General features: G+C 44.4%; 2 protein-coding genes, 1 long non-coding RNA gene and 1 pseudogene across 7 annotated transcripts in view; all 4 read right to left on the bottom strand.

Annotated features, from left to right (window-relative positions):
• Positions 1–12878: 12878 nt before the first annotated feature.
• Positions 12879–13713, bottom strand: LOC311604506 (large ribosomal subunit protein eL27-like; annotated as a pseudogene). The gene has a single exon. The product of its transcript is annotated as a large ribosomal subunit protein eL27-like (transcript).
• Positions 13714–29532: 15819 nt separating this feature from the next.
• POC1B (POC1 centriolar protein B) lies at positions 29533–131212 on the bottom strand. Of its 4 annotated transcripts, none has more exons than XM_084796162.1 (12): positions 127297–131206; positions 126409–126493; positions 107738–107909; positions 103542–103721; positions 83967–84074; positions 83699–83814; positions 76565–76698; positions 74137–74205; positions 72708–72860; positions 62945–63025; positions 34806–35021; positions 29533–29884 (listed from the first exon to the last, which is right to left on the bottom strand). In XM_084796162.1, exons 1-12 carry the CDS (start codon positions 127486–127488, stop codon positions 29780–29782), a joined length of 1611 nt encoding a protein of 536 aa, XP_084652288.1. In that variant the 5' UTR covers positions 127489–131206; the 3' UTR covers positions 29533–29779. The 4 variants fall into 4 exon arrangements, with proteins under 4 accessions (XP_084652288.1, XP_084652291.1, XP_084652290.1 ...); XM_084796165.1 differs by having other exon boundaries at positions 127380–131206; XM_084796164.1 differs by having other exon boundaries at positions 127474–131206.
• GALNT4 (polypeptide N-acetylgalactosaminyltransferase 4) lies at positions 121072–126171 on the bottom strand. The gene has a single exon (XM_084796161.1). The coding sequence runs from the start codon at positions 125860–125862 to the stop codon at positions 124126–124128; it is 1737 nt and encodes a 578-aa protein (XP_084652287.1). The 5' UTR covers positions 125863–126171; the 3' UTR covers positions 121072–124125.
• Positions 131213–142252: 11040 nt separating the features above from the next.
• Positions 142253–144179, bottom strand: part of LOC311604745 — a 2962-nt gene continuing 1035 nt past the window's right edge. Inside the window, exons 2-3 of the long non-coding RNA XR_014781646.1 lie at positions 143515–143656; positions 142253–143053 (exon numbers count right to left, since the gene is read on the bottom strand). This is a non-coding gene — a long non-coding RNA (uncharacterized lncRNA). The remainder of the gene's footprint in view (positions 143054–143514; positions 143657–144179) is intronic.

Raw genomic sequence — 144179 nt, 5'->3', positions numbered from 1 at the left:
CATTTTCATTTTCTTTTTTCTTTTTCTTTCCTTTTCTTTCTTTTTGTTGTTGCTATTTTGTTTTGTTTTTCAGACAAGGTCTCTCTGTGTAGCCTTGGCTGTCTTGGACTTGCTTTGTAGACCAGGTTGGCCTCGAACTCACAGAGATCCACCTGCCTCTGCCTCCACAAGTGCTGGGATTACAGGCCTGCGCCACCATGCCCAGTTACATTTTTATTTTCAACACACAATTATATAGAGCTCATAGTAGTGCCTTACATCTTTAATTCTAGCACTTGGGAGCTAAAGCCAGGAGGACTAAGAGTTCAAGGCCAGCTTTAGCTACATAGCAAGTTCAAAGCCAGCCTTAGCTGCATGAGACTCTACCTCCAGAAATTAAGGGGGACTGATGGCCTGGGAATATGACTCATTGGCAGAGCACTTGCCTTGCCTGTGCAAGGTTCATGTTCAAACCCCAGAACTGAAAAGAAGCATAATAGAAAATGTGAAAAATAGGAAATAGTATTTAGAATTATTCTCTCTTCATTACTATCAGAATTTTGGTATATTTCCCCTTGGTTTATTTCTCTGTCTCTATAAATAATATCCTTTCCATGGCACGGTTATAAACACTGTTTATGCAATTTAATATTAGATCACCACCTGACATTGTCATTAAATATTTCAAGGCTACAAGTTTTCTCTTTAGCCAGGCGTGGTGGCACAGGCCTGTAATCCCTGCACTCAGGGAGGCAGAGGCAGGAAGATCTCTGTGAGTTCAAGGCCAGCCTGGTCTTACAAATCAAGTCTTTAAAAATTGTTCATTTTGTGTCTGAAGCTGATATCACAAAGCACAGTTACAGCATTCCAGTATTCCTCTGAGACTGAGGTTTAGTTTATTTTCAGACTTTGTTATTTGAAATAACAATGTGTCCATAGTGCTACTGCAAAAATTATTTTGAGGCAGTGTGGGAAAACGTTTAGCAACCTGGAACTCCACTTGGTTTGGGCTATGCACACAGCCCTCTTCTAATGCTGCACATGGCAACCTGGGATCTTTATCCTGATAACTCTCTATGAACAGTGCACTTCTTTGCAGCCCCGGGCCACTATCTTCAGTGAGGTTCATCCACACCCTCCTCTGAACAGTAGAATGCGGTTCTCTTCCTTTTAGTGACTACCAAACTTAGATTCTATTCATTTATATCCTGGGTGGGTAAAGGCCTGAGAATAGGAGGCCAACCCAGGATATACTGGTTTTCAGTGCATGCACAACAAGACAAAATGGTGTCCCTGAGTGAACTTTCAGGCAGAATCTCCTATTTGCTGTCTTACCTCCCTATGCATAATCAGGTGTATAACATGATGGGAGTCAGATGCATCATGGGAAAGGATATGTGTACTGGAGGAAATGGTTATATAATAATCTGTCAATCAAAATAGAGAACCAAGAAAAATTTAAAACAACAACAACAACAACAAAAACAACACAAAATAGAGACCCATCTGAACTAAGCCCCTAGTAATCAAACTTGTTTCTGTTGTCGAACACCACAAAAGGAAGACCCAAACAATAATTGGGCCCCTTGAATATTCTTACTTCCGTGATGTGGGAGGCTACCTCTCTTGATAGTGGGTCTGACTTGCCTTGTTGTTTAATGAATGAAGTTTTCCTGCTACTCTTACAAATCTATATAAACCTTTCCTTCAATTTTTTGAGTAAAAGGCCAAGCAACTGGAAGCACCAAGCTCAGGCCCCAGCCATTAATAACAGTCCTGGAAACAGCATGATTTTGTTTATGTTAAATTGTTTCTATGTACACAATATTAAATTGTTTCTATGTACATAATAGACATTCATTGAGTGTTTCATACACGTAGGGTACAGAGATACCCAATGAATTATACACAGGCCCTGAACCTATGAGAACATGGCAATGCAGTAAGACTGGTGCACATATAGGTCAGTTGGATTGACCTTCTAGAAGGAAGTTCCAGGCCCTGTGAGCTAATTTATGAAATTATTTTCCCTGTGCTTGGTACCCCATAAATGCCCAATAACAAAATGATGAAGATTGCAGCCAGCTAATTTCTGGTAGGATCATCTGAATGTGTTTTTTCGATGATTCACATTCACAGGAAAATAAAATCAAGAGAGCAACATAAATTAAATTTAAAAAGTCATAAACTGAAAATTAATTAAAGTTGCTATGCCAACATTTAGCAAAGACTGTCATATTCCTCCTAGTCCATACGAACAGATCAGTTCTAATGACACAGGGCCATCCCATCTAAAACACTGTCAGTCAGGATGACTTTGCTCTTCTGTATGGCTTGAGTCAGACAGAACCATTTTGAGGTTAAGAGGTAGTCAAGCTTGCTGTATGTCTACTTCTAAAACAACCCTAACAGCTGTATATACATCTTGATCTGATTTGATATAACTCTAGGAGCCACAACAGAACAGGGAACTCTAAAATTTTCCCTAGGTAAGAGTTCTGGTGTAGAATTTTTGACTTCCCTCACTGCCTTCAGCAGCCAGGACCTCAGATCTGAAAAATGGTTAATGTTTAAAAAGGTACAGTGTGTTCTGCTTAATGACCTGTGCATTTCCCTTTCCTGCCGGTGCAGGCTTCAAGGAAGAGCTCTTCATATGACATCAAAATACACAAGAAGTGATGTTCAGGTCACGGGGAATTTGCTTGAAGATAAGGGGGCTGTATCTTTAAGGAAACGCTTGAACTGAGTTGGTGTGGGACCTCTGTGGGTGTAGGTTTACTGTAGTTAGTGGAAATAACCCACGGCCACCACTGAGCTGTTTGTATGGGTTGCAGACAGGAAATGAAGGAAATACTGCATCAAGCGGAAACAGTGGGATTTGTAAAAAGAGAGCTGTGGAAGGATTGTAGACATTATCCCAGGTGAAGGCAGTTTGGGCGGGTCTTGTCTTTAGTTACGTTGTTTGGAAACACCACCGATACCCCAATGAGACTGACAGTTATTTTCTTGTTTCCCTTTAACCTTTTTTCCCTCTTGTATGAGACAGTTGGGTTGTATAATAAAGTTTAATTGTTAATAAACAGAGCCAACAGAGAGACTCTGGGTAAAATCTGGTCTGCGTACTGCTGGCCACCAGCTTTCCCTTTCGTCTTCAGTTGTGAAAAGAATTACATGGGCTGGATGTCCAATCTAGAATTCACTGTGTTCAGTCCTTCAGTTGTCTACTTTTCTGCTATTAAGGCCATTTCTCACCAATCCCCCCAGACCACGTTCTGTGAGGGCCAGCCACTGCAGACCCTAACATTTCCTACAAACGCATACTTGGTCATTTTCCCACCAATTCTATTTGTTCTGCTTCCTGTCTTTATAACTCCAAGCTCATCCTTTCCTGTGACCTCAGCAGCCATCCCCTGTCACCGCAGACCTTCAGCAGTGATCTGTCAATTAATTGCTCATGATGACTGTGTGTTTACTTGTGCTTGGCATTGGGTTTGGTTCTGAGGCTACACAGGTAAATCCCAGTCATTGCCCTCACGGAGGAGGTCATAGTTCACATGGAAAAAGATCCCAACAAACTGTGGCAAGGGCATAGGTCAAGGCAGGCATGTGGGAAGACAGTCATCCACTGGGGTGTCATGGGGTGTCAGAAGGCTTCCTGACTGATGCCAGAGCTGAGCTTTCTGGGAAGAGGAAACACTGAGCAGATGAGGGAAGGTGGGACATATCTAGATGGCATGTGTCCCCAGCAACGTTGGCTAGCGACAGGCGGGATGAGCTGGAGTGCCGTGTCCTGCTGGAGTATGGAACTTTCACGTTATGAGAATGGCTCTGAATGTGGCTGTCTTTCCCTACAGTTGAATTAAATGAGCTCTCCCAGGGCCTTTGTTTTCCATTTACTTTTTTTTTTTTCCTGTCTTTTTCCTCTGTGGACCTGTTCTAGTCCCCAGCGAGTTTTCAAGGAGTATGTCCTACCCTTATGAGAGTGCTTTTGCCAGCTCACTGACCACCTCTTGCCACATTGCCTTCCATCGCCCTCAGGATCCTACATGGCCAGAGACAAATGTATTGTGCTCTCAGCTGCAAGCCTTCCATCACTGTCAGATGGACCTGAGACCTCGTTCTGACTAAGCCCAGGCTTGTGTGGCCGAGTGGGAAAAATCATCCAAACCTCACATAGACTCCACAAGTCCCCACAGCCCTCCTACTACTCTTGACTTTAGCCTTTGTTATGATGCGTTACATTTTGAGTTTTAAAACCCCACTTAACCGATATGATATTCCTATTAATATTTCCTTGGGCAATAATATACCAAGCAAGTGTAGGGTAGGAGTTCTAAGTCATTCTGTAGACAGGAAACAATCACTTTTTTTTTTTTTTACTAAGATTTAAAAATTGGTGTGGTGGATACATTTTATTGATATTTTTTTCTTCTTCTTCTTCTTCAAGACAGGGTTTCTCTGTGTAGCCCTGGTTGACCAGGCTGGCCTTGAACTCACAGAAATTCATTTTCCTCTGCCTCTCGACTGCTGGAATTAAAGGCATGTGCCACCACCGCTTAGCTTGATATGGTCTGATGTTGTTGTTTTTTTTTTTTCCCCTTGATATGGTTCTTAACTCCAACATTGCTAACCAACACTGGGTGAGTCACTGTCTTGTTGGCTTTAAAGATGGAGACCTTGTGGGCAACAGGTACTGTGTTCTGATCCTTTGAGAGCCTGCTGATTCCCTCTGCTTCACAAAGAGAAGGCTGGGCTCCTGAAATGAAGGTTTAGACATGTGTGCACCTTCCCTGACCTCATATTTCCTGCCACCTAAGTAAACAGACTCCATATATCCCAGTGCTGCCGAATTGCCCTTATTCATGCTCAGTTAAGTCCCAAATGCCTGCGCTCAGAAATGGAGTGAGGGAGGAGAGGTAGAAAAACAGGATAGATTCAGAAAAAACAGAAGACGGAGGCTAGCACCGGGCAAATGCCGTGGGCTCAGCTGTTGCAAGGTGCTGGCTTTAAAATCACACACACACACACTGGAGAGATGGCTCAGAGGTTAAGAGCATTGTCTGCTCTTCTAAAGGGCCTGAGTTTAATTCCCAGCACCCACATGGTGGCTCACAACTGTCTGTAACTCCAGTTCCAGGATCCGACATCCTCACCCAGATACACATACAGGTGAAACACTAATACACATTTTAAAAGTTAAAAAAAAAAAAAAAGGCACACAGACTGCTCTTCCAGAGGTCCTGAGTTCAATTACCAGAAACCACATGGTGGCTCACAACCATCTATGTGATCTAATGCCCTCTTCTGGTGTGCAGGTGTACATGCAGGCAGAGCACTGTATACATAATAAATAAATCTTTAAAAACACACATACACACACACACACACACACACACACACACACACACACACACGGAAGGGAGAGAGAGAGAGAGGATGGGAGGGAGAGAGGGAAGGAGGGAGGGAGAAATAAAAGAGTCACTTTCTGCCTCATCTGTCTGTGGAGACTGGAGTTGAGGGGGGAATTGGTCGTGGGGGGAAGGGTAGTGGGGAAAGGGGGTTAGAACCTGTCTTTGGAAAGAAGACAGGAAAATCCTGGAGCTGAGAGACAAGTAGAGAATTTTGGTCACTGAGACCAGTGCTTTTAGAACTCTCAAAACAGCAAACGTGGGAACTTCATTTCTTATAAGTCAAGGAAAGACCTAAGTAATACTGTACTATAAGGCAAAACAAACAAACAAACAATTGACCTGCTTTAAATGCCCCAAACCCAAATCTGTTCCAAACATTGATGGTATCTTAATGAGCAAACACTCCACCAAGGCAGCATCACTGAAGATTGAGAGGACAGTGATTTCTTATCCTTAGTAACCAGGATTCTTAGTAACCAATCAATCAATTTCAAGCATTTTAGAAGATGTATGTGAGGCAGGGATATGTCTGTAATCCCTGCACTCAGGGAGGCAGAGACAGGCAGATCTCTGTGAGTTCGAGGCCAGCCTGATCTACAAGGTGAGTCCAGGGCAGCCAAGGCTACACAAAGAACTTCTGTCTCAAAAAAATAAAAAATAAACAAATAAGCATGTGAATACTTTGAGAAAGTAATCTGTCATTACTGTCTTGACAGTTAATACACAACTCACATGAGGCATTTCCTTGTTCATGTTTTCCTTTCTAGAAGGTTCTGGAGAACTCAAAGACAGACACCTTGGCAGCCATGACTTTTTTTCCACCAAGGACTGCTTCAGGGAAGTGCTCAAATCGTGCTTGTTTCTGTACCCTAGGTGAGCTGCTTCATTCGTTCCCAGCCTCGCCTCCCTCTCAGTCACACGCCCGGGATGTCGGGAGCACCTGAAATGCTTTTGCAGACTTCAGTGGCCTTTCCCACCTTTGAAGACAACAGGGATGGAACCGGAAGCAGGAGCGTTATTTCTTAACACACCTTGAGATAATTAGAGGACAATGCCTGCATTTCTCAACCAGATGAACATCACTGGGGAGAGTACCTTCTAAATGCCCTTTGGAACACAGCTGTGGCTAAATCCAAGTCCAAAGCAATTATCCAGCCAAGGCTGTGTTTTACAGATAACTTTAAAGTGTTGTTGAAATACTTCCTTAATCTGTTACAAAAATACTAATACTCTTGCATGGGGCTTTATTGATATCACCAAACACCAAACAGAGAAAGTTTGGGAACTCCTGACATTCTTTGGGTAGATGAATCTTGCAGACAGATACAGGGTATTTAAAATTACCCACTCTTTCATTTCACAAGTAAACACACTAAAAGCTGTGCAACTGTGATGGCCCAAGGTCACAACGACAGTTAGAAGTTAAGTAGCTCTAGTGAACCTGCATCTACTGGCCTACGGTATAATGAATGTAGGTTTTTTTGGTTTGGTTTTTCTGTTTAGCTTTGGCTATCCTGGACTCACTGTATAGACCAGGCTGGCCTCGAACTCACAGCAAACCGACTGCCTCTGCCTCCTGAGTGCTGGGATTAAAGGCTTGGGCCACCATGCCCAGCTGAATCTGATTTTTAAAAGAGTATAATTAAATGCCTGCTACACCCTTAGTGTGTGGGGGACACAAAGACAAGCATTGTGAGATCCCTCGCCTAGGAGCAGAGTCATTCAAAGAAGCAATAGGAAACAGGAATTAGTCTATGTGTGTAACAGTGTAGACTGGTAGACCCAGCACTAGGACCCTGGTAGAGAGTGAGATGTCCCCTTTGAGTCCAAAATTTGAACATTGATAACTCAAGAACCAAATAATATTTCCCCAATAGAAATAGTATCAGTCTTTCTGAATTGTTTTCTTTTGACTCAGTTTCCCCAATGGCTTTGTTCATCATTGATTCTTCCCATTGATTTTGTTGCCTAGAATATCCTTTATCTACTAGACGTTCCTCAAAATCTAAATGGTATGTATAGCAAAATAATTAGCTATACGACTTCAGCTATAGCTATGCGGACAGTTGTGGCAAATAAATAAATAAAAAAAAAATCAAAGTAAATTTTAAAACTGTATAAATGAAGTCCATCAAAACTAACCTTTGGATCCCTTTCCACTAGCTGGACTGCCTTGCCTGGCCTCCATGGGAGGGGATGTGCTTAGTACTGCTGTGACTTGAGGTGCCAGGGTGGCTTGGTACCCGTGTGTGTGTGTGTGTGTGTGTGTGTGTGTGTGTGTGTGTGTGTGTGTGTGTCTCCCTTTCTCAGAGAAGGGAAGGGGAGGGGGGAGGAGGAGAGGAGGAGGAAAGGGGTGGGGGAAGGGGAGTCACTCATGGTTGCCCAGCAAGGCCTTCATGCTTTGCTTGCAAAAGGCCTACAGGGCAGCACGGCCTTGATCTTTGATTCTATGAGAGTAGGGTCTTTGTGGTCAGTTTAAGAACTGTTTAAAATATTACAATCAAGAAGAAATATGAAATTAGACTACATAAAGCCCGTGTCAAACAAACACCACTGGATGGAACAGCTCAGGCCCGTCCTGGAAGAGCTGTGACACTGTGACAGATGCTTTAGTTTCACAAGTGATCTAATCGCTACAGAGGGTAGCTAATTCGCTTCCCAAAGATCCGCTCCAGAGCTGTTGGCAAACTCGTTTGACATGTTGGGTCGTTTCACTTGACAAATGGTTTGTGTCACACTCCCCCTCCCTAACACCCCCCCACTCTCCCCATGCCCTCTATATATCTCACCCCCTTCAGTGCCCGCCCCTTTTGTCCGTCAGAGAAAGATACACACATTCTAAAATCTGATTACCATGAATTTGTTGTCTTTGGACAAATGCCTAGCTCTAGGGAAGAAGCATAGAGGCAGAGGAAGAGAATATTTTACGAAGGATTGCTAAAATTCATTTCATCCAGCTGGTGAGTGGTGCACTGCAGAGCCAATCGATGAAATATCTATGGCCCAGCAAATGGTAGGCTGTGTCCACAGTTGGCTAATTCACAAATCCAAATTCAAAGCACTAAGGCTTGCTTGTTTTAGCCACCTGCCTTTTCCCGTTCAGGAAGTTTGATCTAGTATGGGTGTCCAGTTATCTACTGGCCAGGAGAGTTTTGTGTTGTTTTGTTTTTCGAGACTTGGTCTCTCTGTGTAGCCTGGGCTATCCTGTACTTGCTTTGTAGACCAGGCTGGCTTCAAACTCACATGGATCTACGCCTCTGCCTCAGAGTGCTGGGATTAAAGGCGTGCTGCGCCACCACACCCGGCTGAATTCCTACCATTGTCAAAGAAGAAGATGTGTGTATATGAAACTGGGACATTCAGGAGAGGAATGGAAGTCAAGACTGCTATCGAAAGGGGCAAAGTATCAGCGAGAAGTGACACGGTAATGTGTGTGTGCAGACAAGTGTGCAAAGTCTAAAAGATAACACATGAAATCGGCTTATAAAAATTATATATAGAAGGTCACATGTAAATAGAGGGAAAAGAATAGCAGCAGATGAGCTTTGGGCTGTGGAGTTCAGAAACGTAAGTATGATGCTAAAGCCAAGGTCCTGGGCTGGGGATCTATGGTAATTGGCAAAGGCCATTCCTTGTGTGTTCAAGACCGCTGGATTCGATTTAACAATACATGGAAGATACAGCAGACAATGAACGAGACAACTTGCTCGCAGAGCTATGCTAGAGGGGGAAAAAAATGAATCCATGTTCTGAAACGAAAATGGGACCAACAGAAGGAAACTGTCTACCTCATTTTTTAAAATATTAATTTAATTTAATTTTTTTAGGTTTTGCTTTTGTTTGTTTGTTTGGTTGGTTTTGTTTTGGTTTGGTTTTAAGACAGGGTTTCTCTGTATGGCCCTAGCTGTGATTTGTAGACCAGGCTAGCCTCAAACTCACAGTGATCTACCTGCCTCTGCCTCCCTGAGTGCTGGGATCACAGGCCTGTGCCACCTGACCCAGCGAGTATCTGGCCATATTTTTTTTTTTAAGGAAGGGAAAAATAAGAGTTGTTGGAAGGCTAATGAAAATGACCCACTGGGCTGGAGAGATGGCTCAGTAGTTAAGAGCACTGACTGCTCTTCCAGAGGTCTTGAGTTCAATTCCCAGCAACCACATGGTGGCTTACAACCATCTATAATGTGATTTAATGCACACTGTATACATAACAAATAAATCTTTAAAAAAAGAAAGAAAGAAAGAAAGAAAGAAAGAAAGAAAGAAAAGAAAATGATCCACAGCAAAGACAGGAGAAAACTGATAACGAAGGAGACATAAGCGATTTCACACGCAAAGCAGTGTGATTGGACAGGCCAGGGCAATGGCCATAGAGAAGCCAGCTTTCCTGAAGCCTCCAGAAAGACTGAGTTAGGGACCTGGCCACACAGAGTGGAAAGTGGGTTATGGAAACTTCCAGTAACATCTATTTTCTCACAGAAATAGGAAGCACTGCTATCAGTTGAGAGTGGGGAAACTGGAAAAGCTGCAGGAGGAGTTGCCCAAGGAAATGCGATATGATTCCTGGGAAGTGTGAAAGGGGGGGAACAGACGTTATTCAAGACAAGGGGGTGGGGCGGGGAAAAAGAAAAACAGTGTGAACGTTCACTTGGCATTGCTGCGCCTGGGAATTTTCCTTAAGGAAATAATCAAGAATCTTTGCCAAACTGCTCACCAGCAGGATTTTCCAGAGGAGAATAGGTTTTGACTAATTGGCTCTGGCAATTGATTGATTAATCAGCACAGGCTCTCTGCGTAGGCGGTGCACATATTAATGTAAAAGGTGGGCCTATAATCCCAGCCACTCAGGAGGCTGAGGTAGGAGGATGGTACAGTCAAGGCTTATCTGAGCTGCAGAGTGAGTTTAAGGGCAGCCAGGACACCTTAGTAAGAGACTGTCTCAAAAATTAAAAAGGAGATGAGGGGTGAAGCTCACTGGTCGCACAGGCCTGGCACACAGGGCCCTGGGCTCAAGCTTCAGTGTAAAAGAAAAAAGATGGAAAATTGACCCTGTATTTAGAAAAAAAGAAAGAAAGAAAGAAAGAAAGAAAGAAAGAAAGAAACCTTCACATCTATCTGTTAAGTGTCTCCATGTTTAAATTTGTTCATCTTTCTTAGCGTGGATGATAGTATGCTCTTTTCTCCCTTTTTTTTTTTTGTGACTATATTTTTCTTTGATAAACAGAATGAAAATGTGTAAAGAGACAATATTAAAAAATATTTTGTTTCAGCTCGGCATGGTGGTGCATGTCTTTAATCCTAGCACTTGGGAGGCAGAGGTAGGCAGATCGCTGTGAGTTCGAGGCCAGCCTGGTCTACAAAGCGAGTCCAGGGCAGCTAAGGCTACACAAAGAGACCCCGTTTCAAAACAAAACAAAACAAAACAAAAAAACAAACAAAAAACCCAACCAAACAACCAAACAACCAAACAAACAAAAAACAAAAAAAACAGATTGTCAGATTGTCCGATTGTCCACACTAACAAATGAATAATAGATAAATGAAGTAGATATAAAAATCACAAAGAATTTTGCTTTTATGGATCAGTTGTTTCATAATCTAAATTTATATGGTGTGTCATCTCTGACATGGCTTTACACAGCCCTTGGCCATATCTCTTTTATTTATTTATTAGATATTTTTATTAATTTCTTAACTTATGTGCATTGGTCTGAGGGTGTCAGATCTCGGAGTTACAGACAGTTGTGAGCTGCCATGTGGGTGCTGGGAATTGAACCCGGGTACTTTGGAAAATCAGGCAGTGCTCTTAACCACTGAGCCATCTCTTCAGCCCAGCTATATCTCTTTTAAATGAATTGGTTCCTGAAGTTCGAATCCATGTCTTTTGGTGCAGCCTCTTCCACTGGGGTCTCAGGGGTCTGCCGAAGACCATGAGCATGTTTCTAGTGAGCCACTTGCCCTGGAAACAGCTCCCCCAGAATTCACAGTTACTGCACCACACTTGTATCTCTCTGATCCCCTCCCAACTGCTGTTAAAGAGTGGATTACACTGGGCACATCTGAAGTTTAAACTCCTCTAGGGTTAGGGTTGGCTGCAAGAAGCAGTGTGGATCAACAGATACATGAATAGGCCATAGACACACGGCCCAGGGTAAACTCAGGGTTGGATATCATGCAATCACACTGTGTAATTTGTTTAACAGCAAACTAGGAACTTCCTGAATGTGTCAGCCGCAACACACCCTTTTCTAATAGGAGAGGGGAAAAAAAAATCCTATTTTTCTTCCTACTCCTAATCAAGGAAATTATTAAGCTGAGGAAATCTGGTCACTTCAGTACTGTACTTTCTCGGAGGTATTATTTTTTTCTTGTTTCTGTTCAGGGCTGGAGCAAGGACAATTATTATACTGAAGTGGTGACATTTAACCTCGACTTTATTGGGTTAGACATAATTGCTTGGTTTTGATGAGACAGCAAAGTGAATACCACCAATACGGGCACAGATTGACCTTGCATGTTCCATGAGATGACATTCTGAAGAGACATATGACTTTTGCCACGTACCTGGCCAAATACATACGTCAATCAAAGGGCCGTATCGCTGAAACCCAAATTCTACAAAATAATGGGTCGAACCTTCAGAGGTCGTGAAAGAAAAACTTGACTGTAGAATTACTGCAGATGGAAGAGACACCACAAGCAAGTGTAACACATAGTCTCAGATTGCATTCTAGAAACAGAAGGAAAAAATATGTATATATATGTATATATGTATATATATATATATATATATTTTTTTCCCCCCCCCTGGGTATATCAGGCCAGTAGGTGAATGTGAATGAAATGGTTGGGTTAAACGGTGAGATTAGGTGACTCTACCACAGGAGTTTCAACTTCCTGCTTTCATTGACTTCCTTTTGGCCTCTATCCAATCTAGCTCCTGCCTCTGCCTCCCAATTGCTGGGATTATAGGTGTGTGTCACCACACCTGGTTATGTGCTGCTGGCTTTCTGCCAACTGAGGCCCATCCAGGCCTAACTTCTTGCTTTCATAACTGAGCTGTGGTTATGTAGAGTGCCTTCGTCTAAGAGAAAAGCACATCGACAGCTCCAGTGGCCAGAAGCACCATGTCTCAATTTTTTAATTTTCTCACAAAGATAATGATTCTTCCATACTGGTCAACCAAAGCTGACAAAACCTTAGCGTCAGGAAGTTTGGGTAAAAGGTATATAGCAATTCTTTTTATTATTTTCTATCTTTTCTTTTAAGTTTGGAGTTTTAAAAAAGAAAGTGAAGCACTAAGTGTTTTTGTTTTGTTTTGTTTTGTTTTTCAAGAGAGGGTTTCTCTGTAGACCAGGCTGGCCTTGAACTCAGAGATCCACCTGCCTCAGCCTCCTGAGCACTGAGATTAAAGGCATGTGCCACCATGGCACCATGGCCAGCTAGTAAATATTGCTGCTTTTTTTTTTTTTTTAATTTTCAGTGATTGAAACAAAAATATACCTAAAAACGAAGCTTCTAGAAAAACCATTTGTTCTTTTTCCCTGTCTTGTATCATTCCTCATACTTGACCCTAGCCTCCTGCCTGGCCTTGCATTTCAGGGCTGGGTCTCTAAAGACATCCTTGTTAGCAAGTCTTCTCCAAGGGGCTAGCCACACAGCACCTGGTGGGCGCGAGGTGACTGTAGTTATAACTTTTCACAAAGGACTTGATCTTTGACCTCTTGGCGTTTTTCTTCTCGCCCATAGCAGCTGCCACTTTTTGGGGATAGAGGTCAATTCCAGCCACCAGAGCATGGCTGTAAGATCGGTCTGAGGTGCCATCATCAATATTCTTCACGATGACGGCTTTGCCTCCGGAGTAGCATCCAATCAGGACCAGCACTACTTTCCCAGGTTTCCACAGCAAGCAGCCGACACCCAGCCGAAAGGAAAGGCAGACACATCCCACTTCCGCTAACCGTTCACTCTGCGGAGCAACCATTGCTGCTGAGAAGGTGCTCACTGGGTTGGGTTCATAAAACCCGCGGCAAATATTTGTCTCCACGGAGACAGACACGCCCAGAAGTGTAGCCGAGTAGACTTTAGGGTAGCACTTCCGTCTCAGACGCGTGTACGTATCATACCCAGCTGCAGATCGTGCTGAGCTGGACTGTGGCTCCGGAGGCATGGTGTCATGTGTGCCAGGATGGTAAGCCACCCTCCAAGCCAGCCTTCCATGTTCCAGAGCCCAGGAGTGGATCTGGGAGAAAGGAAATTCGAATTCCTGTTCTTGTTTTCTTCTCAAATTCTAATCCCAGGATCTCTTGCTGCTTTTCTTTCTTTCTTTCTTTTTTTTTTAAAGATTTATTTATTTATTATTTTGTATACAGTGCTCTGCCTGCACATACAGCTACAGACCAGAAGAGGGCATCAGATCACATTACAGATGGTCATGAGCCACCACGTGGTTGCTGGGAATTGAACTCAGGACCTTTGGAAAAGTAGCCAGTGCTCTTAACCTCTGAGCCATCTCTCTAGCCCTCTTGCTGCTTTTTACACACACACACACACACACACACACACACACACACACACACACACACACACACGTACAATAATTCTTAGTATGGCATTCCAAACTCTGGTCCTCATGGGTCCTGGGTTTAATAAGTCTGTATAAGGCTTTGATTCACAATGGAGCTTCTGGTGTGGGAACTTATAAATGTTTCTTATGTTTATAAATGGCTTTAAAATAGCCAATTTGGGGGACTCAGAGGGTAATGCTTGCTTGCCACCAGGCTCAATGACCTGATTTTGCTCCCCGGAACGCACATGGTGTGAGAAGGCACTGACTCTTGCAAGTTGCCCTCGGGACCTGCACGTGTGTGCTGAGGCCCACGCATACTTTATCTGCAGAGGGTAACTTTTTCTCCCGAGACTGTAGGCACCAACAGACTATCCTAGAACGCATTTATGTGTGTTACACTCGGAGTAGCTCGGATGTAATCACCTGATACAAGGTAGGACTATCCCGTTTGCTGCGCTCACCTGGGCTGACTCCAGTGGCCTGCTGGGTCTCATTCCTATACTTTGCAATGGGCAAATGGGCGGAGTGGTCTTTGGAAGACCCTCAGTATCTGTATGTGGAGCCAGGGAGCTCTGCACTGTTTTCTAGCTCTGGCAACTTGGTCCAGGCCATGGAGGGGTTCCTTGACGTAATCCTTATGTGGGATGGAGAATAAAGAGCTGGGTGGCCTGCTAGGGCCGGACAATGAGCAGATGTCAAGAAGACAAACACTTAGTGATAAAACAGTTGTGCAGCACATGGGGGCCCCCACATTCCCCTCCAACACCACCCACAAAGGGGGAAAAGAAAAAAGAGCCGAAAACCCAAGAAGAAGTACTGAACAGGCTTTCCCAAGCCTTTCTTTCCCTCCCTTCTCTTACTCAATGCTTTCACACACTTGAATTTTTTTTTTTTTTGTCTAGCCCCACCCAGGTTTCCTGTAAATCCTGGCTTTGGTGTTCACTACTTAATGCTGACCTACATTCAGGATGCTTCTGAAAGGAACAAAGTTTCCTCACAGCTCCCTCCCTGGAGCTTGAATTCCAAAGGTTATTTTCTTTAAGCCGTAAATCTTAACCTTTTGCCTCATAATTCTGAAGTAAAATCCTTTTCAAGACAGGTCCCCACAAAGGGCTAAGAACTGAACAATGCATCATTATGACATGATATCTGAGTGCCACTGGCCAATTTAAACATTTGCAACTTTGCATGGGTCACCCAGACTGCAATCACATTAAAGAGTTGGGGTTGATTCTAACAGTAGGCAGAAATTAAATCAAGTCATATATTCCCTCTTCCCCTGCGAAACAACTACTATTAGAGCCGAGCGTGGTGGTGCACACCTTTAATCCCTGCACTCAGGAGGCAGAGGCAGGCGGGTTGCCGTGAGTTCGAGGCCAGCCTGTCCAAGACACAGAAAAATCCTGTCTCAAAAAACAAAAACCAAACCAAACCAAACAAACAAAAGAAACAACCACTATTACCATCACGAGTACAGTGCCTTTTATAGGATTAGATGACTAAACATGGCCCATTCATGGTTGTAGATGTGAAATTTACAGCTCAGTCAGTATTTCAGGAAGTTCCCAGCTTGGGACGCAGGTGTCTGTTATTTCCTTCCTCTTTTCTCTCTTCTCTGTCTGTCTGTCTCTGATTCTGCCTCTGTGTCTATCTGTCATGTCAGCCCCCTCCCTCCCCCTCTCCCCCGCCCCCCCATGTGTTTGTGTGTGTGTGCATGTGTGTGTGTGTCCATGTGTGCAGAAGCGTGTGGACACCAAATGTTAACTCATCTCAGGCATCACTGCTAAGGTGCTATCTAACCATCTTCCTTGTTTGTTGAGATAGGGTCAACCGAGGGCCGGCAGCTTATCCATTAGACCAGCCTCGCTGGCCAGCCAGCTCCAGAGACCTCCCTCCTCAGTGCTGGCATTTAAGAGCTTGCCACCATGCCCAGTTGGTTTTCTTTGTTTTGTTTTTTTAATGTGGATTCTTGAGGTTGAGCTCAGGCCCGCAGGCTTACACAGCAAACACTTCACAGGGAGAACCGTCACCTATCTCCCCTAGGCGCATCTTTTTAATGTGAGCTTTTCTTTCTTTCTTTCTTTCTTTTTTTTCTGTTTTTAAAGATTCATTTATTTATTATGTATACAGTGTTCTGCCTGCATATATGCCTGAACACCAGAAGAGGGCACCAGTTTCCATTATAGATGGTTGTGAACCACTATGTGGTTGCTGGGAATTGAACTCAGGACTTTTGGAAGAACAAACAGACAGTGCTCTTAACCTCTGAGCCAGCTCTCTAGTCCCTAATGTGACATTTTCAACTCCCAACTTTATAACATTATTGAAAACTGGTACTCATATTAACTTAGAGCCAAATTATATTAGCAACTCTTGAGGTCACCTGTGAGGTCACTAGTGACCTCTTAAAGCTTGTCTTTGGCCAAAGCTTGTCAAAAGTTGTCAGACTCAGCTGCCTGCAACTTGATGAGTGCAATAATTGATTTTAGGTTCATCAGGTAGCTCAGCCTAGACTGTGACTCCTTAGTTTTCTAACCAGCTTCCACTCTGGTTGGTCCTAATTTCCTGGGTTGACATAACTGAGCTCTTGCCTTCCATAGTTTTATGTATGTCCCTTAAAATGACCTGCTGCCACTGAAATAAGCCAAATGCATCCTCAGTCACCAGAGTTTAACTGTTGTCAGAGCTGCCTTGTCTCCTGTTCTTCTGAGAGCTGCATGGCATAGCCCAGCTTCATGAGGTGACATCCTGTGTCTTCATCCCTTCCACAAGCGCATCATCCCAGTCACATTTCTAAGTTCCTGTCTCAGCTCTGCAGCGTCACCAATAAAGGTCAAAGGACAATTTGATTCTTTTTTCTTTTTTTTGTTTTTCAAGACAGGGTTTCTCTGTGTAGTCTTGGCTGTCCTGGACTCGCTTTGTAGACCAGGCTGGCCTCGAACTCACAGCGATCCACCTGCCTCTGCCTCCTGAGTGCTGGGATTAAAGGCATGCAATTTGAATGGGGCGCCGTGCTCTCCAGCAGAGCGCTTGAAAAGCTGAACACATCCCTTTCCATTTTGAAGACGATCAGACTTCTCTACCTGATCAGCCACATGGAAACCCGGTACTACCCAAACATACGAAAATGGACGATTATCAGAATGACTATAGAGGGAATGTAGTGTGATTTCCAATAGATTTTTCTCTCTAGTCTTTTCCATTGGAGCAGATAGTCAAAAATCTAGCTTTCATTTCAAGTTATTGAGGGAGTGCGGGCAGAACTAAAACCTAATATGTTTGAATTTACTTCCATGTATGTATGTATGTATGTATGTATGTATGTATGTATGTATACACACACACACACACACACACACACACACACACACACACACACACACACTCTCTCTCACACACTCACGTTATTTCTAACCCAGGACAAATGGCTGAGTTGCCTATTTCGCATATCAAATCAGACCTGGCTGGCAGGTTCTCCCAGCATCCCTCAGTCCCTACCTGTTCCTGGGTCTGGCTGGCGTACCCCACCCTCTCCAGCCCAGGGGCTGGGCTGCTCTTCCCCCAGAGGCTCTTCCCTATGTAAACCAGATGTTTTGGTTACCCACACTTTTTTTTTTACACCTTTGGTCTCCTGACTGCTGCACCTGGCTCCCCCTTTTTTCTTCTCTCTTCCTGTCCCTCTCCCTCTCTCCACATGGCCCAGCTCAGTCTGGTTATGTCCGCTTTGGACTCCTTCAGATGTCTCGGTCCTAAACTCTCCCTTTTATCTTCTAATAAACTCTCTCCTCCACCATACCTAGGAGCAGTCATGTCCTTTCCTTTCCTTTATTTCTTTCATTCAATGTTCAACAGACACACACACTCGGCTGCAAGTAATTGAAAACCTCACAGGGCTTAATCCATGGGGACAATGTTTAAATTAATTAAAGGCAGGGTTTTGTTTTTGGTTTTCTACCACAGTCCAAAAAATCTGTAATTCTCCTCTAGGAGTCTGCTTAGCATTTTATACAACTCTGCTTAAGACCGAGGGTCCTGAAAATCTTGACCGACTAGAAGACTTCCCCTCACGCTTCATTAGTAAGCACAAGAGCACAGGGCCAGTCTGAGCCTCGGGGGAGGCTGGGAAATGAGCATCTGGCAGGTGGAAGTGGGTGGTCACAACTGGGCCATGTGTCAGTTTCACTGGTTCAGAATTTTTTTTTTTTTAACCTCATAAAGTTTTATTATTACAATGAATGGAGTTTCTTTTTGGAGAGAGGGGACAGGATCTGGCCAGCCTTCTGCCTCAGCCCCCTAAATTCTGATATTATAAGGGTGGACCACCTTGTCAGCTTAATATGAAGTTATTACAGTTTGGGAAAATACGAGGAAAATTCCCCACATATTGCTATCCAAAGTCATTTCTTTTCTTTCTTTTCTTTTCTTCTCTTCTCTTTTTTTTTCTTTTTTTTCTTTTCTTTTTCTTTTCTTTTCTTTTTTTTTTTTTTTGGTTATTCAAGACAGAGTTTCTCTGTGTAGCCTTGGCTGTCCTGGACTTACTTTGGAGACTAGGCTGGCCTTGAACTCACAACAATCTACCTGCCTCTGCCTCCTGAGTGCTGGGATTAAAGTTGTGCACCACCAGGCCCAGCTTCATTTACATAATTTATTCAGATTACATCTAAATTGTTCCAAAGACATTTCTTAATCATCATTTTAACTGTTTTAATCAGACTGCACAGAAGAGGTGGTTTTTCTTTCTTTTTCTACTTACTTAACATATGATTATTAAGACTGGCTTTTTAAAATTGATGATCCCTTTTTATTATTATTCTTTTAATGTGCATTGGTGTTTTGCCTGCATGGATATCTGTGTCAAATCCCCTGGAGCTGAAGTATACAGACAGGTGTGAGCTGCTATGTAGGTGCCAGGAATTGAACCTGGGGTCCTCTGGAAGAACAGTCAGTGCTCTTAGCCTCTGAGCCATCTCTCCAGCCCCATGAGTCTTATGATTTCTGAAATCCATTTAGTGTGTTGAAAAGTTAAATATAAACTAGAGATGGCAGCACAGAACGGTGGTTTGAGAAGCGGGCCTGCACCTTCCTTTGGTTTAAAAGAGTCACTGGCTCTCAACCGTCACTGGGTTCACATTCTCCTTAAAACAAAGAAGCAAGCCTCACTGGTTGTGCATTCTCAACTCAGTGAGGTGGGGAAAGATGAGCCTCGGAGCACACACATGTCAAGCTGTCTGGATTCAGACCAAAACTGCAGGCGTGGTCACCGAGACAAGTAGGTCAGGTGAGGTGGAAGTGGCTGCCCATAATATCTCATATTTACCAAAGCTCTAAGCAAACTGTGACATGCAACACCAGGCCTCCCAGCTAGTGACAGAAGCCAGAGATCTGGCTTTCGATATAAAATGCTTTTTGGAGTCTTCACATTGAGTTTTAGAAACAAACGAACAAAACGGGAACACTAAAGGCCAAATCAAGTGTGTCTACTCAGTTTGCAACTCCAGCTACAGGACAGCTAGGTTGGTCATGCTTGGTAAGGGATATAGGGAACAGAGGTTGAGAAAGTTGCTTGTGGGGCTCCTTGCTGTATTAACTGCTGCACGGTGGGCCTAAGACATTTCTAGCTTTTTTTTTTTAAACGTCCTTCCAGTCATTACTTACTCCCCCTTGCTGGGACCACAAGGCCCTCTGTGGTCTGAGCTGAGCTTTGATTCGCTCTCTGAGAAGTGGCTGGCACCTTAGAAACAACAGTCAGGGCCCTCCTGCTCCTTTCATATGTCTTTTTCCTGCTCACATCTGGATCCATGTCAAATTCCTCGTCTTTTGCCTTAATCGCTGTTTAAGGCGAAGATGAAAACGATGAAAGTCACAGACAGGTGCTGCCTTGTGCGAGAACGCCACCTGGAGCGGCTGACGCTCACCTCCCCATCAATCTACCCCTCTTCACACCAAAAACAAGACTCTCTAGTCTTCGCAGGATGAAAGTGGTGCACAGAAGGCGACTGAGCTTTGAACTCTCCGTGTGATTTCTGCCTTTGACACAGTCATTATTAGAGAGTCCCGAAGCAAAAAGCCCCCTGCAACACCAGGGTTCGAAATGATTCATCCGCAGAGACCTTGATATTCAATCCAGGTGTAGGAATAAACACCGCAGCCCTCCGGCTCTATCCCGAGGCTTGGAAAAGCTTCAGTGAAATTCAATAGCGAAGGCCGAGGCACTTCCCTGACTTTCTCTTTGTTCTACTAACTTTTTATCTCTGAAAAGCAAAGGGATTTCCTCCAGGGATTAAGTAGAGGAAACAACCTGAGGTGGGGTAGTGTTTCATTAGCACTAATTCAGGCAAAAGTATGCTGCAGCCACCTCAGCAAAAATGTCCTTCCTTCCAACCTTGGACTGCTCCCCGAAATCCAGCATGCAGCCGCACAAACACACCCGGCTGACTGAGGTCGCTCGGCTTTCCTGTCTCCTCCCCTCCTTCACCCCCCGCCCCCCGAGGATCCTGGGCAAACAGAATAAAGCGGAAAAGAGTTTAACCGGAAAACAAGCCCCCCCCGCCCCCATTATTATTATTTTTTTTCAAAACGTTTAACATGTACTATTTTGTGGATACTAAATTGTTTTTGAAATAAATTTAAAAGGATGTTTTGGTTTAAAGAGACAGAGGGGGTAGACCTGCCTCTCCCTCGCCCCCTCGCCCCTCCCCTCCCCCCCCTCCCCCGCCTCCTTCCCTCACTCTCTCTCTCCCTTAACCTTAGCCCCGGTTCCCGATTTTCTTAGTGACAGCTCATAGATGCAAGTGAACAGGGACCTGAAACAGCACGGGCTGCTGTTTGGCGATTTATCGCAAACCTGAGGTCAGGGAAGGATGTGTGACAAAAAACGGATACGAATTTGTGTCAAAGAGGGTTGGGGGTTTAGCTCAGTGGTAGAACGCTCCCCCAGCAAGCACAAGGCCCATCCCTTGTCAGCCTAAGACTAGATGTTAAGTACGCACTCAGCTACTAACAATTCCTGAAACAGTAACAGAGTACATTTCCGTTGGGGGGAGGGGTGGTTCTTACATTTTACTGTCCAACTTGTCACCATGCACTTGGAAATCTTCGATGATAACTGTAATGGCTGGTCTCCATGGTAGCCACGTTTTAAACTCTTCCTGAAGTGAAACAAGTGTTTTCTCTTTTGATCAATGATTAATATTCAAGATTTCAAAAAGTCAATTATTCTACTTTTCTTCCGTTTTCTTCAGCTCCTTTTTCACTTGTAGTTACTCTGCATTTAGAGAGGTGCTTGCTTAAATAAATACTTTGGTGACACCCTAGCTAGTTTTATTCATTGCATTCCTAATTTCATTTACTCTTTAATACATTTTGAGGCTTAAATATTTACTACGACTTGTTTTCTTCCTCACATCTCCTGTATTAGACATTAAAAAAACTTTATTACTTACTCTTAGAATATATGGCACGTAGAATATTGGTATAGGCACGTAGAATATTGGTATAGGCACGTAGAATATTGGTATAGAACACAAAAGTGGTCAATCTATATTTCCTTTGGTAAAAAGGAAAAATTAGTTTACACAGAAATGGCTTTGCATAATTTCATATTATGTGCATCAACTAACCTCTACTTTTAAAGATATTGGTAGCCCTAATTTTGCTATAAATTATATTTCTACCCATTTTTTTATTCATGTACTTTTGATTTTGAAACTTACAAGTTTTTCAGGGTTCATTTCTTATTGCCTGATTACGGACTGAACTTTATTTTGTAAAAAGTTTTGAACCAACCAGGGCTCACTATGGCAGCCCTGGCTGGCCTTGAGCTCAGAGACCTAGCTGCTTCTGTCTTTTGAGTGCTAGGATGAAAGGCGTGGGTTAGCACACAGGCTAGGGTGTCTCCTTAATACACACACACACACACAGTTCCCCTCTCTTTCTCCTCAAGCCATTGACCTATTTTCCTAGGAAGCCGAGGCTGTAACTGTTACCTGGTTGAGTCATAGTTGGAGACAACCCGGCAATCAAGCTATGTTCCTAGAGTTCGATGTTCAGTGTACAATCATAAACCCTCTGGTGTGTGAAGTCAAAGACCTGTGACTTGCTAACCAAGCATAAGCCATTTGGGAAAACAAAACACACCCTGTGCTGGTGGCATACGATCACAAAATCTACTGTAGATCCAGCTAGTTTTTGCTTTATTATTAAATTGGCTCATGGGCTAATTACAATTAACTTGTCCGAACACTTGACTCACCTTTGCTTTCTGGTAGTTAGATACTTCTGTGTAGAGACAGATGGTTTATCTTCCAGTCCCCTTGTATGTGTGAAATTCTTCCCACCCCGGGAAAGAAATGTGTGGTAAGAATCTGGCCTGGCTTATCTTTAGAGAAAAAAAGCAGGAGCAAATACTACTTGTTTTATCAAATAGCCAAAGGGCTGGGAAGAAGAGTTCCAAGCAAATCTTTTTCTTAATGGCACTTCCTTGATTGGCATTCCAGCTCCCCTCCTCCACTTCCTGTGCCTGCCAAGCTTTCAGCTGGGAGACTGCATGGCATTAGTATTCTCAGGAGTTCCTCTGGAGTTCCTCAATGGCTAGCATTTGGCCAGCACCCTAAGGTTTTCTTTGTATGAAATGCTAATTTCTTTTATGTACTTATTTTTGTTGAATTAAAAAAAAAAGGAGAAACATTAATACAGTATCAAGTATCACACTCCAATTCCCTTGCCTATTTAATCTTGGTCTCTGTTCCTTCCAGCGACAATGAAATCCTATTACTTGTAAACGGAGACCACAGCGACAGGATGGGCAAACAGCAGAGACAGTTCACAATTACTGGACACTTGCTGTGTGGCAGCTACTGTGTAGACCATGTCACAAACAATGCATATGACAGCTCTCACCTTTCAGGAGTAAAGAAACTAAACTCTGTGGATATTTCTCTGCAGGTCACACAAGTAGAGAAAGGCCCAGGCTGATCAGCTTCCCAGGTGCCTACCGAGCTATGGAACAGATAGCAGGGTATAATAACGCCCATTCCTTCACAAATACACATAACAATTTTTTAAAACATCAGCTGTTGGTTCAAATCCAGGTCCTCTACTTTTAACTGCTTTGACCCTAAGAGAAGAGCTGTGTTTTGATTTGTTTTGTTTTGTTTTGTTTTTCGAGACAGGGTCTCTCTATGTTAGCCTTGGCTGTCCTAGACTCACTTTGTAGACCAGGCTGGCCTCGAACTCACAGCGATCCATCTGCCTCTGCCTCTGCCTCCCAAGTGCTGGGATTAAAGGCGCGTGCCACCACGCCCGGCTAAGAGCTGTGTTTTGAAACTACCTGAAATGGCAACACTTCTTTATTCACCAACCCACTCCTGAGCTGCTCCTATGAACCAAGTGGCAAAGTCTGCCTTTTGAGAAAGTCAAACCGCAGTGCAGAACTGTGGACCACATTGCAAACTATGTCAGAGGCAAGGTGCGGAGAGAATGCCGGGGAGGCGCAACGCAAGGGGAAGCCCATGGAATGCAAGGCACTTCAGGGCTTCTGTGTGTATATGGGTGTCTGCAGACGCTGGCCGATTCTCTGGAGCTATGGTTGCAGATGGTTGGGAGCCACAAGACATGGTTGGAAGTGCTATTAACTGAAAAGTCTTCTAACTCCCCAGTGAGCTGCTTTTTAAAACGTGAGTGTGTGTTTCCCGGCAAAGAAAGTTGGGTCAGTATAGTTGAGGGTAAGAACAAATGGTGAAAAGTTAGGCAAGGCTAAGGCTAAGGCTAAGGCTAAGGCTAAGGCTAAGGCTAAGGCTAAGTAAGGCTAAGGCTAAGTAAGGCTAAGGCTAAGGCTAAGATGCATAGCTTGAAGTGGGAGGTAGAGGATATGGAGAGAGAGGCGAAGTGTAATTGCGGAAAGATAAAGGATGGGTACAGATGGTGAGTGCCTTGGAATACTATGCAAAAACCTGAATATGGAGAGTCAGATGATAGTATTAAGTAGTGTGTGTGTGTGTGTGTGTGTGTGTGTGTGTGTGTGTGTAGTATGTGTGTGTGTGAAGTATGTGTGTGAGTGTGAGTTCGTGTGTGTGTGTGTGTCAAGTATGTGTGTATGAGTGTGTGTATGAGTGTGAGTTCGTATGTGTATGAGTGTGAGTTCGTGTGTGTGTGAAGTATGTGTGTGTGTGAAGTATGTGTGTATGAGTGTGAGTTCGTGTATGTGTGTGTGTCAAGTATGTGTGTATGAGTGTGTGTATGAGTGTGAGTTCGTATGTGTATGAGTGTGAGTTCGTGTGTGTGTGAAGTATGTGTGTGTGTGAAGTATGTGTGTATGAGTGTGAGTTCGTGTATGTGTGTGTCAAGTATGTGTGTATGAGTGTGTGTATGAGTGTGAGTTCGTGTATGTGTATGTGTGTGTGTGTGTGTGTGTGTGTAGGCAACAGGAGGAGGTGTCTTCTCCCATAAAAGGAATCCCTTCTCCTCAGTTAGAGGAGGAAACAGGTCCACTACGGGCAGGTCTTCCAACACAGCAAGACAAGCTAGGATCTAAGCTGCGGTATCATGTGAAATCTCTAACTTTTATGAATTACTAGAGGACTCAAGAACTAGGGGGAAAAAATTCTGTGAACCACGGGAAAGGACTGAGGAGCAGCTGGCCCTGGGCTCTCCCCAGGGTGAGTGGCCTATCTCTGGAGGCAAGCAACAGCTCTAATCTGCCCCTACACTGCAGATCTTTGTGAAGCCAAACAGTTAATCCTGAAGGTTGGATTGTAGCATGTTTCTCTTTCTCCAAGTCATTATATTCATTCCCTACTAATTTGCACAGAAATCAAATTTTACCCAGAATTGTTTTTCACATATTCCACCAAGTTCATTAATCCAACTTTTTTCTTTTCTTTCTTTCTTTTTCTTTTCTTTTCTTTTTTTTGGTTCTTCGAGACAGGGTTTCTCTGTGTAGCTTTGGCTGTCCTGGACTCACTTTGTAGACCAGGCTGGCCTTCGAACTCACAGAGATCCACCTGCCTTTGCCTCCAGAGTGTTGGGATTAAAGGTGTGTTTTAAGCCATCTCTCCTTGCTTTGTTCAGTGTGTTAACATAGGGCTTCCCTACGAAGTCCACACTGGTCTCAAACCTGCAACTTTCCTATCTCAGCCTCCTGGATCCTGGAATGGCTCATTAAACAATTTTCTTCTCTCCAGTTTGAAAACAAAAACAAAACAAACACCACTAGCTCTAAAAGTTAAAATTAGGAACAATCCATCTGGGAATGCTGAAATAGGTGAGAAGCCATTAGCCTGAGGCAGTGCTGGTACCCAAGCATCTCTGAAATCATACTCCACAAGTTTAGCCAATCAAAAGCCACCTTTAAGTGGCAATTGCATGTTACTATTTTCTTTCTTGCTTCCTCTAATACTTTGTAAATGTTTTCTCTGGTGCTGCAGGGTGAAACGCAAATATTTTATAGTTTGGTGAGGCTTGATTCTTGACTTCCTGTCCACTCAAATAAATAATAGCAGGGGGATGGGAGGATGAAAGGATGGAAGGATGCAGTATGTACAATATATACTTGTATAAAAATGTCCTTAGATAACATAGTACCACGGACAATGAGTATGTAGAATGCAAAGGGAACCAAACCAATAGATGTTTAAGGTGATGGAAAAGCTAATTGACTTGATTTGAATATTCTATATTATACACGTACACTATTGTATACCTCATACCTCCTGCCCTCAGGAGGACAAGACAGAGGGGAGCACGAATTCCAGTCCAGCTGAGGCTACCTAGCAAGACTCTGTTTCAAAACAAATAAAAATTAAAAAGTAATAAAAAAAAAGACCAATAAAAAATTTTACTATGTTCCACCATAATCATTTAATGGGAACATCAAGCTAACAAGAACTTAAAAAAAAACAAAAACCAACCTTGAAACCTTCAACATCTCTTAATACAACTTGAATGAGTTCACAAGAAGAATTTATATGCAGCAGAAAGAAAATCTTCTGCAGCATCTGGGCAGGAAGATCTGAGTACCGCTAGAGTGACTTATGATGTATTTGGTTGAACACTTTATTAAGGAGAAAGCGATGGTCTCAAAAGACGTGATAAGTTGGTCCCTCTGGTGTTTTTTCCTTGATCCCAGATATCCCAAGGACTCGGGGCCTCTCACCTACTCACATAAAATTTTAGACTCTTGCAATGGGCTGCTCAGACCTTCTCCTCAGCAGCTACTGCACAAGCAGAGCGGAAGGAAACCTGTAAGAGAGTAGCTGGTTTCCTATGTCACAGAACGCCTGTGCTGGGCAGGCTCGCTACAATCCGGGCATTGTTCTCAGTTCCAGAGTTCTATCAGGGAAAGGCAGGCCGAATTCCTGCCTGGAAGACAGGTCTGCAGGAGAGACAGGTAGATCAGATAGGAGGTGCTTTGGAGGAAGCCTGGTCTGGGTGTGTGGTATGTCAAGTGTAGGGAGGGCTCCTATTTCAGACTGGGAGTCTGGACAGGAAGCTCTTAGAACTCTCTCAAGGTAGAAGATTCCAATGAAAGGAGGCAAGGAGGCCCTGTGGACAGACTGGGGTGAGGGGTGAGAGGCATATGCAGATGACCCAGGGAGGAGGACTAGTAGGGTTGGGGGTGGGCAGACGGATGGTGTGCAGTTAACACTTGGGTTTTTGCCCCGCCTCCCCCCCACCCCGCCCTGCCTAGACAGGGCTTCTCTGTGTAGCCTTGGCTGCCCTGGATCCATTTTGTAGACCAGGATGGCCTCGAACTCACAGAGATCCCGCCTGCTTCTGCCTCCTGAGTGCTGGGATTAAAGGCGTGCGCCACCATGCCAAGCAAGACTTGGGTTTTTTAACTGTTCGTGAGATGGGACCATGTTTTATTGCAATTGGTTTTTAGACAGTCTCTCTTGCTAACCCAGTAGGCCCTCCTGCCTCAGCCTGGTGAGCACTCCTGCTACCATGCCTGGATGCTTTGTCAACTTCTAGAGCCATGCTAGCCAGCTGTGTGATGGTGAGAAACGGTGACAGGAGACAAGTTATGGGTCACCTGAGGCCATCTATGCAAGAGATGACAGTGGCTTGGATTATCTGGTGATGGAGGTGGTGAGAAGTGACTGGGTGTGTGTGCTGAAGGGATGAACTCTGTGTGAGATAAAGGGGCTTAGGATGACTCCATGTGTTAGATGTGAGCAGTGAAGGTGGTCACTTTTGAGATGGTAAAGGATAGGCTGGATCTCCTAGCAACACGGTGACCCAAGGTGACATTTGGTCATGCTTATGGTGAGGTTGTTTTTGTTTTTGTGGATGTGGTGACTCATGCCCCCCCCCACCCCCATTTAAGACTGATTTATTTAATGTCTATGAGTGCTTTATACCTGGAGGCCAGAAGATGGCGACAAATTTCATTATAGATGGCTGTGAGCCATCATGTGGTTGCTGGGAATCGAACTCAGGACCTCTGGAAGAGCACGCCATCTCTCCAGCCTGACTCATGCCTTTAACATCAGCCCTTGGGAGGCACAAATCTAAGTTTGAGGTGAGCCAGGTCTACATAGCAAGTTCCAGGCCAGCCAGGGCTCCATAACTGAGACACAGTCCTACAAAAAGGTTTTGGCTTGTGATAGGGTCTCAGGTAGCCCAGGCTGGACTTAATGTGCTAAGCCCCCTGTCTCCCCATTGCCAGGACTGGGATTGTACATGAGATAGCCCGGCACTTATTATAGCATCCAGAGAAGGTATTCAAGTCAGGAAGTAGCGGTGCTGATGAGGGAGGGACCAAGAGCTGGGAAAAAAGGATGGGGAAACGGTAAAATGACCCTCTTGAAAAAGTTTCAGAGTATTAAATTTTTTTGTTGTTGTTTGGTTTTTCAAGACAAGGTTTCTCTGTGTAGCCCTGGCTGTCCTGGAACTCACTTTGTAGACCTGGCTGACTTCAAACTCAGAGATCTGCCTGCCTCTGCCTCTTCAGTGCTAGGATTAAAGCCAGGGCACCAGCACTTGGAGGCTAGTATTTCTGTCCCTATTTTTACCTTTTATCAAGCTTCTGTGATGATAAGGGTTGTGTATGGCCACCTCAGCCTGTCAAGAGCGGCCGGAGCTGGCTCAGTGATCCTTAAATGGTGGCCCGAAGGCCAGGAGCAACCAGATCCTCTTAAGGTTGTTACAGACACAGGGCACAAGGCCCCTTGTGGAGCGGGTGAGAGCCACATGCCCTAGACATAAGGCCCTGAAGCTGTGAGCTCTCCAGGAGATCACCACTGCACACTGCAGCCCAGGAAGAGTGCAGGTCAGTATTTCTAAGTTCTAAATATTTAAAAGAGAAGACATTAATTATATTTTTTAAAAAAGAGAAGTGCCTTTATTGTTTGAAACATAAAAAGGAGTAAACAAAAATTGGTATTACATTTCATTTTTTATGTAGTCTTCTTAATGAAGGTATAAAAATACTTGGCCACTTAGTTTTGTGAATACACTGTTATTATTATTTTTTTAAGAAAAGTGTCTTTATTGTTTGAAGCATAAAAAAGAGTAAACAAACATCAGAATTACATTTCATCTTTTATGTAGTCTTCTCAATGAAGGTATAAAAATGGATGGCCACTTAGTTTTGTAAGCTCGTAAAAATGTCTAGAGGATCACACTTATAGAGAAGGCACTTACAACATACTGTTTTATCTCATCTTCTAGAAAATAAAACAAGCTCGTAGGCACACAACTGAAACCAACTGGAGAAAAACGTCTCCATGCCCACTTCATTTTTTTCTCTTTTTTTTTCAATCCACACATAGCATTTGCCCCTGTTAGACAGATGTGCCTGGCCTCTGTTCTTGATGCTCACAGCCTGCTGCCTCAAAGTGTCTCTTTTCTACTTTGATTTCCATTTTGTTGAAGATAAAGAAACATTCTTGTAAGATCTTTCAGAACGCCTGGCTTATTTTCATTTCAGACCACGATTCATCAAAATAAAATAGATGTTGCAAATTTCTTCTAGCTAATAAGAATGTACTTACTCCGCCACCAGCATCACCCTACGCAAAAACATATGTGACTCATATGTAGCTACATGTGTGTCTACTTTTCATCATTTGGCTTTGCAGCGCGCTGAAATCACAAACATAATCTCTGTGGAGCCAGACCACTCAGTGCGTTCACCTGTAATGGAGGAGACACACACCTGCCTCTCGTGGTTCCCACTCCCACAAGACAAGGAAAACCCTGCTCTCTCATGTGAGCACAGGTGCTCATTAAAATAAGCGTATTCTTGCTGCGGAGATTCTGTGGGAGCATCTTTTTAAGGCAGTAAGAGTATAGTAGTTTTTTGTTTTTGTTTTTTTTCCCCTGACCTGAAAGAAACATGAGCCAGCTCAATAATGTGTTTTCTATATTTCAGGTGCTCTTCGAAAGCAAGTGAATGATTTCATCTCCAGGGTGTGTTCACCTAAAAAATACATTATTTACCTTCAGGAATTGCCCGAACACGGTCAATCTGAAAGGATTTAACAATAAAATCTAGAGGTCTGCTTACTTTCCTCGTGGGGATTTACTTGTCAAATAAAAAGTGACCTTTCAAATAATATGGGGGTGGGGGTGGGGTGATTTAAACGTTCATAACTTTATTACTGCAATTATACTTGGGAGGAGCGTAAATTGATCCTTGCCATTGATTTATGTGTTTCAGTCAGTCCTCAGGAATGACTTGACCCTTTGGTGCCGTTGCTCACCCTCTGAAGGAAGTACGGAAATTAGTGTGTGGTGTGGGTGCGCGGACCGCCTCTGCTACCTTCCTGAGTGTGAACACGTCCTCCTCCACTGGCCGGCACTCACACGCACGCTCTCCTGGTCAGCTCCTCTGCTGGATGACGCTGAAGAGCTTCTGCTGGTTCTCCAGGCAGTCCCTCAGCTTATCTTCTGTCAAGGTCAGGCGCTGCTCCAGGATGGAGACCGTCTGCAGGGAAGGAGACGCAAGCATCAGCGCCCTGGAAGCTCGCCATTGGCCAGGTGACGGGGCTGCTCCGTGGGAGATCCTTTTTAGGGCTTGGAGAGGCATCATCTGTCCCCAGATGGTTAAAAAATGGGGCCCCAACTTAGTGTGCGGCTGACAGCACCGAGAGAGCAGAGCGTTATCAAGTATTGAGGGAATTAAAAGAAAAAGAGAACGCCTAACCCAAACAAAACAAAACTGATACGTAGGAAGAAAAGGGGGCCTAAGGCCAGGCCTCTGGAGAATATTCTTCTTTAAGATCTTCCTGACGACATAGGGTTAGGGACGAGGTCACCTACAGTACTCTAAGCCACAGGTGAGCCTACACATTCCCGGCCTAGGCACTGCAGACATGTCCTCACTGGCCATTTTGTCACAGTCCATCCCGTAGTGTGCCATCCCTACAGCACTATGGACAGATGGCTGACGCCATGACCGCCATCAATTGCCACATCCAAGTGAGGACTGGGCAGCCTTGGGGGAGAACTGAAGGGTAAAGACGGTCTAAGCTCTGCTGCTGCTGCTGCTGCTGGGCACACCACGGGACCTGCTGGAGTCTAGCCCTCCTAACGCCTTCAGCGTATAATACATGCCCTCACAATATAGTCATATGCAGACTATACTAAACAATTGTGATACTGTCCGTCTTTTATAACTTTGTATATAATAAAACAAAAAGCAACTCCCCTTTTTATTATAAACTAAAATGCAGACCAGGAAGCCACACAAATCTCACATGTTGCTTAGTAAGTTCCCATGAGCCCAGCTGTCACTACAGCCACTATCTGGAACTCTTCCAGTGGCTTTCCAGAGTTTTGCCCCTTACCCTTCTATACCAGCCTTTCCTTATACCGGCCTGAAATCACTTTCTTATGTTACCTTATGATTTTAATTCACACACGTCACACCTTTCCCTTTCTTTACCTGACAGTCAACCAGTAGCAGGCTCAGGCCATTTGTCTATGACCCAGTTAGCACACAGTGGCCGCAGGGTCCTAAACCGGAGCCATTGGTGATCTATTTTCTAATGAGAGGACACGGTGGCAATGCTGGGTGTCTCCCTTTCAGTGATGTTCAATGATACTAAAATTCTTTTCTTAATTGGTACACTTTTTAAAATAAGAGGATGTTTTTGTTTGTTGGGTTTTTTTGTTTTTGTTTTTTAAAAGATTTTTAAAAAGATTTATTTATTTTCATGTATACAGCATTTTGGCTGCATGTATGCTTGCAAGCCAAAAGAGGCCAGATTTCATTATAGATGGTTGTGAGCCACCATGTGGTTGCTGGGAATTGAACTCAGGACCTTTGGGAGAACAGACAGTGCTTTTAACCTCTGAGCCATCTCTCCAGCCCCTTTTTAAAGATTTATTTATTTTATTTATTGTATATGAGTGCTTTATCTGCTGAAGAGGGCATCAGATCACATTATAGATGGTTGTGAGCTACCATGTAGTTGCTGGGAATTGAACTCAGGACCTCTGGAAGAGCAGGTGGTGCTCTTAACCACTGAGCCACCTCTCCAGGCCTGTTTTTGTTTTTCTAGACAGGGTTTCTTTGTATAGCCCTGTCTGTCCTGGAACTCAATCTATAGTGGGCTGGCCTCAAAATCACATCCGCCTGCCTCTCCCTCCCTAGTCTGGGGATTGAAGGCCTGTGCCACCATTGCGGCATAAATAAGAGTTGTTAAAAGAAGGAGCAGGGGAGGGGGGACCGCATTTCCTTATTGACTGACTACTTGGTTGTCCAATAATAGAGTTCATAGAGGGAAGGCAAACAAGCTTAACTGTCATGGCAAAGAAGTGCCTTTGAAGGTAACCGTCATCATTTAAGAGCCTTTCATATTCCATAAAAACAGTTTATCACTAAATAAAAGTAATCATGATGCTGATAATGTTTTTTAAATATCTATTATGTGCCAAGTAACCTTCCAGATACCACACATCCATCCATGCAGGTATGCACAAAGAGAGTTATACATTCTAAAGTTGCTGGTGTGCACATTAGCAATATCTTTAATACTAATTCCTTTATCCGCTACCAAGTCCACTTGACCTTGCTTCTCTCTTCTCTCACTGTAATAGCTATAAGCCCTGAAGCTCAGGTGCTCACTCACTCAGGCTGGCACAGACTCGCCGCTCTTCTGGAGGCATGCTCTGCCTTGCCTTCACCTCTTTAATATACAAAAGGAAACGACCCCCTTCAAGTTAACAGTAACACAGCCATAGAGGAATTTAATGAGACATAAAGTGATGCATTAGCTGTGAACCAGGTAAAAAGGAGGAAGGAGCCACAGAGGTGAGGAATGGGGAGGGAACAGATTCATTTGGAGAGACCTAAGGAGGACCTGACTGACAGGTGACAGGGAAGAAAGTCCTGTCAACTAAAACTAATCTGGCACCTGAAAGGTCAGTAGTGTCTAAAGGAAAGAAGTATCTGGTAAGCACAGGGAGGTCACCTGTAGCACACAATTTCAAAGTAAAAATGCGTGAGTTTAGTATGATTTTGAGTGAACAATTATGACTCAAGTCTCCTGTAGTTCTTTCTCATGGTGCATGTCAGAACTCCAAAACCATAGACATGCCACTTAACTTCAAGGGCCCCGAATGGTGTGTGCAGGACAATAGGCGTGCTTAATTACTGCTCCTAAACACTGGTGACAGTGGGAAACGGGCCCTGTGGCAGTGGGACCCAGGTACTGCACAGCCCCGAGCAGCCCGGTGACAGGTAGTGGAACTAGGCTCTGCACAGTCCCGAGCAGCCCAGTGACAGGCAGTGGAACTAGGCTCTGCACAGTCCCGAGCAGCCCAGTGACAGGCAGTGGAACTAGGCTCTGCACAGTCCCGAGCAGCCCGGTGACAGGTAGTGGAACTAGGCTCTGCACAGTCTCGAGTAGCCCAGTGACAGGCAGTAGAACTAGGCTCTGCACAGTCCCGAGCAGCCAGGTGATAGACAGTGGAACTAGGCTCTGCACAGTCCCGAGCAGCCCAGTGACAGGCAGAGGAACTAGGCTCTGCATAGCCCTGAGCAGCCCGGTGACAGGCAGTGGACCTAGGCTCTGCACAGCCCTGAGTAGCCCGGTGACAGGCACAGCCAGCAGTGAGAACGGAGGTGATGTCTATGCAGGAGTTATTTGACACTGAAATAGTCACTCTGGGCAAGAAACTGACCTTGCTCTATCTCATACCCAAGAGCTAGAAGATTTTTAGTACTATATTTAAGATCCATTATACTTCTTTTTTGCTGTGGTAAAATGGCTTCAAGAGACTGGCTAAGATTTTAAAATAGGAAGACAAGCCACCTGCTCTGCAAGAAACTCTGGAGAGAGACACCACACACTGGAAGGCAGAGTATTTTCAGTGAAAACTATAAACTTCAGCAATATTTTGTACTACAATGGAGTTTTTACTTATAATAAATTATTCTTATGCAATTAAATATTTCTTTATAAGTGACCTAATATAAAAATACTACATGGTGGTGCATACCTTTAATCCCAGCACTTGGGAGGCAGAGGCAGGTGGATCTCTGTGAGTTCGAGTCAGCCTGGTCTACAAAGGGAGTCCAGGACAGCCAAAGCTACACAGAGAAACTCTGTCTTGAAAAACCAAAAACCAAAAACGAACCAACAAAACAACCAAACTACATCACAAATTCAAAGAATTCACGTAGAACCAATGGCATTTTTAGCACTGAGTACCACTGTTGTTTGCACAGATGACACAGAAGGCCAGAGAGGACACATGAATACACACACACACACACACACACACACACACACACACACACACACACACACACAGAGGGGGGAGGCGGGGAGAGAGAGGGCTTCTAAGATACTCTGTACAGGACATCTTAGTGATGATGCTTTGGTTGTTGCTACTCTCTGAGCATCTCCATGCCACCCAAGAACAAGAAGAAGGAGGAGAAAGAGAGAGAAAGAGGAGGAGGAAGAGGAGGAGGAGGAGGAGGAGGAGGAGGAGGAGGAGGAGAAATATCTCCTCTGCCCAGCACTCTGGAGGTAGAGGTAGGCAGATCTCTGTGAGTTTGAGGCCAGCCTGGTCTACAAAGTGAGTCCTGGACAGCTAGAACTATAAGAGAAACCCCGTCTCGAAAAATCAAAAACCAAACCAAAACCAAAACCAAAAATAAATACATATCTCCTCTGTGAGCCAAATTGGAAACAACCTAGTGGCAGCAGCCACACTAAAACCTTTACTGACGTCCTGGAATAGAGTATTCATTACGGTGTAGGCTACTGTCTCCTCTGTGACATTAGAGGAAGAAAGGAGGAAGAGGAGGAGGGGTCCATACAGTCAGCCAAACAAGACAAAGGCCCAGTAAATAAGTCTGGAGGCAAGGCCAAAAAGAAGAAGTGGTCCAAAGGCAAAGTTCGGGACGAGCTCAACCATCTTGTCTTATTTGACAAAGCCTCATATGACAAACTCTGTGAGGAAGTGGCCAACTGTAATTATATTACCCCAGCTGTGGTCTCTGAGAGACTGGAGATTTACGGTTTCTTGGCCAGGGCAGCCCTTCAGGAGCTACTTTAGCAAAGGACTTATCAAGCTGCCTTCAAAGCACACAAGCCCAAGTAATTTACACTAGAAACACAAAGGGTGGAGATGCCCCAGCTGCTGATGAAGATGCAGGAGCCAGTTCGATCAGCTGTACATTTGGGAAAATAAAACTTTGTTAAATGAAAAAAAAAAAAAGATACTGTGTACAAATTAAATTTGCTCAGGTAGCTTAGCCCTTAGTGTCTTGCTAATGACTCATTGTTTGAGTACGCCTTGCCAGTAAAATTCCCCGGCTAGGTTAGTTTCACATCCCATTGTCCCCAGGACTACTCTCTGTATCTCAGCCTTGAGGCAGAAGGTCAACCCACCTGTGTTAAGACGTTGAGCTGTTCCATGATGTGCTCCAGAGCATCAGTCACAGCGAGGGGCACGCTCCTCTGGGTTTCTGAGGGCAGGTCACTGACGTCTTCTGTGTTCTTTTTTACAGTGGCTGATGAACAGTCTAGCACTAAGGAAGGGTTCAGGAAATACTCACAGATGTCTTCACCCTTGTCTGGCATGGCTCGACTGGTGTAATCCGTTGTCTTTAATGTCATGAAAAAAACAGAAAGAGTTTGAGTTTTACTTATTTATTTATTTTATTTGGTTTTTCAAGACAGGGTTTCTCTACGTGGCCCTGGCTGTCCCAGACTTGCTTTATAGATCAGGCTGGCCTCGAACTCACAGAGATCCATCTGCCTCTGCCTCCTGAGTGCTGGGATTAAAGGTGTGCACCACCATGTCCAGCAACAGTTCAAGTTTTAAAATGTAAACGTATATACTCATATGCATACATAAATATATATATCTAACAGTTCCAGATTTGCACTGAATCATTTATCTTTTTTATATAATAAAATACATAACTTACATTTATAATAAAGAAACAAAGCTAACAGTAAAGAAAATTTATAAAGTTTCTTCATTTTCTGTGAAATACTTCCTAAATGCCTGTCTGGTTAGGAGTTTTACCATTTTAAAAAATTGCTAAATGAACTATATTTTCCTTCTGCACCCATTAAGATGACTATTAATGCCCCAACGGAAAGTAACAAAATACAGCATTACGTTCTCTATGATTATTTGTTCATAAGAACGGGCTACTGACTAGTTTCCTGACTCAGTTGAGCCTCCTAAGCTTAAGCCACAGGTGAGAAGCTGGAGAGCAAGACTAGATAGTATTTAACCATTTATATAAACAACAATCAAAACGGGGAAATGTGATAACATACTAAAAACACTGGGTGCCAGAGGCTGAATTTGAGGAGAGTAAGGAGACCCTAGCAACGCACATGAGGGTGAGGAAAGCATCCTAAAAGCCCCTTGGGAGTAAGGAGTATTCTAAAACCTGTTACAGGAGAGGCTCAGGAGATGGCTAAGCGGTTAAGAGCGTTGTTTCCCAGCATCCACATGGAGGCTCACAAACATTTCTAACTATGCCCTCTTCTGGCCTCCGAGGACACTGCATGCGTGTGGTGCACATTCTTACACAATGCCCATACACATAAAAACAATTAAAAATTAGTCATATAGCATAACTTTGTGAATTTATTAAATAGTAGCAAAGTGCACATGTTAAAAAGTCAATTTAATGGTACATATATTTCCTCATTGAAGTTATTATGAAAATAGAACCCACATGCCTCAGAAGTTTTTTTTTTCCCTACTCTTAAAATTCCTGGTTATTGCTAGAGGTCTGGGGGTTTGTTTCTGTAGGTATTTCTGCTGACAAAGTGACTTGTGGGGCTCGCTGATTTCACCCTCTCAGTGATTCTATGGGGAGACCCCGCTGGGCTCATGGCCTCCTCTAGTGTCTGTCCTAGCGAGGCTGAGTCCCATTTGACCTCCAAAATATATCTGAGTTTTCAAACAAGGAAACAGGCACTGAGCAGAAAACAGCCTGTCCAAGGGCAGACATGATACGTGTGGGAAAGAACCAACGTCAAGAAGAAAAGCTGCAGAAGTCCTCTACGTGCAAAACTGAGGGCAAGGCCGCCATGTTTTGTGATACTCTCTACCATCTTGTAGGAAGGTGAAAGTTTCAAATTTCCCTGATACAAAGACACAACTATTCACTGCTTGTCGAAAACAAACTGAAAATGCACTGTTGTTATTATTACCAGCTAGGGTGAGGCCAAGGGCCTTGTGTCCACTAAACTTTGTCTCAGCTCCAGCTCACTGCTCTTAATTCAAGCTAGTTTTGAAAGTAGGTAGAAAACACAGCTTTGTAATCTCACTTGGCTCAGTGGACCTGGCTGCCCAGGGTCTTTGTTTATGGAACAGGTGTTTCTAAAGCAGGCCTCACCTGAAAACAACTCCACCTCACAGACGACCTCTCTTGTTCCCATGCATCTCCTCATCTACAACCGGCTCTGCTATCCTGTCTTTTTCAGCCTCTAGCTTTCTCCCTCGCTCACTTGTATTCAGAAATGCCTTGGAGCCCTGTGAAGGCCAGGCCTTCCATTCACCAGCATGGAGTCTTCTTTTCCTCCAGGGCCGTAAGCATTTGTATGTATGACTGCTATTTGTCTATTTCCTTTCTTCTCCAGGCGATCTCTACTAACTGCTGTATCTTCTGGAACGAGCATCATTTCTAACACGAGCAGTTCTTGGTGACCTCTGACTATGTTAACCTGTCACAAGCAGTTTTCAGTGCTGTCATCACAAGTGGAAAGCAAGCTCTCTACAACCAAGGCAGCTACTTTAAAACAAACAAACCAACAAACCAGGGATCATAACATATGGAAGTGTTTACACAGCCACAAATAATTGTGATAATAACAAGTCTAGCCCTTCATGGCAAAAGGTCCCAACTTAGGGTTTGATTAATGAGCTTGGGTATATCACACTGGTTTTAAAAGGAAAACAAGCACCAGGCATGGTGGCACATGCCTTTAATCCCAGCACTCGGGAGGCAGAGGCAGGCAGATTGCTGTGTGTTTGAGGCCAGCCTGGTCTACAAAGAGAGTCTAGGACAGCCAAGGCTACACAGAGAAATCCTGTCTCAAACAACAACAACAACAACAACAAAAGTTCCATATTTCACTTAACAAAAAATAGAGTAAATGGACAAAGCTGCTTGATGTAAACAATTCTGAAAGTCACACTTTACAGACCAATTCTTCAAATGCCACATTAATTTTCATGGATAAGGTATTATCATTTACATTAGAGAATACAAGCTAAATATTTAATTTTAAAATATTTATGTGTATGTGTGTTTGCAATATATAGATTTATGTGTGCGATGTGTGCAGAAGCCTAACGGAGGCCAGAAGACGTCAGACTTCTCAGAACTGGAATTATAGATGTTTTTGAATCTGTGTCAACTGCTGAGCCATCACTCCAGCCCCAAAATATATTTGAATTTTAGTTGGCCTGAAGTTGACATCAGGAGCCATCCTTATCACTCTTTACCTTACACATTATGTGGGGACTCCCACTTGAACCCCGAGTCTGCTGGTATGGCAATTCTGCCTAACCAGCTTGTTCTGGGGGATCATCAGTCTCTGTGTTCTAAGTACCAGAATTATAAAGAGGGGCCGTCACAACCACCTGGCATTTATGTGGTTCTGGGGACTCCAAACTCTGGTCTTTATGCTTACACAGCAAGCGCTGTAACTCTGGAGCCATGTCACTGCCTTGATGGGAACCATTAAGCAAAAGGAAAGCACAGGTACCACAGGATGGTAAGGATGTACCAACCCATCAAACAGGCAGGGTGGGAACTAGCAGACCTTCCTGTTAAGTGAGACCAGCCAACCACCTATCTAGTCAAACAAAGTCAGGCACTCTGGTGTTGGAAGAGTAGGCAGAGGGACCAGAGCCTAGCTGGAGTTTTTGTGGGTAAGCACAATCGAGGGACAAGGGGTAAAGAGCATGGATGTGAGAGACCGAGACATCTAAGCTACTCAAAGAGAGACACAGACGTGGGGGGCCAGCAATGGAAAGGCCTGGTGGCCGGGGTCTCTTCTAGGGTTTATGAATCATCAGCTGGGAGGGACAGAAATAGTGTCCAGAGTGCGAGGCACTATGCAGAGTTTATCATCAGCACAAAGGGTTCAGCCTGTCACTGAGTCCCTCTGAGAACCTTGACAAAGGAAGGATCACTATCCTTCAAAGGTGAATGAGTATGGTTCCATGTGTTGTTCTTTTCCTAAGCTCAAGGCCATGCTGACAGGAGTGGATGGGAAACACGGAAAAGAGCAGTAGCCTCCCTTGATGAATCTGCACAGGGCTGCACAAAAAAAATTCACGGTCAATTTCTAAAACTCTTAGACCCCCTACACTATTTACTTTGAGTGAAAAACCACATGATTTATATGCTTTATATCTACACAGACCCATCTGATCAAGTTTGATCGACTTCAATGCATTTCTAGAATAAAAATTAGAAAACGTTATGTGAATTTTTTCCTCTCAAAAATTAAGTTTATGAAGTTTAGAAAGTCTCCCCCTCAACTCCAGGTCTTCAGAATTTTGTGTAGCCCTAGTTGTCCTAGAAGTAATTCTGTAGACTAGGCTGGACTCAGAGATCTGCCTGCCTCTGATTCCTGAGTGCCGGGGTTAAAGGTGCACCACCATCCCTGGCTCTCTTTGCCCCCTTTTCCACAAATTAACAAGTTAATAAATTATCTAACCAAAAGCCCAAACAACCATATCCAACCTTGATGGTTAATTTTGAATGATAACTTCATAGGGTCTAGAATCATCTAGAGATGGGCTCTGGGCCAACCTGTGAGGGATTATCTAGATAATGTTAGCTAACGTGACAAGACCCACCCACTGTAGGGGCAGCACTCAATGGGCTGGAGTCCCAGACTGAAATAAAGGGAGAGAGTGAGCTGATCACAAGTACTCAGGGTTTCTACTCCAGGGCTCTCTCTCCTGAATCTAGACTGAGCTAGAGGGGCTGCAGATGTATGATTTCTCAGTATCCTATGCAACGTGAGCAGCCCCCTCACACTCCTCCTACCATGACTGCCCTACAGCAACAGACAGGCTATGCTCAAACTCAAAGCCAAAATGAACTCTATCCTTAAGTTGTTTTGTCGGGTATTTTGTTGCAACAACAAAACAAGTTAACTAAGAAAATATACCAATAAAACCAACCAACCAGCCAAACCAACTAACCAACCAACCAACCAACCAACCAAACCAAACCAGCTAACCAGCCAAACTAACCAACCAATCAACTAACCAAATCAATCAGCCAACCAACCAAACCAACCAACAAGCCAAACCAACTAACCAACCAACCAACCAACCAACCAAACCAAACCAGCTAACCAGCAAAACTAACCAACCAATCAACTAACCAAATCAATCAGCCAACCAACCAAACCAACAACAAAACCAACCAACCAACCAACAAACAAACACATATACAAAAGCAAAACAAAGCACATAATACAAAAATGCAAAAAACTTTAGGTATAAAGTTTCACAGATGTCTTGAAAAACACATCCCATAGGGATGTCAACTAGGATATCCAAATGATTTGTTCCTTTGGAAACAACAGCTGAGGACACAAATCCAGCATTACTATTGTTTTTAATTGCTATTTTTGTTTCTATAGGAACTGATCTGTTTTACAGGTATGAGTGGGTAGAATCCTAGGATAAATGGGATTTATACAAAACTGTTCTTGTACTTTCACTTATCACTATATGATTAAGAAAACAGACTCTATTGTCAATTACTCAATGGAAGATCCTAATGGCCACCTGATCTAGAAACCTGTGCCACAGTAGAGTTATCTTAATTAAGAGTTTAAGCACTGACTACAGTCATCTGTAGATTGGGAAAGAGGCAGAGTGAGACAGAATCAGTGGTGCTTTCTCTTCTGAACTGACACTGAGCTTCAAGGGCTGCAGATGATGCTTTCTCAACATTCTGTGCAAACACAACACCAAGAAAGCTTCTTGCCAACTTAGCAGGGAAAACAGATGAGCACTGGAAGTCCTGTTGTTAAACCTGAAGGGATTCAGAGTACGGAAGTCATACTTAATCTCTTTTACATGGAATTCCACAGGAACCATGTATGTACCATGCTAATGTATAGGACAAAAATATAGAGTTATCATTAACTGTTTTTAAAAGGTATGTTTTAAAAAGCACAACAGTGGAGTGCCTGCCTAGAACTACTGAGGTTCTAAATTTGATCCCTACCACTGCAAGCAATCAGATAAAACGGTTCTTCCAAAAGATCTGAGGTCGGGTCCCACCACTCAAGTCAAAGCTCAAAACCACCTGTAATGTCAGCTCCAGGGGATTTCATGCTCTTTTTTTGGTCTTTTGTTGGCTTGTGCACACATATATACATAATTTAAAGTATTAAAAACAATATATTTTTACAAAGATATTTTATATTCAGGTCCTTATATACTAGAACAGAAGGTGGTGGTGGCAGGGTTGCAAAGCCACAGCCGATTTAGTTCCATTCCTATTACGTCTCAGGGATCTTCTCTGTCCATCCTTGAGAATTAGCACAAACAGCAATGAAGCAAGAGTAATAACTCAAGAGATGGAGCAGTGGCCCCGTTGTGGTACCAGCATGCCCAAAGGCAGCACAGAGCCTTGCTGCTTTGTATCAGGTAACACTTGATTTCCTTTTCAAGTCCCAACTATGCTTTTAAAAACCCAGTGAAAACCATACAGAAACTGGCTAAGGCAGCACATGCCTTTAATCCTAGGACCCAGGGGGCTGAGGCAGCAGCTCTCTGAGTTCGAGGCCTGCCTGATCTACTAAGTGAGTTCCAGGACAGCCAGGACTACACAGCTAAACCATGTTTTGAAAAACAAACAAACAAACAAAAGAAAGAAAGAAAGAGAATCGTATAGAGTAACAAAGCAACACCGTCTTCTAGCACAGAAAACCACGTGTACCTTCCTTGATCTGTGTCCTTTCCTCTGAAATTACTACATTGTCCTAATCAGCCCCTTTACTTTTGCCATTCATGAAGACATCCCTGTTTCGAACTTCCCATAGTGTCCATGACACAAGGATTGCTGTTGGTTTTGGTGCTTTTTATTAGTTGCCATCCACAGCAATGAATAAAACTCTGTCACTGTCTGTCTTAGTTACTTTTTATTGCTGTCACAAAATTATCAAGGCAAGGGACAGAAGCAAGGGTTTCCACCAGTCTCTCGGCAGGAAACAGGCAGCAGGCAGGCAGGAAGCAAGGAGGCAGGTAGGTAGGCAGCAGGCAGGCAGGCAGCAGGAGGCAGGAAGCAGGAGGCAGGCAGGCATGGTGTTGGAGTAACAGCTGAGAGCTAACATCTCAATCCACAAATGGGATCCACAAGCAGAGACAGAGCATACTGGGAAAGGGGTGAATCTTTCGAAATTTTGAAGCCTGCCCCACTGACATACCTCCTCCAGCAAAGACACCTCCAGATTCTTCCTAAACAGTTCTACCAACTTGAAACCAAGTTTACAAACATATGAGCCTAAGGGGACCTTCTCATTCATATCAGCACCAACCCAAACCAACAAAAATTACAAACACTCATAGAATAAAAATGAAAACAGCCAGAGGAATAAGTGCACCGTGCATAAGAAAAAACAGAGGAGACCAGCCCTGAGGTGGGGGGAGGGGCAGGAACCTCATGTTACAAATTATAAAGTTCAGGTAAAATGTACTTGTGAAAAATTACTTCCCAAGCTTGCTTATTCTCTGAGAAAAGTAATATTATTCATTGGTTATCTTTGCAAGCCACTATTTGCTGTTTCTCAAAACTTCTTGTGCCAAAATTAGCAGAAACGAGTTGTGTGTTAGAAGTAATTCGTATAAGCCACATGGAGCAACTAAACCAAGGTCTGCACATGTGAAGAGACTTTATCTTCCAGACTGTACCTGTGTCAGTGCTAGAAGAGGTGGTTTTAAGGCAGGAAGTCATCCAGCCAGTTAACAAGGCCACAGCCACACCTGGCAAAGCTGTGTGGCTCATCACTTACAGGACACACATTTTATTTATTGTTCTAGTCACCAGTAGGCACAGCATGAACATTCTAGCAGCATTAACAACTCCGTGCTGACTGGCAACAGTAACATGTATTTAGAGTGTGGTACTGAAACCCTTCCTTCAGTCTATTTATTGTCATTAGGCCACCCAGGGAGTGAAAGCATTCTGTGCGCCCTCAGTATACACAGTGTACACTATATCAATCAACTTAATTTGCATTTATAAAACAATGACGTCTTTACCCATTTTCCAAAACAGATATACTCTGGCCTTGCTCAGTCACTATAATGACTCCATTTTTCTTAAGACAATCCGTAGCTTTTGCTTGCATTTCTGCTAAAGGTGGTATCACCTAATTGTGTGCTACATTATATAATGTGGTGGTTATCTATTTGGAAATCAAGTCACAAGCCTGAATTTATTCCTTTATCTTTTGTGTATTTGATGAATGACCTAGGACAAATCACTTGACCTCTTAAGTCTCAATGTCCTCGTAACTGAAATGGAAATGATAATATTGGAATACAATATACAGCTGTTGTGGGAATTTAGGCTTATTCTGCAGTTTGTATTAAATTGTATAAGCACCAGTATAGTCATGTGCATGCCCATTCTAAACTCCATCTTTACAGAAAGTGGCTGCTGTACCCTTACCTCTTTCACATAGTTGAAAGCATAGTAAACACTACTGTGGAAGGCACACAAGGTAATTAATAAGAGTTCTTGGTTAAATGATTACTTGAATGATGAATTAAGTATTTCCTTATTCATTATGCTCTATTTCCCCTCCTTCTTTTCCACCTGTTATGCCCAGCTTCCCAAGTCACAAGCTATTAAAGGGCATGTGGGAGTTCAATACTAAACTAATGGACCAAATTAAATAAACATTATCTGAATCATAAATGAGGTAGATGCCAATTACATATATTTAAGATGAAAATCCTTCAAGCAAAAATGAAGACATTTTAATTACCAGTTTGTCAATCACAAACACTTGTGTGTTCTTGGTCACATATGGAGCTTAGCTCAAATTCACTAGTTTTGGGTGTTCAATTCAGAGTTCCTATAAGTCCACCCATCTCAAAAGAGGCCATTGGGAGAGGGATATATTAAAAGAGGGTGGATAGTAACTCAGAGGTAATTAGAAAAAAGAGTGAAAAACTAGGAGTGAAAAGGCTTGAGTGGGGCTGGGGGTGGGGAGGTAAGAGGGAGAGCCAACTAAAATGAAAGGAGTAGGAAAGAGGAATACGGAAACCCACAATCTTCCAACTAAACTAAGATGAAAATAATACATGGCAAATATTTCCCCCTTGGAGCTATGGGTAGTTAAACAAAACCACAATGCTAGGGATGGGATAATGCCTTAGGAGGAGTTGGACAAGGAAGTCCTAGAAGCCCACAGAAGAATACAGGCTTTTGCCATTGCTTCCAGTGCCCGCCAATGATAAGATCCCATGACTGAATATATCACACACCTTGGTTATGTGACATAGAAAAAAAAAATCAAGCTGAAACAGAGCCAGAAACCTCCTCCCTGATGACTTGCTTTCAGAAGGTGCTGCACAGGTTGCTAAAGGAGAAGATTCTCCACACAACGTTCCCAGTAAGATGTGCCCATTTGTGTAATGGTGACATGATTGGTACAGGGTAACCAACTGTTGTCTCATTAGATTTGAAGCCCACTTCACAGGAAATAATCCTTATCTGGTACTCAAAATGGAACCATACGACCTAGGGGATGGGAACTGAATAATGCTGTTTAGCTAAATTGACATAAATTCAAATCACCATATACACATATACTTATTAATATCTAGTGACAATTACCACTTTTAGCCTTAATTAAAGCATTTATTACTAGTGAATTAAGACCAAATCAGAGTCTTCTGGCTGTACAAAATTCTGAGAATTCAGGGACAGATGAGTGCTCTCTGCTCACAAGACATTTTATAGCATCTCTCCAAGATTTAGGGAATTCTGCATGAGATGGAGCAGACAGAGTGTAAGCACCGGAAGACAAGGAGAAAGACAATACACAGCCACTGTAACCAACAGTCAACAATGACAGATGGCTGCACTGGGACTGCATAAGACTGAGCCCATCACAGACAGACAAGGATGGAGGGGACCCAGGGAGCCCTACCGCTCAGGGATGCACTATCTCCCATGGATAGGTTTAGGGAAGGTTAAGAGTCATTAGCCTTGACTGTGTATCCAGGATGATCCCACCAAGCTCCAGTGGATAGTATCAATACACACAGATGGGCCTGATTAAGTCAAATGGCTCATACGACAAAACCAAAGGTCATGACTCTGGGAACGAAGTAGGAGAGGAAGAGCATGAGGTTGATAGCAAGGGAAGAAAAAGGGAGTATGGGAGAGAGTGACTGTAATGTGCTACATGTATGTATGAGACTGTAAGAAACAATGATAAAAAAGAGGTTGTGAGAGATAGTATTAGGAAAAGCTTCCAATTTCAGTCAGGTGGTAAAAATGTATAAATAATTATTAAAGAGTATATGTAGTATGCTTAAGATGACTTAAAAATCCTAGTCTCATTATTTTAACAGACAAATAATAATTTAATTTTCTTTTCCTTTTTTTCCCCCCAAGACAGGGTTATTCTGTGTAACTTTGGCTCTCCTGCTTGTTTTGTAGACCAGGCTGGTCTCGAACTCACAGAGATCCACCTGCATCTGCCTCCTTGAGTGCTGGGATTATAGGTGTGTGCCACTACTGCCCAGCAAAAAACTTTTCTAACACTGGCAAAGGAACCAATTAAACATTAGGTAATTAGATCTATTAATTCACTGCAAATGCCTAACACTTTTTTGATACTCACATTTACATAATTGAGCCAGGCCTCCTGGTACAGGCCTGCAATCCTAATTCAATATAGCCTGGGCTACAGAGTTAGTTGAAGGCCAGCCTTAAGTACTCAGTAAAATACTGTCTTAAGGAACAAAAAATGGTGGTAGCACACACCTTTAATTCCAGCATTCCAGTCGCAGAGGCAAGCAGATCTCTGTGATTTCAAGGCCAGCCTGCTCTACAGAACAAGTTCCAGGACAGCCAGGACTAGACAGAGAAAATATGTCTTAACAAATAAACAAATACCTCATCCAAAAAAACCAAAAAACAAAAAACCAAAAAACAAAAACAAACAAAAACCAGAGCAAAACTTATATAACTAGAAATAGTTGACAAATCATAAGTCTCCAGAAAGAGCAAGATTCTCATAAGGTGTAAAGGCAGTGTATTGTAACGTATTTTTGTATGTAAAAGATACGTTTTCTTCCTTTCCAATTTTGCTAGTGAAAGAAACTCAGAAACCCAAGGAAAAATGTAAAAATAATGATTTTGATACAATTTTTTGCAACATAACCATTAGGAAAAAGCCCAGGAATATATAAGATTTGAATAAACACAGAACTCAGGTCTTTTCACAGATGCCGTGTGTTAAAGGGAACAACTTAGAAGAATCATGACGCACCTTCCCTCTTGCAGTCACATGCACACACGAACACACACAGATGTTTGAGCAGGAGGCGTTAGGGAGGAAGTCTGACGCCACAACGCGGGTTCTTTATGCTCGATGGTCACACTTCAGCTCCACAATGTATTACATAACAGTGTCATCCATAGACACTGCCTGCTGATCCCCTGCTGAAGCAGGTATGGTTGGGCAAATGATCTGCCTCAGAGTGACATCACGGTCATTATGAACCGCAGTGGAGGGGTCTCCCTTTGGGGCCTCGTCTCTTCACTGACCAGCCAGACTCTCCTAACTGTATTTCCAGACGAGAATCTTCCTCTTCTTGTCTTAGTGCACAGTGCCATTAAGAACTAGCAGACCTAATTTCGAAAACCTTTCCTCCCAACCCCTGCCACGTTTCCTTCGTCATTTGATGACGCGGTGTCCTGTCCATCCAACACTCCGCACCGTGTTGGGATTGCGGCTGCAGTTGCCTCCTGACTCTCCGTGTCTACAGCCTCGCTTCTCTCAGCCCTCCTTTCTTACCACAGTGGTTATTCTGAAACTCAAGTGTGCTCACTGGTGTCCTGGCTGAGAGCCTTCCGCAGGCTCCCCCAAAGTTCTTAGGGTGACTAGAAACACACGGAAGGACCCTGCAGGCAGCCATGAGTCATCTTCGTCTCTTTGGCCTCATATACCATGGCTCAACCCAAATGCTGTGGCCAACCAGTGTTATTCAGTTCTCTGAATCCATTCCATCCCCAAGCCTTCCTGCTTTTGTTTTGTTTTGTTTTGTTTTTCGAGATAGGGTTTCTCTGTGCAGCCTTGATTATCCTGGACTGGCTTTGTAGACCAGGTTGGCCTTGAACTCACAGCGATCCTCCTGCCTCTGCCTCCTGAGTGCTTCCTGATTTTTATGGTTGCTCAGTATGCACAGACTTTATTCCTTTTCTTCTTATCATAGACTTTCTTACAGCTTCAATTCTGAGACACTGTCTCTGGTGAACTCTTCTGTCAACTGTTGTCACTCTTCAGAGTTTGTGCATGTGCACGCTTGCCCGCTTACCTCACACTCACACACACCACCATTCTCTTCCGTGGCCCCACCGCAATGCAGCCGTCCTCCACTAGAGCTGGGCTCTCCTTTGTACATTTCTACTAGGTGGTGTGTAACAGGCGTTCAACAACGGCGCTGATTCTTCCACTCACACGTCCCTCTATTCACTCTCCAACTCACTTCATTCGCACTGGCTTCTCTCTGTGGTACCTCATCCCAACAAGGCTCCAAGAGGTCACCAATAATCTCTGTGGGATTTGTCAGAGACTCCCTGCTGGGTTTTCAGATGTGCTGACTGACAGCACTCTTTTGGAATGTTCTCACCTGCTAGGCTGCCATGACACCCTTCTCTGGTTTCAATGCTTCTCTCTGCCCTTTTCTTGTCTCTCTGGCAGGTTACTGATTTTCATCAAGTTATTTTATTGAAATGTCTCAAGGCCCAGCTTTAAATTTCAAGTAATAAAGTACTGTACTTATTTTAGTCAACACAGTACTTGTACATATTTTGAGGGCACAGTCTGGCTGTCACACATGTATACAACGTATCAGATCTGGGTGGCGTATCTGTCACCATGGGGCATATGACATTTCTGCTACTAAACTCTGGGTGGCATATCTGTCACCATGGGGCATATGACATTTCTGCTACTAAACCCTTTTTTTAAAACTCTATTTTCTCTAGCAATCTTCTCTAAGCTTGTTTGTTGCTCATTACTATATATAGGCGGAATAGTTGCGCAATCTTAGTTCTACACTTACCTCTCTTTAAGCTGCATGTATGTGTATAATCTTGTACCCTTGCCATGTGTTATCGCAGAATGACTCAGACACATCAAACTTAAGGTTTCCAAATCAAAACTTGGAAAATCCCTTGCTTCCACGGACCATTTCATCATTCTATAAACTAGAAATCCAGAAATGATCCTCAACACTAGGATCTTCTAACCCATTCCAAACCTTATCAATTGTATGGACATCCCTCAAATGAATACCGTTCTCTTGATCTCCACTAAATGACTAATTCCTGTTATCTTCTATTTTCATCTGGACCATTGATTTATGCTCCTAACTGGCTTTAATGTATCTGTTCATCCACTAGGAAGATTATTTTCCTGTTGCAAAGGACAAAATGTATGTTTGGTCCCTACAGTCTTCTCCAGACGGGGTTCATAATGACATCTTAAGCTGCCCAATCTCGAGATTCCTATCTTTTTTCGGTTCCTAGACCAGACCAAGCAGGGCAATGTTTGCATTGGCTTCCATATCCCAACTCTCTCACTCTAACTCCCACTGAAGCTTGGACCAGCACTTCTCCATCTCTAATACTGACAACTCTTAGGGAACTTATTGCTGATTTGGTAATATCTGGGATGAGACAGGAGATTGCCATTTTGCTAAAGTCCCACGTGATAGTCAAGGAAACTACCCGGGAACGAGGTTTTAGGTGTCCGCTCCAGTGCCTCTGAGAAGAACTGTCCCGGTTCTCACCTCAGACACTAGTGCTTTGGCTGCTGCTCCAGACTCATCTTCCTGTTGGCTCATGAAACATCCCACGGTAGCTTTTGCTGTGGCCCACACAGTCTCCTACCCCGCAGTGACCCAGTGTCTGGCACATTTGTTTCTTTTGAGAGGAGTACGATCCAATGAGTCAGTCCTGCCTTAGGCTGAGTCACCTTCCTTCATGATGCTGACGGACACCACAGTGTTCATCTCCCTAACCCTGACAAGCACAGAAATCCAGCCCATCTTTGGTTAGCACTGAGGTATTTTCTAATTCTGTTGCAATTCCCTCACTTGAGGTTTGCGGAGCAATGGCCAGAGGGCCATTTCATTGGCTGTGTACTGACATTTGATTTGGTATATACTGACTTTTTTTTAATTTTCACAGGCTAGTTGGCACTAGTACAGTGTACCAGTACCCCAGATCTTCCTGTGCCAGGCATAGGAAAAGCAGAAAAACAAACAAACCAAAACCAACCCAACCCAACCAACCCAACCAACCAAACCCCAACAAAAGCCAGTCACTACTGTCAGATCCAAATCTCCAACTTAGTGGGAAGATGGGCTCAAAGAGGGCATAGACAGGAGGAAGAGCAGGCATTTTCACTACATCCTTACTTTTTGTCATTAGAAGACTATTGCTTCAGCCAGGTGTGGTGGTGCATGCATTTAATCTCAGCACTTAAAAGGCAGGTGATCTCTGTGAGTTCAAGGCCAGCCTGTTTCACCATAGCAAGCTCCAGGCAGCCAAATCTACACACTGAGACTTTGGCTCCAATAACAACAGCAACAAATATACAAATAAAAACCCCTAATTTAAGCTGGGTGTTGTTGGCACATGCCTTTAATTCCAGCACTCAGGAGGCAGAGACAGGGGGATTTCTGTGAGTTTGAGGCCAGCCTGGTCTACAAAGAGAGTTCCAGGACAGCCAGGGCTATTACATAGAGAAACCCTGTCTTGAAAAAACAAGAAAAAACAAAAACAAAAACAAAAAACACTGATTTAAATACAAATCATTTCTTTCTTTTTCCTTTCTTTTTGCTTTTTCTTTTTTGGTTTTTCAAGACAGGGTTTCTCTGTGTAGCTTTGCCTGTCCTGGACTTGCTTTGTAGACCAGGCTGGCTTTGAACTCACAGCGATCCGCCTGCCTCTGACCAATCATTTCTTAAATACTTAAGAAAATTCATTTTTCCTATAGGAAAATTATGTTAATTGCTGGAATGGAAAGACTAATGCTTCTGCGTAAAGTAAGTTGTAACAGGGGATATAACAGAAGAGTCTAAGTGACAAAACTCAGGATAGACAGGAAGAAGCAATGCCACTGTTGCCAAGAGAACTGCCTGGAAAGAGTGCTAAAGCGTGAGCTAAAAGCAAACAAGCACATTCACAAACATGTGCAGAGTTTGGATGTGAAGCCTAGAACTGTCACTTCCTTTGACTAATAAATGAGTAAAAATAATTGTCACGCTCAGTACCAGAAAGGAGCGGCTCTTAGTACTTAATTAAATTTAACAATGCATTTTCTGAGAAAACACGATGGGTCTCTAAATCAGAAGTTTTAAATACACTGTAGTGGGTAGTGGTTTACTTTGAAATTAAAATTAAAACAACCTCTTACAATCTAACAATTTGATTAACTTGTTGCCATGTTTGATTAAAAATCCATTTGGACTGGGGTTGGAGAGATGCCTCAGTGGTTAAGAGCACTGGCTGCTCTTCCAGAGGACCTAGGTTCAGTTCCTAGCACTCTTGGTAGCTCATAGCTGTCCTCTACAACACTACATGCAGAGACTCTGATGCTTTCTTCTGGACACCACAGGTACCAGGGACAAACATAAATGCAGACAAAACACACATGTGCATACACACACACACACACACACACACACACACACACAGAGAGAGAGAGAGAGAGAGAGAGAGAGAGAGAGAGAGAGAGAGAGAGAGAAATGTCTTAGAAATGGGGGACATGATCCTGACACGTTAGTGCCCAGAGTGTAAGACCAGATGTGAATGATTACTAGGAAAGTAAAGAACAAAGTAAAATTTAAAACACTGTTAATAGGAAACAGCAAGATGGTTCAATAAAGGAATTTGCTGGAAGGATATCTATCTATCTATCTATCTATCTATCTATCTATCTATCTATCTATATTTTAGACAAATTCTTCTTTTGCAGTTCTACTAAAAATAATCATTTTAATTATGTATGATCTCAACATTTTAAAAAAAGATTTATTTATTTACTAAGTATATAATATTCTGCCTGCATGCCAGAAGAGGGCATTAGATCACATCATAGATGGTTGTGAGCCACCATGTGGTTGCTGGGAATTGAACTCAGGACCTCTGGAAGAACAGTCAGTGCTCTTAACCTCTGAGCCATCTCTCCAGCCCTGTGATTTCAACATTTTATAAATTATTATCCTCTAATGCATATTTCTAAATTTAGAGTATCATTTAGACAAATTAGCAAATGTGTGATGCTGGATGACATTTAGGGTGGATGTGTTTGACATGGTTGATCTGAGAGACTGAATGAACTAGGGTGCATTTTACTGAACCAGAAACCTCACAACAGAACTAAAGTGAACTATAGACTGGGACTGTTCCACCTCAGGGACAAAGAGAGACCACTGCAACACACACAGCACTTCTGCAGCCAGTGCAGGAAAGAAACTGAGTCTAAGAAGAACTACGGCTACTGAGGAACAACAAAACAGAAGAGGTGGCCGGCACTCGGCAAATAGCTGCATCTTTGTAAAAGTGCCTCATGTTGGTAGGAATGACAGCGACCACCAAATGTCGTCACGGGCTTGTGGACACGGTTTTCCTCCCAACAAGCTGAGGATATTTATCAAGAAAACAGAGCTCTGTTTAAAAATAAAAGTCAACAGAAAACAGAATTTGCTTTATATAAAGGAAAATACTCTGAAATAATATCATATTCACATCTGTTCAACAAAAGAAATAACATCTGTACCCGTATGACAGTAAGAACACTAAAACAAGAACAGCCAAACCCCAAACACCTTTTGCCCACAGTTTCAACCACAAGCAAGACCCTTCATCAAAAAACAAAAATGAAAATTGAAAAGAGTAGGAACATGGAAGGTGAACGGTGACAACACCATGGAAGGAGGTGCACTCTTATTTATTTATTTATTTATTTATTTATTTATTTTTTTATGTTGTTAAAGACAGGGTTTCTCTGTGTTAGCCTTGGCTGTCCTGGAGTCACTTTGTAGACCAGGCTGGCCTCGAACTCAGAGCGATCTGCCTGCCTCTGCCTTGCGAGCGCTGGGATGAAAGGTGTGAGCCACCACGCCCAGCTAAAATATAAAACTTATAAAAAGAAGAGCTAGAGATATATTTTGGAGTCTTAGAGGGATTTTTGCAGAGAATTGAAACAAATGACAAAGATAAAAGAATCATTTCCCAAATGTCAACACAGCTTTCAAGAGTCAGGACAAAACTGATAAGTGAGGAAAACATATTTATAGCTTCCAGCAAAAGGTCAATGTTTTTCATTAAAATGACTTAGAGATCAATTTTAAATGAACCAAACAATGGGAAAATGAGAAATGAACACAAAAGATGGGCTGAAAGTACAGATGAGCAGCAAGTCGCAGCCACACAAATCCCTAAAACTGAAATTAACTTGGTAATATTTCTCGTTTATCAAACTTGTTAATGCTTTAAAAAAAAATCTCATGATCAGAAACAAAACAAGGCCAACAAGATGGCCCAGTAGGTGAGGCCCCTTGTCACCAAGCCTGGCAACCTGCATTTATCTGAGCTCTAAAAGGCACAGGGTGGAAAAAGAGACCTGTTTCTAACTTGTTATACTCTGACTCCCGTAAGCACACGTGCGTGTTCTGCCCTCTGATAAGCGCAAGGGGGTTTGCTGTGAGGCTGTGTCTCCTCTTAATGTCAGAAGTTTGACTGACCAAATGGGAGCTGAGCACGGATGACACCAATGGACGCGCCAAAGTGGACAGGGAAAAGCCCACGAGGCCTCAGTCTTACACAAAGCACTACTGGCAAGCGAGGGATGCTGACAGTGGGAGAGGGGGTCCGCTGCGGAGAAGAGCACAGCAATTAGGGATCCTGCGCCAACACATACGTATGCACAAGGAACACTGCATGGACTGAGTAGGTACTATTTAGGGATATGTATGTATATACATACATTACATATATGCAGGTGGTAACAGTTAGTAAGGAAGAGGGCATGGACTTGAAAGAACGTGGGGGAGGGGAATATGAGAGTGTGGAGGGAGGATGAGGGTGTTGGGAACTGAATTCTGATTTTCTCTTAACTGTTGAGCCATTTCCCCAGCCTCCAGGGAATTCTATATATCACTACTGAGAGTAAATATCTGTATACATATTTTAGAGTGAAATTAATGCTTTGAAGCTCTTTTTGAAAGTTCTTATCCTCTGGTCCAACAGTTTCTCATATAGTATAGTGTCTTTCTTTCTTTTCTTTCCTTCCTTCCTTCCTCCCCCTTTTTCTTTCTTTCTTTCTTCTTTCTTTCTTTTCTTTTCTTTCTTTCTTTCTTTTTTTTTTTTTTTTTTGAGACAGGACTTCTCTTTGTAGCCCTGATTGTCCTGGAACTCACTTTGTAGACCAGGCTGGCCTCAGACTCACAGAGATCCTCCTGTCTGTGCCTCTCAAGTGCTGAGATTAAAGGCGTGTGCCACCAGCACCCAGCTAGAGCATGTTTCTTGATACCACGCCCATCTTTCGAACTGTGCTGGGAAGCAGACTGGCACTTCTTCAAATCACAGGAACTGGTGACAGCAAATGATGACCCCTTAGGCTTTTTGGATGGAAAATCATGAGCTGGAGACCCCAGGTCAGTGGAGACTTGCTCTTCCTTGCCTGCTGTTCCTGTCAACCTCTGCCTGGCACCAGTTATTAATGAGCCTGGTACTTCAGTGCCAGCTGGCCGGCATCACTGGAGGTCCGCACACCGCCATGGCGTCTGTCCCCCCAGCCTCTGAGGCTGGAGGACCAGGCCTCTTCTCTAAGCTTCTGGATTCTAATAACCCCAGCCTCTTCCTGGAAAACTCTACTTCAATGGGTGAACAATGTCTGCATCTGTATGTTGTATGAGGGTACACATGTGCCTTCTAATATTTTTCCACCATCATTTATTCCTTATAGAATACAAACTTTGGAAAAAAAACCAAAAGAATACAAAATTTGCTGTCATTGGTGGGTGTGGCAATCCCAGTACTCAGGGAGGCAGAAGCAAGAGTATCTCTGTAAATTCAAGGCCAGCCTGGACTACAAAGTGAGTCTAGGACAGCCAAGACTACACAGAGAAACCCTGTCTTGAAAAACAAAAACAAAAAACAAACAAAAGATGCTGTCATAGAAGCATATGACACACAGTGATTCAAAGTACATATTCTAAGGTCAAGTAGAGGTCAGAATCCAGCCTCATTATTGGTTGACCAGATACATGGGTTAGACTATGATGTAGAGAAACACGGAGAAGAAATTTTATTGAATAGTTAAACACATTTTCCCTGCTACAAAAGGAAAATTATATAAATATATATAATATATATATAGCAGACTCTTTTCATATGATGTCTAGAGGATTTTTGCTGTGACATAGAAAAATATTAATTTTTTTCCTTAAACTTTATTTTGAACCAGTTTCAAATTAGAGAAATGTTGCAACAGAGTAACAATAATGATACTAATAACAGTGTAGAGTCCCTGATTTTGTCACAACTGTCATCTAGCTATGTATCTACTACACTGGTACCTCCCCCACCCCAACTGTTCTGACAAGGTGCTGGCGTGGTGCCCTCTGACCTGGATTATGGCACTGCTGTGTTCTCTGACCTAACTATGGCCCTAATATGAAAAACAGCCAACTTAACCTTGGTACTCTCATCTAAAGTTCAGTCTACACTGGATTTTTGTTGATTTTCACCCCTTGGTGGCAAGGAACCCAGTCCTCAAGTGGGACAGGCCACTGTCAATCAGATGCTGTGGCAGTGTGCCAGAGACAAGGATCAGATAGAGAAATGCCCTGCGCTACACTGCATTTAGCTGATGCTGTGATTAAACACGGAATTGCCACAGAATATTCCACCTGTTGACATGCTGCCCTTCTAACAAACACCTTGTAAAGGCTACTTGTTTTATGCTCTTTTCTTGTGGCTGTGGTTATTATAAATAATGCGGGGACAAGCATTCCTTTATAGAAATCTTTGTATTTCTGTCTTATTCGTTCTTTAGGATGACTTAGCCTGCATGCATCGTTCAGGATAGAGCTGAGCAGCATTAGTCGGGATACTTATTTTAACAGCAAAAATTTAACACAGGGAACTTCCTATAGAGGCCTGGAACGTTTGTAAAGATGACTGAGAGCCTGGCAATAAGATGAGATAGGCAAATGCACTGATCAATGACCTTTTCAAGGCTGGAGAACAAAGACAGAGGCTGGATTATCAGATCCTAGACGCTCAAGAGGGCCGCTGTGAACCGAAACACTTTGTTCCTAAGCAGGAAAGAGGAATGTTCATTAAAAAGACATTTTGGAGAGGAAGAGGAAATGCCTGGCATTCCTTCTCCATCTCCTCTTCAACTTAAAACAAACAAGGAAAGAATTTTGCCACCATAAACACAGAAACCCACCAGGAATTTGCAGTGGTTTGGGAAAAAAAAAGAAAAAAGTTTAAAAGTGCAAAGAGAACCTGAGTCTTATTTTCTCAAGGGAAGGAAAACAAGATGCTGTAGGAATTAGAAGAAAGTGGAATCAAATTACTCCGAAATGTTTGTTAAATGTTAAGTCAAATCGAATGAGTCTGAAGGTTAAGGCCTGGGATTGGCTGGTTGACTTAGCAGTGTGGTTCTTTATCTGAGGAGGAGTGAGTGCGCCATATCTTCTACGGCGTCTGACTGGCTCAAAAGTAAAAGAAGGGAATTGGCAAGAGATGGAACTAGTAAGTATGAGTGCTGGCCTTAACAGCCACGGTTACAAGGTTGCAAATCTCCCAGAAGGCCCCTTTTCTTAGACTGTGACTTCATAGAACACTAAGTGCAGACGGAAGCGTGCGCTTTAGCAGCCCCGGTGTCAAGGGAAGGTCATGACCAACTCACTTCACTATCTCAGCAGCACCCAACAGCTCAAACCCTCATGGGCACAATGCACAGAAGGGCAGCAGAAAAGGTCACTTTACCCCACAGCCCTACAGGTGGCCCTGCGCTCCTCTGGGTGGGCAGGAAGCTCTTCACGCTGACTTCTAGCCAGGAGACAAGCATATTCAGAGCACTGCCCACAAGCAATTAATTTCCTGTGTGAAAGCTCACTGCTGCTCTTGCATTCCTCGGGGAGCATGTCCGCTCATCTCAGAGAATGTTGCTTTTCCACAGGAAGAGGAAGGAACCAGTTGTCGCTGGCTGTGTGGGCTGGGAGCTGCGGGCATTTTCCGCATGCCTTGGCCTCAGCTGTGGGAACTGGGGATGCAGCTTGGATTCCCTGCCAGAGAGGAGCTGGCAGTGTCATTGGGGCAGAGTCATGGTTTAGAAACACAGTTCTACAGGAAGTTACAGGCCGAAAATAAGATCTGCAACCTCAACACCTCCAGTGCCCAGACATGGGCTACTTTTCTACAAGGATTTGTAACATTTCTTTACTTTGTCAGGCAGCTTAGAGCATATTATAAAGAATCCTTCTATACAATTTCCTATTTTAAAAAACACATTTAACATAGAAAAGGGAACCTCTTTCGTCACCAGGAATAAAGAAACAAAACAAAGCATTGGTTAACTAGAACAATTTATATAAATTTCATTTATATACAATTTTGGGTGAATTCACTGAATGTTCTTTCCCTGTGTCTTTGAAAGTTACAGAAGCTCAAATTAGGGTTTTTTTTTTGGGGGGGGGATACCTCAATTAAGTAAGTTGGACTTACTGTCCTGATTTTTACTGAGGAACAGATTAATGTAGGTGGAAAATGACAACCCTGGCCTGTACCATTTTCCTGCCCAGCAAGATGAATTGAAGACTAAGATAATGAGAGAAAAGATGCCATGCTCCTGAAACACACCAGACATCTCTGTTGGTGCTGCGTTAAACTCAATCTCAAAGTACACAAGGGTGGTTTTGCATTTGAAACTTCAGTTTTCACAGCACTTGGCCATGTGATGCGCTTTAACAGCAAGGACCTGACTGACCTGGGACGTTTCCCCCTTCTCTGTTTCTTCTACTTTTAAAGATGTAGCTGAAAAGAGGAAAATGTGTTTTTCTACTTCTGGCGGGAGACTTGTGGGGACTCCCTCTCTCCTCGTTTACTTTTGTGAAGTATGCACTTTCTATCTCTTCAATGCCTTTTACAATTTAATTATTTCACATATTTCAATTTTATAGAGAGGACTAGTTTTAAGATGGTTCTTAAATCTTTTTTAAAAATCCTCTTTTATTCCTGCTACACACGTGAGAATCTAACTTCCAGCATCATTACGTAACACGGTGTGTTTACTACTGGCTGGAGTAAAAACACAGGGCCTTTAATGGAGGAAAGTGACCTTGAGGGAGGCACAGGACAGCAGCCCAGTGGCCTGGCTCCCACTGTCACCCTAGTACTTCCTTCTAAACCTTCAGTGCATGAGCAGGACGCAGACACCGCAGGGCCACGGCACAGTGCTCCGAAACACACAAACCCACCGCTTACTAACATATCTGGCTTTAGAAATCCTATGTGCTAAACTTACAGATTAAACTTGGCCTTCTTCTAAGCTGTTGCAAAGTTTAAAAACCTTAAAAAGACCCTGACCTACTCCAAATTGAGAAGATGCCTGCGAGTTAGCCCAGGACGGTTAGCACCTGGAAAGGGAACAACGGTGGCGGGCTAGGGCACCGTGACTTATAGGTGCACCTGCATTGTAACAAAAGATTTATTTATCTTTTCATCGATGTGGACGCTTAGTCTGCATGTATGTCTGTAGAGAAGAGAGTGTTGGACGCCCTGGAACTGGAGTTACAGATAGTTGTTAGCGGCCATGTGGGTGCTGGGAATTGAACCCAGGTACTCAGGAGAGGAGCCGGTACTTTCAGCATGCTCTTCGCCCGCATGTGCATTTTTAATCTGTCAAAGCTACACATTTTATTTAGAGACATTTGAATGTGCAGCAGACACTGTGTTCTTTCAAATGTGTCCTTCCAAATCTTTGCTTACATAAGCAGTTAGGAACTGAAATAACTCTGAACTAGTTACACAATGTTGTCTGGTAACCAGGATGTACTGTTGCCACAACACTCGTAGAAATATTCTGTCGGCAAGTCTATTCTCCTTGCGTCCACATATGTGTCTATTCAACATTATTTTGTAGGTAGTATGTACCCTATGGCCCATGAGAGTGGGCAACCTTTCCCCTCCCTCAAATAGGCTGATGTAAAAAGCTTTGCAGAAGGGAAAACCACTGTGCTTTGCTGAGGCACGTGAATGTAAACGGCATTTAGTGGTGCACTTGCCAGAGTCACAGGAAAGGTACAATCTCCCGTCCCTTCTGGAACCCAAGACAAGAAAACCACAGTTATTTCTCTATCCATGGCTCTGTGTCCAAATGAGGCTGAGCCACCAGATCATCCCAGCTGCATGAAATTACTCAGAGCTACACCTTCCTGGCCCCTGGGAGAGGAGACAGGGAACCCCACGGCCAACGTCCAGTCTGTCAGGAAATCCTCTTGGCGCTGCCTTCAGAATACCTTGAGAACCCTGCCGTCCATGACCTCCTCCCCTGCTCCTGCCTTGTGTCAAGTCACCGCTGCCTGGGCTGATTGTCCCTCGGTTTTCTTGTTACTGTCCTTGACCCCACTGCCACCGTGCTGCTCCTCCCTCAGATGGCACCTGCCAAGTGGCAGGTGTCCTGAGTGCACTCCTGCAGCCTCTTGCTGTAGTCCAAAGCCTCCAGTGCTTTTCTTCACTCTTAAAAGTTTTTTTTTTATCCACTATCCTAATAAGTTTATGTTTTTAATCTGAGACTTGCCTGTTTCCCTGAGTGGGATGTAAGATGGAGCTTTTCTGAACAGGTTTTGATTTATTGTTTCTTTCTCGTTTCTTTAAAGCTGAGAATGGGAAGTGAAACAATGACATTTATTGAAAGACATGGATATATTTGAGCAGGCATCCTCAATAGACATTTACTGAGGGACATGGCTGGATCTGAGTTTGTATCCTTCTAGGATTGGGTCACATCTGCCACCTGCTGGGCAGGGCAATGTAAAGGACCAGAACTTGTCAGGTATGCAGGGAAAAGGCTGAGGCCACAGATCACAGGTTCAAGGTCATCTAGAGATACAAAGCCACAGCAGAGGGAGGGAGGAACAGAGTGGAGGGGTGGGGGGGGTGAGTGGGGGGGGTTGCAGGGAGGAGAGGAAGATATGCAGAAGTAGATTACTATGCATTTTGTTATCACAGCACACATTTTCAAACATTTAAAAGGAATATACTAAACCTTGCTTTGCTTTCCTGAAACATTACAGTTTCAGGAAACCTACCTATCTCTGCTCCAGCCGGCTGAGGGCTGCTTTCTCCTGGAGAAGGATTCTCATGTCCTCTCCAGGTGACTAGTAATCTCTTCTGGAACACCGCCCTTACCAACATTTCCTTCACAATTCCCAACACTTGAGACCAGAAACGCTGAGGCTGACATTTGTTCCCTCCACTAGTATCTTATTTTGCCTGCTGAGCATGAGTGCAGCTGAGGGTGGGTGCAGCTGAGGGTGGGTGCTGCTGAGGGTGGGTGCAGCTGAGGGTGGGTGCTGCTGAGGGTGGGTCCTGCTGAGGGTGGGTGCTGCTGAGAGTGGGTGCAGCTGAGGGTGGGTGCTGCTGAGAGTGGGTGCAGCTGAGGGTGGGTGCTGCTGAGGGTGGGTGCAGCTGAGGGTGGGTGCTGCTGAGGGTGGGTGCAGCTGAGGGTGGGTGCAGCTGAGGGTGGGTGCTGCTGAGGGTGGGTGCAGCTGAGGGTGGGTGCAGCTGAGGGTGGGTGCTGCTGAGGGTGGGTGCTGCTGAGGGTGGGTGCAGCTGAGGGTGGGTGCAGCTGAGGGTGGGTGCTGCTGAGGGTGGGTGCTGCTGAGGGTGGGTGCTGCTGAGGGTGGGTGCAGCTGAGGGTGGGTGCTGCTGAGGGTGGGTGCAGCTGAGGGTGGGTGCTGCTGAGGGTGGGTGCAGCTGAGGGTGGGTGCTGCTGAGCGGTCCGGAGGCAGCACCTTGCAATGATTCCTCAGGCAGCATTTAAAGAATTGCACATTCTGAGATTTTTTTTTTCTATAATGAAACTGTAACTTCTCAGTTAATTATAAGCAATTAATTTGATCTGAAATTCTGTCCCAACTCTAAAGAAAGGCATGCACATTGCATTTATACTGTGGCCAGGATAAAGATAAAGACAAAAGGACAACTCTGTCAGAGTGCTCACTTCATTGTGTTCACATACCTGTACGACAAATAATAAAACTAATACATTAAAACTTAAGACTAAGCTGGTAGCGGTGATGGCGCACACCTTTAATCCCAGTGCTTGGGTGGCAGGAGCAGGTGTATCTGTGAGTTCCAGGCCAGCATAGTCTATAGGGTGAGCTCTAGGATAGCCAGGGCTGAGAGAGAGAGAGAGAGAGAGAGAGAGAGAGAGAGAGAGAGAGAGAGAGAGAGAGAGAGAGAGACAGACAGACAGAGAGAGAGAGAGAGAGAGAAGGGAGGGAGGGAGGGAGGGAGAGCGCCTGCCTGCTAGGCTGTAGGTTGAAGTGTGCAGGTCAATGTGGAAACCAGAGGTCAAATTCAGGTGTCATTGCTGGAAGCCATCCACTTTGTCTTCTGAGACTAGTATCTAAGCGGCCTAGAGCTTGCTAAGTTGACCAGACCATGCGGTCGGGCTCTCCTCAGCCCCAGGAAAACTGCCTCTTACCGCCACGCCTAGCTTCATACATAGATTTAGGGAAATCAGATTCTCCTGTTCATGGCATGCACTTTATAGACAGCACATCTCTTTAGTCCTCCCAAAACTTCTATTTCATTCCTATTTCAGGAGAGTAGCAAAGGGAATATGGGACACCCTACCCAGTGTAGCCACATCGTAGACAGTAAATGCTAAATACAACGTACTATCTTCCCCCATGTCAGGGGGAATCCCCCAGCGGTTCGAACATGCCAGCTGAACCTCAACTGCTGAGCTACATCCCAGACATCCCTAGGTCAAGGTGTGATGACAGAACTTTGGTCTATTCTATGAAAATATTAAGACTCAAGCTAGAATCCTGAAGAAAAGACTCTTTCAAAAGCCAGAAAACTACATCATTGACTTGATATAATCAAGATAAAGATTAAGGCATTTGAGAAGATAAGCATTTTAAAACCACGTCTATATGATAGCCAATACCAACCTTTTGCAGAGAACCATTTGGAGAGGGGTACAACCAAGCGTTAAATACACAGATTGCTAAGAACTGGTTTTGATGCCCCAACATATCAAAATTTCTGGCAGGCATTAGAGAAAGAAGTGCAGTCCACAAATACCAAAGATTACACCGCATGCCTTAATTTCCTCTCAATAGCAAGACACTAGAAGGCAGCTAAGTCTCCCTTTCATGTGCCTTTCATGTGCTAGGCAAGTTACTATGGACACATATTCCTAGCCCTTTGTCTTTTGGCATAAAGTCTTACTGTATAACTCATGGTGGCATCAAACGCATACCCTCTTTCCTCTGACTTCCAAATTTTAAGATGAGAGATACATGCCAATGTGTCTGGCACCACTCCTTTTACACCTGGAATCTTTCTTGTAAGTGCTGTCACTGACGTCAGCCTGGCTTTGTGACATAAAGACAGCTCCATTGCTCAGCGAGTGCCCTCTTCTCATAGGTAACCACTCTATTCAGTCTTCACAGGTTTTATAACAATTGTCATACTTGTCATGCATGGTGCCCTGACTCCGTTTCAAAGTCCCACGAGTACCACGTCAATTAGCTGCCTCTGGCTCCTCTGGATGATCTCTGAGGGGTAAATACTCTCTGCCCTAGGTGGTGACAGACCCACCTCCTTAGCAAAATCTTTCGGGTTTTGGTTTTTCGAGACAGGGTTTCTCTGTGTAGTCCTGGCTGTCCTGGAACTCAGTGTGTAGAGCAGGCTAGTCTCCAGCTCAGAGATCCACCTGCTAGGATTCCCACACCAGGCCACAGCAGACTCTTGAGCATACTTAGAGTCTCTGCAAAGCTGAAAGGGTACTTACTGGCAGAGACTGTGATCTGAGACAGTTTCAAGGTCAAGGATAGTAAAGTTTAGTCTGCTGGATACGTGGTATGTCACGAAGAAGAAGCTCATGCCACAAGCTTCTTATCTACAGGGTAAAAATGTCAACCCACTGCAGGGTGTAAGGTGGATGGCAAACCTTGTGTCAAATGCATTGAAGACTAGGTAGAGAACTAGCATGTGGCAAGTTTCCGCACGCTCGTTAATGTTTGATCTGACCAGTCATTCATTCACGCAGAAATGCTGATGATGCTGTGCCCGTGCGCATGGTACTGGCACAGACACGTTCCCACCAGTGAGTCCCAGCCTTGCCCTTGATAAGGAGCTCCTGCTTGCCACCACATGGCTCTTGTTACGGCACCTTCTCATAAGCAGAGTGTCCTCTGTCTGGCATTCGTGCTAAGAGGGCCCTTCATAACTAGAGTCGATGCTGTTCTTGGCATCTACTCAAGTCTATATGTCAGGCTGTGTCTCTTTAAAACCTCACCCACAGTGTTCGACTAACTGGACAGTTCAGCGGCAGTGCTGTCAAAGCTAACACACAGTAAGGCGTGTGCTAACCAGCAGGGTTACCTGTGATCTGTGTACTACAGTGAGCGGACTCAGTAGGTAAAAGGCTCAAGCTCTGTTTCAGACACTCAGAACGCAGAATATACAGATAATTTTTATAAACAAAATTTCAAGTAACAGTGATACTTTGTTTCTGGATAATCCATGAAGAGATTAACAAAAAAAGGAAGGGAAGGAACCATTGTCCTTAGTTAGAGCTTCTAAAGGGAGTCTGCTCTGTGACAGCAGTGTGGGGGCAGGGGCAACGGGCTGGGGGCAAGTGGTAGGGGGCAGGAGGAAGAGGGCAGGGGGCAAGAAGCAGGGGCAGGGGGGCAGGGGGCAGGGGAGCCAGGGGCAGGGAGCAGGGAGGTGGAAGGAGGGGGGAGGGGGCAGGGGAGCCAGGGGCAGGGAGCAAGGGAAGGGAGCAGGGAAGGGTAATTAGACTGAGTTTGAGGTTTCCAAAGGAAAAGCTGTTCTGGAAATGGTTGCTGCGCCCCCTTGTGGCTGTTTAGAAATGTATAACCGGCTTCTGTATACTGCCTTGCTGTGATGAAATGCTGGGTTATTCAGCCCAAGTTTTATCACTGCCTCACATACTGTGATAAATAATTTAACATTGCCTAAGTTAAAGGAAAAAGAACTTACTGCGGTTGAATCAAAAGAAAGGACATCCACAACAGGGGGAGAAGAACTCAGCAAATCCATCACCTCAAGTTTTGGATTAATCTGTATGCACACATAAAATAAGTTAAAGTGATATCTTCTATTGTAAGAAACCAAATACTATTTGTAAAAAATCAAAACAAAACAAAAACCACTCGTAGACCATTCATACTATGTTCTAAAAACAAAGCATAGACTTACTGACAAACACACAAATATTGGCAAAATGTGAATTCACTAAACCTACTAAGGTACACGATACTGACAATGTTGAACTTAAACAACAAATAGTTATTTTCACATTTTAAAAGCAATGTAATTCATCTACAAAGGAACATTAAGTAGAAAGACCCACCTCAAGGGATGCGGAAAAAAATCCTAGCCAGTATATTAAAACAGGAAAAAGAGATAAAATGTTAGGATATAATAATTAGAAAGGAAGTAATAAACTCATTCAAAATTGCAGTGATGGCCGATGGAGAACTAAACAGAATGTACCTGGGTCCCCAGGTTCATGAAGGGAACCAAAGAGGATGGCTAGCCCCACCACACACACAAATCCAAATGGATTTCAACATGAACTTAAAATATGGGCAGTATCAAGAGAGCATGTGTAATACTATAAAGCTGAAGACAATTCCCCAGACATTAATGGGAAACACTAAGACTTCAGTGACATTTAAAAAAAGTCTCAAGAAGTGGGCTGGAGAGATGGCTCAGAGGTTAAGAACACCGCCTGTTCTTCCAAAGGTCCTGAGTTCAATTCCCAACAACCACATGGTGGCTTACAGCCATCTATAATGAGACCTGGTGCTCCCTTCTGGAGTGCAAGTGTACATGCAGGCAGAACACTGTAGACGTAATCAATAAATAAATCTTTAAAAAAAAGTCTCAAGTAAACAGAAAGCTGTACACAGATAGTTTGGAAGCAGAGTGCACTATAGATGGGAAATAAACACAGTAGGCATTAATGGCAACATTAGTGAATACACTAAGATGACTGACAGTTCTAAAATCTGGCTAGGTCCACGGACCCCTGACAGGCAGGATAGGCAGGAGGGAAGCTGAACCCAGAATGTGATGATCAAACTGTAAAAGCAGCAAGAAGGAACAAACACGATCCTGTTATAACCAGAGGTGGAGAACGGCATCTGAAAACCTGAAAAAGCAAAACCATAAGGCAGGGGGAAATGTGTCCGTGAGCACGCCTGATGTGTCAGATGTGTTTAACTGGGCCTATCATCAAATGAACACTAAGATAATGGAACAGGGGGAAATATCTAAAAGCCATACAAAAGCTCATACACAGAGATGTAGAGAACAGACATTCCATGGGAAAACAATCTGAAGAAGTGGAAACCTAACGGCTAATAAATGCATCATGAAGATGCTCGTTATAAAAGTGTCTAGCAGCATTAATTACTCATGAGAAAAGTGAAAACTAAAAGAAACACCATTGCAAAAACCAGAGCGCTCCACACTATATCAGCAGTGCTCACAGCTTTGATTTGTTTTTTGTTTTATTTTATTGTTTGTTTATTTTTCAAGACTGGGTTTCTCTGGGTAGCCTTGGGTGTCCTGGACTCACTATGTAGACCGAGCTGGCCTCGAACTCACAGAGATCCACCTGCTTCTGCCTCCTCAGTGCTGGGATTACAGGCGTGTGCCACCTCGCCCAGCTGCTTACAGGGCTTTGAAACAGCATGAACGGCAAACTCTACCGCGGGGCCTAACTGTAAGGTCAAGTCACTGAAATGCAACACAGCAGCTCCTGGGTCCAGCTCTGTACAGCATATAAATGTGTCAACTCAGATCATATGTACATCTCAAGGCTTCTTATATGAGATAATAATCCAAGTTACAGAGAAACATACTTAAAACAACCTTATTTACTCAAAAGTTTCAGACCATTCAGTAAAAAACAATATTTAATTATAGATTTGAAATTATGTATGTAGTAAAATTATAGAAAAGCGGGAATGGTTTTCTGTATTGGTGACTGCCTCTGAGGGAAGTTATTCCAAAGGCCCCAAAGCAAACCAAATACAATCCAGTCACCCTCAGAGAAGTGAGCCAAGGACAATACGGAGGGCTGGACCTTATAGCGCACCAACGGTATAGCATTCAGTGCTTAGGGGCCCAGAAGAAACCTCTAGTTCACTGCTCAACCACAAAGGATACTTATGAAGGAAACACAACCTAATACAGCTTCTCAACCGAAAAAAATAAAAACAAAATAAGCTTTAGAAAACAAGTCAGAGAGCAGGGTGGGATAAGAAGCCTTTCCCCGCACATGAGCAGGGCATAGGCGTGCTACAAATGAACAAAAGCACAGGGGCAGGAAAACAGACAGACGGACTGGAGTTTGACAGAGGCCCAAAGAAACTTTGGAAAACCATGAGGCTTGAGTCTACAGTGCTTTAGAGAGGTCCACCTGGAAGACATCAGACATTACTGACGTCTGTCTTAGTGGGCTAAGCCCCTGGAAAGAAGGACAGAGTGACCTTTAAAGCGCTCAGGCTTGATGGGCACAGCTGCAGTTATAATTAATACACTTTATTTATATATTTGTATGTGTGTGTGAGAGCTCATGCACGCTTACACATGTGAGTGTGCCATGGGCACATGTGTGGAGGCTTAAGAATAACTTGTGAGATTTGGTGTTTTCCTTCTACCATGTGGATCCTGGGGTTGGACTCAGTTGACAGGGTGGGCGGCGAATGCCTTTACCTGCTGAGGCAGTCTGCCGGCCCGGTTTTGTTTTAGGGACTGATCTTACCATGGCTATGGACCACATACTGGCCTCAAACTCCTGTTCCTCTTCCCCTGCCCTCCCAAGTGTTGTGATTACAGGCATGCGTTATACCACACTCAGTCCTCTGGCTGCAGATTTAGAAATGTTAACTACGTCTTATAATGCTGCGGCCAGCTGTGTTAGTGTGAAGGCGCACAGCTGGAAAACACCATGAAGGGGCGTGGAGGACACCTGGCCCAGTTGGCCAACACCACTTCTGCCTCCTCGCTGTTTTTTGAGCACAGGACAGACACCTCCTCATCCATGTCTGTGGGGTGGGCTGACTTTTTAGTCTTAGGTGAGCGGGCCAAGAGACATTTTACTCTTTTCTCTACTGCCACCTAGTGTAGATATAAAAAATGGCCACCAACTTGGGTTTTCTTCTGAAATAGAAACTGCTCAGAGAGTTTAAGTCACCGACTAGAAAGAATAAACACCTCCTGTAAGAAAATCTGGACTTCCTACAAGTTTGGAATTTATGTAACTAATAGTTTTTTGTTTTTTGTTTTTTGTTTTTTACTACACGGCAACACGGTTGCTACCGCCTAAATCAAGTGGCCTTGAAATGGAATGGGGCTGAGAGGCTGGGTTCTCATCAGCTAAACCAGGGGACAACTCCAGGACTGTTGGCTACTAGCTTTAGCTCCGACTCACTTCAATCCTCATGTGGCTAAAACCATCACTGACTCTCAATGCTTGTAGCACTATTAAGTAGTTTATGTAAAGACATGGAAAAGTGTTTTATGGGCGTTAGGTATTCTTATTACTGCTGTTATAATTATCATGTAAGCATCTCAGGACATTTACTGAGGACAAAACAGCATAAACATAGACTTCAGCTAGAAATAAAATACAGAATTGGCAGACAGGCAATTAGATTCTTGTTCTCAATGGTAATGGTTTTAACCTTATCGGGAGATTAAGGTAAAGACCTGATCTAAGATTTGAAGATTTATATCTATTACAACAGAATTTTCAACAATGAATCATGGGCAGGCCGTCATAAAATGTTTAGCTAAATAAAAGGATTGCTCTGTCCTGCTAAGCAACATATAGAATTTCACATGCAATTTATACATTATGGTATAGTCAGGTGGCCATTTGGAAGTTGAAAGCAATCAAGATATTTATTTTATCAACAATTTTGACTTAAGTACTATCCCTTTGAATACCCTGTAAGTCTGATCCCCCTGTCTCACAAGGGTCTATCACCATCTCTTAGAATGTGGTCTGGTTTTCCCACTGAATATACAAAAGAGGAGTGGACAGTGCATGCAAATGTAATATCATGAACACTTTTTGAGAGGAAGTTGCTTTTTTTTTTTTTTTTTTTCCTGGAGCAGTACAGTGCAGTTTTCTCTCGTGGCAGGTTGACGGGGTTGACAGGAACTACTACTACTACTAATGTGTACAGCCTAGGTGAAGACGCCAATATGAAAGCTAGGCTTCCCCAACAACATGGGAAGACACTGTTCTCATGCTTGATTTTAATTAGGGTGGACAGCTTCAGCACCACGTCTCCAGGGAACCAGAGGACAGGACACAGGATGGTGTTCACACGGCTAGGCTTCTGTGCATCGTGACTTCCTTCATGTGGCTCCCTCTGGTGGATTCTCAGAGCAATTTGACTGTGACCCCTCTATCTATGTAAGAATTAGTAATTAGTAGAAGTAGATATAGCAGAGATCTGAGACGCTGCAGGGTCCCGACCTTCATACAAATAAAGCAGCTGAGGCTGGCAAGCCAGTGGGCTTCGCAAAGGTCAAACAAGTTCATCAGAAGGTTAAGAAAACATACTAAGTCTATACCGTGCTTGTTTTTTTTTGGACCCAGAAAGACACACATGGTATGTAGTCACTTCTAAGTGGACAGTAGCCAGAGAGTACAGGATAACCATGCTACAATCTACAGACTCAAGTAACAGATGGGCCCAAGGGCGACAATTGAAATCTCCCTGAGAAGGGGAAATAGAATGTATGATGGAGGGAGAATAGAGGATTAGAAAGGGGGTGAGAAGGGGAGCAGGAAGGATCAAGTAGGGAGGGGGATGCTCTAAGGAAGAGAGAACGGAGAGGGGCGGGGACTGGAATGGGTAGTGATGCGGCATCTTGGTAAACCTATGGCAATGGAAACTTCCCCAAATCTATGAGGCTGACCCTAGCTAAGACTCCTGGCAATAGGGGATATGGCGCCTGAACCAGCCATCTTCTGTAACCAGAAAAGACTTCTAATGGAGGGACTGGGACACCAACCCAGCCACAAAACCTTAGATCGACAATTTATCCTGCCAACAAGGTAAAGATGGAGAAGAAATTGACAGAATGACCAACCAATGACTGGCCCAGCTTGAGACCCATGCTACGAGAGAGAGCCCACCCCTGACACTATGAACAGTAATGATGTTCTGCTATGCTTGCAGACAGGAGCCCAGCATAACTGCCATCAGAGAGGCTTCCTCCAGCAACTGATGGAAGAGATGCAGAGACCAACAGCCAAACATTAGGCAGAACTTGGGGACGTCTACGGAAGAAGGGGACAAAGAACTGAAGGAGCCAGAGAGGTAAAGGACACCACAAGAAAACATATAGATCTAACTTACCTGGGCACATAGGGGCCCACAGAGACCGAACCACCAAACAACATGCATGGGATGGACCTAGGCCCTTGGCACATATGTAACAGTTGTGCAGCCGTGTTTTCACAGCGGAAGTGGAAGCAGTATCTGACTCTGTTGCCTGCCTTTGGATCCCTTTCCCCTAACTGGGCTGCCTTGCCTAGCCTTAATAGGAGAAACTGCCCTTAGTCCTGCTGCAACTTGGATATCATTCAGGGCGGGATGTTATCTATGGGTGGCCTCCCCCTTTTTGAGCTTTTTCTGTAGAGAAAGGGAGCACAGGAGTATGGTGGGGAGGTGAGGAGGGAGGGAAAGCTGTTATTGGGATGTGAAATAAATAAAAATATAGCAAGCTATAAATCATAGGGAGTTGATACTGCTCTAAACTAAAAATTAAAACACTCATGGAGAAAGAGAGAGAGAGAGAGAGAGAGAGAGAGAGAGAGAGAGAGAGAGATTACTTCAACACTATTTGTAAAAAACAATAATTTTGTATTTTCTTTAAATTCTGAGCACAGAATGTTTTCAGTTTGAAGTACTTTTGAAGGAATGTAAATGCACCTTCCTAAAGCTTTGAAAGAACATTTAACCCACAGAATTATTATAAAGCATAGTTTATCATGAGTGGAACAATGCTTCTCTCCTGGTCTACATCACATCTATGTGAAAGTTTTAGTTTTAAATTAAACCAGTTTTTCTTTCTGCGAGGGATCTATATATTCATTAACTTGAAGACTTTAAAAATAACTTGATACCCAATGATTTCTTTTATAGTGATAAATATATGCTTTCTACAAAAAAAGCTATATTTTGCTTTACTGTGAGCTTATTTTTAAAGTGGGGTGATTGGCACTTTACACGCAGAATGCTTTTACTTCTCTGGCACAGCATCTGCAAGTGTTTTTTAGAAGTCAGCCACACTAGATAGTTAGCTCAAACCGGTGACTTAAACTGGGTACCAAGGCCAACTTCCTCGGGCACATTCTCTGCATTACACTCAGTGTGATTGGCCACTAGTTTCATAGCGAAAAGGCAGCTTTTAATAGAAATGTAAGTGCTCATGTGAAAGGCACAGTCGAGAGCGTCTTTGCACAGCCTGGGTCATCCTGACCGAACCACACAAAGGAGCCTGGCTGGTTTCAGGGCTCTCAACTCAAGAGTCAGAGCAGCTACTTAGTCCACTTGTTGATATTTTAAGGTCTAGCTCTCTCAAATGGACCAGAGCTGACAGTGAATCACAGAGTAAAAGGCTTGAGAGCACAACACCAAGGAAATACCACTCAACTGGTGACCTGTAGCTCTAGTACACACTACTGGGGTGAGAGCCATGTAAATGACAGAGCCAGGGGTTTCTACATCCTGGTCATGCCCAGTCATGCCATAGAAATGCTAAAGTAAAACTCTCCAAGGACCAACAAACCAGCTTTGGTAACACAAAAAAAAGCCACTCAAGAGAAAACATACTCACACACTGTATACATACATGCACCCACATATGTATACATATGTGTATATATATGTTTTCATGTATGCTTGTCTGTATGTATGTATGCATGCATACACACACTTATTTTGTATGGAACATATGATCATAAGAGGCCAACAAATACACTTAATAACTGCAGTACTGAGGAAAAAATTACATTCTTGGGCTAGAGACTCAGTGGTTAAGAGCACTGGCTGCTCTTCCAGAGGACCTAGCACACACATGGCACGCTCACAATCATCTATGACTCCAGTTCCAGGGGATCTGACACCCTCTTCTGGCTTCGAAGGGCACTGCATGCACATGGTGCCCAGTCACACAGGCAGGCAAAATACCCACACACATGAAAATAAGAATAATTATTTAAAATATATATATTTAAAAATATATATATATATATTCTTTTGTTCAAAGAATGAAAGGAAAAATAAGGGCTAGGAATGTAGCTCTGTGGTGGATCACTTGTAGCATGTAAGAGTCCTTGGGTTGGCTTTTCAGCATCAAACAGCTGTATGCATGCACACATGCACACACACATGCATGCAGGCAGGCACGCACACACACAGGCACTCATAAAATGATGGCATAGTATGAACATTTAATAAAGCATAGTGGTTTAATACTCAGATGATTATCCGAAAGGATAAAAGGTATAATAAAGAACTGAAAATCAACACTCCTACAAGAAACAAGAGTAGAAATCCTCAAATAGGGTGGATTAGATAAAATATAAGACACAATCTCCTAGGTATGGTAGAGTCCCAGAATTGGGGATAATGACTTTGAGGTCACTCTGAGGTTGTGCTGAGACCTCAAAGAAAGCACCCACTGCCCTCCCCCCAACTTAGGGTGTGCATGCTTCAGGGGAGGGTAACAGGAAAGCCGGAGAAAGACCAAGAGTGACAAAAGCAAGTGGGGAAGAGAAGGTAGGACAGAGTGACCTGGGCTACTGTGCCTCAGCACTCAGCTGCATGCGCTGGTGGCAGAGGCCTCTGACCTGAGCAATGGCAGGCAGATTAGGAGTTCAAGGGCGGCCTCTACTACCCAGTAAGCTCAAGGGAGACCTCATCTCAAAAGCTAAAACCAGAAAATGTAAGCAAGCAAAATGAATACTCTTAAAACCCAAGCTCTGTAATGACAGAAAAGCAAACTCACATGAGCAGGGAGACAGTGATTTCTGGTATCAGCTCTCAGAAGAGAAATAGACTTACAAAGAATCGTGCAACAGTGTGTGCAGGCATGAATGTGCAGGGCCCCTGGGTCCAGATCCGCTGGCCCTGACGGTCTCCTTGTGGGGCGACTGCACCCTCTCCGTTCCACACCATTCCATTCTCCAGTTCTTCCACACCACGTGCAGCACTCTGCCCAGTTCTCTATGGTTGTAGGGGGAGGTGGGGGACTGCCTCTGATAGGAACTCTGGTGCCCACAATTTGATCACTTCCCCTTGGCGGGGAGGCCTGGTGGCACACAGAGGAAGGGGAAGCAGGCTCTCCAGATGAGACCTGATAGGCTGTGGTCATATGGTGAGGGACGAGGTCCCTTTCTTTTTTTTTAAATTAAATATCTTTTTAATTTTTTACATACACATTTATATTATACACACATACACACATACACACACACACACATACATATATAAAATAAACTACCTATAGCAAGAAGAACCATGAAACAAGCAGGAATCATATAAATATTACATTCTTAGTGTTTTGGTTATTTGTATTTGGCAACCTTGAAGAAAACATCTTTCCTATTTTGGTGTGTCTAAAATTCTGAATGTAAATCAATATCTATCATGTCTCGTCATTATCAACTTAAAACATCTATCTAGACCTAAAAACATCTTAACCCCTAAACAACTAAGCTTAATTCTAAAACTTTCTGTCAGATGCCTAGGGGAGGGGAATAGGATGGAAGATACAAACGAGAAGATAACAATCAGGATGTAATCTGAATATATTATAATAAATTAAAATAAAACAAACAAACAGAAAAGGATCATGCAACACAGCCTATCAGCCTAACATGAGGTAAGGACTCAGCAAAATAAATTTCTCTTGGAAGGAAAAGAACTTAAATTGATGGAGTAAAATAAGGGAATAGGTCAACAAATTCCTTTTATTCAACAGATAATTATAAAAAGACTCCAATAGTGACTCATGTCTGTAATCCTGGTACTTGGGAAACTGACACAGGAGGATTGTTGTTGAGTTCAAGGTCAACACAACATAAAGTAAGAATCCAAGAAACTACTCCTAGAAAGATAAAGTATTTTTAAAAATTCATTTAGGAAGAAAGTGTGTGTGTATGTGTGTGTATGTGTGTGTGTGTGTGTGTGTGTGTGTGTGTGTGTGTGTGTGTGTAAGTCAGAGGACAACTTGTGGTAGTCAGTTCTCTTTCCACCATGTGGCATCTGGGGGTTGAACTTAGATCATGTCAGGCATAGTGTGGCAAGTGCCTTTCTTTCAGGCCTGTAAAGGTAAACACACACACACACACACACACACACACACACACACACACACACACAGAGTAAAACATTCCTGGAAACGTGCTTCAGTAGTTGTTATACAAAGCCTGCCTTTCAGTCCTATCCTCAGGATGCTCATGAAGTGACTGGTTAGGAAACACGTTCAGACTCTGAAGCTGGAGATTAGATTTATCATTTCTATTGCTGTCAACATAATTTTTAGCTTTATTTCCAAGCCATCAAGAAATGTACACACTACTGAACACCATGGTTTGTGGCGGGACTGGGTTTTATGTAAGTGAGTCTAATTTTATGGCCCGGGTCCACTAGCAGCCCTGCAATGGCCGTGAATGGAGGAGAAACGCACACAACACACTCACCTCAACGGTCTCCTTTTTCTTTTCATGGAGATGTGGCGATCGTGGGTAGATGTCAAGAAGGTGTGGCGGGGACTCAAAGTGCAGTCTTTTGAGGTTTCTTTTATTCGGATCTTTACAATATGATTGAGTAAAGTTAGTCCTCCATACCAAGGCCTACAGAGTCAAAGGTGTTGGTAGTTACTGACTTCCATATAAACAATAGAGCTGGTTTTAAAAAGTCCAACATACAGAATTTTCCTGAACAGTCAGGATGTGTGTAGAGCTACACATGACTGCCCTTGCTCTTCAATAATTCGGGCACGGCAGCGAGGGGATGCAGCATTCCGAATAGCCTTCACGCCTGACTTTAAACTCCTACTTTGATCTGGATGAGGCAGGACATGCCCCTGGGTGGTAGAGGCAGGTAGGTCATTGTAGGTTTGAAGCCAGGCTGGTCTACATGGTGAGTTCCAGGCCAGTTAGTGGTACACAGTGAGACCTTGTCTGAAAAATACTGCCACCAAACCCAAACTAAACCAAACCAAACCAAATTCTTATTTAGGTAATATTTTATGAACTCAAAACCTCTCTCCCTACTCTTCACCAAATGCTCCAGACCATGCTTTTGACTTGACCATTTATTTTATTTAATAATCTGGCTATGAATGACTTTTGGTCATCTCATGTAAATGTAGATTTGCCTCATTACTGACCTACATATAGTCCTCAAGAGGATCAATATTTGACTAAACAAGATACACAGACAAAATCTTCGGCAACAACTCAGGTAAAATGACATTGAAACTGGGCATTCAGTAAATGTCAACTAACTGTATTATTCAGCATAAAATATAGCAAGACAATATATCTATGGAATTCTTTGTGATACTCAATAGCTGTGATCTTGGAACCGTTCTTTTTTCTTTTTTGGTTTTTCCAGATGGGGTTTCTCTGTGCAGCCCTGGCTGTCCTGGAACTCACTTTGTAGACCAGGCTGGCCTTGAACTCACAGGCCAGGCGTCTGTCTCTGCCTCCAGAATGCTGGGACAAAAGGAATGCACCCACCACTGCCTGGCCAGAATTCTTTTGCTTTTTTTTCTTTTCTTTTTTTTTTTTTTTTGAGACAGGGTTTCTCTGTGTAGCCTTGGCTGTCCTGGACCCGCTTTCTAGACCAGGCTGGCCTCGAACTCACCGCGATCCACCTGCCTTTGCCTCCCAAGTGCTGGGATTATAGGCATGCACCACCACGCCCGGCCTGGCCAGAATTTTTAAAACTGTTCAACTGGAACTGTCTCAGCAATGTGACAGTAAACCTGTTGCTAAGTTAACATAAAAACCCACGGGCAATCGTCTCATCATACACGAACTAGCTAGTGATGAGCACCCTAGTACGGTCAAGGATGTCTTCGTAAGAATCAGGTCCTGCGAATCAAATGAAAGACGTACAGACCTGCGCATCTGCCCCGCCGGATGCAAACAGCTCTCCATCCTTTGAAAACGAAACAGAATAGACAGGACCCTGAGAGGTAAAGGGAGACAAAGAGAAAAGTATTGGGAGCGGTTTTCCCATGGCCCACAGGACTGGGTGCCACCTCTGCATCCTACACAGTGAGTGACTGGTGTCTGATGGACACACCAGTAGCTAACAATGAATGGTGGCTGAGAACAAGTAAGTAATGATGGGAAAAAGAAGGAATGGTCCTTTTCTCCTTTAAAGAAAAGCTTGCGCATGTATAGGCTGGTTTGACATGCTAAGGCTTTTCTAGCTTTCTGGTGTGTAGTTAACCAATTACTAAAAAAAAACTGAACGGTAACTATGAAGTGATCAGTTCCTGACCACAGCAGGCCCCACTGAGAGCTCTTGAGAGTTTCAGAGCAGGACACAGGAGGAGAGCTCTGAGTAGTAAAACAACAGCATCCCAAGCACAAGAACGATCCGCTGGAATACCACAGAGCAGGTGGAGGCTAGTGGGATGTCCTGAAATTATCTACCAAGACATGAGTGCTTAACCCATTCCTGAGATGTTAGATATCTGTACTTTGCATGTGATCAAGGTACATAACCCCTCAGTCCATCAGGATGGTAGGAATTATTTCTCATTTTGAAATGTTAGCATTTGTGTGTTTTAACATACGCTTAACGAATACGCCAAGCTTTGGAGAAAACTTTATTCAAGAACGCCCTGTGTTATGCTCTGAATGTGACCTGTCCCCCTAGACTTTTACATTTGGACACTTAATCCCAGCTGGTGGCACTATCTGGAATGGCACGGAATCTTCAGGAGTGGAGTCTTCCTGGAGGAGGTGCGTCACCACGGGTGTGCTTTGCGGTGTCATAAACTGGTCCCACTTCCTGATCTCCCCCTCTCCCCCCATGGCTTCCAGACTACCAATGCAACGTGACAGGCTGGCGTCATGCCCCTGTTGCATGACTTCTGTGCACGGTACACTGTATCCTTCTGGAACTGTAAGGGAAATAAGCCCTTCCTCCCTCCAGCGCTTGTCAGGGTTTCTTACCACAGCAAGACTAACCTGTGTGCCGTGCCACAGACTTAGGCTGTGCAGCTTTATAAACACCTTCACCTCCAGATGAGAAATGCCATCTGTGTGCTGAGCGGTTTTCTCCTAAATGCTCTCTATCTTTTCCCTAATTATGTAGCATTACTTTATAGATATCTCAATATCAATATCCTCTGGCCACTCTTCAGAGATTGTATTTATTTGCCTTAGACTCAAGTGTCTACATGGGACTGAGCTGCTTCTGCTCCGCCCTAACACTGGTGTAGAACAGAGGAGCAGAGCAGGAAGTTGGACAGGACAGATGAGGCAGAAAGATGCCTTATCTTCTAGACCAGGAAGGCCCTTCAGGTCTATGAAGAGCTTGTACTCACTTAAAAGAAAATACTCAGTGTGCAAGGCAGGAAACAAAGAATTTGTTCTAAAGCGTTTACAAATTTGAATATTTACCCACAAGCGAAGAATAGTTTAACAGATGTAACAGACTTAAAATGCACCAATCTCATTTCCCTTAGTTCTAAACCAGTTGAGGTACAGGACAAAAGAGTAAGGAACACTAGAGCCGAAATATCAGCTCTCAGCTTTCTCCCCAGGGAGTTTGTTAAAAGAGGATATGGCTTATCTGGCAGGCAAGTGGGTGTTCTAGAGATGATATGCAGAGTGTGCCAGGCGTGGTGGTCTAGTGACAGGCAACACAGGAAGAACAGCTGCACAAGGGTTAGCAGAGGTAAACAGCAAGGGCAGGCTCAGCACCACCAAGGGCAGGCTCACCCCTAAGGGCAGGGGAGTGGAAGGTGGTCAGCTCTGATGGCTGAATTTCTTTTGAATTCAGCAGTCATGTCAGTGAAAGGAGAGCTGGGGAGAGGAGAGTATCTGAGCTAGTGAGCCAGCATCAGAGTGGTGGGAAAGATAAAGGAAGGATCCACCTCCATCTAAGCGGGCTAGCCTGTGCTATACACTGAGAGGGCAGTAGTACTTAATGCATGGCAAAAGTCATTGGTTTTAAGAACTGCTTCTAGAGATTAAAAACTTAGAAGTAGGGGCTGGAGGGATGGCTCAGAGGTTAAGAGCACCGATTGCTCTTCCAGAAGTCTTGAGTTCAATTCCAAGCAACCACATGGTGGGTCACGACCATCTATAATAGATCTATTGTGGTGTTCTCTTCTGGTGGGCAGGTGTACATGCAGGCAGAACATTGTATACATAATAAATAAATAAATAAATAAATCTTAAAAAAAACTTAGAAGTAAAAAAATCTAAGTATAGGAGTAGCAGCAAATGCACATGGTTACTAAAAAAATAATCAAGGCATATAATAAAGGGAAGCAAACTTTAAAGTATATCTCATTTAGTGCCGATACCGTATGTCCTTGAAATGTGTATATGAGTCTTCCCTCTAGGAGATCCAGAATCTTCAGTGTTCCATCAGAAGAGGCAGTGACAAGGTTGTTCCCCAAAGGATGGAAGGACAGACAGTTCACGCCGCAGCTGTGAACTAATTTGTAGAAAATAAACACACAAAAAAAAATTTCAGAAAGCAATGGGTTATGTCAAGGGATCTTTAACATCTTAGCTGCTTAGCAGTTTGATACAGCTGGCCATCTTTATGACTGTTGATGTTTTTCAGAGAATGATTCTTAAGTTCAAACACCCCTTTTGCTTTGTCAGCAGCTTTACTGTGAAAACAAAGATCAGAGGCAGCATTTCCGAAACAACAAAATCACCACAGTTCACTGAAGCAAGTTAAGTCCTCTGACATCATGTGGCATGAGGCCTCCAGTTAAATGGGACAAACTAACTTCAGAAATGAGGCTATGTCCCATAAAGAGAATATAGTCTTTGGCTATATTACCAAAATAGTTAATAGATGATTGTTATCGGCTACTATGTGTTCCCTAGTTTAGTCTTAAATTAACTTTAAGAAGCAACTGGAGGCTTGAGATGAAAGAGTGGCGAGTGTGGGGGCGCATGTGAAGGGCAGTCTGTTCTCACATGAGGACTCACTCTGGCACTGTCCTTCCAATAGGAGGCAGTATAATGCAATAATCAAAATAGTATGGTTTTTTTTTTTTAAAAATACACGGTTGTCCCAAAGTCTTAAGTTGGTTCTACCAATTTTCTTGTGTTTAAAATGAAAGAACTAATGATACCTATTAAGAACAGTGTAACAGCGTAATTGATCTGCTACATAGAAATCACAGAACACACGGAGGAAGAGGTAGGTACTATTTTCCTGTGGGACACCGATGTGGTTTTCCTATGTATCTAGTATAAACTGAGAACAGCACTCCCGCCTTAGTGCACTCGTGCAGAAGGAAGCTGCTTCCTCTAAGTCAGTCAGCTCCGTTCATTTGGGCTTACATTATCTTACATGGCTGATTTTTCCCACAGTGTAGGCAACCAGAGCGTGAAAACTCTGGTTTCCACAGTAACTTTGTTTTTTACAGTCCCCGAGTCAGTTTAAAAGTTCCTTTAAGAAGACAGATGGCATGGGTGGCATGACGACGGACCCCTTTCTCTAGTCCTCATCCTAGTGTGGTCACACTGGCTAAGCCTTACTCGGCTTTTCAGCATGCTTCCTCTCTCCCTAACTGGCATTATGGGGATGTGCAGCCAAGCTGAGCTTTTCGGAGCTGCCGGGACCCCAACACTTCTGCCCTAAAACTTCTGGTTACAACTTCATCAAGGTGAACCAGGATCAAAGGTGCCTTTTTGGTATCAGCCACTCGGGCAAGCCAAGCCTGGATGGAGAGGGGAAACTGGGGGTTAGAGCTGCTGAAATCACTTTTATTCCAGGAACCTTTCTTATCTCTTCCACTTTGGCTGTGTCCTTGGCTTTCTGCTTGGATCTGGTGAGGTGGAGCAAGGAATGCTTGGCCTCGTCAGGGCCCTGAGTGCTGACCTTTAAGCTCTTCCAGTCAGTGTACCTGGGCCCTGCCCTTTCTTTTCCCTCTCAGCTGGGAGACTGTTGAGCTGTCTGGGTTCCTTCTGAACCTGAATTCTGAGGTTCCTTGTCTGCTGCGTCTTTAAACCACGTGGGACTTTGCAGTATGACAGGGATGTCCAAGTCCTGTAATTGTGTCTTGGTAAGTGGTAGGGGGTGGATGGAGGTACCCAGTGCTTGGGGTCTGTACAGTCAGAGAATAGGGAGTCGGCTATCTTGGGACTCTTGAGGAATGTCCTCCCTTGTCTTCTGTATCTTTGATGGTTTATCTAACACCGCACACACTCTGAATCACCTAAGCTGTTTTTGTCTGCCGTGTTATCTTTACTCTACATTAGAGTCTATGATGGTTGGCTTGATGGACACTGTTGGAAGGCTACAGCAACAACAGTCCAGTTGGAAACTGAGTAGAACAGGCAAATGCTGGGGCCTGACCTACTCTGGGTGACTAGTCTTAGTGAGGTGTCAGGCCACATGCTGTGCTTTGGTCTCAGAGTAACTCCAAGGTCTAACACCCTCACATAGACATAGAGACAAAACACCAACAAAAATAAAAAGAACATTTAAAAAAGAAGTAATTTTTGGACTGCAGACGTAGTAGAGTTGCAAGGCCTCGAGTTTAATTCTCAGTACTAAAACAAAACAAAACAAAAAAACCCCTACAATTACTTAACTTCAAAAAGCTTTAGAAAAATGTGTTTCAAAATATAAATGTGTCTAAACAAATTTCTAAGTCAAAAGTTGTGGCTTTCTCTCCCCTTTCCTCTCTCTTCCTCTGTCTCTGTCTCTGTCTCTCTCTGTCTGGGGGCACCCTCCCCCTTCCTTCTCTCCCCATGCTCATATCATAAACCTTGTGTACTCTTAAAAAAAAAAAAAAGAAAGTTAATGCACTGCTGTAAGAACAGAACTGAGTCCTCTGATCCTCTGTATCTAAAGCAGCAAGGCTAAAAAGAAAAAACAAAACAAAAACGAAAACACACACACACACACACACACACACACACACACCAAAAACTATTGTTCTGCTCTTAGTAGCATTTACAAGAAAGAACTGGGCCCAGGACAAAGCTGTGTTTCATTGAGATCACTGTTCTTTCTGTTGATGGTGTTAAGTAAGTGAAGGTTCGCACAAGGAACTGCTGCAGTTAAAGCCCTCAAAGCCATCACTTTACAAACAACGACTATCTAAAAGCAATTCTATTACAAGTAGTACCTTAAATGTCTCTGTCTGGAAATGGATAGGGTGCAGGTCAGAATTTCATCAACATGTGCAAAATGCAGACTTAAAAACATGCAACGTGGCCGGGTGTGGGGGAGCACGCCTTTAATCCCAGCACTGGTGAGGCAGAGGCAGGTGGATTGCTATGAGTTCAATACCAGCCTGGTCTACAGATAGAGTCCAGGAAAGTCAAGGCTACACAGAGAAACCCTGTCTGGAAATACACACACACACACACACACACACACACACACACACACACACACAAAACAAACAAACAAACAAAAAAACCAAAACCAAAACCATGCAAAGTGGCCAATATGTGCTCCTTTAATAATCTCTTTGGCTCAAGCAAGTAAACATTTTGGGGTTTGATGTATGAGATGCTCATTGACACCAGAAATAAGTCTATGTGTGTCATTAGCACTGGGCCTTAAATCTGTAAGCAATCTAAAAATCTTACTTTTTAAGATTAGATAATTAAGTCAAGAATTCCAAAATTTTGCTTCAAAAGTAGAAGATAACCTTATAATCCTGAAATGTGTGGCTGAGGTGTCAGTGGTTACTGGCGCTTTGGTATGAGGAATGTATTTATGTTCCTCAAATATATAAGCTTTCTAGAATGTAAATCTTGTCTCGTTTTTTCGAGACAGAGTTTTTCTGTGCAACCCTGGCTATCCTGGAATTCCTTTATAGACCAGGCTGGCCTCGAACTCACAGAGATCCACCTGCCTCTGTCTCCCAAGTGCTGGGATTCAAGGTGTGCACCACCATCAGGCCTAGAATATAAATCTTTTTTTTTTTTTTTTAAAGAATATACGCCTTAAAAGAACACTCTACTAAGTCAGTGGCATCCAAACTTGAACTGTGCATGTGTATGCTCTGTAGGTGAGTGCGACAGGCCAGAGGTTAGCATCAGATGTCCAGTCTTCCTTTACCACGCTCCATGTTATTTTCCCCTGAACTGTGGCTCATCATTTTTGCTTTGAATGGCTAGTCTGCAAGAGCCTGGGTCTTCCATCTCTGCCCACATAGGACTGGGTTTATGTATGTGTGCTGTTGCACGTGGCTTTTATGAGTTTTGAGGATTTGAACTCAGGTCCTCAAGTTTGCCCAGCAAGCACTTTACCTATGGAGCCATCTCTGCAACCCCCTCTAAAATTGTTGGTGCTACTAATCTTTCCCAGGCTTGCATTCACGAGCTCCCAGCTGTACCTTGCCTATCATTTCTGTGCCAAGTTAACTAGACTGTTTCACATCATATCCTTCAAGCAATAGGGCAACGCCCAGCAATCCCCTAGTAACTAAAGGCATGGATGATGGGCCCCTCAGGGGCATGTCTCCAAACAAGTCCTTTGCCTTTAGTTGGAAAACTTTTACATATTCCTAAATAACAAACTTGCTTGAATGTACATGCTTCTCAGGGCTGACCGTTTGGTATTGGATAATCAATTGGTGTGCTCTTCTGTGGGGAAGACTACTTCTCTTCCTTTCCCATTCCTTAGTTGCCTGTAGTTCTTTAAGTAATGTTGAGGCTTCTAGAGTTTTCTCTCTCTCTTCACATCAGCCTGTCTATTCAGGTCATCCTTGCTCGGGGTCAGGGTTAGAATTGCTACATTGGTGAATAGCTTCTCTGACATTTCTAGGAGACACATCTCACAGCAGACTCCCTGCTCCTCTGAGTCTTACAAAAATCCTTCCAGGCCTCCTTCTGGAATGATCCCTGAGCCTTAGGCTGAGGAGCTGTACTGCACACATACAAGCAACATCACACAGACTAAGCAGGTTGTAGTTATGGTTTTAGGAATGGACACACAGGCCCTGAGTCTGAAAGAGAACGGGGGTTGGGTGGGGTGCAGATTTCACAGGAATGTTTGTGTTTGAAGTCAGGAAGGAGAAGAAGGAAACTGTAATGTAATTACAATCTCAAACATTTATAAAGGATAAATTAAATTATCCTTTATAAACAAAATTAAACGGAGCTTGTATATAAAAAGTAGTCTGCTATTGATAAATCATGCCATTCTTTTAATGGAAACAGAGTTAGATGTATTTCTGAGGAGAGGATTCGGATGTCTCGATGACCATAATGCTGCCATAATACTGGATGCAATATAACTACCAAGGCTGCTCCCTTTTTAATAAAAAGATTTACTTGTTTAAAAAAAGTGTTATACTTGTATGTATATAAGGGCACTGAGTATGTGTGTGGTTTCTGTAGAGGCCAGAAAAAGGATACCAGATGCCCTGGGTTTGGAGTTTGGGACAGTTGTGAGTGTCACAGCTCCACTACAGAATCAGCAAGCGCTCTTAGCCATTGAGCAATGGCTCCAGCCTCAAGCTTTTCAACTTCTTGCAAAATTCTAAATCTGACTGTTTCTAAGACTTTTGGTTCCCTCAGTTCTGATCCTTGTCCAAAGCACTTAGATTCAAACAAAAACAAAAACAAAAGACCCCAATATTTGCTTATTTTTTAATCTTGTATCTCTTTAAATATTTGCTCTTGTTGGCAATCAATTGTATTTTCCTTGTAAATTTTGACTGTTTTCCGCTAATATGCCACATAAATACAGCCTGTAACAAAGTAACTTAAGTGTTGCCAAGATACCAGGATGTCACCCACAGGACAGACAGAATTAAAGGTAAGAATGGATTCCTGCCTAAGGGCCCTCTATGCTTATTTACTTGATTTTGAGCCCAAGGGGGAAGGATAGCAGTTAGGAAGCTTCTCGACACTGGCTCCTTGTCCTACTTCATCTTCCCTCCTCTACCTGACACAGGATCGGATCACATCAATGGGGACAGCTCTCATTACAGTGACGAGGGACAGCTAAGATCAAATTACTGGATGACTAATTAGTGATGCCTTCAGAGAAAAATTGTTCATAGATAATGGGGGATGTCTTCCAAAATACAGTCGCGATAGGTACAGTGGTACATGCTTATAGTCCCAGCACTTAGGAGAGCAAAGCAGGGGGCTCATGATTGGGGCCATTCTAGGCTGTATATGAAGACCTTTCAAAGTGAACAACCAAAATTTAGTCACTTGTGTGATCCCTTCCAAAACTAAGGGATGGCGTGGCTGCTGGACATCAACTCCCTTCCACTAGGGTCCATTCTTTTATATTTTTTAAGGTGTTTTTTTGTTTTTTGGTTTTTTTTTTTTCCAGAGACAGGGTATCTCTGTGCAGCCCTGGCTGTGCTGGTACTTGCTTTGTAGACCAGGCTGGGCTTGAATTTAGAGATCTGCCTGTCTCTGCCTCCCGAGTGCTGGTGTTAAAGGCGTGCACCACAGCCACCTGGCTTGAGTCCGTTCTTAGTAGTGCATACTCAGAGTGAACAGCCGGGGAGATGACTCCCTATAGAATTTACTTAATTAGATTGACCTTAGCTTTGGATCCTAGCATTTTTCTTCATGTTGAGATCTCAATTTTTAGACTTAAGCATCTGGCTCATTTTGCGTAGATGCTCTGTCATCACAGCTTGCTCTCTTCTCAAGCACTGGTTTATTATTGAGGCAAGAAAACCCACAAAGCCAGACTGGCCAGACATGCTAATTCCCTCAAGGTTGAGCAATGCCTAAACACAAGAAGAAACTGAATGCGCACTCAGAGGCTGCTTTTGCTGAACTGTCAACTCCTTATTTGGGCCACAAGCAACTGAAAGCAGGATGAAAGCCTGGGATCTCTGCCCTCGTTTTGTGTCTGTCTGTCTGTCTCCTTAACTATGGCTAAGAGCACACACATAAACAACATATGTCCTAAACCTGTAGCCACCTTGGATCCCTGGAAAAGCAAAACCTCCCAAGACAGACCAAGCCCCCAGATGAGGGTAACTATCGATGAAGGTGAGTTTCCTAGGTAGAAATGACCTGAAGGAAGGAAGCAGACACAGCCCTCAGCAGTGGAAGGCAAAGGATGGTCTCAGTCTACCGTACAGAATCAGAACCAAGGCAACCGCAAGGAAGCCCGGACCGGGCCTGCCTGCCTATGCACACGTCCTTGAACGCTGCCTCAGCTTTTCCTCTGCTTAAGGCTTGACAGCTCCTGTCACTACTATAAGGCAGGCTAACGGGTAACTAGTTTCACTTCCCAACCCAGCCATACTCAATACACACTCTCTCTCTCTGCTTTTCATTAAAATGTAAACTAAAATAAAAACATTTCTCCTTTCTCATCTTGATTCTTCGACTGGTGGGAGACGTCAGCAGCTCTGCTCTCCAGCTAGTGCAAGCGCAGCCTGAGGCCCATGCTGAGCTCTGAACCACACTCCAGGCCTTTCCCATGGGAGCCATCAGATGGAGAAACTTCTTTCTGGTGGGGGAACTGTTACCTTGGTAGTGCTGGAGTAATTTGTTCAGTCTTATGTCCCAGATTTTCACAGAGTGGTCAGAGCCTGCTGAAGCTATGCATGTACCATTAGGGTTAAAGTCCACAAAGTTTACAAATCTAGGAAGAAAGAATAGGGCAGCTTGACATCTCAGTTCCTTTACCTTCATTTAAAAGTTTGAGTTGTTCATATTAAGATACTGATACTGTTGATAACAAAATATCTCCATAGCAAACAGATCCACATAAATATACAGAGAGAATGGACTTACCCTACGGAATCCGAGAAGTTATTAACGCACTGCTTACTTGTAGTATCCCAAATTTTAACAGTTTTATCCTCACTGCATGACACAATTAATCTTCCATCAGGAGAGAATCTAGAAACAGAAGATTCTGTATTGAGAAGTTCTGGACAGTCACCACCACACACCTACATCACACACGCCCACACCCACACACCCCCCACACACACCCACACACCTACATCACACACACACACACCCACACACCTACATCACACACACCCACACACCCACGTCAGACTCAATAGGTGACGTACCAGAGGCCACTGTCACCACACTACGTGGATTACATAGCAAAGTTAACATTTTGCAACCAATACCTTTTTTTCTCTCTCTTTTTTCGAGACAGAGTTTCTCTGTGTAGCCTTGGCTATTAAGGACTCCCTTTGTAGACCAGGCTGGTCTCGAACTCACAGAGATCTGCCAGCCTCTGCCTGGTGTCTCCGTGAGTGCTGGAACTAAGGGTGTGGGCTACCACACCAGGTGCAACCAATATCTCTGCAACTACATATCACCATGGCAAACACTGGAGACCCTTTGAAGACCACACATGTCATATAAACCAACCCTGCTCCTTTTGTCTGTTTCTGTTTATAGTAAGTAATTAAATTAGTTCTGTGGCTTTCCTGGAGGTTTTGACTCAACTCTGCACTCCTTCCAAGACAAATACCTCATATTTTTAAATATTTTCAAAAGTTCTTAGGGGTTTTCCCCCCCAATTTTTATTTTCTACCATCATCTATATGATTTAAGAGATGTTTTATCTACTTATCCCACCAGCCTGGTAGTGGAGCTTTTGTTTAAAAAAAGAAAATAGACCGGTGGGTTGAGAATCAAAATGTATGTGGTATCAACCTAATTCCCAAGGCAGGAGGCTTCCTGGGTTTAGACTGGAAGCAGCGCTCTAGCCCGTCACTCATCACCTGGGTGCCCCATGCAGAGGCGGGGCCCCTGGGGGGTGGCGGGTGGGCAGATACCCTGTCTACTGCTTACACGTTGTTTTCCACCTTTATTCTTCATTTGTAATAGTTACTGCCTTTTAAAGTCAGAAGAGCTGAAAACAGAAATGACGAGCCAAGCAGAAAATGAAGTTTAGATAGTTAAGAAACCACAACTTTTTTTTTTTACTAGTTATATTTTAGCAGGAGCAAAGCCTAGAAAGTACAACATTAGCCCACAGACCAGTGACTATGAGCACACTGTCCAGAGTGCAGATATCAGCTGAAATTTCAGTTGGGTGTGGAATATAATTACAGGGTTTATTTTTTCTCGGCACTCCTAACTTACTTTTATTTTTGCCCGCATGCATGTCTATGTGTGGGTGTAAGAACTCCTGGAACTGGAGTCACAGACAGGTGTGAGCAGCCATGTAGGTGCTGGGAATTGAACCCAGGTCCTCTAGAAGAACAGGCGGTGCTCTTAACCACTGAGCCATCTCTCCAGCCCCCTAACTTATTCTTAAGGGAGACCTAGAAATGATTCTTCATGACTAAAACCCTGAATCCTACACTTCTAAATTCATCCCGTAAAAAAGAAAAACAGAAATGTTATTAAGCTCCATGTGACATAATCTCTTAAAATGCATGAAAATACTTCAAAATCTTTTCATTCTTAGTAGTTTACTATGATTTTAAAAGGACAGGTAGCCGGGCGGTGGTGGAGCATGCCTTTAATCCCAGCACTCAGGAGGCAGAGGCAGGAGGATCACTGTGAGTTCGAGGCCAGCCTGGTCTACAAAGAGAGTCCAGGACAGCCAAGGCTACATGGAGAAACCCTGTCTGGAAAAACCAAAAAAAAAAAAAAAAAAAAAAAATAGCTTGCTAATCTTTTCCTCCAGAAAATACATGAGAAATATTCAACTATGGGGAATAGTATAATATAAATAAACCTAAATTTAAAAAAAAAACCTTATCTGACATAGACTTGGGAGAAAAAACTGACTCATTATCTTCATGGAAATAAACTTTTCACAATAAATATAAACTAATGTAATTTGCATTGCTTTCTCTTCCTGCTGCTGAGGCAAGATCTCACTATGTATCCTTAGATCAGGATGGCTTTGCCCTCACAGAGATCCGCCTGTCTCTTTCTCTATCTAGAATGCTGGGATTAATGGTGTGCACCATATCCAGCTACTGTGTTTTTTAATAAGCTTGATTTTTTAAATTACTTAATATAAAAATCTTAAGTAACAAAAATGTTTTTAAGAGATGGAGTTATTCCTAACATTTTGAGGAAGTAATGATAAGACATTTAATCAACTAGAATGATCTAATCATAAATCACTGTATGATTACTGTTGTCATTGTTATTGTTGTGGTGCTGGGGATCATATCCTGGGCCTTGTGTATGCTAAGCAGGCACACTTCCACTGAACTATATCTTCATGACACTAGTGATCAAACCTACCACCACTCACAACATTTATCTTACCCATATTTATTGAGGCCATATACCATAGAATGGTTTTTAATACTTCACCTGTGGAAATGAATTTAATATTCAAAACAATCCCATAAAACAGGTACTATTGCTTGTTTCCAGAGGCAGATGAGTAAGCTGAGGTACACAAAGGAGTGTGGTGGCTTGAATGAGAATTTCCACATTTCAAATTTCAAAAATCAAATACACAGCCTCATGTATTTGATCACTTAGTCCCCAACTGGTAGTACTGTTTAGGGACGTTTAATAAGTATGGCCTCCTTGGAGGAAGTGTGCCAATGAAGGTGGGCTTGGAGAGTTAAAAGACTCATGCCATTTTTCCAATCAGCTCTCTGTTTCAGCTTGCTGCTCCAGCTGCCATGTCTACTGCCTAGTGCCATGGCCTGCCATCATGGACTCTTAGCATTGCACATCTGTAAGTCCAAGTAAACCCATTCTTTTGTAAGTAGTCTTGTCACAGTGTCTTATCACAGCAACAGAAAAGTAACTAATACAGAACTTGGTACCAGGAGTGGGGTATCATGTTTGGAGGAATACTAAAAGATTCTGGAACTGTGGACTAGTGGTGTGTTTTAATCTATAGACGGAGCTGGCTGGTTAACGAGCTCCAGGAGTCTCCTCTGGCTTCTCCTATCCAGTGATGAGATTACAAGTATGCAGGTGGCTTTTACATATGTGTGAGGAGTCAAACTCAGGCCCTCATATGCGTGTATCAAGTACTTTCCACACTGAGTTCTCTTCCAGGCCCACCCCAAAGTTTTAAAAAGGAAGGAAAACACGAGGCAGTGTTCTTGTAATACAGGTGATCTTTTTACTAACTATCTATGTTGAGGCATTAGGGGCAGAATTGGAAGGGAGGGGATAAGATTTAGATTTGATTAAGACATACTATATGCATATGGGAAATCTTAAATGATAAAAATGAATAGAAAGAAAAACTACACGTGCTGCTATGGGTTGTTATTAGGTGTTAAGTAAAGCAAGCATGACATCTTTTCTTGCGATGTCTCTTGAGGAACACAGTCATTCATGAAGTCACTCAAAGATTAACAGAGTGCCTGCCAGCGCCCAGCACGGTCCTGGATGGCAGGGATGTAGCTGAGGTGAGATACAAGATTTCTCCCAGGAAGCTTTTGCAGTTGGTATACATATTGATGTCAGGAGATACTGATTGGTATCAGGAATATTTTTAACAACAGCAAAATAGTGTATCACCAGAAGGGGCGAGCGAAATGCAGTTTAAAGAAACATGTTACTAAGAAAAAGTAGGTTCTCTTCAGTAGCAAGTCTGGGAATGACTTCCTGGTACTAGAGATATGAAGGGGCTGTGTGTGTGTGTGTGTGTGTGTGTGTGTGTGTGTGTGTGTGTGTGTGTTTGGGGGGGGTTGGGGAAGGAGAGAAGGGGGAAGGAGGAAGCTCTGAAGCCCAGGAGGTCAGGCCTTTCCCGTCCCCTCTCATTTTAATCCTTGAATGTGTCTCTCCTTTGAGAGGTTGAAAGTGGCATGTTCTGTATCTCCTTCTCCTTCTCTCTTTGATTTTTAATTAGAGTCATGAAAATTAAGTTAGCATCCAAAAGACAGGCTTCTCTTTGTCATGACTTCCATGAGGGAAAGTTAGGACTTTTATTTTCAAGGTTCAAACAACATCTAGCAGGACTGTTAATTTTTAAAATGTTCAGAGTGCCTAGAGTGTATACTGAGAATTAACAGACTACTGAGTCTCAATGCAGTTCCACCCAGCCAGCTTTTAAGACTCTAGGCATTACTCAGTGGTGACTAACGGCTTCTTGGAACAGCACTTGACAAGTCCACTCAAAATTATCGTTGAATCCCTTAATGATCACTGGCACAGCAAAGGAATGAAGACATTTTAGAGCTTTTCTCAAGAAGAACTGGTTTACAGGTCTTTGAGAGTAGCCCAGATTAAATAACAAGCTCTCTTTAACTTGGGAGTCTATGGCGTTTCAGAAACCATATAAAGCTGCATGTCCACATTTATACTCAAGAAGCTGTTTTCCTCTGGAATATTCCTTGCTTTCTTATTTTGGTGGGGACGGCAAGTCAGTGCATGCGGGGCAAGTGCTTGATCACTGAGCCACAGCCACAGCCTTCTTTGATAGGATTTACGTTTACACTCATTCTAAGGGTCAAGTCAACAGAGACAACATTTCCTATTTCCTTAAGTGTTAAGAAGAGAAGCCACCCATTGACCAGCTGTATTAGTAGAATTCCTTCCCGTGACCACCGAGAAACAAAAACAAGAGAAGAAGGCATAAGGAAAGTAAGCATGGCATCAAGCAGTAGTTAGTTGTTAGGTCATGTGCCACCTGCATGCCCCCTCCTGGGATCTTTACCTGTAAATCCAGCTACCTTTGTTGCATCCCCTCTGAGTACCATAAACATGCCTCCAACATTCTCTGTGCACTGTCTGTGCATCATCCCCCGCCGCCCCCCGAGTCATTCATCCTCCTCTCAGGAAATCATTTCTGTACTCAGAAACTGTGCTCGTGGTTGGTTTCTAGTTTCCGCCCATGTCTTCATTTTTCCTCCATGACCATGGTCTCCTCCAACTGCGACTGGCACTTTTCTCTCAAACAGTCTACGAGTAACTGAAGTAAACTTGAAATCTTAAATCAAAGTGGCTCACTTTCCCCCTCAAAATGCTTTGGTGGCTTTGCCACTGGCTGTGGGCAGAAGTCTGACATCCTGCCTGCTGAGTGGAGGCCCCCAGGGCTGTGTCTCCTCATCTGCACAGTGGGATCTTGCTGGCACCATAGGCATCTTCTCTCGGGCCTTGCTCCTCCTCACGAGCTGTCCTGGTGCCCGACCTAGCCGCTTACCTCACTGGAAAAAACAACTGGGGGCCAGGGAACTAGGTCGGTAATCTTTAGACCTTCATTTTCCCTCCTTCCCTGCTAATCGAATGTCCCAGCTCTTTAGCAGGTCACCTGCTGTGGGCTCCCTTCCTCTCTGCTCCCATCCCCAGCAGACCACTCAGCTCTTCTACAGCTTCCCTCAGCACCCCATTCCTCTGTCTTAGCCTCCAACATCCAACTCTACAGATTCTCCGTGGGAACCCAGCCGCTGGCCACCATCCACCCAGGAAGCACACAGGCAGAGAAGCAGGTTTGCAAGCGTCAGCTCTTCACTCTCTCTCCTGTCTCCAAACTCAAACCTCCCAGTTTCATGCCCAGGCCTGTAGCTGATGACCAGCGGTAGTCTCACCTCCCTCTCCGCCCCCATTCCCAGGGGACTAAGTGGCACACTCTGCTTTTCTCACACTAGTGGAATCTCAGAAATCCTCTTCTATCCCACCTCCATCTCTAAGCGTCAGCTCTGGATACCAGGAAACGCATCCTACTCAAAGCCCCCAGTGCGCATGTCTGGCTGGTTCTCAGACGCATTCCATACGAGGCAACCCACAGCCACCATAACTCTCCTAAGAAAGGACAATAGAAACCAAGGAACTGAACACCTACCAAATAAAAACAAAACCAGATAACAACACCTAGAACTACAAGTATCCCAAATCTAGATGCCTAGAAGCCAGCATAAAAACAGTAACAGCCAGGACAATGTGTCTCCACTAAAGCCTAGCAACTCTACTACAGCAGGCCCTGAGAAATACAATATATCTTAAGCCCAAGAAAAAGACCTTAAAATAGCCTTCAGGAATATGTTAGAGGCCCTGAAGCAGGAAGTAAATAACCCATTATAGAAATCCATGAGAATGTAAATAATTCAAGACTTGCAAGTGGAAATAGAATCAATAAAGAAAAAAAAACTGAGGGAAAACTGGAAATGAAAAATTTAGGAACTTGAACAGGAACCTTAGAGGTAAGCCTCATAGACAGAATACAAGAAATGGAAGAAAAAAGAAGACAAGGTTTGAAAAAAAATGGATACCACAGTCAAAGAAAATATTAAGTCTAAAACAATCCTGGGACAAAATAACTAGGAAACTGGGGACACTATGAAAAGATCAAGTTACAAATAATAGGAATAGAGAAAAGAAACAATATCTAGGTCAAAGGCCTGGAAAGTATAACCTAAAGAAGATGCCTATCAAAGTAAAAGAAGCATACAGAACACTGAATAGGCTAGATCAGGAAAAAAAGTTCTGCTGGCACATAAGAAACAAACCACTAAACCTACATAAAAAAGAAAAGTAAAAGCTCAAAGGGAAAAATATCAAATTGCATATAAAATCAGACCTATCAGGATATCACTTGACTTTTCAATAGGGACTCTAGAAGCCGGAAGGGTCTGGGCAGATGTTCTACAAATTTTGAGACTGCAGATGCTAGCACACATTACCATACCCAGCAAACATTCAATCACCATAGATGGAGAAAAACACTCCCTGGTAAAACCACATTTAAGCAGTACCAATTTACAAATCCAGCCCTATAGAAGTCACTAGAAGAAAAACTTCAGCCTGAAGAGGCTAACAACACCAGGAAAATACAAGAAATAAATAATCTCAGACCAGCAAATCCACACACACACACAAAAAAATCACTAGTCCTAATATATACAAATAACAGACTGAGAAAGAAATCAGGGAAATAACATATTTCACAAGAGCTTCAAACAATATAAAAACCTTGGGGTAACTTTAACCATGCAAGTGAAAGACTTGTATGATAAAACCTTCAAGTCTTTGAAGAAGGAAATTAAAGAAGATGACAAGAGCCCCTATCGGTAGGATAGTATGGCCATCCCATCGGGAGCAATCTATAGATTCAATGCAATCCCCATCAAATTTCCAACTAAATTCTTCACAAAACTTGAAAGTATCATTTTTAGCTTCATATGGAAACACAAAAAACGCAGGAGAGCGAAACACTCCTGAAGGTTTAAAATGGGGAGGACAACTGGGCCATCTCTTGCCACCAAATAAAACTTCCAGTACCAGGAATGGGTTACATCTTGGCCAAATGGGCCCCATGAGAACCAGCAAACAACCCAGGCTACTGTCAAAGCTATTGATGGCTCTCAGCAAGCTGACAGTAAAGCCCTATTGCTGAAGACAACACTTACATAGCTCAATGAACACAGAAAAGTTGAGCTGGTGCCTACCTGGAGCCTTCATCCCCACAGACTAGTATTCACAGTACTGTTAGGCACTCTGCAGGCTATGGAAGGAGAAAGGTAAACACCAACCCAGCTACAAACTCTTCCATCTACAGGAGTGACCTGCCTGTAAGATATGCCGGTGCAACAGTGCCACAAAGCTTGTGGGAGTAAGCAATCAAACTTTGATTTGAGTTAAGGCCCACTTCCTGAAATGGAACCCCTACCCACGTTACATGGATGGTGAAGAATCCGAGACTAGATAGGCCAGGCTCTAGGGGAAAAGCAAACACTACTATTCTACTAAAGAAGCACAGCAATAAAATGACTCCTGAGGCCATTCTGCTGTACCCTTAGATCTGTGTCTTGCTCAGCCATCGTCTGAGAATGTCCTTCAGTAGCAGATGGGAATAAATAGAGAGATCCACACCCGCACACTAAGCAGACAGCGAGACACCTTGGATTATTCAGTCCTGAAAGGGATGGCTTCAAATCCCCTGCCTCAGGGCACAGGGAACTCTGTGGAAGAGGAAGTAGAAAGAGCATAAAGGACACCAAGGAATCAAGGCCTTTTAGACACAGCAGGCTAGCACAGGTATAGACTCACAGAGCCTGCAGTAGTCTGCACAAAGCCTGCACAGGTCTACACCTGATGGGGTCCTAGAGCTTATAGTAGAATTGGAAACACCCCACCCTGACCCTAGTCCCTAACCCAGAAGCCAACTCCAATTGATAGCCATGAGCATAGGAAAACTGAGTTTTCTCCAATAGTGTCTCAGTGGGGAACAAACCACTCTGAAGGGTAGGCTCATGCTCTGCAGCAGATGCTCAGCACAAAACAAACTCAATGGCCCTGCTGGAGCGTCTTTGCCCACAACCTTAAGTCAGACCAGTTTTTTTGTTTTTGTTTTTCCTCTTCTACCTGACAGTTCCTTGGTAGCTACATTATGGCTTCCAGCTTTGGTTTTTATGGGATTCCTGAGTGTGTTAATGTGTGTGTTTCTGCATCTATATGCGTTTTCTTTGGCTCATTTCTTGTTTGGTTGTTTTGTCATATTCCGATTTGCTATTTATTTATTTTATTATAATTCCTTAGATGCCTGCTTGTTTTCTAACAGAGACAGGCAGGGTGTGGATCTGGGTGGGAGCAGAGGGGGGAGGAACAGGGGGGAGGAGCTAGTTATAGGACGGGAACTATAATCAGCATATATAAGTGAAAAAAACATAAAAAACACACACAAAATAGACCTTATATATCCTTCAAACTATCTCCTTCCTGGCCACCTCATCAATACTCCCTCAAGCTGTTTAGCCTCCCAGGACAGTCTTACAGGGGCACATATTCACATATGCACCGCTCTCCCGGCAAGAGCCTTACGTCTGCTTCCTAACATGAGAGAGAAATCTACCTCACTCACTCTTCTAACCCCACACAATGCGCCACTGAATATTCCCCCGTGAGTTCCTACGAAAACAAACAAACAAACAAAAGAATTGAGACAAATTCAGTATTATATAGAATCGATGAGAGCTGATGTTTAAAATATTTTCAATTCATTGTACAAAAATGTTAAGTGTACTCAATGTCATGAAACTGTATGTATGAAAAATTGTGAAAGTGATCAGACAGTTGGGCTCGATAATTTTTCTAACACTACAAAGATTGGAGAAGTATTATGTGTTTGGTTAAAATGGTGCTTCAGATTCCCACCTCATGCTGGGCTTGCAATACAAGATATAATACCGTGTCAGTGCTGGGCAGTGCAAGGACCAGGCAGTGAGCCAGGGAAGTAAGCGACGCTACAGCATAGTGTGCTGCCTGATAAGAGTGTCCGGCCGATGAGGTATGCGCATGTACTTCCAACATATTACTTCTAACTTACGTTAAGGTAGGTTTATAATGATACAACCCTATCAGAAGGCAAGAAGCATCTAAACAGTTTATGGTACACACACACACACACACACACACACACACACACACACACACACACACACACACATTTTATTTTGTTTTACAATTTATAAGCTCAAAAAAGTAGTTGGAATAGCAACAACTTAAAAATTAGAGGCAATTTCTTTTACTGCTAAAAGTAATGCTGGAAAAGCAGTAATACTGGAAAACTCTCATTCTTTTCGTTCTTTTTTTTTCAAGATAGGGTAACCCTTGTAGTCCTTGCTGCCCTGGACTCACTTTGTAGACCAGGCTGCCCTCTAACTCACAGACATCTGCCTGCCTCTGCCTCCCAAGTGCTAGGATTAAAGGTGTCTGCCACCATGCCTGGCTTTTCCTTTTCTTTTTTCAATCATCCTTTTCCCTTTTTTATTTAGCCCAAGACATCATGATCAATATGGATATTTCTCCCTTAATTAATTATCTCTGGAAAAGCCCTCAGATACATACTCAAGGCATGTGCCATAATGACCCTTTGTTATTTGTTATGATATTTGTTATGAAGTGCACTCAAGCTGACAACTAAAACTGGCAGTCAGCATCCACTCCCATAAATGGAAACATACTCATTTCTTGTTTTGGACAGTATAACTCCAGGCTCTCCAGCTGCTGGCTTCCAGGACCTATTCCAGTGGCCCCTCAGCAGGTGCACAAGCATCTGGCCCCAGATGTTGACTTCCAGGACCTATTCCAGTGGCCCCTCAGCAAGTGTACAAGCATCTGGCCCCAGATGCTGACTTCCAGGACCTATTCCAGTGGCCCCTCAGCAGGTGTGCAAGTGTCTGGCCCCAGATGCTGGCTTCCAGGACCTATTCCAGTGGCCCCTCAGCAGGTGTGCAAGCGTCTGGCACACAAAAGTTGTATCATTGTCATTCCTGGTCCCACTTGGATTGAGTCACGTTATCAGCATCTTAGGGGCTTCAGCCTTCAGGTAACGGGTTGTGGGTCTTCTGAGATGCCACAATCATATGGGCCACATCGCCAACACAACTCCTTTCACATATCAACTCACATATTCTATTGGTTCTGTTTATACAGAGAACTCTAATATAGAGACCATAGCAAGTAAAGCTGTGATTATATACCTCTGCACAAACATCCTTTATAAATGACAAATGGAAAGCTAGGAAAGTTATGACCAGGAAAATGGTAGTATAGGGCATGATAAATGACATTTTTCAAGCTCAAGAAATGACAGCAGATGGAAACTTGGATCTATACAAATGAGCAAAGTATGCTGGAACTGGAAACATGGACACAAAATGTAAAAGTAATTTTTATTTCTTTTTTTTCCAGATAAAACTGGCTGCTTAAAAAATCTGAGCTTTTATCATGTATTCAAGTAAAACTGTCAAAAAAGTGGGTAATGGGAATAGACTTACGTAAGTTCTAACATTTTGTCTAAAATATTATAAGATAAAATGTTATATTGTTGGAGGAAGGTCCAACTGTGTTTTCAGATGCTGATTTCAGTGCCTGGGGATCTGGTTAAACTATCTCCTGTAACCATGTGATGTAAGGAATGTTTCCCGATTATCCCCGACTGGCTAGAATAGAAGGAGGCGGAGTTTAAGGGCCCAGGCTTGGAGGAGGGGATGAGGTAGCAGGAAGACAGGAAGCTGTAGAGATAGGAGCCCCCACAGGGCACCATGGTGGTGAGCACGTGGATGTAAGGACAGACTGATGGAGCAGAGCTGCCTGGGAGTCATCAGATTGACAAGTGATCGGCTTTTATGTGGGCTTTAAAGGCACTAGGATTGGTACTGGGCTTAGAATCTGCCCAGCATAGCGCTTACAGATTAAAAATAAATCATGGCCTCTGTGTCAGTCATTGGAGAGCTAGCTGGTTAAAGAAAACTACTGTCATATAATAATTTACTGTATTAACTAATATAGAAAGCATAATTATTCATACTATATTATATGTTACAGATTATGTTGAGGATACATAATCAACCTCTAGATGTTACCAATAGGCAAAAAAAAAAAAAAAAAAAAGAAAGAAAGAAAGAAAGAAAAAAACAAAACAAAACAACAAACAACAGTAAATTCAAAAAGTCAAGAAAGGAGGAAAAAAAGGGGAACCAAGAAATATTCAACTGAAAAGGCACCAGGCTAATCACAGATGGGCCACATGAGTTCACACAGACTGTGAGCTGCAGCGGGGCATGATAGTTCGCCTCTATAATATCAGTGCTAGGTAAGCTGAGGCAGGACAAACATGAAGTTAAGACCAGTCTGGGTATGTAGCAAGACCTTGTCTCAAAACAAAACAAAACAAGGCCCAAACTGCAGGTGTAATGACTTAGAAATAAAGTAACTTTTGTTGGTCAGGTACACAAAATACATTAAATAAATGATAGTCGTTACCTTAATACCATTCCCCTAAATTATATGCAAACATGCATAATGACTTTTGAGAATCCCATAATAGTGACTACAGTATAGCCCCAGGAGGAAGAAATGGAGCACAAGAGCAATTGATGGCTGATACGTTTTGATACCTCACCATATAAAGGAGGTATCTCAGTTGTATTCGTTTTACGTGACAACAGATTGAGGGCCAGAAAGGTAAAGCTATGGGTTACCAGTGAGTCCATTCTTGTAACTACTGTGCTGTCTCTCTGCTCAAGCCAGCTGATGGTACTGCATCCCTGATGGAGGGATTCTACTTCAGCAGGAAGAAGATGCCCAGCTACAGCAAGAGGCAGAGGGCCATAGCAGCCAGTGTGCCTGCGTCTTGGCTACAGGGCTACCCAGCCCAGCAGAGCTGCTGATGCTGTGCCCTTGACACGGGCGCATATGAGACTCACTATCTGAATGAGAAATCTACTCCTGGAGATTTTCCCAGCAAAGCCCTCTTGCCTTAGCCCAGGGTTCAGTAAGCAGCCTTCTGTATAGTACTGTGACTTTGCTGGCAAAGTAAGAAAGCCCTCCCGCAGGCATGTGAAAGGTCTAGGCCCTCTGCAGCGGGCGGCGCCATCATAAATACGTGAGCTGCTTCTGTTCCAGACTATAAATGTTCAAGCATGACTCAGTTCCTGCCGTGCTCTCACCGCAAGACAGACAGATGTGAGGACTTTAAGCCTTGCAGGCCTTTTCGGTCCTGCTTTAGGACAACCTCATTACGGCTATAGTCTCAAAGGAGCTAACCCGAACCCGAACAGTCTGGGACTGAGTGGCTCTTAGAGATTCCCCTCACCTCTTCTGTTCTAACTGCAGTAAGATGAGCTAAGAGTAAACTCTGGGTCTAAACAGCATCTGTCAGAGTGCTGCAGATTACATCTCAGTTGTTATCCCATCCCTTGTATCCTCCCATTCTTCCCTCCCTCCCATTTTCCCCTTACTCCCCTCCCCTATGACTGTGACTAAGGGGGACCTCCTCCCCCTGTATATGCTCACAGGGTATCAAGTCTCTTCTTGGTAGCCTGCTATCCTTCCTCTGAGTGCCACCAGGTCTCTCCATCCAGGGGACCTGAGGATAACCATTGAGATGTAATATGAATAAATTAATAAAATTTTTAAAAAAGAATAAGAAAACGGAAGACTCAGGAAAAATCATAAATGTCAGAAGCTTGGGGTGGGAACAGGTAATAAAAAATAAGAAAACATAAATAAGATTTATTGATGGCATGGTAAAAATACTCTAAAAGCTAGATTTGGTAGCAGTTATATAACTATAAGTTGGCTAAAAGTCATAGAACTGTACTAAAAAAGCAAATGAATTACCTAGCATATAACTTATGTTTAGTATAATTGTTTTTTTTTTTAATAGAGGAATATGGAGGGTTAAAGGATTAGGTGGGGAAGGGGAAGAAGGAAAAAGAGAGAAAAGGTTAGTTTGTGGGTAAATAAAGGCTAAGGATGCATAGCAAAACCTTATGGAAGCCTATTATAAGCTAATTTCAAAATAAAACTTAAAAAAAAAAGGGGGGGGGGTGCTGCAGAGCACATACAGAGAAAGCTGCCAAGAAGTAAATTCACTCACTTTCACCAAATTACTTATCAAGACATATTCTTCCGGGCAGGGAGGACCCTGCAGTTTTCATGAGTCACTGCAAACAGCATATAAACCTAAAGGTCCATGGAATAGGTGGAGCTGCATAAACGCCATGTTCAGCATGCACACATAGTAATCCTGAGTTTGTATTAAAAGCTCACAAAAATGACCGAGCCCTGAAGAAGCTCTTGAACACTGCCCCCAAAGGTATCTGAGAGCTGGGATCAGCCTCTGCCTATACTTGATTCATCCATCCCATTTCTACGTAATATTCTGAGCCCTCTTTAGCCCGTACAGATGGCAGTTCTCATACTGCGTGGGGCTGCCTCAAATGCCCACCTTCCAGGGACCCACATCACTAGCCCCTCTGCTCAGTTGGGTCTTGGCTCCAATGTCACACTAGTAAATGTGACTTCTCCACCCTGTGTGTGTCACTGTTAATATCCTTGCTGTTTGTCTCCCCTTGGCAGGAGAGGCTCTATCGGTGCTGGGTTTCCCTGTTTCTGTTTCTCTCATCCTCCCAGAATTTAGAACAGTGCCTGGCAAGAGAGCACAGCACAAATAAAATGCCTCTAACTCCAAGTCTGACAGGGAACAGACCTAGGTATCACCAGGCTCGCACAGGGGGAATGAGAAAGCCTGGTGGAGGAAGCAATGCAGAGCAGAGAGGAAGGCTGCAAGGTCTGGCTGAGAGCAGCAGGTGCAGACACACAGCACACACAGCTGCAAGCCCTGGCTGAGAGCAGCAGGTGCAGACACACAGCACACACAGCTGCAAGCCCTGGCTGGGAGCAGCAGCTGCAGACACACAGCACACACAGCTGCAAGGCCTGGCTGAGAGCAGCAGCTGCAGACACACAGCACACACAGCTGCAAGCCCTGGCTGAGAGCAGCAGGTGCAGACACACAGCACACACAGCTGCAAGCCCTGGCTGGGAGCAGCAGCTGCAGACACACAGCACACACAGCTGCAAGCCCTGGCTGAGAGCAGCAGCTGCAGACACACAGCACACACAGCTGCAAGCCCTGGCTGAGAGCAGCAGCTGCAGACACACAGCACACACAGCTGCAAGCCCTGGCTGGGAGTAGCAGCTGCAGACACACAGCACACACAGCTGCAAGCCCTGGCTGAGAGCAGCAGCTGCAGACACACAGCACACACAGCTGCAAGCCCTGGCTGAGAACAGCAGCTGCAGACACACAGCACACACAGCTGCACTCTGGAGCAGCGCTGCACAGCTGTGTGAAGGCAAATGAATGGTGAAAGGGACAAAGAGGGACAGGCTGTCACAGAAGGCAAAACATACGAGCCTGGGTAAGGAGTCACACCAAGGTCAAAGCTGGGAAACAGCATGGGCAGACCTGCTTTTGACAGAAATAGTAACAGGTGTAGAGGTGTGTGTGTGTGTGTGTGTGTGTGTGTGTGTGTGTGTGTCTGTGTCTGTGTCTGTGTGCGCTCAGAAGATTGTGTAGCATGGAAAACATTTAAAAGATGACCCTTTAAAGTTTCCACAAGGCCATCAGAACACAGATCAAGGAGTGCCAGAGCGAGGCTAAGATGGCAGGCAAAAGAACAACAGAAATGAGACAGTAAGCAAACAGAGGACATCTGGGATTGACACAGAAACAAAGACTGCAGAGGAAATGTTAACAATACTGTTTAAGTAAAGAAAAAAAATGAGAATGTGAGTAAGTAAAAGACAATATACCATTAAGGAAGATGGAGAATGGTTGACGAGCGAACAACTGAAGGGCTTCCCGAAATAGTAAAGGAAGATTTAAAGAATCGGATACATTTAAAGAGAGGCTTGGCAAGTTGGAATACACGTCTTGAGGAATTTCCCAGGATGCTGCAGAAAGAGATAAAGATGTGGAAATGCTAATAAAATGTAAAGAGATACATTAAAAAAAACATGAAATGGTACATGTGGTAATGTTCTGGAAGTAGAAATTTAAGAAGAGATTGGACAACGAGACCCAAGCTGTCTGGCTGATAAAACAACTACAGAACAAACAGCAGATCCTCATCCAAACCCTGAGAACAGGTGCCAGCCATAGGCTCCTAATGGAAGATCAGCAGTGTGTCTTCATCAGCCTTGCAGAGAGATACAGTCACTGACAAACCAGAAGAACTACGCCGAGCGAAACTGCACTTCTGTCTCCTGTGTCGCTGACAGGAAAGCAAGACAGCAGTGCTGTTCTGACAATCATTTGGGGGCTCCTTGTACACCTAAACAGATTCTTTCTTTGGAAGAAAAAAGTTTCCACAAGGGCCAATGATACTCAACGAAGGCCTCAGGAGTAGATAAGTAGGTGCTGTGACTAGAAACTGACCATCCTCATGCAGGCTCTGCTTCTGCTTCAGAATCATCTACAGAAGCATCTCTTATGTACAAGAGCAAAGGCCGGGGGGAGTGTTCCCAGCTGTTCCCAGGAGGCACCTGTCTGCACCGCAGGCTGCTCTCCTCTGACCAGTATTATGTTGGAGTCAGGTCTTTGTCCATGGCCTCTTTCAGCATCCACAGACCTCAACCTAAAAAGGAGGACAGGCTACTCCAGAAAGATGGCTGTGCTGCACATCACACAGAGAGATAAGGGAAGGCTCAGCACTGCTACTGGGCACAGTAAAAACCTGGGCTTTCCACCACGAGCTCTTTTCCCACTGAAAAAGGGAAGAGCATTTTCCCAGGATCCTGCCGGTCTTTCTCTAACTGGCAGTGTCCAGCCGGAGAAAGCCAGTCCAACAGCAATGTTCAGTCCCAAACACCATGAACTTCTGTTTCTCACTCTTACAACAGCCTGTCAAGAAGTGTCCTTAATGTGGCTGTGAGAGGGGCAGCAATGTGATACAGGTAGGCATGTAACTATTGGAGCATCTTGTCCCACACATTTCCTGTCTAACCACATCCGGTAATAACGCTCCCGAGAGTACACTAGGTCCCTCAGGCCACACTGCTTTTCTCCTGGCTTCCTCTGGCCTCTTCCCACTGAAAACATATTGTGGTCCCTCTGCCCTTCCCTCGCCTCAGCTCTGGAGCCCAGGGGTCTCTCCTGCCATCCTGTCACATAAATCTAGTTCAATACCTCACTCACACACACCTGCGTTCTTTTTTGTATCATTTTCCCATAAGCCACAACATTCTATAATAATTTAGTCTCTTGAACTCAAAGGTATTTGGGGGAAGATTTTTGTTTTGTTTTTGTATTTTTGTTTTGTTGTGGGGAGTCTCATATTGCGTTGTTTAGGCATTTTCTTTTTTTTAATCTTATAGGTCTTTTGCTTGTATATTGTAGCTTCTGGTTTGTGTTTTCATGGGCTTTTGGTATGTATGTTTTGGTATGTTGGCTGCAGCCAAAAAGTAACTGAGCTTTTTTAAGGAAACACATTCACTGGGCATGATGGTGCAGGCTTTTAATCCCAGCACTCAGAAGGCAGAGGCAAACAGACTGCTGTGAGTTCAAGGCCAGCCTGCTTTACACAGCCAGTCCAGGACAGCCAGGGCTATAACAGAGAAATCCTATCTCAAAAAACCAGAAAAAAAAAAAAAAAAAAAAAGGAAGAAAGAAAGCTTCATCTTTTCATTCCTGACAGGCTCACTACTACCGACTATATATAACTTTCTATTGAGACCACGGCAACAGAGAAGAGTGTGAGCTATTAGGGTCACATAGACAACCAGACTCAAACTCCCACTTCACCGTAAACTGGCTGGGTCCACAGCGACCGCAGTTCCCCAGTGAGCATGCGTATGCCACCGTTTCTGTGAGGTGGCTCTTCCGTCGCCATGCTAGACTATGAGGTATGGGTCTACTTCTGGCCAAAGCAGCCATTTTAAGTATTTGACTTGGCGTGAGCAAACAACCATCTCTCACCACTAGCTGAGGGAATGGGCGAAGGACTCTACTTAGGCCTGAGTCATGTCTGACCTTTTCTAAGAGAAACAGGGAGAGAGAGGCTTCCCCTGGTGACGCACTAAGCTGTGAGGATTTAAGCTTGGAGGCAGCAGTAGTCTCAGTACGAGTGTGTTTGAAAGAACACAGCAAGCAGGCAGAGGCCCAGAATCGCTCCTAGATGTGTCTTGCTTAGTGTAACGTTATTAAACCCGCCAGGCAATTAACCACTGCAGAGGAAGAAAAACAAATGTATCTGGGTTTTGACACTATTAAATGGGTCTTAGCTTTAACTCTCTGGAGCCTACTTTCCTCATCTGCCAAAGCATGCCTTCCTTTCTAGGCAGCAAATCCAACCCTGCTTGATATTGCTTGGCCTAGGCAGCCTTTTGGAACCGCAGGAAAGCCTCCATTAGTCCTTCACTCTTCCACTCTTTCTTTCCTAAAAAATCAAAAAACCAAGACAGTGCCAGGCTGACAACACTGCCAAATGTGGCTGCCAGCTGGAGATGTGGTGCGGGCTCTTTGAGGCACGGCTGTAGTGGCCAGTGTGTGCCTTGGTGGTTGATTTTTAGCAGGACATTCCTTCATCCAATTCTCAGTTCAGGTTATGTACTCAAAGGCTTTTCCTTTTTACGAGCTGTAGCCTTCAATGGTTGGGGCTGTGCCCCGAGGTTCCTTTCCTATGGTCTTCCCTTTAACTGTGCACACCTTCCTCTCCATTGCAGATGCTTTGTCTATGCTCTCCTTGTCTGAAACTTTTCACTTGTTCACCGCCCTTTCCTTACCAGACAACCACCCTACTTCTGGCTCCCATTTTTCTGTATTGGTTATTTTTCCTCGCTGCTTTGACCGAGGCAAGTCAGGGATGGAAGAGGTTCTTTTGGCTCACAGTTGAAGGGACACTGTCCATCGTGGCAGGGGAGTCATGGCAGTAGAAGCAGGAAACAGCTGGTCCCACTGCATCCGCACTGGAGAAGCTGGTGCGCAGCTAGTGTCCTCATTTTATCACCCGTGGGAGCCAAGCCCACAGAACGCCGATGCCGATAGTTAGAGTGGGGTCTCTCTCCTCAATCAAGCCAAGCTAGACACTCCTCAGAGACGCTCCCACAGGTTTGTCTCTTAGGTGGTTCTAGACCTCTCTGGCCAACAATAGTCATCATTACACAGCGTGCTGCCTACCCCATCACTAAGTAGGCTGGAGAAAGGAACGTGGTCTTCCCCTTTCCCCTTCTTCCAGCATCTGCTCCTTGCTTTTCTCAGTCACCAAGGCTCTCATCTCCTCTGAGACACCTCCTCGAGCCTTCCTCCTTCCTCCTCTAGGCCTTTGCTTGGGAGACAGGCTTCTCTGGGAGGCTGCCCTGAACACCCTTTGTAACAGCACGCATTGCCTGACTGTACAGTGTAAGCTCCATACAACAAGGGATTCTGATGGCTTTGCTTATAAAGTGATTTCAGTACATGCAATGTTTGCTGAGAGAATGAATGAACGTGACCCCAGTCCCTTGTCTGGAGGTAGGGGGAGTCGAATACAGTCTGGTGTGGGAACTGAGAGAAAGAGAGGAGACAGGGAGCGCATTCCCTTTTGAGCTAATATGTTCCCTAACCAACCGGATGACCTGGGTACCACAAATGACCTGTCTAAGGTTCACAAAGTCCTTTGAAGAGACAGATTTAAAAGGAAGGAAAAGGAGATTTGAAAAAATAAGGAGATTCGAGCTCACAGCTGCAAGAAAAAAGCCCACCAGAGATAGCGTCATCTGATAGCAACCGACACCCCCCCCAACCCCCCTTCAGCCCCACCCCCACCCCAGATGGGATTACTAAGAAAACAGACACTTCCTTGAGCAAGTGCTGAACAAAGAGCACAAAGAAAGTTAAGTCATGGGTGGTCTTGGCGCCCTTTTTTTGTAGCCTGTCACCCTTTGGACATTAGACCCCCTTAGGGGGCATTGGAAGAAGAGAAACCCATAAAGAGACCCCAGGTCAATGCTCTGGGGTCGCTTCCCCGATACCTTTGATTTGGTGTCAGGTGCGATCCAGCTCAAGCCGAACCATGAAAGATTCCTCCTGTGTTTACAGTGGTTTTGAGTCCTTTTGGTTCTTTTCGGGGATCTCAAGGTCTGGGCAACATCTGGCGCAACAGGGACAACACTGTATGGAGAACCGTTTGCACTTACTTGGCGCAGCGCACCCAGTGTGTGTGTCGGTACAGGGAGTAGAGAAAGCGCTGACGGTACATGTTCCACACTTTGATGGATTTGTCCTCAGACGCTGTAACCAGGAACTGGCCATCAGCTGAAAAGTCCACACTTCGAACTGGGGCTGTGTGTGCTTTCAATATGGAGGCCTTCCCTTTCCTGAAAACACAGTTTGACAGTGATAAGTTACTTAATTTAATAGTTATTTACCACACAGAGTTATAAACTCAAACAGCTTAATGCTCAGAAAACCCTAAAAAAAAGTATGTGAAGGCCATGTGTTGCTTCAGTCTTCACTCATACTGTTGTGCACTGGATGGGTTCATGGAAACCACAGCTGGCACCGGGTGGAGAGAGACTGCTTATCCCCCAAACCCTGAAATGCACAGCGGCTTCTGTCCTAACGGGACTTAGACAGTGTTCTGAATCAGCCTTTACACGGCTCTTCCAGCCACGTCAGAAACAGCCGTCAGGAGTTTAAAGATGTCTCAATTTAGGCCAAGGTTGATAAAGGTGGATGGCCCCAAGGCAAACGTTTGAAACCTTGCCACGTGGCGTTCTGTAAGCTAACTAACAGTCCGGGCTGGGAGGAGGTTTCCTCTGTGCTACACGCCTTTATATAAAATGTCTCTTGAGGTCCCCGCTTCCTCCCACTCCCCGTGCCTGTGCCGCCTATACCGAGCGGCACCAACTGCTGAGGCCCCAGTGTGTACCTCCTGCCTTGCTAACCTCATGGCCGCAATCTTATACTCATGAGCAAAGCAAAAGTGCTTTGAAAATTTATGTGCACATTTTTTTCTGAACTGGGGAAGGAGAAAAGATAATAGAGCAATGGAGAATATAGCGTGAGGCATTGTCGATGATCAAAATTTTTTAAAAAACAGACGCAGGCGGTTAACTCTCTGGAGAAGCCCTCACCCACATGTAAGTGCGCACGCACTGCCTCTTTCCCAAGCAGCACTCCCGTTAAGGAGAGCTAAGTTAAAAATCTCTGTCAAAAGCCTCGGTTCCACTTCATTTAAAAGAAGAGCAAGAAGCTCAGGCTAGGTGGCACTGGGTTTCAAGTTGAATGCTGGGAAATTCTGTGTCAGCATTCAGCTCTCGAGGCATGGTCACCCTGCACTATAATGAAGACTTGGCCATTTTTTTGCACTTAGAACATCATTTCGTACATAGAGCATGGGGAGACTGCCACAAACACTTGGAAAAGATGAGACAACAGAATTCAGCCAGACATCCGGCTAAAGAGCCTCAAATCTTAGATGCTCGCATGAAAGCCAAACACCGGTAGCTCAGCCTGTATTTGGCACCGTGGGACTGCAGCCATAGCAGCATGCCTCTGCGGCAGGAGCCCAGAGAAGCCATAGGCGTTATGTCAGCAAAGCCCGTGGTTGCCACCTCCCTTCTTACCACCCCAGCTCTGCTTGTCTTCCAGAACTTACATCCTTAGCGCCCTTCACCTACATCATTGCAAAAGCCTCTTAATTAGTCTTCCAGCTCTAATCTGTCCCCACCCCTCTGCCACCTGCACGCTGTGCTTGCCACTTGGTGAGAAGGTAATGCCAAGCCCATAAATCCCAGTGTATTTGTGTCACTGGCTCCCTCAGCAACGCCCTGAGCTCACTAGCAGGATATCCTGCCACTGAGCTGAACTTTGTACTCCGAGCTGTCACAGTGTTTCAGACACACCTGTGCCTCTGCATTCTTGAAGCTTAGGAAGACCACAGACGCCTGGCCAAACCACACTGCTCCTGACCTGCCTCAAGGACTTGAATTACTGCAGTAGATCCTGAGACCTAAAAGCTAAAATATTTCTCTCCTACTAGCCACTTAATGTATGGCAGGTCCACAGAAGGAGTTCAACCACCATCACTGGCTTTCACTGGGAAGTCACTTCAAGGCTTTGTAGACTCAGTCTGGCTTGCCTACCCAGTGGTCTATAGCAGCAAATATGACTTCGTATTAATTTCTATCACCAGGAGTATGATAATACATATGTAATAGATGACATTAATATTAAACACCCAGGAGAGGCGATTGAGGACTACTTCTGTCGATTTTCAAGGGGAGCTCTTGTGAGAAGAAACCAGGTACAGCTTAGCTTGCATTTGCTCAATACTAAAGCCAATAGCCCTGTCGTCTGCAGTGACCAGGAAGCCACGGCCAGTCAGTCAGTCAATATCATCAAAATAAGCCCTTCACTTCGGTCTATACTCCATCTGGCCGACTGAGTGACTGTACTAGATCTTTCTAGGGCATGCTGTGGCCATGTTGGTCCACCTCGGGTCCTGCTGCAGACACCAGGGCAGTGGAGATCTTGTACTGTTTGCCCAGCTGGTTGGTGCACGAGGCGCTGGTCTGATTGTGACTTATTCTGAGCAGCCTAAGTGACACTGTGCAGCTGAGTGCCTAGGCCTTAACGGGCCCAGCAGCTTTTGCTTTTAGAACTCCCCTGTCACACCTGTCACTCTGCAGGAAAGTCTCAGTTGTCCTACTGGGCGAGGGGCACGAGGAAACCAAGGCCCCAGACTTGTGACTGAGCCCGGCCCATTCTTTCAGCTCAGCTACCAGCTCATGGCTATGTGGGTGACCTCAGCCAACACCAAGTGGGAGAGAAAAAAAACGCCCCAAGCACCTGCAGCATAAAAGGAGGTGACAATTTCTGGATTAAGCTCCTCAGTCTGAGGGATTTTAAACAGTGGCAGGTAACTAATCACTGCTTGTAAGTTCCCCATTGGTGCAATTCTCCACTGCCCTGGCCTCAATGTGACATTACTTAGAAAGAGAGACCAATGGACACAAGTACAAAGACTGTACAGCTATCCACACCGTGTTAACGGTCAGGACGGCTTTAGCGAACCTACCCTGTATGCGTCACTTCCTGAGATTCCCCAGATCAGTAACCGACAACAGGCTGCCGCTCTTTAAACAACGAACTAGACCCCAATGCCCAAAGCTAAGGGTTTTAAAGCACACGTTTCCCCTTGAACCCCAAGTCCTCCTCTTCCTCCCCTGGCTTCCCCTATAACCCAAGCACATTTTCATGTCAGTTCTCCTCAAGAGTTTTCACTTCTGTCAACTTTTCAGGACGGAGTTTCCCTTGGGTGGAGGTAGAATACAGCGCCCAGGGGCAGGCCATCACTCGTCAGCTTTCCCTCTCTATAAGTGCCCAGGTCTGGTTAGTTAGACACTGCAAATCAAAGCCTGCACAACAGAGTCACAGGAAATGCTGACGCTCCCATCCTGATACAGGGCAGAGAGTGACAGGACACACAGCAATCACAGAAAGGTACAGGAGAAAGAGGTGGGGTGGATATGTGATACAAGGACTGCTGAGTGGGGACAGCTGCTGAAGCTGTCGCAGCTGCTGCAGCTGCTGGTGGTAACAGCGAGGAAGTTTGAAAATGCATGTACTTAAAACCTAAAAAGTGTCCTAACTCCAAAGCTTTTTTTTTTGTTTAAAACAACAGACAGGCTCCTGGCAGAAAAGCATCTAGCAGAAGATCTCTTATCAAAGAACATGACTTCAGCAAATGCAATGATATCAATCAATCAATCAATCAATCAATATCATTGGCTTTTCAAGACAGGGTTTCCCCATGCAATCCTGGCCGTCCTGGAACTTGATCTGTATATTAGGCTAGCCTTATACTCAGAGATCCACCTGCGTGTGCCTGCTGAGTGCTGGGAGTAAAGGCCTGTGTCACCACACCCAGCAATGATTTTTGTTTTTGTCAGAAAATTTTCAAACAAGAAAATCCTGGAGCTCTGAAATGAATGCTAACAACCCAGGCGCAGGAGTGTCGACAGGAGTCCAAGGGCCCCTAAGATCCCATGGCTGGGCACTATGAGGGTAATAAACTGAACTTTTGATATGTGCCACTGTGTTTCTTTCAGGGTAGGAGATATTTCTAGCCATCTCCCAAAGCTTCAGATATACTGTGCATATCTCCAAGTCAGAAATTATTTTTTTTAAAGGACCTAATTTGAGTTTAATTTTTGAGAAACATGTATGAAATAGTTCGGCTTTAAAACCAGCGCAATATACCGCTGTGCCCAATGAGCACAGCTCACGAGGGACTTGAGGCATCCCCACGAGGTGCATTAGGAGCAGCCAGGCCTCAGCGGCCTCCCACAAGTCCAAGGCCAAGCTTACCAGTGTTTGCCCCTCTTACCTATCAGGAACCCAGAGTCTCACAGTTCTGTCTCGTGAGGCGGAGGCTATTAAGTTTCCTTGTGGAGAGAACTGCACGCTGGTTACCACGTCCTTGTGGCCCACATATCTGTAAGCTCTAGTCTGTGGCTTCAAGTTCCACAGCATGAGAAAGGTGTCCCACGAAGCTGTAGCTGCCAGGGAAGAGAACAGACCAGTGTCTCATCAGTAACAAGGTGTGAGTAACAGAGAAGGCAGACGCTGCAGGGATGGGCAGGTGATGGCAAAACTATTTTATCATTTAAAGATATTTTAATTTTATTATGTATATTCTAACTTGGTCATGTCCTGCTACCCAGCAGGGTACTAGCTCCAGTGTTCAGGAATGGCTCACTACGAGAAAGGACCATGCTGAAGTGGGGTGCATCAGGCTGAGTCATTCTGCCTCACTCTGGGCGACCGGGACTCACTTAACCTCAGTGTTTTGGAGGGACAGATGAGCTACTTTAAAAGAACTACGTGAAAATGAGTTCACGGGGAAGCCAGAGCATCATAAGGAGCACTGACACATCTTTTGCCCCGTGCCTCCTGTTAATATTTTGTCTGTATGTCCTGGTGCTTCTCTCTGCGCATGAATGCGTGTGTATGCAGAAACAACGTCTTCTTGAAAATGCACTGTGTAAATTACATCTTCTTTATTCCCAAAAGCTTCTGTGTGCCTTCCCTAAGAATATGGTTACTCTCTCATGAACCCACAGTGCAGCTAAGCTTGGGAAGTCAGTCACCCACCAAAGGCACTCTAAGTTTGTCAACTGATCCAGAAACGCTTTTCAAGCTGGGTGAGATGACCATAAAAATCTGCTCCTGCTCTGTGACTTGGTGACATTTGATGATTAATCAAAAGAACTCTATGTCAGACATCAGCTTAAAGTTTTTTAAGTGAAGGAAAAATGAATGTGAGCAAGAATGGAAATAAATTCGTTGGCAAAGAATGAATACGCAACCCTGAGGAAAGGTGGATTTAACTTATGTCTACAAATAAGTCCTATTCTATACACATCCCAGAACAGCCGCAACAACAGGGTTTGGGTCACTCAGAAAAACAGCACCTCTGTAAACCCGCAACCCAGTGAGCATCGCTGACAGGAAGAGGCGGGGCCCAGCTTTATGAAGTTATGGAAGCCTTGTGATGACCTCCGTGACCATAGTCCCGTGAGCTACTAGGGTTTTGTTTGCTTTTTTTTTTTTTTTTTTAGCTTCTAGGTTTTAAGCCCTAATTTTATCCAATGTCTTTCCTTGAAGAAGAAAAAAGAGGAGGAGGGAGAGGAGGAGGAGGAATAGGAAGAAGTGAAGGAAGAGGAGGAGGAGAAGATGGTGGTGGTGGAAGCCAGGCATGGTGGCACACACCTGTAATCCCAACACTCAGGAAGGCTGAGGCAGGTGGAGCTCTGTGAGTTCGAGGCCAGCCTGGTCTACAAAGCGAGTTCAGGAAAGCCAAGGCTACACAGAGAAACCCTGTGTCAAACAAAACAAAAACACAGGGCAAAGGGGAGTACAAAAAGCTGATGTTCTACCACAGCTCATCAAATTGTAAACTTTCTGCACTGGGGTCTGTTTCCTGGGGATTAATGTTGCCAAACAGGGAAGAACACTGGCCACTCAAGCGCTCGAGCACTATACTTAGGACCCTACGTTAGTTCTGTGTAATGCTGTAAACAGGACATACAAGGGACAAGCAAGACATAACCCGATCCCTCTAAGAAAGATCACATATAATAGCAACACACTTTAACATACCATTTACATATGTCAGACATGGTGACGGAACAGTCTGTTCTGGGAAAGGTGGGTGAAATGATGTAGCTAAGCTAGGCAAAAAGAGGGCACTCTGAGTCAGAGGAACTCTACTTCATCTTAGCTAAAAAGCCTAGAAGCGATTTTTGTTGTCGTTTTTATTTTTAGACAGGGTTTTACTTCATAGCCCCAAACCTGCAATCTCTCTGCCTCGGCTTTCAAAGCATTAGGGCTGCATGCACCACTGTGGGCAGAAGGGGCTCATGTGTGAAAGGCACGCCGAGTTTATAACTGAGATAAGCTAAGTCTGCTTAAACAAGATATATAAATTGCTCATCATAAAGAAACAGAACACAGTTTATGTTAAAGTAAAATAAAAATAATTTTGTTCCTTAAACAGAACTCACTGTAAGCATGGTGTGGCAGCGCATACCTTTAACAGTACTTAGAGGAAGAAGCAGGCAGATCCCTATGAGTTCGAGGCCAGCCTGGCCTACATAGTGAGTTTCAGGCTAGCCTAGGCTGTACAGAGAGACCACTATTGAAGAAAGAAAACAAAAAACACTACTTTGCTGAGCATGGTGGGATATGTCTAACTCCAGGACCCTGGAGGTGGAGGCCAGCCTGGATCCAAACGGTAAATTCCAGGTCAGACTGAGCTACATGGGAAGGCCATATCCCAATCAAAACACACATACACACACACACACACACACACACACACACACACACACACACACACACACACACCAGAAACACATGGTGAGGAGGGAGGGAGACAAAGCAACATTGCTAACCAAGATAATGCATGCTTGTATATATGATGTATATACACTCCAATAGGTAACAAAGTGTACTTAGAATCTACAAATATCACCTAAGTCAGTAAGAAAAATGCATATGACCCAGCAGAAAGGTAGGCAAAGGGTTAAATAGATGCCCTATTATAAAAGAAGATAAACCACAGGCCAAAAAAAAAACCAAGAAAAGGTGCTCAATTCTGTCAGTCATCTGGAAACCACAGCGCCACCACACCCTTACCAAATGTTTACCAGTGGTGGATTTCTGACGACGTGGGCCGAGCAGAATGCTCCAACATGCTAGTTGGCATCTGAAGTGGCATATACACTTACCGTCTCACATGTCAACCAGAACACACACACATTTCACAAATGACATGTCGGCATCTGTAGCAGTACTGTTCAAGGGACCCTAAACTAGAAACTCATTATCCATCAAAACAAAGTAGATACGGTCATGCTGTAGTCCTCCTCACGTGATGTGTAAAAAGCAAAGTAATTGCCTGGTGTGGTGGTGCACACCTTTAATCCCAGCACTCGGGAGGCAGAGGTAGGCAGAGGCCAGCCCGACCTACAAAGAGTGAGTCCAGGTTACCCAAGGCTACACAGAGAAATCTTGTATTGGGTGGGGGGGGGGGGTGTTGCGGGGGGAGAGAAAGAAAGAAAGAGAGAAAGAAAAGAAAAGTAATTAAAGTAAAGAAAGAAACTTCAGCCAGGCCTATGTGGTTAAGGCCTGGCCACAGGCTGTAGTATTACCAGGAAGTGGTGGACCTTTAAGAAGTGGGACCTAGTGTGAGGGGTTAGGCGATAGGGGAAGAGCCTGAAAGGGATATTAGGCCAGGGGCCCTTTCTGTCTGTTTCCTAGTCACCAAGCTTTCCGTCATGTGCTTCTGGTGTGACGAACTACCTTAGCGCAGGCCCAAAAATGACAGAGGTACCTCGGCCACCAGAATCCCAAACACACTTTTCCTCCTTGAATTGCGGATCTCAAGCATTTGTCATAGTAATTCAGAGCTGCCTACGGCCTTCCTGGTAGCGACTCTAGTTGCCCGAGGACTGGCTACACAGGCACATCACACAGGCACATCACACGGACACATCACACAGGCACATCACACAGGCACATTACACAGGCACATCACACAGGCACATCACACGGACACATCACACAGGCACATCACACGGACACATCACACAGGCACATCACACGGACACATCACACAGGCACATCACACGGGCACATCACACGGACACATCACACGGGCACATCACACAGGAAGCAGAGAGCATAGGAAAGAAATCAGCTCTGCTGTCACAGTATGGCGATCTTACTAGGTCTGAGGCTCGGGAAACTATGGGGTGTGTTAATGAATTTGATGAAGAGAAGCAGAAGGGTCCTGGCTCCAAAGAGCTTAGGAAACTCTAAAGGCCATTTAATGAGATGGGAAAGACCAGGACAGGGAAGGGGTCTAGAGCAGTGGTCCTCACCTTCTTAATGCTGCGACCCTTTAACACAGCTCCTCATGTGGTGCTGACCTCCCCCAGCCACAGAATTGGTTTTGTTGCTACATCATAACTGTAATTTTGCTGCTGTTATAAATCATAATGCAAAAAAAATTTTTTTTTGAGACAGAAATTTGCCAAAGGGGTCGTGACCCACACGTTGAGAACCACTGGTCTAGAAGCAGGATGGCATGGGAACTAAGGGTTTGGCCAGAGATCGTCAACTGGAGAAGCTAATTAGACATATAAGTGTGAGTGTCCCGTAAGGAGTGTGTATACCTGCCTGGAGACCAAAAAGATGTCTTCACTCCAGTGTGACGGCTGAAAGGTTGTGCTGCAGAACGAGGTGTGAGGCCTGCCATTTATGACACACCAGAAACAGAGATGCCCCACTTACAAGTGTAGCTTGGTATACTTTTTCTCTTGCATTTTAAGGAAACAAAACACAAAAACTACTACTAATGAATTTATTTTTTTAAAGATGGAGTTGAAGAGATGGTTCAGCTACCAAGAGCACTGGCTACTTTTCTAGAGGATCTGGGTTCAGTTCCTAGCACCCACACGACACCTCTCCAATGTCTGTAAACCCCAGCTCCAGAGGAATTGACCGCTTCACACACGCATGCATGCGGGCAAAACACCAATGCAAATAAAATACAAATAAATAATAAACCATTAAGAGAAAAAAAAAAGGAAAAAAAGAAAGAAAGAAAGGCATGGTGGTGCATGCCTTTTATCCCAGCACTTGGGAGGCAGGGGCAGGCAGATCTCTGTGAGGTGGAAGGTAGCCTGGTCAACACAGCAAATTCCAGGATAGCCAAGGCTATGACATAGAGAAACCTTGACTTGAAAAAAAAAAACATAGTAAAAATATTCATACTAATATGTAGATGAGCATTGGATCTCTCTCCTAAATTCTCTCTCTCTCTTTGCTCTGTCCCTGTCATCCCCCTTAGGTCTCAGTTAGCCCGAGCTGACCACAGACAGGCTATGAGCCAATAGTGACCTTCAATTCCAGCCTCTCCTGCTTCCCAATTGCTCAAAACGATTGGGATTATATGGATGTGTGCGAGCTCTCCCAGCCCTTCATCTGTTTCTATGTTAAGAACTACTCCAGTAAACTTCAGAGCCATTATGGAAAAATGGCTTACGAGTATGGATGTCACAGTTGGACCTGTGACCCTAGAATTTGCTTTCATATATTTCTATGGAACTACACCCTATGTAAATATTGCCACATCACTTAAAATGTCGAAGCTTGAAGTATTTATGATTCCACAGTTCCATCTTAAGACAAAATGCCAAAAGGAGAATGGTGAGGAAAATGCTAGCTACTAATCTAAGAGAAACTTACATATATAAGTTTACACACACACACACACACACACACACACACACACACACACACACACCACAATCAAAGACAATCCATTGTTTGAGGAAACTCTTGTTAGGACACAGAAGAGCACAGTCCACCACTGAGGGAAGTCAGGGCAGGAACTCAAAATGGAACCTGGCGGCACAAACCAAAATGGAGATCATGGAGGAACGTTGCTTAGTGGTTTGCTCAGCCTGATTTCTCATTGTACCCAGGGCCACCTGCCCAGGAGTGACACTGACCACACACCCTTCCATATCAACCAACAAGCAAGGAAATGCCTCCCAGAGATGCCACAGGCCAACCTGATGGAGGCAAACCTTCAGCTGAGGCTCTGTCTTCCCAGCGGACCCTAGACTGTGTCAAGCTGACAACAAATGAACGCGCTCTACTGTCTCCAGCCCTGCTTTGTCTCAGGTGCTGAGATCACAGAACACTCTGTGTGTGTGGGAGGGGGTTGTGCTTTTTTCCCCCACACTGACTGGAGGACCCAGCAGAGGCTTTTGTTGTTGCTCTGGTTTGTTTGGTTTTTGTTGGCTTTCAGGAACAGCATCGCTCTGTAGCCAACGTAAGTTCTCATCTTTCACCACGTGGGGCTGAGGCAGGGGAATTGTGAGTTCAAGGCCAACTAGAGGCACATCCTGGGATACTGTCTCAGGCAGTCAAAGCTGGAAAAAAAAAAGCTGTTTTCTAAAACTAAATGGCATTTTGTTTTTGTGGGTGTTACACAGTATCTCATGTGTCCTTTTACCTGGTAAAATCAGGACCCGATACAGAACTTGAATACAATGAAAGATAGTCAGTGACCGTCCTTCTGCTCGATGGCCACAGGAAACTCTATGTGCTCGCAGCCATCCGTGTGTGCATTCCTGTGCCTTCTGTGTATGGGGGACGACAAGGGTTTGCACTACTGCACTCTGCTCCTCCCTTTCCCCTCCCACTCAGGGGGAGGCTGGAGCTTTTGTTTTGTGAATACAAACAACTGCTCTGCTTCCCTCTCTGGTCTTCGTAGATTTTAATGTTTTTAAGTCCAAGCCTAGAGAAAAATTATAAGACAGTACAAGAGACCCTCATACCTTCTTTCTGTACTAGGTTTTGTCATGTCTTCATGCCTACATTTTGTCTCTATAGAAAAACCTTTAAACATGTATATTTTTCCCTTTATCATTTGCAAGGAAGCTAGAACGGAAAGTAATTCACTACTAAGTCTTTGTCCCTACTGGAACTCATGTTGCAGTTTGGTCCCCAGGTAACAGTGTTCATAAGGGGTGGGCTTTAAGAAGTATTTGGAATCCTGTGGATTTTACCCTCCAAATAGATTGACCTGTTCTGTATGGAGGAAGACATCCCACAGACAGACACTCTGTGAGAGTGTGCCTAGTAACTTCCCAGGACCCAGCCTCTCCAGCCCACATCTGGCATTGCTCAGCCAGTGAGACCCACTGCATGCTGTTCATTTTTCTGCTATCCAGCAGGGAGAGTGTGGCTAGGAAGAAAGCCAAGGTTTTGCACTCTGGCTCAATGCCTGAAAAAGGTACATTGTGTACTGAATATTGTTTTACAGTTGTTTTCAGATTCCAATTACTGTCATAACCGAAGGGAGAAATCTATATACTATCACATTGTGTAGCTATCCTTCAAATTCCTTAATGAAATTACCCTATTTAGGTTGGTTGCAATCTTGTTGTTTTTTTTTTTATATGATGCGTCTATGTAAATGGCATGATTATCATATAAAACACATCATTCTGATAAATCTGTAGAATAATTATTGCTGATTATAAGTCAGAAGAAAAATATTAGAATCTCCTCAAGAGGGCCACATCCATATGTATCTTTAAAAACATCATCATCATCATCATCATTATTATTATTACATGTGTATGTATGATGTGCAATTTGTGGACACATGTGTCACAGGGTGGCTGTGGAGATCGGAGGATAACTCTGTGGAGTCCGATATCTCCTTCCACCTTCGTGTGCTTCGTGGGATTCAAACTTAGGTTACAGGGCTTTCATGACAAGTGCCTTTGCTTGCCGAGTTATCTCACTAGCCCCATATCTATCTTTATAAATTCAAATTAAATGGTCTTTCAGCTCATTTCATTCCATGGTCCAGAGGAGCCTGTAATTCAAACTACCTTCCTATGAAAAGCCCTGACTTTTGCACAATTACTCCAGAAGTTCTTCTACATTTTCTGCCTTTGTCCTTTGCAGGCTCACACTCTGTACATGCTCCCGCATTGCTAGCCTGGCCTTTGCACCACAAAAGAAGGCAATGGAGTGCCTGCCTTCCTTAGGGAAAAATAAACAAGGAAACTTAGAGAAATTAATGATAAGGCATTCTCTATCAGTCATTAAAAAGCTAAAATGTAATCCTTAGGTATACACATTTATAAGCCCAAATGGAAGAGGGTTGCACAATAAAATCACGATATTCTAACCGGAACTACAAAATGTAAACAGATTAAAGTTTCAGAACCTGTTTGCACTATCCAGGCACTGAACCATAGTGTAAGTAATGGACCTAGTTTAAAATTTCTCTCCCCTGGATGAGGGGAAAAAAAAACAAACCAAACTTTTGATATCTAAAGGAGCTGTGAGTTCTTTTAAAAAATAAAATTTAATAAAGACAGCCTGGAGAGAGAGACAGAGAGACAGAGAGACAGAGTCTGGGGGGGGGGGGAGACAGAAGGATACAGATGAATGTGTTCTACCATGCTCCATCCTTGGTTTCCTCCAAGTATGACCAGAAGTTGAGTCTTAAGTCTCTATGTTCTGCCATCATGGCATAAACTTACACTCCCATAGTGCTTTGCATATTCCCTTACTATGCTTTATCTCCTCCCTAAATGTGATCTGTGGGCTGAGAAGCATGGATACAGGATCTCCCTTACAGCCAGAGATGACCTTAGCCACCTCACGCTGGATCTGACTGCGTGGCGACACCTAGTCTCCTGAAAGCCTTGAAAGCCGCTTCCCTTTTCCTTCGCAGTTTACCCTCTGCTGGTCATGGCTGCCTCTCTGCTCCAACTCAGAGCACAATCAGTTTATTCATGAGTACTGCCCAGGTACTGAGGCCGGTGAGCTGCATGACTGGTGAAGCGTGCTTACCTTGCAAACAGGAGGGCCTAAGTTCAACAACCCCAGAAGCCATAGTCAAACAAACAAACAAACAAACAAACAGGCATAATGACATACACTTGCAAGGCCAGTTAGGCAAACTGATAAGCTTCAGATTCAGCAAAAGAGCTGAACTGTCTCAAAAAGTAAGGCTGGAAAGAGACTGAGAAGAGACACCTGACACCAACCTCTGGCCCTCAGACAAAATGTGAGCATTCATGCACCCATACACAAACCTACCTAGTAAGTACACATCACACACACACACACACACACACACACACACACACACACACACAACTATACAAGGTAGAAATGGCACCTGAGGAATGACACGGAGGCTGTCCTCTGGACTCCACAAGTAAGTGTGCATATGTGTGTTTCCCCCTCCCAAATAGTATCTGACTTATAAGACATGTGAGGTGGAGGAGAAGTCGAGCACATGTTAAAAAAGGCCAACTCTCCCAGTGAGGCACTCAAGTGGAGATCAGGCCAAGAAATCACATGCACTCAGGTAAAAATGAAATTAAAACAAACAAACAAACCATTACTTTTCCCTGTAATTGAAATAGATTATTTTCTTATACACTATATCCTGATTACATTCCTCCCTACCTTCTCCTCTGGATCTTATATATATATATATATATATATATATATATATATATATTTTTTTTTTAAATTACTTGCGTGTGTGTTGAGGGGGATGGCTAGCAACTGTATGCTGCTCACTGTGCAGAGAAGATCAGTGTGAAATGGGTGATCATGGGTTTATATTGTGTATAGGAGTGTTGTTAGCATACTGCCCCAGTCTGCCTAGAAACCAATGATGTCATTACCTACCTACCACTAGGCATGCCCCAGCCCAGGAGTATATAAAAGGACAAACCCATCTCATCTCTCTGTCTCATCTTTTGCCTCCTTTCTCCTCCCTCTCTTTGTCCCTCTCTCCATCTCCCTCTTCCTCCACCCCTCCCTACAACTATAATAAACTCCTCCATAGCATATCCACATGTCCACATATTTGGAGCCACTCCCCAGGTGTGGCTAGGGATTGTCACTGGATCAAACATTATCTCAAAAACTCCAGAATGCTTGGATTTTGCCTGGAGTCTGTGAAGGGATGAATGTGGGAACGGTGAGTTACACACTGCACAGTAAGGCCCATCTGAGAGGAGGCTCAGTGAAGAACGTGCCAGGCAGAAGAGTCTGGAGCTGAAGCTAGGAACAGTTGTGAGGAGGGAGGGGCAACGCCTCATGCCAGGCTTTGACCATGGGTTTAGGAAGCAGAGGACTGGGGTCTGCTACTGACATAATGTGCCGTGTGCCTACACAGCAAGAGGCATGGGAGAAGATGTTTGAGAAGGCTCCTTACTCCCTTAGTGTTTGCTCTGTAGGCCCAGCTGACTCCTCCCTTCACCACAGATGTCGCCTTCTGTGTCATCCTGTAGGATGACATCCTTCCAGTCTTTCTGACTCTTTGCTCGTCTCTCGGTCTAGAGCTCAGAGCTAGGAAGGAATCAGGCATAGGCCACTTGCTCTCATTCTTTTGTTTCTTCCCTGACCACATCCTTCCTGTAACTTTAAATACCCTTTATCTACTTACGTCCTAAAGCTCTCTTAGCAAGCCCTCAGCCTAGCTGCAGGATTACCCTCCATGTGCACAGGATGCCTCTTCTGAGGGAACTTCTGTAAAAGCTCTAGAGGACTTTACTTTTTTGTTTCCACGCAGTAGCCGTGATGATAAGTTTGAGGCATAAATCAGATCTCAAAATCACCAAACACGTTCCTGTTTTCTGTGGCTGCCATAACAACTTAGAAAAGTAAAACAACAGAAGTTCATTCTTCGCAGTTCTGAAGGTCAGAGGTCAAGGTGTTGGCAGACAAACAGTCCCTCCAGGGGCCCTGGGGAGTCCCAGGCTCTCTCCCTCTGTGCCTCTTCAGTGACTGCCTCCTCTTATCTGGCTTGTTTGTTTGGATTGGGGATAGCATATCTCTATGTAGCCCAGGCTAATCTAAACTCTGCAGAATCCTGCCTCAGTTTCCCTTCTGATTACAGGCATGAGGGTGCACACCTGGCTGTCGACTGTCTTTCTCTCGCTCTCTCTTTTTTTTTGCCTGCCATTGACTCTGTAATCCAGGCATGCCCTTCTCTCACAGAGGTCCTCCCTCAGCCTTTACAGGGCTGCACTGTAGGCATGAGCTACTGAGTGTTTCTCTTCTAAAGGCATTTGTCGCAGAATTCACCACGCCTCAAGACCATAAACTACAACTATAGGGCTATAGAAGCCTTTTTGTAGCCGCCGCCACCCCCTCCCCCCCCCCCCCCCAGCAAGACACATCACAGGTTCCAGGGACTAAGATCATTGAGGCAAATCATCTGCAGGGCCATCAGCCGCCATTTTCCTGCCTATAGCCCAAGTCCTACCTAAGCTCTGGCTGCCTGTTCTACAAGCCCACCTCTCTGTGGCTCCCTTCGTGTACTAGGCTCCACCCTTTACTCCTCTAAGACAAGGCCTTTCCCACCCTCGGCCTTGTCCTATACTGCTCCTTTCTTCTGTCTCCAGGTAGCTGACTTCCTGTTTTGGGCTGCAGCTAAATATTACTTCTGGGGACAGTTATTCCTTGACCTCATACCGTTTCGATCGCCACCGCCACCCTGTCCCCTTTCCTTGGTGCTGACTGCTCCTTTGTTCCACCATAGTGGAGTTAGTTACACAGGGATTAGTGCGTTTCCTTGCACATATTTGTCTTTCCCACTGGACTGTGGACTCTTCGTCTCACTTTGGGAAACACATCTGTTTTGTTCTCTTGTGCGTATGTATTTAGAGCACATGACAGCATCTTGCACACAGAAGCATGAGCTAAAGGGTCATTAAGTCAACAGTGCCTCCCTTTCCCCCTTTTGAACTGCAAATAAGTGACTGAGAACCCTGAGCAGACGGCACAGGTCACCTCGTAGCTACTAAGTGTTTCCGTGCCTCACCTAGCCTGGGCAGGTCACAAAGCTGAGCAGAAGGAAAAGAGTGTATCTGACTGTTATTAGCAGATTATAAGTAAGGATGTTCACAGCCATCCGTTCTGCCATGTTACAGCTAAAGCATTCCTTCCCCCCTTCGTATTCTCCACCTCCTAGCCAAAGGGATAGACGGTAGCTTCTCAGAATTTCTAGGAAAAACGGATACAAACTGCCTTTTAATCTTTGACCTAACACTAAGCTGGAAGATTAACACATACATTACAAAAAAAAAAATCTCTTCTTTAGGATGCCTAGAATTTCCCAGCTTCCTTCCTTTCTTTCTTTCTTTCTTTTTTTTTTTTTTAAGATTTTATTTATTTACTTATTATGTATACAGTGCTCTGCCTGCACACACACCTGCAGGTCAGAAGAAGGCATCAAATCACATTATGGATGGTTGTGAGTGACCACGTGGTAGCTGGGAATTGAACTCAGGACCTCTGGAGGAGCAGTCAGTGCTCTTAACCTCTGAGCCATCTTCTCAGCCCCAGCCTCTTTTCTTTTACACAAGTCATTTTTAAGTTGAGATATAATTCACATACCATAAGCGCTACCCTTACTATCCAACTCAGTATTTGCACCAAGTGGAATCACTCACTCAGTCCAGAACATTGTCATGACATTACTTTTCTTCCCTCCAGCCAAGAAAAGAAAAAGTCTCCATTAGCAACCATTTTCTGTTCCTCCCTCTCCAAAGCCCTGGCAACCATGAATGTAATGCATACAGTGTGTTCAGTCTTCCTTTTTACATTCATGAGACTGAAACCCAGAGACACAACCTGATTTGCAAAGCTAAGAGTTAGCAGGGCGTGGTGGTGCACACCTTTAGTCCCAGCTCTGTGGAGGCAGAGGCAGGTGGACCTCTGTGAGTTCAAGGCCAGCCTGGTCTACAAATTGACTCTAGGACAGCCAAGACTACACAGAGAAACCTGGGGGGAAAAACAAAACAAACAAACAAACAAACAAAAAAGCCCCCAAAAACAGAGCTGACACCCTTTCATTTTGTTGTCAGCTTGACATAATCTAGAGTCACCTGGGAAGAGAGAGCCTCAGCTGAAGGGTTGCAAGTATGCAGGGCATTTGTTAGGAGGTGGAGCAAGAGGAACAGAAGTTCAAAGTCATCCTTGGCTGCCTGGCAAGTCTGAGGACAATCTAAGATTCATGGGACCTGTCTCAAAAGAAAACACAATCACTCGTGCTCCTGGTGGAAAGGGACGGCACACTATGGGCAAGGAAGAGTGAGGCTGCAAGGGTTAGGGGACACGTTTTTCTTCTCAGCCCAAGACTTTGAAGGGAGGAGTGTCCATGTGCCCAGGAACTACTTGTTTCCCTGAATAGTCACAAAATGGGTCCCAGAGATGCTTATCACTACCAGCTTGTTCATCTGTAATTAATGTATCATAGTGACGACACCACTTCCTTACTGGCTAATGGCATCTTACACAGTCAGCAGGAAGCCTGACTTTTTTATACCTTGTCTGAACCTTCAAGTAAGGAAAATAATCATGTTAATGTAACTATCATACCACCATCATAAATGCATAGATAGGAATATTAATCCTATAGGCTAAAGTCATCAGAAAACCCCTTGCAAAAATAACTAGGCATACCTTTTATTGCATATCTTCATCAACATTACAAAAGCCATTAACAAAAAGAAAGTTACTGCTCAAAAGACTGCAGTCTGAGCCTCAGCTTTATGCTCATTCAAAAATATCATTAAAACAAGAATTCCAAAAGACAAGTCAAATCTAAATTTTATTCATTAAAACTGAGACAATAAAATAACTAAGAGCATACAACTCGAAAATAAATCTGTCTTTTGCCGGGAACATTTCAATCTGCTAACATCAAAACACAAAGAAGAGCCTGCTATTGGGTGAGTAAACACACTTTCCCTTACAAACTAGGTATTTAAAGTTATAGAAATCCTCCTGATGACTATATTATCATTGTTTAAATAAAAACTGCTAAAATGCTGATGTAGAAAACCTAGTCATAGGATTGGTCAGTAAACAACAAAATGAAAAATCCTTGCTCATCAAATATTTTCTTAACATTTAAACATGGAAACTCATTTACAAGGTAGACCCTTAACTGTTTACAGCAACATAGAAAACTTGGGTAAGTGAAAAAAAGATTGGAGATAAGTAAAGGAATACTTGCATGTTTCATTGTGGTACACTTTTGGAATGAAATTGGACTCTGCCTGCATATAACACACAACTCCAGTTTCCTTTGCTATGTTTCTATTCTGAGTTTCATTCTTCTGAATTATGGATATAAATAAATTACCAGCCTAAAAAGGGCTGACGAGTCATAACCACTTATATAGAGAAAAGAGTAAACACAGAATTAAATACTCTAGTCTTAAAAGCCTGCTCTCTTTTGATAGGGGCATCAAGATACTAAATAAAAGTAATTTGATTACTGTTACTAAGTAACAGTAACAAGTTCCAAATTGTATCCATTTTAATTCTCTCATAGGATAGGGGGCTGACCAGAACAAAAAGACAAAAAGAAACATTTTGCAAAAAAAAAGTTAAAAAAAGAAAAGTTTTCAAGAGGACATGGGTAAGGCCAGAGTGTACTTCTGAGTTTTCTTCTGGATGAACATTTTATATATTTTCCTTTAAACAACAACAACAACAAAACAACAACAACAAAAACAGGGCCAAGCATTGCCCATGGAATCTAGACACATCTTCAATAAACTTCAAGGTCATTGGATAGCTTACAGAAAAGTAGTAACAGGTTTTCTTCCTAAGAGCCAATGACGAACAAAACAGTCACAAGTACACACAAACTTTAATGTTTTGAAATGGTCACCCTAAACAATTTACTTAAATTCAGAATTTACAAAGTTCTCTCTCTCCATCCAAGCTCTCAGGTGAAGACCAGAACAAGTTTTTTATGAAGTCCTGTTGGCTCATTTTCTATGGAAGATGCATTTTTCACTTCACTAAGACTCACTCCTAAAATTGGTCTGTGATTTCTGAATAAAATGTTAGTAAGAAACCAGTTTTAAAAAAAAAGTCTTAAAACATGTTTACTTCTGAAATAACTTAGTTTGGGAAATATTTATACTCTAAGTCAAAGAATTACTTTGAAAGTTTACAAAAGTTAAAAAAGCAAAAGCAGTTCAACAACTGTCAAAATAAAACGACTATAAGACTAACTATAATAACATCACTGCGAAACCTAGCATCTTCAAATCTGAACACGGCCCAGCTGCTCAGCAGTACCTATGCTAAAAGGAAAGACACCAACGTGTTCTTAGGAATCGCACGGTGCATGAGAGGAGGATTGCACAACTGACCTTCAGATGGAGAGGGATCCTCAAGAAACAAGCCAGCAATTCAGAAGGGGAAACTGAGGCCCAAGCAAGATAAGCAACTCAACAGAGGTCATCCTTCCACTGAGCTATTTATTCAACTCACAGTAAGGGCTGCTCAAAGGCCAGGCTATCAGGTGATGACAGTGAGCTCAAAGGCAGCCACCAACAATCACCAGGATGCCCCCCCCCCCCTTGTAATTGTAAGAAAAATCCTCCAAATGCCCAAGTCAGCAAGAACTCTTGAGGGAATCGGACAATCTTTGCAGAACTGGGCCCACTTTCAGTTTCACACATTTCAGTAAACACATCTGGGGTCGGCTTCAGAGAGGCCTCAACTGTGTTTACTTTGAATGATTAAGCATTAACAAAGGCAGGCGCAGTATTCTGAATGGGTCTCCTTCTCGTACTAGTGTATTCATCACTTAAGGCTGTGGGACCAGAAAATGCCCTGCACTCACAAGTCAGTTCCCAGAGGGCAGGTACCGAGCAGTGAAGTGAGGTATCGACGTACAGATCAGTCAGTTCAGTCCCGAGGAACGGAATGCAAATGTCTCACCATCTCATTTTGACAGAAGTCTAGTTTTCTGAGATATCTGTCAGAAAAGACCCCCCAAACCATGTGTGGTGGCACACACCTGTAACCCCAATACTTGAGAGGTGCAAGCAAGACTTGGAAGTTCAAGGTCAGCCTGGGATGCCTAAGATCTGTCACAAAAAATGATCTCCAAACTTGCATTCAGACCAATACCCTCTTCCAATGAAACATCTACAGACCTCAGGCCTTTTTTTTTTTTCTTTCCAGATCACATTTCTCTAACTTTTATTTCATCAAAGACAAATGTAAAGACCTCAAATTTAATGTGCTGACTAAAAAAATTCAAATCTTATGTAATCAATAGTAATAATAGCTCTAACTACACATTCACAAGTTTTGATTCAAAAAATAAACAAAAAATTAAAAATTAAAAAAAAAAAAGGACATGTAATGAATTTCCAGATCAGCATGAACCATACCCCACTTTGCTTGGACTCTTATACTCTTTGCTATTAAAGCTTGCACTTAGGTGTGCTTTTCCTGGTGCTGTGGATCAGACTCAGGCTCGTGTGCACACCAGGCAAGTGGCCTACTGCTGAGCTACACTCACAGCCCGCACTTAAGTGTCTTGTGCACGTCATTTCACAGCAGCTTTCTTGAAAGAGAAGTCGGAGACCATTATCGACCAAGCTTTTCAATAAAACAAGCCATGAGGAAAAAAAAAAGGCACTTTGAGATGTCGAGCAGCAGGTGTTTCTGGGCACCCAGTTTCAGAGTGAGATCCCAAAGAAACCCCGGCTTTGCAGCATTCTTACAGACAGCTGCTGGGTGACTTCGGGTAAAATAACAATCACCTCCGAGGCACTTTGATTGTCCAGAGCCCACAGTCACCTCCCGAAGAAAAAGTGCTGTTCTGTTTGTCTATTTCTCAAACCTCCAGATCTGATTTTTATCAAGGGCGTCACAAGTCTTCATCTGTACACTAGGGCGGCCTTCAGATGTCCGGTAAGCACTGAGGCACAGTCCTGTGTGAGGGTGAAAAATAGTTCCATCTTCCTTGAAATGCCAAATGATGTTTACTGGGACCGGGAGCCCATCTTTGGGACAGTTTTGCATCCCTACATAATCCTTTTGTTCAGGGACCTCTGCACATAATTCAGTCACAGAATTAAATCTGATTTCTTTGTTTGAAGTGTATTCAAAGAATTGATTGCCTCCTTGGCCGTGACATCCAAACAATGACAGGTTGGCACCTGTGGGGTTGTTGTCAGGAGCATTATAATCTAAGCACTCGGAAGAGATGCCCATACTGTGGATCGCTCCATGCCAGCCGGGTCTGTCCTCCGGGACGTGTAAGTTAGAAAACACGTTTTTCAGATACCAGTCAAAGCTCTGACACTTGAGCCGTTCCCTGAGCAGCTTCCTTTCAGAAATATCACCGTAGGCCTCTTTCCTCGCTGGAGGGTTTCGGTTATAGAAATGTTCCTTGTATTCATCCATCCATACCTCGGCTGCCCTAGCGGTGTTCTGTAGGAAGTTGGGGCGAGCATATGGCGCCCGCTTGGGAAACACGTGGCCCACGTGCGAGCATGGGTGGATCTCCAGTTTGCCACCACACTGCCAAACCCGGAAAGACAGCTCAAGGTTTTCGCCCCCCCACACTTCCATGCCAGTGTCATACGTTCCCAGGTACTGAAAATACTTCTTGCTGACAGCAAACAGCCCTCCTGCCATGGTGGGTGACCTGATGGGGTCAATTCGTGATGTCCGCCTGTCTCTTTCATGTTTGGGGACGGAATGCCACTGGAATGTTAGCCGCCAGTCAAACCCACCAATCATGGGCTCCCCAGTCTGCATGTAGAATTCAAAAGTATTCCAGTCAATAGTATCAATAACAGGGCACACGATGGCCGTCTCATCTCTACTAATCCTCTCCAAGAGTGGTTCCAACCAACCAGTGTTACACTCACAGTGACAATCCAGGAAAGTGAGGACGTCCCCGGTGGCAAAAGTGGCCCCGATCAGGCGGGCCCGGACCAGCCCCTCTCTCTTATTGGTTCTAATCAAGCGAACTCTTTCGAGGTTGCTGATGTAAGCTTCAAGTTGCGCCTTCAAATAAACTCTGTCACTCAGGTCATCCACCAAGATGATCTCCTTCAAAAGCACCGCAGGAGAAGTTTCTAGAACACTGTGAATGGTCCGAAGCAGAGTGGACCAGGCTTCGTTATAGAAGGCGATGATAACGGAGGTGGTAGGAAGCGACCTGTAGTGGAACTTCTTGGATTTACACTCATACATTCTTTTATCCTCTATGTGGCGGTGCAGGGAGATCCTGTCACTGAGGTAAATGTTGATGGCGTATCTCTCAATGAGTTCTCCTTGCTGCTTCAGTTCATCCTCGTTGAGCTGGAGTTTGCTTGCTCTCCCCCATTCGCCAAGGGCATGGGAATCCGCAGGGGGCTTTCTATAAACAGGCTGAGACAAATCCTCTTCCCTGGTCTCAAGGTCTGAGAGCCGCCTTGGCCCCAGCTCCCTGGCATGGCCGGCTCCTGAGGAAGCGTACAAAGTGGAAACCGAGAGCTCCACTAGCATATAAGCCAGTGTTAAAAGTGCCAGCAGCAGGCAGCTCTTGCCTGCCCAGGTCCACCTCACGGCCATCCGGATCCTCACCGGTCGTGCGTAGTAGCCGCCGCCACCACCGAGGCAGCACACCGGGGAAGTGCTGCGGAGCCTGCAGCTGGAGTTCCCCGCTCAGGTAGGGGCGAATTTCCGAGCAGGTCCCTCCTTTCATGTAGGCGCTCGGCTCCTTCCTTCCCGGCCACCGGAGTTTCCCAGGGGTCACTTGAGACCCCCCGCCTCGCTCCTCGGCCTCCGGTGCAGCTCAACTAGTCGGTCCCCACTTCCTCCTGCTCGCCTCAGAACTTTTCACAAACTCTCCAGCCAATACTCCACCCTCCCCGAGGCCGATCACAAACCCCTCCCCTTCCCACTTACTCCTCCTGGTGGTTAGAACACGAAAGTTGTCTGTCAGGCCCAGATTAGTAGCACCGGTGCAGAGAGGCCCGGCGCACCCCATTGCGCCTGGCTCCCTCAGATAGGGATGAAGGCTTTCAGCCAAGTGAGGTTTGGTTGCTCTCACAAAAGGAGAGTTTAAGAAAAAGAAAAAGAAAAAAAAATGGAACAAAAGAAAAGAAAAAAACTTACCAAGTTGTTTGCAGTTAGGGCTGAAGTCCACGGAGGTGATCGCAGCTTTGTGGCCTTTAAAATCACGTTCCAGAACCGGGTCCGCCTAGGAACGGAAAGTTGTCAAGTTTGAAAGCAGGTACAGAATTCGAACTCTCCGAGGTCACCATTGCCTGTCCCCAGGGCCGAAGAGAACATCGAAAGAGGCGCCGGAATCTCTTCCCGGCAGCAAGGCTCTGGCGCTGCCCCTGCCCCTTAGCCGGAGGGGATCCCAGCCAGAGGAGGGGCCCCCAGCCCCAGGGGACCCCAGGCGAAGGAGCCTCCAGCTGCAGGGGACCCCAGGCGGAGAAGCCTCTAGCTGCAGGGGACCCCAGGCGGAGAAGCCTCCAGCCCCAGGGGACCCCAGGCGGAGAAGCCTCCAGCCGCAGGGGACCCCAGGCGGAGAAGCCTCCAGCCGCAGGGGACCCCAGCCGGAGGAGCCCCCAGCTGCAGGGGACCCCAGCCGGAGGAGCCCCCAGCCGCAGGGGACCCCAGCCAGAGAAGCCTCCAGCCGCAGGGGACCCCAAACGAAGGAGCCCCCAGCAGGAGTACCCTCCTGCCGGAGAAACCCCCAGCTGGAGGAGCCCCCAGCCTGGAGGGGACCCCAGCCGGAGGAGCCGCCAGCCGGAGGGGACCCAGCAGGAGGAACCCCCCAGCCGGAGGAACCCCTAGCCCAGGCTCCAGATCGAGGCGCCGAGGGACCCGCCCACCGCGCCTAGCGGCAGGTGGCACTGCACAGCTTCCCGCGCCCTTTAAACCTCCCAGGTGATTCTGACGCAGGCACGCCGCGGAAGCCAGCCGGAAAGTCGGGGATCCCGGAGCCGGCCTCCGTTCAGCCCTGAGCGCCAGGATCGCGGCAGAAGCGCCCACCTGCCCAACTTGGGCACGTTGCTCCCGCTGCGCGGAGCTGAGCGAACCGCCGAGCTCCCAGGGTGGTGGTTGTCCACACTTGCCTCCGCGACCTGCCGGGCTATGCGTGGTCCCTCCACCCCGCCAACCTGGCCCGACCACCGTGGGGTCGGCTCTGCCAGCGGCGGGGGATCTTACCCGGACAGAGGCCATGTGGGGGAGCGGTCGGCGCCCCGGGCCTGCCGGAGCCAGGGAGGGGCGGGGATGAGAGGGAGAGGGGGAGGGGGGACCGTGCGGCTCCCGGAACCGTCAGCCCCGAGTGCCTGCGCCTCCCGGTCACTACAACAACGGCGGCCCAATCAAAACCCGCGCTCCAGGCGTGGCCAGACGAGCCCCGAGACGCCACCCGCGCAGCGCACAGCTGACGGTCTGGCGGGAGCGCGCCGCGGGGGGGTCTACCGCACCCAAGCAGCGCAGCCCGCGCGCTTCAGATGTAGCGGACTCCCGGGTTGGTGCGGGGGAGCCGGTGGTAACCTGGGAAGAAATGTAATCGGTGGTGGCGGTACGGATGGGAGCCCGTGATCGATGCAATCAGAGTTCTATTACACCTTAAAGAGACCGCGCCCAAATCTGCTACACGTTGTGAAGACCAGAGGGACCCTTGATGAGCAGTCAAGCATGTTTCTTTAACAGTGCATTCAGAGGCACTAAGTTCCTGGCGAAAGATTTAATTTTGTTTAGTTCCTGCTTTCCCACGTGGTATAGATACAAGTGCTGGCAGCACGTGATGGATGAACATTTTACTCAAATGTTCACCCCGTTTTTATTTATTTGTTGTATGTTCTATTCGCGTCCGCTCATTTGCATATTGCTTCGTTAAACTCACACTTATTTGAAGTCGTCCGAAGACTTGGAAACATGCTTTAAAGTTACTCCGCCATATGGTTACTATAACGGTTTCCACTGTAGGCTTTCTTACACATAGTAACGTTTGTGCTTCAGCAACACGAGGTTGGTAAAGCTACAAAATGTTGTCCATGGCAGTCTATAAAAGGGAGGCCACATCTAGATGGTTCTTCGGAGCCCTTGACAAGAAAAGAAACGACAGCAATAAACTCTGACCTGAAGCCTAAAGGCCTCAGCTGAAAATTATGTATGGAGCAAACATTCTTGGCAACCAAGTGTCATGATAACTAGTAAGATACACGTTCCATGTAAATGAAAGGTGTCTTAATTACAGGTTCTTAACTGGCTGTATAGTGATTGCATTAAGTCGTAACCACTATGTAGCAATTAGGTGAACAGAGACTGACTGCAGTACAGTATTAGTTTGACACATGCGCGGTTGTTAAATATCTGTTGTATGTTTGACCCCAAGGGCTAAGCTTTGTTGTAAACAAAACAACCCCCCAAAGGCCAACGTATTTTTCCTGTCCTTAAGGACTTGCCATTCTAGGACTGGGATGTAGCTCGGTTGGAGAGTGCTTGCTTAGCATGAACTAAACCCTTGCTTCTGTTCCTAGCACCGCATCAACCCAAACTGGCACCAGTAACTATAGCAACCGGGGAGTTAAGCGGTAGGAAGAACAGAAACTCAAGGTCGTCCTTGGCTACGTTGTGAGTTTGGTGCCAGCTTGGGCTAAAGGGACTCGTTTAACCAACTAACAAAGGCAAACAACAACAAGAACCTGTCCATACTTCTAGCTTGAGGAGTCTTTAGTATTTTTTAGTATGTTTGATACTGAGTGAGAGGGAATCGGTTGCCAGAGATGCTGATTCAGCATAGATGAGGCAGAACCTAAAGCCCTACAGATACACCAGACTCCTTAGGTGCTTGCATCGGGAGTCTTGGCTGTCTGTGTGCGTGAAAAATGTTGCCCTAATAGAGGGAATGATATGTTAAGAGTTTGTTTGTGACGGAGGGCAGCGATGTAGTTCAGGGATAGGACAGCTTGTTAACATATATAAGAACATGGATTTGATCCCAGCACTCGTGCACACAGAGCCAGTCCCCACTCTCATGTATGTGGGGGTTGGGGATAGGATGCGAATTGGTACCAGTGACCTGTGACTTTTGCCATTCTGTGGTTCACTTCTTCAAAATGTGTAATGTTAGATGCTGATCAGAAAGTAAAGATGGCATTGTGGGAAACAATCCTGGCAACTACTCAGAAATTAAACTGTACTGAAGATTCAGCAATACAGTGAGCAAATGTCTGCAGTCACCAAAATTTATAGCAGCATTATAATCTGCAGCCAGAATCTAGAAACCAGAAACAATTAAGTATGCAAGAGATGAGTAAGTAATAGAAATATTTATACATGAAATAAATATTATTTGGCCATGAAAGCAAAAGTAAATTTTGGTATATGCAAACTCTGTGATAGCTGCAAGCAAGTAAATAACACACACACACACACACACACACACACACACACACATTGTGTGATTAGAGTCCCATTAGATTGGCAGAATAAGCAGGTGCTTGTTTCTTGCATATTTGATCACAGTAAAATACTCTAATATTAGAAGCAGGAGAAACCAAGGCTCCAGGATCTTTCATAGCTGTGTCTTGGGCACAGAAGATTAAATTGAAGGTGGTTGGAGAGATTAACTGAAAGGAAAAGATGACACAAGTCTAAGATGTTTTTCTACTTGTTTAAATATTATTTTTAAAACTTTTTTATTATTTAATTAATTTATTCAGATTACATCTCAATTGTTATCCCATCACTTGCATCCTCCTGTTCCTCCCTCCCTTCCACTTTCACCTTATTCCCCTCCCCTAGGTGATGGGGGCGCTTTCAGCAAATATGGCCATTTGGACCCCCTGTGTTCTGCTTAACAAATCCTCTCCTGCTCCCTCCCTTTCGGTGACCTCTCGGAGAACTCTCCAGGAGACCTCCTGTCTTCAGCTTCCTCAATAACCAGATATAGATCTGTTTCACCTAGGTTAGCTCCGGTCCTGCTGTCCCACGCTTCTTGGAAACTGCCAGCCCAGGGCTACCTGACCATGAAGGGAACGTTGTGTGGTATGCAGCAGTAGGGGGGTCTGGACACCTAGGTCTATGACCAAGGGCGACCTCCTCCCCCACTATATGGTCACCGCCTATCAGGTCTCATCCTGGTAGCCTGCTTATCCTTTCTCTGAGTGCCACCAGGCCTCCCCAGCAAGAGGAAGTGTTCAAATATGGGATACCAGAGTTCATGTCAGAGCCAGCCCCAGCTCTCCACACAACTGTAGAGAATGTGCTGTCCATCGGCTAGGTCAGAGTAGGGGTTCAATGTTTACTGTATGTATTGTTCTTAGTTGGTGCAGTAATTTGAGCAGAGCCACCTGGGGCCAGATTGAATACTATTTTTGAAATCTTCAATTATCACAAAGAAATTATTTTAAAGATAGGTAAACCAGAAAGCTAGGAGACAAAGCAAGTTATTTATGGAAGCACCTGTATTTATCACTGTAAACATCCCTGTATCTATAGTAGATACTCCACAGCTTACTGAGTTCGTTTTGTATCAGTCCTGAATTGCCATAATATTGCTGCGTAACAACTGTAAGGGTCATTGGCGTACACAACAGGACTGTTATTTAGTTCATTAGTAAACAAGACATACTTAAAATAGATGAAGAGATAGGCCCTAGGGTATAGGCTGCTACTGTTACTTTACTAAATGCTCGTGTTGTGAAAGTGTCTTCAAAGTATTTATGTTTATGCCCTTAAGCCTGGTCTGCTTGCTCTCAGCTTGGTCAGGGAAGTGGCTTTTTTGCAGTCAGCAGCAGCCAATGCCGAGACTTGTCAGCGCCAAGAATAAGAGGCTATGAGTGCTTAGTCCTAAACAGAACATCCTTATCACACCCCGCGCCGCCCCAAGTATTCAGGAATATCGCAACAGAGGAGCCAGAGGATAAAGATAAAGAGTGCTCTCAAGTGCTGCCTTTCGCCCCCCCCCCCAAAAAAAAACCCTGGGCTACTGCGCATGCTCAGCAGCTGTCATTAACCCACACAGAATCAAGCTGCCCCAAATTCTAGCATAGATGTAGGTGGTGCTCTCGAGACCCCACGCCCAAAATGAGGAGCTATTGGCAATTGGTAGCTACAGGGAAAGGGGGAGGGGGGGGTCACTCTAGCCACTCAGTTGGTTTCCCATGCTCCTAACAACCCTCTTCTGACTGTAGAGTCCTGAGGTCTCTAGTGTGATTGCAAGGGCCTGGTTTGTTTGTTTGTTTGTTTGTTTGTTTTGGATTAGGACCTCCCCATTAGCTTGAAATTCCAGGTTCTCTATTTTCTGTCTCCCAAATGTTGGAATAGCAGATAATGTGCCTTGTGATTGCACGTATATTGTAAATATACAAAAAGTCGTGTCATCAGAGACTGGCATGGTGGCTCAGAGTGTAAAGGCACTTGCTGCCACGCTTGACAGCCTGAGCGGAAGGAGAACCAACCCTTCGGTTGTCCTCTGCCCTCCACGTGACCTTCATGACAGGTTCATTTACTCCCCCCCCCCCGCCCCCGCCCAGTAAAAAATTTTAAATTGCGTACTAGCCAAGGTTTTAATAAGGTTCACAGAGATAAAGGAGTAAACTTTCACTCCCATTCATCCCACGGCCCTCGTTTGTTGCTCTAAGCTGTCCCTCCTGTGGCCCTTTTCATCTTTGCTTTTCTCTTCCTACCCTTCCTGCCAGCAGCAAAAGCTCATAGGTAGACTCGGGGAAACACAGCCAAAGACGAGAGAGAGTGTTTTCTACCCTCAAACCTGCGTGAGTTCACGTAACCCGCTTGCTACAGTGATTATTTTGCACTTCACAAAATGTCCATTTTAGCATCAGCCTGGAAGTAGCCACAGGCAGAGCAGATCGATATTTGTAACCCTACAAGGCATCACGGGAGACCGCGTATTAGGCAGGGCAAAGTAGCCTTTATCCGGCTCCTCGTTTCCAAGCCTTCCCTCAGAATCGATAGTAAACGTGTTTGTTTTCAGTGTGGCTCATTCCTAGGTTAATGGTGTTCCACTTTGGACATTCAGGCACTTAAGTGGTGCCACCTAGTGTTCACATTGTTGCATGACGCTTGCATTAAACAGCTGTTTATGGGCAGTGGTGCTGTTTTCTTGATACAGATGCTCCCCCAAACTGTGGGAGACTACCTAGACAGGGAGAGCACGAGCTCAGTGCCAATGAGTGAATCACTGGCCACATTTTGGAAGACTGAGAATGATCTGCTTCAGTCAACACAGCGCCTGGAAGCCTTACCAACCGTATCCGCATATGCATTCCTGTCTTCTACTCTGTCCCTCTGACTCCTGCCTCAGAGGTGACTAAATGCTCTGGATTAGACAGGTTGGCATCCTCTGTTTCCTAGAGTATTTCCATTGTCTTAACATTCTAGGCTTTCTCTTTCTGTCTATCTTGTTTACTGATGACAGATGCATCAGTGCAGCTGGCCAAAAGGACAGATTTCCTGAAGCCACGCCTCCCCACTCCCAACCAGAGGTTTTGATAGTGAAAGTCTAGTGGGATTCACAGAAGTCTACATGTTGGAAAGCGATTAGTTGCATTGCCATTCGGGAACTCTGCGTACTGGGGTATGAGTCTTTAAAAACCACTCAAGCCAAGTCCCTTTTTTTTTTCTCTCTCTGTTTAACCACATATACCCTGGGCCCAATACATAAGCCATTGCTACCCAGTATGCACACCCAGACTCTGGAGGCTTCGCTGGGTGCTTCCTGAGCTGAAAATGCTTGTGCCACGCTTTCCAACTCGCACATGAAGAGACTCACTCAGGACCCGTGTGTTTATGTAAGGTGATCTTCCCCCAGCCCCAGCCTAACCCCTCATAATACATAAGCTCTATCCCCATTCCTGTGTGTTGCCTTACTGTGTTATTTATAGCTTCACCAGGCACCGACCATGCTGCCGCACTGTATCTGTGTGATGCTGTGCATCTACCAGCTGCCATTGTAGGGAAGGGCCAGTAAAGACAGAGCTGGGCTGAGTTCACTTTGGTACCACACTGCAGAATCTCAGCCCCTGAACAACAGTAGAGGCCTTAGCATCATTTAAAGAGACAGGCTACAGGAAATGACTAGTGGGAAACCAACCACTGCAAATTTAAATTGTGTAAAGCTGTGAACAGTCCATAGTCATCATTGGAAAGATGCAGGTGCCTATGTGGTGACCATCTTGTTGCCGTGTAGCCTCAGATTTACTGAAGACATTAGACTGCTCTCTGGAAATGTTCTCAGAAAAGATTTTATTGGAGAAGGGGCTTCTTTTTTTTTTTAAGATTTATTTATTATTATGTATACAGTGCCCTGCCTGCAAATACACCTGTAGGCTGGAAGAGGGCATCATATCATATTACAGGTGGTTGTGAACCACCAGGTGGTTGCTGGGAATTGAACTCAGGACCTTTGGAAGAACAGGCAGTGCTCTTAACCACTGATCCATCTCTCCAGCCCCAAGAAGGGGCTTCTTAATAATCATTTTAAAAGTCATGCTTGACAAGGGTTAGCTCATAAACACACAAAGAACGATGGCTGATGAGAAGACACTTCATTTAGGGATGACCAGGTCCTGGAATTTGCATAACTAATGAGTATGCTAAAAAGACCTAGTGGGTTCTAGAATCTTTTTTTTTTTTAAGATGGTTTATTTGTATAGCTCTCACTGTCCAGGAACTCACACTGTAGACCAGGCTGGTCTTGAACTCAAAGACCTGCCTGTCTCTGCTTCCCAAGTGTTGGGATTAAAGGCATGTGCCACCATGCCCAGATTAGAATCTTCTTAACAGTTAGTTCCACAGATTTTCAGAGTTCTACCCTGTTTATAATTCAGTAAGTCTGGAATAAAGCACCCGGTACATTACATTATACCAGTGCAAATCTCCAAGTGGAATGCTTATGCTACAAGTGACCCTACCCTTCCAGTGAAAACCAGTGGGCTAAACAGAAAGTAGGGTAGGGGAAACAAAATAGAATAGCATTTGCCAGGACCAGAAGCAAGTGGGGAGAGGGCATTTAATGGGCACAGGGTTTCAGTCTGTGGAGATTAAACCATACTGTAGGTGGATTGGTGATGCTTGTACAGTGTGATGACACTCTACAGCACCAAAATAGAATCACAGACTTGGTCGAAAATGTTCTATGCCTTTTGCTACCAGAACAAGAGAAGGGGGAACTGGGTGGCGGTGGCACACACCTTTGATCCCAGCCCTGGGAGACAGAGGCAAGGAGTCTTCTGAGTTCAAGACCAACCTGGTCTACAGAGTGAGTTCTAGGACAGCCAGGCCTACACAGAGAAACCTTGTCTTGGAAAACCAGGGGGGAGGGGGACAGAGGGAGGGAAGGACGGATGGAGAGAGACAGAGAAGAGAAAATAAGAGAAGGAGGGAGAGAGGGAGGGAGGGAGCAAGAAAAAAAAAAGAAAAGAGGAGGGGCTGGAGAAATGGCTCAATGGTTCACAGCACTCTGTGCTCTTGCAAAGAACTGGTTCAATCTTTAACACCCCTGTGGTAGTTCACAGCTGCCTGTGACTATGATTCCAGGGGGTCTAATGCCTACTTCTCATATTTGTAGGCACCAGACACACACATGTTACACAAACATACATGCAACAAAACACCCACCCATATAAAATGAAATAAGTACACCCAGCAAGGGGGTGCTATAAAGAACAGACTTGGTTAATGTGTTATTCATAGGATGGATGAATTACAGTGGGGAACAGAGTGAGATTCTGCCCTGCTGGAGCAGTGGAAAGAAAAGAGAGAAAATAATAACAGACATATTTGTGCGTGTGTGAATAGAAATAAAGCTAGGGGCCGTATATTTGCTGTGCTGTCCTTGGTCCTGAACCAATAACACCTCTCTGGAGATGGTTGTCATTTATCCTGCTAAATTGGCACCATTTTATTTGCCAATTTTTAAATTTTCTGTTTTATTTAAAAAGCCTCCATATAGATTATGGTTTTAATATTTGAACACATTGCTAAAGGCATTTTAGCTTTCAAATATCTCAGTAACAATAGTCACATTTTATTTATTTATTTACTTATTTATTTATTTGTTTATTTATTTAGAGACAGGGTTTCTGTGTAACTTTGGCTGTCCTGAACTTGCTTTGTAGACCAGGTTGGCCTTGAACTCACTCAGATCCTCCTGCCTCTGCCTCTGCCTCCTTGAGTGCTGGGATTACTGGTGTGCGCAACCACACCTGAGTCTAGAGCCACATTTTACTTAACCAATCTACTTAAGATATATATATGTATATTCATGTGTGTATGTGCATGTGTGTCTGTCTGTGTGTGTGCACGTATGTGAAAGTCAAAACAACTTGTGAGAATTAGTTTTCTCCCTTGTGTATTCCAGGGATCAAACTCGGGTTATCCAGGCTTGGCAGCAAGTGCCTTTACCCTCTGAGCCATCTTGCTGTACCCAAGTAAAAAAATTTTTCGTGTGTGTGTGTGTGTGTGTGTGTGTGTGTGTGTGTGTTATCAGTTTCAATAGGTTTCTACTAAAGAAATCTTCTCCCTTTTCCCATTAGAAAACCACATAGAAGGAATCTCCTGTGTATTGTATGAATGTAATACCTGTCAGTTAAAAAACTTATGGCCTATAGCTGAGGCAGGAAATAGAAGGTGGGACATCCAGTAGGCAAAAAGGATTCTGGGATAGATCAGGCATGCCAGATTCACCCAGCACGATATGAGGAGGATGGATGTATGGCACCTGAGCAAAGGTAGCCAGCCATGTGACCAAATGTAGTTCAGAATAAATGGATTATTTTAAGTTATGAGCTAGTCAGAGAAGAGCCTAGCTTATTTGTAAAATTATTTTTTACAAGTAAATTATATTTGTAAAAATATTTTGAGTCTCATGAGTCAGTTATTCCAGGAGCTTGGGTTTGAGAGGAAAAATGACAACAAAGTATGCTTGCCTTCCCTTTCCATCCTAATTAAGACAGGACATTGTTACGTTGTTAGTGAGACATCAGTAGGACTTCCCGAATGACTATGTAGAAGACATGGGAGAGAACATGGGATGGGGTGACTGGCAGGTCTTCTTGGAACAACATGTCTAGTTGGGCTTTGTTGTCCCAGGAAGTTTTGCTCCTTTGATGCTTGTCTCCAGAACCATTGGCACAACTCACTTTGTTTTCCTTCTTACATCTCCTCTGAATGCAGGGTTTCAGTCTCTCTCTTTCTACACTTTCTATTTGTATTCAAAAGCTTGTGCCTTCCAGCTTTAAAAAAAATGACAATTCTTCACCTAAGAAGATACATAAATGGCCAATAAGTACACGAGACTACTCCCATCTTATCTCTTAGGGAGATGCAAACCAAAACCACAATGAGCTAATGCCTCTCACCCGCTGGAGGAGTTACCATCACAAAGAGCTGATAACAAAATCTGGTGAGGCCATAGAAAGGCTGATGTGTTCTGATAAGTTCCTTCCGTGGGTAGAAAGTGGTACAGTAACTGTATCTAGGAATGGCATGTCTATGTCCCGAGGAAATGTCTCTAACTTTTGTATAACAGCTGCAGGTCCACAGACTGTGTTCATTGGTTCCTAAAGTAGTCAAGCATTAAAAAAAAAAATCACATAGCATTTAAGTAAGAACTCTCACTCCCAGGTTTCTGTTGGTGACAATCAGACACATCCACCCATCCATCCATCCAGAAGCAGACCCTTGTTCATAGCAGCATTACTCACAATAGTTAGAATCAACTCAAATGTCTTTGAACTTATCAGTAGTAAACAATATGAGGTTCATGCACACATGGGAATACTACCTGGGGAAGAAACAAAGAAGTACTGGTTAATACTACAATGTGAGTAAAGCTTAAGAACATCATGTTAATAAGCTGGTAGCGATATATGATTCCATCCATAGGAAATGTTCAGAATGAGAAAACCACAAAGACAGAAAGTGGGTCGGTGATTGTCCCAGACAAGAGGAGGAAGGAATAGGGAGACACTTTGTGATGGTTATTCTTGGTTATCAGCTTGGCTACATCTGAAAAAAAAAAAAAAAAACACAAAATGGAGCACACCTGTGAGGAATCTTTGCTTAATTTGAAGTGGGAAGATCCACTTCTAATCTGGGTCTTTAATTCAGATCTTTTGAGCTGGGAAAACCCACCTCTGGGCTACATCTGCTGGAAGCCTATATAAAGATACAGGAGAAGGAAGCTTTTGCTCTTTGTCTGCCTGATTTCATCTCATTAGCATTAGAGCCCACTTCTTTAGAGTCTCAGCCCCATGAACTGAGCAACTACTGAATTCTTGGACCTTCCAATCTTGACTAATATACACGTCCAATGAAAAGTGGGCTACCTTCTGGAATGTTGAAAATGTTCCAAAATCATAGGCAGTGCTCTGTCTCTGTCTGTCTGTCTGTCTGTCTGTCTGTCTGTCTCTCTCTCTCTCTCTCTCTCTCTCTCTCTCTCTCTCTATATATATATATATATATATATATATATATATATATATATCCTATAAGTTATATTACTCTAGAGAATCTTGACTAATATACACGTCCAATGAAAAGTGGGCTACCTTCTGGAATGTTGAAAATGTTCCAAAATTCATAGAGATGTTTTTGTATCTTGATGATTGTACTGGAAGCTACTGATTCTAACAGTTAAGGAAATAAAATATGACTTTCTTCAAAATAAGAAAAAATAATCACTGGTTTCTTACCAGAATAAACACACACACACACACACACACACACACACACACACACACAGAGAGAGAGAGAGAGAGAGGGGGGGGGGTTACTTATTAGATCTTACTTATTAATTACTTGGTTTTCAGCTCATGCTGTGTTTGGAAAGAAACGGAACCTCTAAAACAGCAGTTCTCAACCTGCCGGTCTCAACACCCTGGGGAGGTGGCTGAACAACCCTTTCACAGTCCTAAGACCATCAGCAAATACAGATTACAATTCATAACAGTAGCAAAACTACAGTTATGAAGCAGCAACAATAATAATTTTGTGGTTAGGGGTCACCACAGCACGAGGAACCGTATCAAAGGGTCACAGCATTAGGGAGATTGAGAGCCGCTGGTCTAGGAGGTAGGATCTAAGTGTTGCAGTGGTGGAGGGGGTCCTCAAATTGCATTGTGGGACCCTCATCCTTTCCTTTCTCTTGTTCTGCCCATAAAGCTCTCCACCACATGTTCCCCACCACGGTATACCGCCACGTTAGAGCCCCAGATCAACAGAGCCAATTGAGCACACGTTGGGAAGTCCAAAACCATAAGCCAAACCAACGTCTCCCAGTTATAAGTTGGTCTTTTCTTCCTGCAAATGGGCCACACAGTTACATTAGACACCAAACATGAGTGTGACTACACACACACACACACACACACACACACAGAGAGAGAGAGAGAGAGAGAGAGAGAGAGAGAGAGAGAGAGAGAGAGAGAGAGAGAGAGAATTCATTTAGTAGACCCACTAGAGAATGCCACCAACTGCAAGGCACATTGGTGCATTAGGGACTCTTCCTCCGCCCCTCCTCTTTTTTTTTTTAGGTGTCTGTTTAGGTCTCAAGACAGTAGGTGGCCTGTTCTCCAGTTCTGAGAGGAAGGGATGAAACACCAGGCAGGGCTTCCAAGCAAGACACAGCAAACCGATTGCGTTCCATGAGTAGAGTGGAGGAAAGTGACTGCAGTGCTCTGATGATGCAGAGAGATGAAAAAAAGTTGTTTTTTTTTTTTGTTTGTTTGTTTGTTTTAGGTTTGTATGCTGGTTTCTTGTCTGCTACAGCCAGTGTATCTAAACTAGTGTACTTGAAGACACTCCAGTCAGCGGAAGCTCACGTTGAACTCTCTGCAGGCGGAACTGTTTCAAGTCCGCAGCTGCCTGGGAAAACTTAAGATGGTTGAGCCCGGCCTCCAGCAGAGCCACCTTCTTCATGGCTGTAACACTAGAAGAAACCAGCATAGTGCTGGGGACAGCCGTGCCAATGAGGCAGTCCGGCTGAAGGTCAGCAGTTTGCGGGAATAGCGCAGGCAGGGGCAGGGGCTGAGGCAAATGTTCGGATTACAGAGAAATCCACTTAAAAAAAAAAAGATTAGAGGTGACTGAGCACAACAGGCTGGAGGCTTCTCCCCTCCCCCATAAAGCTCGTCAAGACTTCATCTAGTGATCCTTTAACTGAGTCTGAATGAACAAAGGAAGAAAATAATGCAGTAATTGAGTTGGCTTTTTCTTCACAAAGGACCTTATGCACCCCAAGCTGGCCTGGAACTCCCTAAGAAGCCAAGAATGACTCTGAACCCCTGATTCTCCTACCTCAACCTCTCAAGTGTTGGGATTAGAGGTTTGCGGGACTACATTGTACAGTGCCGGAGATGGAACCCAGAGCTTCGAACATTCTAGGCAAGTAAACAGCCATGCAAACTGCGCCCTCACCTGTTTGTTTTGGTAATTGCATCTTATATATGTTTCATCATTGTCCTAGTTAGGGTTTCTGTTGCTGTGAAGAGACACACCATGACCACAGCAACTCTTATACAGGAAAACATTTCACTGGGGCTGGCTTACAGTTTAAAGGTTTAGTCCATTATTGTCATGGCCGGAAGCATGGTGGCATACAGGCAGACATGGTTCTGAAGAGGTGGCTGGAAGTTTTACATCTGGATCTGTAGGCAGCAGGAAGAGAGAAACACAAAACCTGGCCGGAACATTTGAGACCTCAACCCCCCCATGCCCCCAATCTCCCCACTCCCCCACACCCCCTCGCCTCCCCAGTGACTTACTTCCTCCAACAAGGCCATGCCTCCTAATAGTGCCACTCCCTATGTTCTGATGGGGGCCAGTTTTCATTCAAAGCACCACAATCATTAAATTTACTTGGTTAAAAACCAAAAATCCTATCCCAAGCAGACTGCAGTGGTGCACACCTGTAACCCCAGCATTCTGGGAGGCAGAGGCAAGCAGATCTCTGAGTCTGAGGCCAGCCTAGTCTACAAAGCAAGTCCAGACAGCCAAAGATACACAGAGAAACCCTGTCTCAAAAATAAATAAATAAACAAACAAACAAACAAACAAAATCCTATCCCAGACAGACCCGGCTTGCAAGAGAGTTGGGATATAGTTTGATGAAGGGTACAACTCCGCCTCCTATGTCTGCCCCCCTCTTTTCTAGTTTCTTTCTCATACTAGCAGTTTACTTAGTGAAGAGGTGACGCCCAGGGACAGGCGCATCTGTGTGTGTCCCCTCACTTTGGAGAGGACAGCATCACTTCCCATACCCTATAACAAAATGCCGAGCAAAACACCGATGAAGAAATCCCCACAACTAGGGAAAATGTGTGTGGGCTGAATTAGGTATTATTAATTATTCTAGTCACAAAATGTAACCAACCCAAGGTCTTCATAGATGCCAAAGAAAAGGTGAAAACAGCCAAACATATGACGGCTGCTTAATAGCAAAGAAGTCTATCACATAAGCAAAAATGTGGTGCCATGGTTAGGAAGGACTGCTCAGAAGACAAAGCCCTTCAACCAAAGGCTTTAAAATGGAAAGTGACACGGGGCTAGGAAGGGGCCAGAGGGAGAGCAGGTTATGTAGGTGTTGAACACGGGACGCCAGGGCCTGGCTGCTAGGGGCATTCTTGAGAATCTTGTGATATAAACAGCATGCTTGCACTGTGGGAAGTTCAGTAATTGGCTTATTGAGCATGGGGTACCAGGAAGGTAGGAGGGATATAAGACTTAGGTCAAAGAATTTGGATTTAGCCCGGCGGGCATGGTGGCACACACCTTTAATCCCAGCACTTGGGAGGCAGAGGCAGGCGGATTTCTGTGAGTTCGAGGCCAGCCTGGTATACAAGGTGAGTCCAGGACAGACAAGGTTTCACAGAGAAACCCTGTCTCAAAAAAAAAAAAAAAAAAGAATTTACATCCGGTATCAGTAGAACCTGCTTAATCCATGGGCTATTTACAAAGAAAGGTGCAGTTGGGATCAAGGGACACAAAGCTGAGACAGAACATACTCCATGAGGCTAGCCTCATGGAGTCATTTCTGTGCCCAGGGAGCAATCTCAAAGAGCCAGGCATGCTAGAGCATGTGGGTTTGCATGAGAGCATCTGTGGGGTTTGGTTAGAGGAGCTGAGAGAAATAGCATCCTCCAAAGATGCCGCTGTTGTCAATATGGGTGGCTTTTAGTGCTTAAAATCAAGCTAAGGAGTGGAGGGAAAGAAAGCTTCCCAGTGAAGCCTTCACAGTCACCATCCAGAAATACAGAACAAAGCAGAAAGAAGTAGAATATCTTGCAGGACAAAACGAACACAGCACAAGAGGAGGGACAAACATTGGAGGAACCAACAGAACATCAGCACCCATCCTGGAAGTGGTAATGGATCAGAGGTTTGGAGCCCTACTGTCCCCTAGAGGGCGCTCCTAGACTTCACTCCTTCGGGAGGTGGACCCGGAATGCCCACGAGCTCAAGGAAGGAGCCTTTGCCTAGGCGCTATAGCCAGGGAGAGGAAAGGGTTTGGGTCTGGGATTGAGATGGTCCCCCTTTGCACTTAGATTTACCACACTGGGACTGGTGTGTAATAAAGCCAGCTCTAAGTATCTGGTGTCTGCTAAGTTCCTGACTTCCATTAAACACACGTCATTGAGATACGTACAAAACCGTTGTATTACAGAGATAAAGAGAGCCTGAATTCAAACCGCTCACATATGGCTGCTCCCTGCACTGTTTTGTTCCCATACTACTGGGTTAGTCAGCTGAGTCAAAGACTTCCTCTTCTTCAAGGGTTTAACAAAGTCAACGGAGGATCTATAGAAAGTACATATCATAGAAAAAAAATGTACAAAGAACCCAGAACACTGGCCAGAGCCTGATTGCTCATGGTGCAGAGGCATGCGCTGCATCTCTTCTGACACACTGACAGTCTTTGGAGCTCTTGTAGCAGGTAGGGAGCAAGAGCATCCAAATCAGGGGCCTAGCCAAGGACAAGGGCACCGAGAACGCTACCTACCAATGTGTCAGCAAGGGCCAAGGCAGCAGAGGCAAAAGAGGTCCTGGAAGACGCACTTAGTCCAATTCAGTTTTCGAATTTGAGCCCAAAGTTCTAACAGATAAACTCGGGGTGGATACCTGACCCCACATGTTAAAAGAGACTCTCAGATGGTAAGAATGGATTAAAAGAATGCTGGGAGAAACAAGTCATGTCTGCCTCGATGGAGAGGGGAGGAACACGGTACTAGACCAGTGTCCCTTCACTTAGAACGTCCAGGACTCGAGCTCCTGATAATAGCTACAGATAAAAGTAACAATGCCAGTTTGTTTAGAGCTGTCCTGGCTTTAGCACCAAATGACTGCATCCTGGAAAACCCCTTAACTCTGGTGCCATGAGCCAGTTTCATAAGATTTTTTTTCTCACTGATAATGAAATAATGATGATGATGATGATGATGATGATGATGATGATGATGATGATGAGAGCTGACCAATAAAGATCATTGTTTTTGCCCTGGCCAGTTTCAGCATGTGAAAACCATCTTCCTTGGGCTTGTTGTATTCTTCAGATTTCCCTCTATTTCACAATAACCAACCTCTGCCCTTCTTGTAATCGCTTTACCTGCTTAGCTGAAAAGCATTCCGTACGGGGATAACTTAACAGAGGTGTGGGCATGGTTAGCACAGAGGTGACACATGCTGAGGACTCACCTCGAGACAGTTCCTTACCACTGGAGGTCTGCCGCAGGAGCTCTGGAAGGCAATGCTGCTTCTGGTTTGGCCAAAGCTGGAATCACACAAGACAGGTCTCACTGGCTGGCACCTGGAACACTGCCTGGACAGTGGCAAGGCACAGATGGCAGAGGAGGAGGGCATCAAAACACCTGGCCTTGATCCCCCTCTGCTCTCTGGCTCCTTGCCAGGGTCTCCATGCAGAGAATGAGAGAAAGCAAATGGACCAGCAGGCCTAATGGAGGACAGTGTCCCAGGTCACAGAGCTTGACAGGAAGACTCAGAGAACGTGTCTAAGAATAACAATCCCAGGCCACCCTCTTGTCGCTCAGCTTCCATTCTGGTTCTCATTTAGCTTTAGAAACGCAGGTCCCAAGTACAAGGCAAACAGCGTCATCATCTCCCATCACTGATAGGGATGGAGGCCAGCCAATCGGATCCCTTTCTGGATCCCTAACTGCACGATAAATCATCAGCAGGATGGAAGACATCAAGGGAGGGAAGGAAACAACTTACCACCAGCCCTCATCTGGGCAGGTCCAATCTGGTTGCCATGGCTTCTTTGTTCCCCTCCCTACCCCGTGATTCCTGACCCTCAGTGGCTACCTTGGCAGGGTTTCTCACAACATCCCAGTATCTCCATTGTTTCTGCAGTTGCCTGTTCACGGTGAGAATTGGGCACACAGTATAGTAAGTCTAAATATGGCCACTCCCATTCTATAACAGCAATTCCAATTTCTCCTTGATAAGGAAAATCAAACACACTGGCCTATCCAGATGTTACCATTGTTTGTTCTTGACCGAGGGTATGGAACAGCCTGAAAGCGACCTGGAGGCATTCTCATGGTTCCCGGTGAAGATTCATCACATGGGACCAGGACCTCAGAGCCACAAGGTGGGTGTTCCAAGAAGAAAACAATATTCTTCAAGTGAACAATTAAGTGTAATGATAAGAGAAACTGCTCCCATACCCATGGCTGGGTTTCTAGAGTATATATTGGCCAACTTCGGAAAACAGCCTCCGACCTCACGAGATGTCATCTCTCAGGAGGCGTCTCCAGAGAGTTCACTGTCCCGTTCTGCCGTCTGCTTCTATGTGATGGCAGAACAGTAAACCTCCGCGACCACGGGCCTGACCCTACTCATGTTCAACTGGAGTGAGTTCTTGGACTAACATTGGT

The sequence above is a fragment of the Acomys minous genome, assembly GCF_964271855.1.
Source record: "Acomys minous genome assembly, chromosome: 9".
NCBI classification, from domain to species: domain Eukaryota; kingdom Metazoa; phylum Chordata; class Mammalia; order Rodentia; family Muridae; genus Acomys; species Acomys minous.
Note: the sequence above shows the minus strand (reverse complement) of the source record. Positions and strands in the feature narration are given on the sequence as shown.

What these genes read in the sequence shown, in the direction of transcription:
- GALNT4 (XM_084796161.1), bottom strand. Translation starts at nt 125,862, where the DNA reads ATGGCCGTGAGGTGGACCTGGGCAGGCAAGAGCTGCCTGCTGCTGGCA.
- POC1B (XM_084796162.1), bottom strand. Translation starts at nt 127,488, where the DNA reads ATGGCCTCTGTCCGGGTAAGATCCCCCGCCGCTGGCAGAGCCGACCCC. An exon ending in AGACTCTGGGTTCCTGATAG is followed by an intron (nt 103,722 to 107,737) that starts GTAAGAGGGGCA and finishes CTGTGTTTTCAG; the next exon opens with GAAAGGGAAGGCCTCCATAT. An exon ending in ACACATTTCAAGGACATACG is followed by an intron (nt 74,206 to 76,564) that starts GTATCGGCACTA and finishes TTTACCTCTCAG; the next exon opens with GGTCCTGTCTATTCTGTTTC.